This window comes from Ptychodera flava, chromosome 20 (assembly GCF_041260155.1).
Source record: "Ptychodera flava strain L36383 chromosome 20, AS_Pfla_20210202, whole genome shotgun sequence".
NCBI lineage: Eukaryota > Metazoa > Hemichordata > Enteropneusta > Ptychoderidae > Ptychodera > Ptychodera flava.
In genome coordinates, this window is record NC_091947.1 from 32,936,111 (window position 1) to 33,039,702 (window position 103,592).

A 103,592-nucleotide genomic window follows, 5' to 3' on the forward strand; every position below is an offset into this window, starting at 1 on the left:
GCAAATGAACCCTCAATTAACTTGACACTGCTCAATGCTTCACGCAAAAATTAGATATTTATGAGATCAATATCTGTAGCAGGTTTCACCAAAGTTGGTGCCATGATTTCAGAGTTATCACACTAATTACAAAGTTAATCAAATATGCAAATGAACCCTTAATTAATTTTACGCACGGTCAGATATCTGCAACTGCAGCTGACTGCATCAAATTTGATGCAATTATTCTGGAGTTATATTTACGAAACTTCATTAAGTATGCAAATGAGTTATTTATTAAATTGACACTGCCTAGTGCTTCACGCGACAGTTAGATATCTATCAGATCAATACTTGTAGCAGGTATCAATAAGTTTGGTGAAGGAATTTCGGAGTAATATCAATGAATACAAAAGTTCATTAAACATGCAAATGAGCATGAATTGACATGACACCCGCACGATCACCATAATGTTCTGAGATTGTCATCTGTGAAAAGTTTCATGAAATTTTGTGCAGTATTGAACACCTATTACCTGGTCATGGGGCCATAGCCGCCGTCTATAACACCGAGGGACCGTGCGTTACTAGAAACACATCACTATTCCCCGAGGCCGTAGGAGAGGTAAAGCGGTGTATTTCTGGTAATGCACGGCCAATGAGGAGTAATAAACGGGTGCTATAGCCCGAATGAAGACCAGGTTTTAGGTGTTTCACAACACACCGCACGCTCATGCTGTACTATTTTATAGTTTTTAATATGCTTTGATATTTTGCGCCGCAACAATCCATCATAAGTTTACTTGGCGATATTTCCACAGCGGTTCAAGATGCAGGAAGTACATAGTTCAACTTTCTTTCAAAAATGTTTTAAGCATACCTAGCAACATCCTTGGTTGCACTTGAATCTTTTTTCGTCCATGAGCTGTTCAAGTTCCTACACTGTTGGAATGGAAAATCTCTCTGGTTTAGAGAGAGAGCTAATCCTGGGCGCACGTTCTAGTCACCCGGCGCATTGTTTGAAAGCTGCAGACGACTACGGTCACGTGACCGGGCTTTTTTTCCATATTTGGTCAAAATAATTTTCCTAGGGAAATAGTTTTTCAAAAATACCCTCTGACGTCACTTTTTGGGACTACACGTTTCAATCTTCTCGTCACGTGACGTATTCTGGCGAATCACAACACGGGATGAGCATGTAGCGTGTTATAATTTAGCAATAAACCATACTCAGCGACGGTATACCACGAGATTTTAACAGTTCACGACATATATGCACGAGCGATAGCGAGTGCATATATGAATCGAAGTGAACTGGTCAAAATCGAGTGGTATACCGTCGCTGGGTGTGATTTATTGCTATTATATCATAACAATATATTGAAATTCTGGTTTGGAACGTCAGAAAAGATTTTTGCTGTTGCCGAAAGCTCGCGCGTGTGCCAACTGTGGTATATCGCGAATATACCACGGTTCTTTTCACGTCTTGACCAATCAGATCGCTGCATTTGCGCCATCAATATACTGGTATGATATAATTCTAGTTGTAACATTTGCCAGAACAGGTCTCGCGACGGGAAATAGATACGTCTAGTCATAAAAGAATCGATAAAAGTAACGTCAGAGGGTATTTTTTGAAAATCTATTTCCATAGGGAAATAGTTTTGACCAAATTGGAAAAGTTCCCTGTCACGTGACGGCAGCTTTGAAATAATAGCAGGTGACAATCCAAGCGCTCGGGATGAGCGACGAGCCTCTCTCTAAACAGCAAGATTTTCCATTCTAACAGCGTATGAACTTGAACAGCTCATCGACAAAAAGATTCAAGTGCAACCAAGGATGTTGCTACATTTTTAGAATTTTTTTTTGAAAGAAAGTGGCACTACTGTTACTGCTGGGAAATCTCCAAGTACCAAGTAGCCTAAAGTTGTCGCAATGGATTGTTGCTGTCCGTAATATCAAAACATATTAAAAACCACAAGCGTGTGGCGTGTTATAAATCACCCATAACCTGGCCTTGCGTTACCAGAAATGCATCGCTATACTCGTCGGCCTAAGGCCTCGGGGAATAAACGATGTGTTTCTGGTAACGCACGGCCGCCTCAGGGTAATAAACGGGCGCTATCACAATAGGTGTTTAATAGGTGTTTAATATATGTCGACCCTCTCATTACTGTCTCCATAGGAAACAATTATATGAAAAACATGATATTTCATAACTTCATTGATATGCAAGCCACACACACTCACCTAAATCTTATTAGTTCGTGCCATTAACACATGGTACCTGTCTACCAATCTGACAACAAGCCCGTATATCAGTAAAAGATGTGCGCACAGAAAAAATAAACACGTATACCGCCGTTCCGCTCGTAGATGTTCAACACTACCTGTTATTAGCAGTTTGTATAGTCAAATTCTTAAGGCACGTTCTTAAATTGATTTATTTTAAATGCATTAGTGAAACTTTTTGGATTTACCAGTCTCAGCCAACTTGAGTTAATCCAACTCTGGCCAGGTCAATTGCTGCTCCTGCCAAAGAGCACACAAAATGACGATCATGGGAGAGGGGCAAATCGTGAATTCTGGATAATTGTATTATTGTATAAAACTGAGCGCAGTGACCTACCAAAAATTTGTTTCAATTACATATATGAATTAAATGCTACCAAAACTTGACAATACTGGAAGGTTAAAATATTCCATCAAATAAATGTTTTCATCTCTGAAATTTTGGTTGTAACAATCGCAAATTTGGTTACAAAATACATAATTCCATTTAGTCACATATTTTTTTCATTTGGTCTTTACTGTTTTAAGTTATGCTTTTGTATTATTTTATGATGAGAATGTGAAAATTAAGAAAATTAAGCATGGTGACCCTATCTTTTCTTTTCAATATTTGATTATTCTCATATGCATAAATTCAAAAATTCCCGATAATTTTTAAAGTCTCCTGGTCTTCCATGCGTTGCTGTCTGGCCTGATCTTGTGTACAGGTATGTTTCACTGTCATGAGCATTATTTGACCCAAACTTTTCTTCAACTACCATGTACATCAGAGTCAGAGCTATCTCTATCACTGTTCAGGTACGCAGTGACAGTGACACTGCAGTAGCAGGGCGGTACCTGATAGTGACACTACCCGCAGGGAGTAGTAGCTGTATTAATTTAGATAATTTTGACAACATTTTTGTTCAGTTTATACAACTGTGTTCTTGTTCTACTCTGAAGCATGTTGAACAGTCCAGTATTGAGCTTGCTAACAAAGCCTGTGTATGTGTACCATGTATTTGTATAACTGACAACTGACTGTCAGTCTGGACTCTAATTAAATTGTCACCTAAAACATATTTATATATACAGTCTTTGTCGACAAACTGAATATTGTGTGTTTGAGTATGCTGTAGGGAAACATCAAGAAACTGCAGTTGATATATTGCACAGAAATATTGCAAAAACCATTAACAATTGCAGCTTCTGCCCTGTTACTCGGCTCAAGTTTTGTTTTCTTGCGACAAATCATACATGTTTAGATTTTTTCAAGGTAAAAGTAATGAAATGTGATTAAATGGTTCTAGATTTGTTAAACTATTACAAACGATTGGAAATATTTTGGGATAATAGGATATTGTAGTAATATTGGTTTATTCAGTAAATTTAGCTCATCTACTCTTCTGTTTTTGCAATTCACATGTTTTTAAGAGTAATCCGTAATATTGTAACTTTCAGCTATAGGGTACCCGACACTTTTGATAAATTTGCACAATTAATAGATTTCTACCATTTCAAAATGACAGATCATATTGTTTTCTTTGAAATTGTCATTATTGTTTTGTCCATTCCCCAAGTTTTGGGTAATTTGAGAAAATAGAGGGTCATGTCCAAGGTGGCCCTGAAAAATAGAGGGTCATGTCCAAGGTGGCCCTGAAAAATAGAGGGTCATGTCCAAGGTGGCCTTGAAAAATAGAGGGTCATGTCCAAGGTGGCCTTGAAAAATAGAGGGTCATGTTCAAGGTGGCCTTGAAAATATAAGGTAGTGTTGTCATGAACAATTTTTAGACATTTTCAACTTTTCAATTTCAAAATATCTTTTTAATACAAATATTTCACCAGCTACTTGAACTCCTTGTATTTTTTAAGTAGATAGAATAAAAAATACAATTTTAACTATTTTACTTTGCCTTATTGAGATACTAACATCAAAAGTATGAAATACCTTAGTTTTCTGAACATCTACCACACAATGAAAATGACAGTTTAGCAAAATAGGAGAGTTTACAATGTACTATCAGCAGTCAAAGAAAGTAGTTGTTATAACTATTCGAATCAAAGTGAGACTTGAGTGGACACCGTGGGTCATAAGTATGTATTAGGGAGATGGTGCAGTGGCAAAGAATGTGAAATTTTCAGAAGAGTTACTTTCAGAATGTGCTTAGGAATACAATCAGAATAACATTCAGACACTCACTATGTGAGATAATATTCTGTATATTCCAGAAGAGTCCTTTCAGAATGTGCTTTGGAATACAATTCAGAATAATATTCAGACACTCACTATGTGAGATAATATTCTGTATAGAAGTAACAATCATTGACATTGACATAGTCCCCACTTGTAATAGGAGTATAAGTCTTGATGGGGCAGGGAAATGAGGTCATTAATAAGTATCACTGGAGTGTATATGTTCAGATCTATGGACACATAGGTCAATGTCATTGTTCCCATTTTGAAACAAGAGGCATGTCTAAGTTCTGGTTCTAAATCGGGAAAAAAGATCAGACCTCTAGCTGTATTGGCCAGCCAAGAAATACATATGTGCATAATAAATGAGGTACAAGATGTGACATCTTAAGGTCTACTATCCTATCAAAATTGAAGCGTAAAGAACTTGTGGTTACTGAGTTATGCATATATATGCATATTCAAGGTCAAAGGTCATCAAGGTCACGTGACATTTTGAAAAAAAAACCCATTGCATTGCTAATTAATCCATATATGCCAAAATTCAGACCTCTAGCTCTATTGGCTGCCCACAATTATATATGGGCATAATTAACGAGGTAAAGCATGTGTTGTCATAAGGTCTCCCATCCTACTAAATATAAAGGACATAGCACTTGTGGTTACTTATTTATTGACATAATCGTGTATTTTACGTAAAAGGTTATCGAGGTCACATGACATTTTGTCAAAAAATTTCTATCCTATAGTCTGTCCCTATATACTAAAAATCATACATTTACCTCTATTGGCTTGCTCAAAATTAGATATGCACATAATTAATGAGGTACAATATGTGGCGTCATAAGGTGTCCCATCATACCAAATATGAAGGGTGTAGCACTTGTGGTTACTGAGTTATGGACAAATATGTATATTTGAGGTCAAAGGTCACCGAGGTCACGTGACATTTTGTCAAAATAATTGTATTGCTAAGTTATCCCTATATACCAAAAATCAGACCTCTAGCTCTATTGGCTCGCTCAAAATTAGATATGTGCATAATTAATGAGGTACAATATGTGGCGTCATAAGGTGTCCCATCATACCAAATATGAAGAGTGTAGCACTTGTGGTTACTGAGTTATGCACAAATATGTATATTTGAGGTCAAAGGTAATTGAGGTCACGTGACATTTTGTCAAAAAAATTGCATTGCTAAGTTATCCGTACATACCAAAAATCAGACCTCTGGCTCTATTGGCTCGCTCAAAATTAGATATGCACATAATTAATGAGGAACAATATGTGGCGTCATAAGGTGTCCCATCATACCAAATATGAAGGGTGTAGCATTAGTGATTACTGAGTTATGGACAAATATGTATATTTGAGGTCAAAGGTCACCAAGGTCACATGACATTTTGTCAAAAAAATTGTATTGCTAAGTTATCCATATATACCAAAAATCAGACCTCTAGCTCTATTGGCTTGCTCAAAATTAGATATGCACATAATTAATGAGGTACAATATGTGGCATCATAGGGTGTCCCATCATACCATATATGAAAGGTTTAGCACTTGTGGTTACCGAGTTATGGACAAATATGTATATTTGAGGTCAAAGGTCACGTGACATTTTGTCAAAGCGTCTGAGATATCTGCATGAACGGATGGACTCACATGGATGGACTGACGGACTGACATGACCCAATCTATGAGCCCCCTGGACTTTATCTGTGGGGACTAAAACTGTGTCACTGCATCCTTTTGCAATATGAATACGATGAGAAACTAAATTTTTATTTTTCTTGGCCTTATACATGGGAGTCTATGGACTGCCTTACACATGGGAGTCTATGGACTGCCTTATACATGGGAGTCTATGGACTGCCTTATACATGGGAGTCTATGGACTGCCTTATACATGGGAGTCTATGGACTTCCTTATACATGGGAGTCTATGGACTGCCTTATACATGGGAGTCTATGGACTGCCTTAAACATGGGAGTCTATGGATTGCCTTATACATGGGAGTCTATGGATTGCCTTATACAGGGGAGTCTATGGACTGCCTTATACATGGGAGTCTATGGACTGCCTTAAACATGGGAGTCTATGGATTGCCTTATACATGGGAGTCTATGGATTGCCTTATACATGGGAGTCTATGGATTGCCTTATACATGGGAGTCTATGGATTGCCTTATACAGGGGAGTCTATGGAGGTGAAAACTAAAAAGTCCTCTAACATGGCCAAATTTGATCACATTGTGAAACAAATCAACGTGCATCTGTATGAGGTAGAGTACTATCCTTTTACCAAGTTTGAACGAAATCGCTCCAGGCGTCTCTGAGATATCTGCGTGAACGAAAAAAGTCATAAAATATGCAAATGAGCAATTAATTAATAAGCCACACCCACCAAAATCTAATCAGATCTAAGTCTCATCATGATAATACCAAATACCAAATTGCATGACATTGGACCTAAGGGTTCTTAAGTTATGAGTGGAACAAAATCTGTCTACGGACGGACGGACAGACGGACACACACACAGACATTGTGGCGACATAGGACACCTTTGGTGCTTCGCACCACGGTGTCCAAAAATCGCGGGTCAACTTGACAACCGTGATATATCAAAAAACAGGTAAAGGATCAAAATTTGTAAGATTCAAAACATTCTGCAGAATTATATGATAAGTACACTTTGCAATTTTTTTGTTTTTTCACTGTATTTACATTTACAAAAAAAGCAAATTTGACTAGATTTAGTAAAAAGCAGTTAACTTAACTTTGTTGCCAAGTAGATTGAACAAAATTAAGAAATTTACCTTAGTCTGTAGCAACAAATTATGGTCTGGTGCCTTATTTTTCAATAATTTTTGACAAACGTTTCAAAATCCTATAAACCCAAAATATTTCCAATCGTGTTTATTACAAAACATTACAATATTTGGATGACATAAAAATGGTATGCATTTTTCATTGGATTACCTACAAAAATTTAGAATTTGAAAATGTCAAACATAAAAGGGAATTTAAAAATTTTCAAGTCCGCATCCTACAGGCTAAGCAAAATTTTCCAGTCCCCCCTACAATCCCAAAAATTTTCGAATCCTCCCTGAATTCCTCTAGCCCATCCCTCCCCATAACTGCTTTTTTCAGATATTTCACTGCCGACTTCATTGTAAATAGAATGATACATTAAATGCATGTCGGTATGATGGGAAGTAGAAATTACAATGTTAAGGGACTGGTCAGTTTCTTCGGCCTGGGGGGGCCGGTGGATTATTTTTTGCCGACGTCAAAAGTGGCTGACCCCCATATTCCAAATTTTGAAAACAGGGTGACCCCCCCTATTCCAAATTTCTAAAACAGGGTGACCCCCCCCCCCCGGGCGCGACAAAGGTAAAACAAAAGATGGACATAAATTATATATATATATATATATATATATATATATATATATATATATATATATATATATATATATATATATATATATATATTATATATATATATATATAAACCGTACTCTCTGTGCCCAAGTTCAGAGGTTGCCATAAAGCCATTATGGTGATGACCGAGAGGGCACATTGTATACATTTTGTGTATATATATATATATATATATATATATATATATATATATATATATATATATATATATATATATATTATATTTTACATTTTACATATATTTATATTTTAAATAGTCATTCTATGTTTTAGTGAAATTGTTGACATGTCAGTTGTAAGATAGGAATTTCAAAGTGTCAATCTTAAAGTTTAAATACAGTACATTTTGAAAGAGCTGTATTTTGAATGAGCTGTGAATGTATTTCACACTTTGTCTGCTTAACCAGATGTCCTGAGCTGTTGTACAGAAATGGATGTCAATCATTAATATCAAAGAGGAAAAAGCAGTGAATCAAAAACTTTGATGGGTGTTAAGACTTGCCAACCATCCAATTAAATCTACTGAGGAGCCATAGAGAGCTTTTTTAGCCAAATCTGATGTGTACAGTGTCTGAGAGGACCTTTTCTTGTGTAACATTGAAACCATAAAGCACAGCTAATAATGACAAAAACTGCCTTTTTTAACTGTTATTTTGTTCATAAAAAAGCATCTTTCTACAGAAAACCTATGAAACAAAGGAAAATAATTGCATCAATGAGAAGGAAAGATATCTTGTCATTTTTCTATCTCTAAAATAAGTCACTGTATCAAATATATATTGTGAAATATTTGTGCATGTTGCTTTCTCATACTGAATTCTCACAGAGAGAACAGAAAAGTATCAGGAATTTGTCATCCTTTTCATATGAAATGCAGATTTCATAATGGTACACTTTCACTTAGCAAACATCAAGATATCTCTGAAAGTATGGCGCCCAAAGGGCGCGCCAAAAAATATGAAACATCCTGATATCTCTGATATATATGCCTTGTATATTAAAGTCATGCACCTGAAGGGCATGCTGAAAGATGTATGATATATTAAAGTAATGAGCTTGAAGAGCACGCTGAAAAATATTGAACATACAGATATCTCTGATGTATGTATGCTTGATATGTTAAAGTTGGGCGTGCTGAAAAATATGACTGATTATTAAAGTTACGCGCCCGAAGGGCGCGCCGAAAAATACAATGAATGATGAATTTTGTGGCTGACACTAGCATTTTAGGCAATGATGAGCCTGTGTCAAAATTCAAAAACACACTGACCCCCCCTATTGGGCATTTCAAAAACATGGTGACCCCCCCTATCGCCAAAGTCAAAAACAGGGTGACCCCCCCCATGAATCCACCGGCCCCCCCCCCCCCCAGGCTGAAGAAACTGACCAGTTAAGGCCTTGTCACACCTTGACGATTTAGCCAGCGTAAGCCAACGTATGAAAATACGCCTGCGTACGTCGAGTACGTTATTGGTAAGTTTTGTATAAGTTAAGAGCACGCTGAAGCACGATGGTAGACGTCGTTGTATGGCTAGGTCCTCGAAAAATTGTGTGCATGTACAACACTTTTCGACATATGCCAGCGTATGGTTCATACGTCCTTTACACGGGGATCACAAGTTGTAGGTAAGTATGCGCTCGTTGAGACATCTTCACACACGTTACTAGTGGGTTACTCATGACTCGAAATGCGTCGAGATATTATCCAGCGTACCCAAAACGTATTTTGAGCCTTTGAGTAACGTGCTTGAAACCTATATCAAACTTTCCTCCAGCGCATATTGACGTATGTATACGTATTTGACGTGTTCCGGACGACCACAGAACGTATTTCTAACTTACAGCTACAGTAAAATGGTGTATCTGCAGCGTTTATGTGAAATGGTATATAAAGTATACATTGGTATATATAACTATAAGTTTTGAAGATAAGGTACCTCTTTTAAGATATATTTCTAACACTACCAAACTCCCCTAGCAGGAGCTTCACCCGATTATGTATATGACGTTGATTTTGTAACTTGCTCTACCACACTTCAAGAAGTGTGCTGTTATGCAATAGAAATGTTGTAACCAGATATGAACTGAAAATGCTCACGTGTTACTTTGTATATTGCAGTTGTGTGTAAATTTGAACTTTTGCCACATGTTTGCAACTTGGTTAAAAGTACGGCGTACATGAAATCAACATAATAAACAATATTCACTACGCATAACTTCTAAAAGGACATTGAGTATAGAAATGTAATAAGCTGAAATAAAAATACTAAATTTCTTTGACTGTGCATTGTAATGCCAATTTGTATAGCAGGTGTAATTTCCTTAGGTCAAGTCCTTCCAGCTATGTATGCCGAACTGTGCAAGTTGAGTAGATATGCAAATTATAAATTAGATGACATGAAAATACTAAAGGACTTTCAATATTGTTTTAATCTGGTATTAATCAATGTACACAGCATGTTTCGCCAATTTTGATCAAGGAAATCCCGCTATACATCACTAATTAGGAATGATCATTAAATATGCAAATTTGAAATTGGCTGAAGTAAAAATGCTTAGTGACTTTAAACAATATTGCATCGACGTATCTTAAATATATATAGCAATTTTCGTCAACTTTGGTCAAGTCAATCAAGATAAATGTCCCTAATTAGGAAAGTTCATTATATATTTAAATTATAAATTGGCTATTGCAAAAATGCTTATTGACTTTCAACAATTTTATATCATTATATCATTAATTTACATAGCAAGTGTCATCATTTTTGGTACAGTCAATTCATATCTATATTTTCCAAATTTGGAAAGTTCATTAAGTATGCAAATTAGCGATGATCTTTCATTTTATCCCTTTATACCTTTCACGGCGGATATATCCCAGTGTGCTCAACATTTGCAGGAAATCTCATCAAATTGTATGCAGTTGTTCTCAATGTATATCCGTTTTTTCTAAAATCATTCATTATGCAAATTAGCAAAAAGTATGCAAGCCACACCCACCAAACAATAGTCACTTCTTGCCGTTTGCCAACTGTATCTATGTACCAGATTTGATTCTGATCTGATAGGCCGTCTATGAGATATCGGGCCAACAGACAGATAGACAGACACACACACAGATAGGCAGACAGACATCGCTGAGATATTAGCTCATATGTGTGAACATGTGAGCTAAAAACCGGGTTCACAGAAGGAACCCGTAAGTACTCCTCAGGACTGAGCAGATGGTGAGAAGATGTTAATGTAATCCGAGAGATGGAGGATCCGGCAAGGCTGAGACAAGAATACCTACTAGCTATCCTCTAATATCAGCATGACCTCGTCGATTTGACACTGAACCAGTTGCATGGCAATAGAGCCAAAAGAAAAAGAGGCGAACGGAGGAGAAGGATCGAGCTGCAGCTTTTTTATAGGCTACGACACGTGATCATCGGCGATACGCTGCGGCATGCTGTGCATAAAGTTAGACTATCCTTGGGAATAAGTTGGGAATGCAGGCAACGCACTAAGAATTCATTGAAGTTAGTCATCTATAAAATATTGAAACCTTCTATTTGACGTACTAATACGTTATTTACAAGTCCAAGTCATTATTAACACACTATATATCAGGAGTTTCATTAAAAGCCGGCAGCCGGCGAAATTGACTGGTTACCCTCAGGATTTCGCCGGCTACATTTTGGAAAATACTGACTCTTTCATTGCTAAAATATTCTTTACATTCTGAAATGGTTCGGACAAGTATCACAAGCTGTGTTATCAATCTATTCAACGGGTTCTATGTGAATCGAAGTTCAGTAGACAAGCAACTGTGACCATTGTGTAACACGTCTAGCATGTGTGCCTGAATAAAAGTCGGAATTGCAATGGCCGGTTCTATTTGTTAGTGCCATTTTTAACCCCTATGTGGTGACCTTTATATTCACCAATGAAAACGTGCGTACTACACCTGTCGGCCCTCGAAAGCTCTTTTCAAATTGGCTGAAACAAAGGAAGAAGCGATCGAGAGCTCAAGCTTCGCTTTACGGTCTTTGGTTTTTTAAGTGCTACAAGGAACAAGAGAAGGATAGTAAATTGGGTTTAAAATAGTTTCGAAGGTAATGCTTGATTTTTTCTTACGTAAAAACTTTTCGATTCATTGCAGTTTGAATTTTTAGAAGGCCGACGTGCGTTGCACTGCCATAGCCTTTAGTCGTCTGTGTGAACGTACAGCTGCCATTTCATATCCAACGTCAGTGTTCTTAATTTAAAGCACAACATAGTACAATAACGAAAAGTTCATCATTATCTGAGTTTAAAATACCATAGTATTTCATCCAGGATGGCATCAACAGGGGGGATTTTCCCCTTTACCAGAAAATTCAGGGTAGATTTTACAAGTTCATGTGTTCTACTTGTGTCTCTAAGTCTTGGTCTCTGACTGGCCTTATCATAGCATACATCAAGGTTCTTACTTTACAGAGCAAAATTGTCAAATTATTTCTAGATTTTAGTTTTCTTTGTTCAAAATATATTCAACATTAATTACCCCTGTAATATTCACGCTACTCAGTGTTGGCGGAGAGAACACACTTTATTAATAAGTGTACTACGCATTCTTGATGATTTTGTCAGACATATGATCAACATCCCAATATCTTACGTCTCTCTTTTCAGCAAAAAGTCATAAACAACAAACATTAAGCTAATCAACACTGTCATTGTTATGTCAGGCATATTTTTTGGTAAAGACCAAACAATGAATCAGTCCGGAATTCTGATTGTTCAAATGTTCAGAATGTCCAATATCAATCGAACTTTTTAAAACACATGGAACATGTTTTGTGTTGTGTGTGTGTGCATGTATGTGTTGTCAGTGTATTTTGTGACAAATGAAATCCTTTCGATGAATTCCAGAGTCAGTTCTTGCTACATTAAGTGTCAAGTTGAACATAGTCCTTGAATCTAACTGGCCTTCTTACATCTCATCCCCTGGAAGTTGTAGTTACCACTGACTGATTTCCTGTTGTATCTGTTTGCGTCATATTACTACAAGACAAGTTTTTATTGGCTACCATCTCTTTATGAGGTATTACATCTGATGTGTTGTCCTTTTCGGCTGGTGGTACACTATATTTTATAGCAAGATGATCATTTGGGACGTCAGGAACTACAAGCATTTCCTTTGTTTTGCCCAAGTCACGGTGGGTTTTTTGGTAGATGTGTCCATCTGACTTGACTATGTTTGACCTTGGCGTGTTTGCTCTTGACTGTATACTGCTAGTTTCCACCCTTTGACAGACTAGGCCGGTCTTTGGCATGTTGGTCGTTATAATACTTCTGCCTACGTTTCAATGTTTCCAAGTTTGGCTTTACATTTTCCACATGTTTCGGCTTCAGCACAATCACGCTCTTTTGAAAAAGTATTATCGCTCTCCTACCCATGAGTCTCTGTGCCAGTGATTCAAGTTGGCTATCACGTGGTGTGTTTCTCTGATCCAATAAAGCTATATATGGATCCTTGTTGTTCCACTTGGCGTTCTTCAGAAGTGACTTTGCACTTTTCACTGCATTCTCTGCCGTGCCATTAGATTTAGGGTGTCTTGGACTTGATGTCAAATGCTGAAATCCATAGGCCTCTGCAAACTTGACACAATCCTTGTTTTCAAACTGTGGTCCATTATCTGTCACGAACACATCTGGTAAGCCATATCTGGCAAACTGTGCTTTACAATGTTGGATAATTGTGGCACTCTTCATTGACGTACGTTTGGTAACTTCAAAGAAACCTGAATAATAATCAACCAAGACAAAATACTGATCGTTGCTAACTGGAACAGATCAGCTGCCGTTTTGAAACACGGACGGTCCGGTACTTCATGTGGTTGAAGCGGTTCTTTCTGATTTTTGGCTCTGTACTCGTTACATATGTAATACTTGGCTACTGTATCTTCTATTTCTCTGTTCATGTTTGGCCAAAACAGTACATCTCTTGCTCTTTTTCTGCACTTTTTGATTCCAAGATGTGCATCGTAAATCTTTGTCATCATTTCTGGCGTCATTGCTGATGCCATTACAACTTTCTCTCCTTTATAGAGAATGTCATCATACAATTCATCTCTGTAATTCTAATATTCTTGAATTTCTTTCGAGGTTTCAGATCTCTTCTCAGGCCATCCACGTTGAATTACTGACTTCAATTTCTGTAATGTTACATTATTTTCAGTCTCCATCTTCAACTGCTGAAACTTACTTCCTGGCATAGGAAGTATCATGGTGACTTCAAGTTCTCCGTCTAGCTCATCGCATTTCTCAGGCAGATAAGATCTACTCAATGTATTCTTTACCAGGTTAGTACTGTACATGGAGGTCGTACCTTTGAAGTTTTAGCATCATTTTCTGAAATATCACTGCAGCTTGGTACGAGGGTTTCTTGACTCTAGATTCTAATGGTTTGTTATCACTTTCCACAGCTACTGTCTTCCCGTAGATGCGCTGGTGGAATCGCTCGCATCTGAACACTATTGGTAAAATTTCTTTTTCAAATCAGGCATATCTCTTTTATGTCTCTGTTAATGGTCGAGACGCATATGCCACTTGGTGGCCATCATGAAGTAGTACTGTACCCAAGCCTTCTGAATTGGCATCGACTGAAAGAGTTACTGGTTGTGATATATCATACTACTTCAACACAGAAGCTTCACTCACAAGTTTCTTCAATTTGTTGAAACTGACACAGTGTTACTGGTCCCAGTGCCATTCAACATTCTTTTCCAAGAGTTGTCTAAGTGGCGCACGTACGGATAACAGATTTGGAAGAACTTCGCCATGTTTGTGACCATATCAATGCATCTCTGAAGTGCTGGTTTGTCTTCAGGGTAAGCCATATTTTGTAATGCTTAAATTTTGGTAGGATCTGGTTTTAAACCGTCCTTTGCCAGTAGATGACCAATCTACTGTAGTTCTGTCATTCTGAACTTGCACTTCTTTGCATTTAATTTCAGGTTTTTCTCCCGTGGCCTCTGTCATACGTTGCGTAGGTTTTTATCATGATCTTCATCATTTTCACCTGTGACTAGCAGGTTTATTTAGCAAGAGCTTGTGGGAGATAAACCACAACTTGGGAAATGATGTCTCAAAATTGACCAAGACTTACATGAAAACTCTCTGGAATATGAGGAATAATGCCCTTAAAGACTGAAATTTACTTGTGTTTAACAATGGACTCTTTTTCCTTTGGCGTCTTCTTGATGGTGTGTGTTTGTTTTGTACTTAATGACACGACCCTGCTTTTTTAAACCGTTTCAAAGGTAAATTTATAAATAAATAAATATTATATCATCACATATTTATCGATACCATCTATACCATCAAATATCTGTGATATAATCTTCTGGAAAACTTCAGGTGCTGACGATATACCAAATGTGTAGAAGTTTAATCTATAACAACCGGAAGGTGTATTGAAGGTGCCGAGTTTACTGCTTTCATTATCCAATTGGATTTGCCAAAATCCACTACTGGCATCAAGTACTGTAAACACTCTGGCTTTTGGTATTTTGGAAACAACTTCTTCAATTGTTGGCATCGGATGGTGCTTTTGTTTGATGGTTCTGTTAAGATCTTTCGGGTCTATGCAGATTCGAATTGTCTTGATTGGTTTCATCACAGTGACCATCGAATTGACCCATTCACTCGGCTCATCAACTTTCTCAATGACAGCTAGGTTTTCCATTTGTTTAATTCTTCTCTGAGTTTTCCCCTTAGTGCTACAGGCACTTTCCTTGGTGGGAGTATCACAGGTCCTATGCTCTGATTCAGCTCAATGTGGCATTTTCCTTCCAAACATCCAAGGCCCTTAAAAACATCTCTATACTCATCAAGGAGTGGATCTTCATTATTTATGGACATTACTCGCTATATCAATCCAGTGGTTAGACAAGCTTTCAGCCCCAACACTGGCAGGACATTTCGGTCAACAACTACAAACTCTAGCTTGTAATTCTTGTCACCTTATTTGCAATTCATCTATGTTTTACCATAGATGTTCACTTTGTTACCAAACTTTGACACGAGCTTAACTTTAGCCTTCTCTATTATTTGGTTTTCAATGGCTTCAAACAACTTTTTTGTTATGACGTTACAGTGTGCACCTGTGTCCGTCTAAAACTTTATAGATTTCATATTTATCTGCAACTTTACCATCCAGTCATCATCTTTGGTATTTCCACTTGTTGTATATTTTACATAACCAATTACAACAAAGAAATCATCTGATGAACTGTCAGTTTCTTCATCCTGTACTGTATAAACTTTCTTTGATTGTGTTGCTTTTACTAGCAGGGCTTGTGATTTGCACATTTTGGCAAAGTGGTTGTTCTTCTTTTGACATTTATGGTATGTCTTTCCAAAACGGTGGACATCAACACTTTCATGTTTTGTACCACACTTACTTTGCCGGTTTCTCCATTGTTGTGCTCAATATTTGGTTTCCTCTTTGCTTGTATTTACCAACACCATGAATCGGTTTATCGTCTTCCTGCAGGGAATTCATTTCAGTAGTGCTTGCCTCATTTGCCCTATATATATTGATTTCTTTCTGTAGCGTTAGGTCAGAATCTTGCAGTAATCTGGCACGAACCTGGTCATTGCTGACTCCAGAGACTATACGGTCACGTATCAGACTTTCTGTGAGCCGTCCAAACTCACATGACTGAGCTCTGACCTTCAAATCTGTGATGTACTGATCAATACTTTCCTGTGAAGATTGACTACGAGTGAAGACAACATGGCGTTCAAACGTGATGTTCTTTCTGGGATTACGGTAATTTTGAAACTTCTCCATGAGAATATTCATTTTCATGTTATCACCCTCATTAGGCAATTCGAAAGTGTTATACACTTCTATGGCTGCATGTGCAGGGAAGTGGATGCCTTTACCTTTGGATCTTTTCCGTCGATCCAGCAAGCACTACTGAAATGAAGTCCCTGACAAACAAGTAGAATTCAAATATTTTTTCCACTTCCTCCAGTTTTCTGCAAGATTACTTTCAAGGCTAAATGCTAACGCTTCGTACGGACGAAATGCGCCACTTCTGACACCATGTAATATTAACGCTACTCAGTGATGGCGGAGAGAACACACTTTCTTACTAAGTGTACTGAACATTGGTGTGGATGATGTTAGACATATGAACAACATCCCAATATGTTACAACCCCACTTTTATCATTTTAAATTGTGAACTATCATATTTAATCTCTCAGGAAAATGGATTTTATGATATGCACACAAATTGTCCGATTTTAAACACAAAAAATGATAAACTTTTCATTATTGTACTATGTTGTGCTTTAAAATAAAGAACCCTGATGTGGGGTATGAAAATAGGTAAATGGAGAACCTTAATTCTGTTATAGGGAGGTAACGATGATAATTTATTTATCCATAATGATTGAAAATGATTATGTTGACCACATTAAATAAATAGAAGCAAAGTAAGAACCTTGATATTGGATATGAAAATGTGTACGTTCAGAAGCTCACATAATGGATTTAACCTGACGATAGTTTTTGAATTGAGTTCGAAGGTGTGATCGTATTTTAAACCACTAAGGGCGACGTTCTTATTGGCGTGGATAAACCGAATATCAGTACATATCATGAGGTATGATATGTACTGATTTTCGGTCTATCCACGCCAATAAGAATTTTGCCCTTGCACATAGGGGTTAGCAATGACAGTAGCCAATAGAATGATTAAAATGAGTATGCTGACCATATTTCATAGGTAGGTGCAAAGTAAGAACATAATCATTTTGCATATGGGATATGAAAATTTGTACGTTCAGAAGCTCACATAATGGATTTAACCTGACGATAGTTTTTGAATTGAGTTCGAAGGTGTGATCGTATTTTAAACCACTAAGGGCGACGTTCTTATTGGCGTGGATAAACCGAATATCAGTACATATCATGAGGTATGATATGTACTGATTTTCGGTCTATCCACGCCAATAAGAATTTTGCCCTTGCACATAGGGGTTAGCAATGACAGTAGCCAATAGAATGATTAAAATGAGTATGCTGACCATATTTCATAGGTAGGTGCAAAGTAAGAACATAATCATTTTGCATATGGGATATGAAAATTTGTACGTTCAGAAGCTCACATAATGGATTTAACCTGACGATCGTTTTTTAAGTGAGTTCGAAGTGAGTTTGAAGGTCTGCTCCTATTTTAAATCACTCGGGGCGACGTTGTTATTGGCGTGAAAATACCAAAAATCAATTCATATCATACCTCGAGCTGTACGTACACATTGACGTCTTAAGCCTAAGGTAGTGCAACGCACGTCGGCCTACTAAAATTCAAACTGTAATGAATCGAGAAGTTTTTACGTAAGGAAAAATCAGGCCATTGCCTTCAAAAATATGTTAACCCCATGTAACTATCCTTCTCTTGTTCCTTGGTGCGCTTTAAAAACCCAAGATCCTACAGCAAAGTTTGAGCTCGCGGTCACTTCTTTCTTTGTTTCTGCCACTTCGAAAAGAGCTTTTGAGGGCCGACAGGTGAAGTACGAACGTTTTCATCGGTGAATGTAAAGGTCACCACATACGAGTTAGTAATGGGACTCTCCACAGTCGCTGTGCCTTGTTTTGTGCGCGCCCACGATGGGCCTGCATTCGAAGGCTACGCTGTGCTAGCTGTGAGCACGCGCTGCCAGACACAGCGACTGTCGGTTCTTGCAAGTATATGAATATTCATAAGGGTAGTGTCGTCAAGAGAAACACCTATCTAACTGGGCAGAGAAAATTTTTACTAGTAGCTGGTAGACTTATATACGCAGTATGTTTTTATTTTTCATTTTTCATTTTATTTGGCTATGGTACTTGTCATTTTTTTGTTGATTAACGGATGCGTGGAGTTCTATAAAGTACCCGGATCAGGCAGAAATCCGACCGGTCGCTTGCAAGAACGTCCAGACCCTGGGATTCGCGTCGCGTCTCTGAAGGGCGCGCGCGTGTTCCAACAGGGAAGAACGCGAATCGTATGGTCTCTGCAAGACTAACGAGTTAGTAATGGCACTAGCCAGTATTTTTAATCACTAAGGGTACGGTTCTTACTGGCGTGGATAGACCTAAAATCAGTACATGGCAGTCCATTGCAATTCCAATTTTTATTCAGGCACACACGCTGGACGTGTTACAAAGAGATAGCAGTCGCTCATCTACTAAACTTTGTTTCACATAAAACCTGTTGAATACTTTGATAACACAGCTTGTGATACTTGTCCGAACCATTTCAGAAGGTAAAAAATAGTTCAGCGATGAAAGAGTCCCAATTTTCCAAAAACGCAGCTGGCGAAATCGTTAGAGTAACCAGTCAATTTTGCTTGCTTTCTATGAAATCCCTGGGTCATGTCAGTGCATGGGTCAAAGGTCAATTAGACCCCTTCAAATATACACTGAACTGAAATTTCTAAATAGTCATGATGCTGAATACCACCAAATGAGACCCTCCTCTAAATAACATTACTATCAGCCTACGGACTTTACTTGTGTGTATACGCAGGACGTTTTGGAATTCGGCCCATTTAACCTTAACCTCCAACAAAAATCTCAAATGAACTCCGATCATAAAAGTGACCTATACCCTGACTCCAAAAACCCTTCAAGGGCATATTTGATGCAATTCCTGTCACTAAAGTGTGCCCAAGATCAAACGGATCTCTCATGATAATTGGAGGGGGAAGGGGTTGCTTAAACGAAGTCACGTCACATATCGGTGATGGTCAAACTTATTTGCACAGTGGGAGATAATTGACCGGCAATATCTGCAAATATTAATTTTTGAAAGTAATAGGAATGCAACGAAAACAAGCAAGAGTGCATACCCTGGTCTCTTTGGGCACTTCTGGCAAACGCTTCGTTAAGGGCGTTTGAGCCTTCCGAATAGAAAAACGACATTCCACCAGATGCAGAAGACAAACTTTCAAGGCCAGCTGATGCCTCACTTTCGATAGCTATGATGTCGATGGTTATTAACTTGGAAAGCACCTGAAAGGGTAAGGTCTTAGAGTTATATGAAGTTTCATAGCAAATCAATAAATGACTGTTTGGCACTTCGTTGATCTGCCAACCAACTACTATCACAATCTAAACTCTAGACAAGCGTTTTAAACTGCATTTGATTTACCCGGAGTGATCCTAGACAAGTGCAACGTGAACATATTTGACTACTACTTCAAACCCGCTGTATATATACGCTGTAATAGTAAAAATTATGTACGGGTAATTGCATTTTTGTCATTCAACATAGAACTGCACACTGTCAGGCTATTGTCTGCTGCCTTGTCGTAACGCTGAGGGCATTACTCGGCGAAATGCTGAATAGATGGACCAAATCTTGATAAAAATGTGTATCACATGACCTACCGTTGGGCGTACGTCAGCGATGGAGGGGCTCCTGTTTTCTTCGCCGTCAGAAATGACTAACAAGATTCCGCCAGCAGAATTTTGACCATTATGTTCAAGAACATCTATACCTTTCAGTATTCCTTTTTGGATGAAGTTAAAATTAATAACTTGTGTTTGGAACTGCGACCAATATCTCTTACTTCACAAATTATTCAATTTTGTTTTTGTGCTTAAAGAGCAGTTGATCAAATATTTAAAAGCTAATTTACTAATTTTTGGAAGAAGTAGAATGAATATGGGGTCGATATTGTTTGGGATTTATTTATAGATTAATTTACCTTCTAAGTTATTAATTGTTTGGTTGTTTTTTTGGCAGAGGGCAGAGGGCTGTTCGAAAAATATCAATTTTTACGTAAGTAATCGTCTAGTAACAAATTGTGTTTGAATAAGCGATATGAGTCAAACTTGGGAAAAGTTCCTAGATCAATTTACCATTTTTGAGATCCGATATCAAAACATCTTTGTTTAAAGGCAGAAAGAAAGACAGACTCATTTCTCACATTTTGCAGTTGCCAAAAGAGAACTGTAGATCCGTAACTTTCCTAGCCCAGCAATTGTAGCCTTTCTCGGCAATTTCCAATTGATAATTGTACACTGTCTAATGAATCTACTACTATCACATTGTAGTATATTCAACCAATATTTAGTTATACGTGGAAATCTCAGTGTTTTCAGGAATGACGACCCAGTTCTCCTAGGACGACAACGTTACATGTTGTGTGGCTGACTTGTATTATGTATTTACAGAATACTATGTGAACGCTTTCTACATCATTACCTTCTTGAAAACCCTATATTTCACATCCGTACATAAGAATTGGGAGAATTTACAACCGAAAATCCGCAAAGCAACATCAACATTGACAATACACAACTGTCTTGGACATTTTTTAACATTAGTCCGTTGGCTAGAGGGGGTCTACGTGCACCCCAACGGGATATCAAACCTGTATTTTTCAGAAGCCGTGGGATCCTAGAATACGAAATAGAATTTTGACAGAAAAACTATAGGGAGGCAATAGCTGTTACGGTCATGAAGGGTACCTCGAAATCACGATTTTGCGACCCACATGCATTTTCGTCAAACCTGTCTTCTTGTAAGTCATCCACTGAGCTTATTTTTTAACATTAACTCACTTGTTTGGTATCATTAGAAAGGCAACTTATTCGTCTTTATGATGATTTATTGTAATATGCAATATCTTCTATAGTTTTTGTGAAATATGACCAAAACGTACCAACTACCCCAAAGTTTAACATCGGAAATTACAGTGAATCTTTAATTATACCAATCTTTTAGACTTAATAAAAATGCAATGCTTTGTATGAAATCTGTTTCATTTGGTACAGGGAGATGTTACTGATATAAAATAGACTTTAAATAGAAAAAATATTGGGATTCTATAGCTGTAACAGCCATATTCTGACGGGTACCGCAAAATCACAGTAATGCAGACTCATATACGTTTTTGTTAATTCTGTCTTATTGTAGGTCATCTGCTGAGCTTTTTTATTACCTAACCATGTTTGTTTGGTACTATTAGAAAGGTTATTTACTACTTTTTAAAATGACATATTGTAATATGCAATATTTTGTATACTTTGCATGAAATATGATCAAAACGTACCTCATATCCCAAAGTTTATATCGAAAATTACTGTTGTAGCTATCGTCAAATTCTACCAATTTTTTAGCAACACATAATAAAAAGGGCAATGTTTTGTATGAAATCTGTTTTATTTGGTACAGGGACATGTCAGACATTGAAACGTAGACTCTGAACAGAAAAAATATCGGGATTCTATAGCTATGACAGCCATATTTTGAAGGGTACCGCAAAATCACAGTATTGCCGACTCGCATACGTTTGTTTGCGCCAAACCTGTCTTCTTGTAAGTCATTTGCTGAGCTTGTTATTGAATACAACCTAAGATGAGATAATATAAGATGACTTACAAGAAGAATAATTTAACAAAAAGGTGTCAGTCTGCAGTACTGTGATTTTGCGTTACCCTTCAAAATATGGCGGTAACAACTATACAATCCCAATGTTTTTTTCTGTTAAAAGTCTATTTCATATTTCTGACATGACCCAGTACCAAATAAAACAGATTTAATACCAAAACATAGCGCTTTTTATCATGTCTAGCTAAAACATTCGCAGAATTTGATCATGTTAGCTATGACAGTACTTTCTATATAAACCTTGGGGTATGGGGTAAGTATAGGTCACATGTCATGACAACTATACAAGATATTGCATGTTACTATATTTCACTTTCAAGATTAGCAAATTGCCTTTTTAATGATACCTAACATATCATGTTATATTCAAGACGAGCTGGGCTTACAAGAAGACAGATTTAACAAAAATGATACCAAATACGCCAGGTAATATTCAATAACAAGCTCAGCTGCGTCCGTTTTTGTCTTGCTTAATTAATCGAGCGGTAGTTTGAGAGCTTAAACTGAGAACAATTTCGAGCCCATATTTCTGTGAAACAAACAATATCGAAATCAATAATATATGAAATAAACTCCTTGTCTAAAAACTTTTTTGAAAAATCATTGATGTTCCAAGAAATAAAGCTAGTGGCAGTATCTTTCGCATCTCCAGTTACTTTTTCTGAACCAGTGCCTATGGCATGAGTAAAATGGCGTTGGCCTAACCCCTAACGTTGACTACTTCCAAGAGCGCAGATATTGTAGTATGACTCATCAAGAATATACACAGTCCCGTCGATTTTAAACTCGTAATGACTTAGAAAAGCGCGATTTCGTTCGAGTTTCTTTGTGTAACGCCATTAAAGTGCGGAATTGTGTTTTATCGTGTTTTGAAAGGTTAGATGGCAGTTTGGAAAGCTAAATCATACGTAACTGTTAGACAGTTTAACAGAAGTAATTTGGGTAAATAGCAAGACATCGGGTAGATGCTAAATGGTAAACCGGCAAGGAAAGGAAGGCCAGATTCACCGAATAACCTTCTCAAACGCCCGAACAGAATCCTGTTCGGCCACCATGTGCACTTTCTGTACTATTGGACCTGTAGCTCTGGTTTTGCCGTCCAACCCAGATACCTGGCCAAAACCTCGATCTAGTCCTGCAGCTAAGTCTCGGGCTACTCTCATTCGCGGCCATGTTTTCAAATACACCGGGGCATTGAAGATATAAGATTACTCCCTAGTTTGCTTGAAAAGGTAGCCTAATTCAAAGCTACGACTCCTCATCATGCATCGCATAACTTCATGTCCACATTCTGCATGGAGTATTAAGTAGTCATTAATGATAATAAAGATATATGAAAAATATTATAGAAGTATGAAAAATATGAAAATTGTCGTTGTTGCTGTTATTAGTCCCCACGGACAAAGTCGGGGGGGGACTTATAGATTGGGTCATGTCCGTCCGTCCGTCCGTGCGTGCGTGCGTGCGTGCGTCCGTGCGTGCATGCGTGCGTCTGTCCGTTCACGCAGATATCTCAGACATGCCTTGATCAATTTCTTTCAAACTTTGCACAAGGATAGTACCCTACCCCATACAGGTGCACGTCCATTTGTTTCACAATGCGATTAAATTTGGCCGTGTTAGAGGACTTTTTAGATTTCACCTCCATAGACTCCCATGTATAAGGCAGTCCATAGACTCCCATGTATAAGGCAGTCCATAGACTCCCATGTATAAGGCAGTCCATAGACTCCCATGTATAAAGCAACTCCATAGACTCCTATGTATAAGGCAACTCCATAGATCTCTGTACACAAATACTAATGCCAGACTTTGTCTTAACGGTAATTTAACGGCTTCATTTGACACTACCAGTGGTGTAAGACAAGGAGTAACCTACCGCCAACTCTTTTTTCACTTTTCATAAATGACTTAGTTACCGAGTTGTGTGCTTTAAATTGTGGTATCACCATAGGAGGAACTAACTATTGTATGTTACTTTACGCAGATGATATTGTACTCTTTTCTGATTCGGAAGCTAATCTTCAGAAAATGTTAGATCAATTTAGTATTTGGTGTAAAAAATGGAGATTGTCTGTAAATGCTTTGAAATCAAAAGTTGTTCATTTTCGAAAAAATAACGACGAACGCAGTCGTCACGGCTTTAAAGTAGGTGATTATATTCTAGATTATGCATCAAAATATAAATATTTAGGAATATTTTTCGACGAACATCTTGATTTTTCAGTAACTGCCACAGCTCTGGCTGATGCAGCTAACAGGGCCCTAGGTGCTCTGATAGCAAAATTTAAATTTTTGAATAATATGGGTTTTAAGACATATACTAAAATATATGAAACTTCGATTGTACCAATCTTAGATTATTGTTCAGGGGTCTGGGCTTACGAAACGTACAATGTCTGTGAATCTGTTCAGATAAGAGCATGAAGTTTTTTCCTTGGGATACACAAATTTGCTCCTACGTTGCCTATCAAAGGAGATACTGGATGGAAATCTTGTGTTTCAAGGCATTGTGCAAATACAGCACGCCTGTGGAATCGGTTGTGTAATTTTAATGAAAATAGATTAACTAAGAGAATATTTTTATGGGATAATTCGTTAAATAGTAATAACTGGGCATCAGAAATGTATAACATTTTTGATAATTTAGAAATAGACGACATCTATCCTTGTAATGTAAAAGATATTCAAGAGATGAAACAAAACAAATGTAACGAGCATTGGTATACTTATGTGTTAAATAAGCCAAAATTACGTACGTTTGCTAAATTCAAGACGGAGTTTTGCGAGGAAAAATATCTGTCACTGGACATGTCAAGGTCTGAAAGATCCTATTTTGTTCAGCTACGTTTTGGAATTCTTCCTTTACGAATTGAAACGGGGCGATATCGAAATGAGATTATAGCAAGACGTATTTGTAGATTGTGTGATTTAAATGCAATCGAGGAAGAGCTGCATTTTATGTTTCACTGTCCTATGTATAATGATCATCGTCAACACTTGTATCACGAGGTTGAGTTAACAACTATTGTCTTGCGAATTCCGACCTACTGTCATTGGATTATGGATTGCCATGGTATGATTGCGATTATTTTAACAAATCAGGGTTTTTCCTCTTTTGATGATATGCAAAAATTATGTTATCTTATGTTGAATAATGCCAGATTAACGTCAAAATATATCAAGAAAGCGTTTCAGAAAAGACGCAACACTTTATTCAATTAGTTGACGCAGTGTATGCTGCAAATATTTTTTTCCTAAGATTGTCACGAATGAGATGTTGATTTACATTATTTATCAGTTTTAACTCTAGTTCATTATTGTCTTCGTCCTGAGACCCTCTATGGTGCTTAATTTTGTTTTATAGTGACTTGTAAGCCCGTTGGGCTGGATGACCTCTCATAATGTATGACTTATAATCAGTTCTTTGTATTAGTGATGTCATAAGTCACTATAATAAAATATAACTACTACTACATATAACTACTACTACTACTACTACTATAAATAGAGTTAAAAGAATAATTTACAATTTCCTTTGGAATGGGCATGATAGAGTTGGGAGGAATATAATGGTAGGGAGGTGGGCCAGGGGGGCCAGTGATGAAAAAGTACATAGAATTTGCTAAAACTTGCTAATTACCCAGCAACTTCGTTGATGACATTGAGACTTTGATCAGTAATTACCAAAGCACTTTGGTAATTCACCTCAAAGTTGATACTTGATCTGGCTGCAGTAACTCCATGGGTTGCAAAGTGTAAACACAGACACCGACAGCTAGAGTGCCCGCAGTGATAGCATAAACCAATTTGAGAAATGAGTTTGCACTCAAAGTTTTCAACAGCATACCCATACAAAAAATTGCTGAACAAAGTGATGAATATGGCACAGGACAAATACAACTTGTATTGCAGTAAAGCTGCCCACTGCACCAAAAAATATTTCTTTAACTTCAATGGACATCATGTTTGATTAACAGTCCTACTTAAATACTTTTTCCGCTCAATTCGTGCTGATTTAGGCACAATTTTTGAACACCACTCAAACTTTCAATCACTTTCCTAAATCGACTTACACATGAAGAAATTGTAAAGGAAGCTAGAATACAGAAAAGGTTTTTAATCTCTCTATCTTCATGAACGGGCATTCCTCGATCACATTTATGCTGATAGACAATCATTGCCAAAAGGGAGCAAAACTCAGCAATGAGTCCGAGCTAAACTGACACAGTATTTCATATCCCTGCATCAAATGATATTGAAAACACAACCAATCAGTGACATTTTGTAAAATTTTCACATGAATCATATCTTGAAATGAAAAAAAGTTAAACAAAGACGTCTTGTACTTTGCCGATCAGCACAGGTGTGAACTGTGAAGTGGCATCTGCATTGCCTGCACGTAAAAGCAACTCAGCGTACTCAGTATCAAATGGTCTGCATCTTATGAAAACAACAACTGGCAGTGAAAGTTGTATGGTCACCGTTTAAAAACTCTTCACAGAGGAAAGGATAATTGCCATAATTGCTTCAAACCGAATGAAACTGCAGGTTTTATGTGAGGAAAACCAATGGCGGATGCGCGGAGTGGGACTATTCTAGGTGACGGAGACGGAGGGTCATAGGATTATAAATAAATTGGATAATGTAGGATTTTCCTCACAATACTGTAACAGGAATTCCAATGTCCCCTTGTTTTAATGTTAGTAATAGTTTTTCTGCTCTGAAAAGTAATTTAACAAACCCTACCGACCCATTATACTCTCGTAACCTCTCCTCTCCGTAGTTTAGTTTTACATGTAACACGGATGAAGAGCTCACATGTACATACCGTATGTTGGTTTTACTGAGGAATGCTGTTCAGTGGAATGCCAACCCCTGGTAACAAATTAGTTTATGGCACTAGTATGATACTTATCAGTGACTTTGTATACACATTGTGTACCCCATGGAGCACTCAAGGAGCCAGATCAAGTATCAAGTTTGAGGTGAATTACCAAAGTGCTTTGGTGATTACTGATCAAGTCTCAATATCATCAGCGAAATTGCTGATAATTAGCAAGTTTGGTGTCCGGATAAGTCGTAAAACCCCAGTAAGGTGGGTGACTACCCAATACCAATAATTTTGTCACTTTCTAGAAATCACATATGTTGTAGCTTGTAAAATGGCTGTTCCCAATCTACATTTTTAAATAAATTACATCAAATTATCCATAACACCATGATTTTGAGCTGTACACATGCCTTTTAATGAAAATTTGACCTGTTCAAAGAAAATAATAGCCATATGGTGGATAAAAATATTGTTATTTCATTACACTCTTAAGGTGAAGTACTACGAATTACGTCAAAATTAGGTTGTGGTGTCATTTTCTTGAAACTTTGCACAAATATTCTAGGAAGTTGTGCAAGCGCAAAAATGAAATAAAAAATGGGGGTCACCACGCTCGTTTCCATGGAAACGGACGTTAAAATGGCGTCGTTAGAAATAAATAAAAATGATATAATTCACTTAAACTAAAGAAAGCAATTATAAAACACTTAGCAAATGAGTTAATTTTAATAAATACCAAGAATTAAGATCCATATCTATCGAATGTATAGTTTTCATGATGTTTGTAAAGAAATTTTAACATAAGTATCGATTACAAAATGACGATATCGAATTACATCACTACATAATTTTCGAACTTTCTTCCTGCCGCTTTGAATGGTGTCATTTTTACCAAACTTGGCGAATAAAATCCTGACATAATACCATTTAGTTTACACTTTTAATAAAAGGGTGTCCACCACGCTACTTTTACAATATTTCCAGGTGAATGGGTAATATGCGCCATGTAAATGGGAGAGAAATGTTAATTTTGCGCTCATATTGAATAAAACCAGCTTCCTAGGGGGTCAAAATATGACAAGGTTAAAGGTCACATGTATTTCTAAGAGGCTGGGTCAAAAATTAGGTAAAAGCGCAATTTCAACAATGACAGGTGATGTTAAATACATGCGCTACAAAATAACCCATTTGCGGCAGGCTGGAGTTAAATCTGCGCAGAAATGTTCTAAAGCGTGTGCGCGTCCGAATTCGTCGCCCTTTACCTTAATAGTCGCGCCAGCGGCTTACTGACTACGCATGCGCTTATTCATAATATACTATGCGAGTAACCGGAAGTGTACCCTTCTTTCATGGGCGCCGCCATGTTTTTTTTTGAGTACTCGTAAATAAACAAATACGAAACAAATTATCATTATATAACATGCCATTTATAAAATATACCTCTTTTATTAGCCAGTAAATGTTATTATGCACCTTGTCGCTGATACAAAATATCGTTCATATAGATAAAGGGAGAAAACTGTCGTGCATATGAACGGTGGCATACGCAAAGAATGCTGGGATTGAATTTTAGAAAAGCGCCCCCTGTGTCAATAATTAATTCAAAAATTGCCAGTTTTTAGACGGAACGCTATAGTTTTCAGCTTGCAAGTGGAAGTTGGGCAGTGCGGTTACCATTGCAATGATAATGATTGCATGATACGTCCCTTGTTTAACGCAATAGGCTGTTATCATTGTAAAAATTGCCAATTTTTGTCCAAAATTTTTACACGTTACAGAAAATCTATAGGCCTACCTGCACTGCTGCAGGGTTTGACATCGTGTACGTACGTGAACTGCTTTCATCAGAGGGAAACTGGGCATAGTTGTCATATAAACGTTTATGAAGTAACAATTAATTACATTTTATCATGAATCAATACAAATAACATTGCCAATCTTAACCCCTGGCGCGACACCAAGGGCTGAGCCCTATATAATATTAGTCGTGCCAGCGGCTTACTGACTACGCATGCGCATATTTATAGTATACTATGCGAGTAACCGGAAGTGTACCCTACTTTCATTGGCGACGCCATTTTTTTTTAGTACTCGTAAATAAACAAATACGAAACAAATTACTATTATATAACATGCCTTTTATAAAATATACCTCTTTTATAAGCCAGTAAATGTTATTATGCACCTTGTCGCTGATACAAAATATCGTTAATATAGATAAAGGGAGAAAACTGTCGTGCATATGAACGGGGGCATACGCAAAGAATGCTGGGATTGAATTATAGAAGAGCGCCCCCTGTGTCAATAATTGGATTCAAAAATTGCCAGTTTTTAGACGGAACGCTATAGTTTTCAGCTTGCAAGTGGAAGGTGGGCAGTGCGGTTACCATTGCAATGATAATGATTGCATAATACGTCCCTTGTTTATCGCAATAGGCTGTTATCATTGTAAAAATTGCCAATTTTTGTCCAAAATTTTTACACGCTACAGAAAATCTATACCTGCCCTGCTGCAGGGTTTGACGTCGTGTACGTACGTGACTGCTTTCATCAGAGGGAAACTGGGCATAGTTGTCATATATAAACGTTTATGAAGTAACAATTGCAGTTTATCATGAATCAATACAAATAACATTGCCAATCTTTAGCCTAATAACCTATGGCGCGACACCAAGGGCTGAGCCCTATATAATATTAGAAAAATCATGTATGAAGTTATTCATCCAATAACAAAGATAATTATATATAATCCCCCCGTATTCCAAACGAGTGTGGCTGCGTCGCGGACGAGTGATTCCCCGTGTAGCGGCCGTATCCCTCCGAGCCGTAGGCGAGGGGGGATACGGCCGCTACACGGGGAATCACGAGTCAGCGACGCAGACACACGAGTGAGGAATACGGGGGGATTATATATTTATCACATGCATAGACCAGTTTTCCGTGAATAAACCTTCCAAAAATGATAATTCCTGGGAAAAAACGAGAGGGAGTATTTTACAAGAATCCATACGCTTGTGTTATGCGGTCGTGGCTGGGTCACAGCTGACTTGACTGCGGTCAGCTCAACATGTCGGGGCTGCTCCTATGGATAATTAGCGTCTCTCGTAGGGCTTTTTCTGTGCGAACCAAGCGGAAATAGGAAAGACTATGGCTTTTTAATGCAAGGTATTTATTTGGTACTTACTATAACATCAATTTTAGTGAAAATTCATTCATAAAATTATTGGACGTACAAGCGGGACGTCGCGACACTCAGCCGCGGCTGGCAAGAACGGGTTATTTTGTCAATATTCGAACATCATTCAAATAATTCTGCTTAGCAAAGTTTGTATGAAATTTCAAAATTAAGAATTATTATGTTTTACGAAATTGTCAATTGTATGTTTAATATTTTACGAATAAAATGAGCGTGTTTAAATATAATGAAGAACAGTGTTCGGCTCTGACTCAATCGGTAAGACAACATACAAGCAACGAGTCTTTCTTAGCTCAGACGCGAGACGACAGAAGTTCAACAACAAGGTACAATACAGGAAACGTGATGCACAATATGCATGGACAAAACAATAGCTTGCACCTTTAAATGCACTGATAACATTGTGAACTCGTCGCTCTTGAAAAATATAATAGCTTTTCTTCTGATGAGTCTCAAGTCCGGAGTATCGTCATTGCTGTCAGAAATAATGTACGGCTCGCCCCGGGGGCTCGACTGGCTGACTGCCGCGGCAGCATGACGCGTGATGTTGAACTTGAAACCCGTCCATGTTGCTTCAGAAAACATTCTTACTGCTGTTAGGATGATTGGTACGTGTCTTGGGTTATCGGCTATGCTTATTATGTTGTTTGATGGACATCGAGAAGGGCAATTTTGACGAGGTGGACAACACAAAATGCCGGTAACATACCGTTAAAATGTCAGCGGTGTACAAATCAAACGTTTCAATCGAAATCAACGACGAAGAAACACAAATTCATAAAAATTCTAGTATCGACGGTATTTTGTATTCTACACATATATTTTAATACTCCATATTTCCTTATGTTTCATTACCCTCCCACTTTTGCATTTCAGGGATTTGAAAATAAGTTCTGAACAGCTGATTTTTTGTTTACGTTTTAAAAGTAGTCCGGGTCCCATATCCACCACATGTGGAATATGGATTCATCGTAGTCATATACATATAGTGTGACGTCATACTATAGGGATAACTGGGTCTATGTACATGTATGTGATAAAACCTTATATATGTAATGAAAACTGTGAAAAATGCTGAGTCAGCACTTTTGCATCAGAGATTTTTCAAAGAAAAACATACGTGATTATCTTTAAAAATCAAGTACAGTAACATGGTATTTTTTCAATATAGCAGCTTTAAGTGGATCATTTATTAAATTTCTATGAAATTGACAGTATTCCTAGTGTTTTGTGACATTTCTACATGTATGCAATCCTATACAATGACTAATTTGCATAGCCCCTGGGTAGTCTTCTACCTTTTTATGCCAAGAACGATCGCTATTTGCATCAAACCTACAACAATTTATCTCACTGCAAGGCAAAACCAGTCATTGTATACTTTCATTCGAGGATACCATGCAAATCCTCTCTGTACTCTGCGTACGTCAAAGTTAACTTTTTGTCAGCAGTACATTTTTTCAAAGTTGACAGAGCATGCATAATTCAGATGACAGGAAACAAAACATGTTAATTTGTTCTTTGGCCTTTTCTTCCAAACGTCACTGAGAAATCCTTGATCATACAAATCAGAACGAATTGGATTCTAAAGTACTAGTATCATTAGACAAAGTGTGAGAATATACCAACAATTCTCCTTGATTCATACACACTGAGATCAGTCATTAACTACAGCAAACTTCTTGTGTACACAGGATGCTATAGTCTATAATTTAACAATCTGGCACCAAAGTATTGATGCACATGATCTTCTGGATGCACATACAGAATTATTGGAAATCAACCCTCTTTCCACGTAGGAGCAAGCTAATTTGTAAATTTTCACCAGATATTTTTGAAAGCCATGCATAATTTTATAGATCAGGACTTCTGGGCATATATTTAATTGATGTCTTTTTCCTTAGCCCTCTAAAAGATTGTGGTATTTTGTCTGCCCCCTAATTTTTCTTGGGAAAAATGGATGGCCCCTGAAAATCATCCAGCACCTCCCCCCCCCCCAACCTGGAAGTAAATTCTGAAAACTCCCTAAGAATAGTCCTTATGTGGAGAAATTATTTTTTAATAATTACACTAATTTCGCATGTTTCTAAGAAAAATGCAACTAAATCATCAGGGACGCAGAGCTAGAGCTAAACAAAAAATCACACGTTAGCACAGACACACGTACATCACTGCGTGCCGTCAGACGTACGCGTAAATACGCGAAACTAAACCTCTTTAATACGAAGAACGTTAACGTGCAAAAGTGGGACGTCTCCCTGACGAACGGAATTAATCCCGTTCGGCCATCATGTGCACTTTCTGTACGGTTATATCTGTAGTTCTGGTTTTTGCCGTCCGACCCAAATACCAGGGCAAAACAGCGAGCTACAGTACTGCATCTACCTTTCGGGCTACTCTCATTCGAGGCCGTGTTTGCAAATACACCAGGCATTGTAGATAGAAGATGAATCACTAGTTTACTTGAAAAGTTAGCCTAATTCAAAGCTACGACTCCTCATCCTGCATCGCATAACCTCATGTTCGCATTCTGCATGGCATAATGGTATGTCCGCATTCTGTATCGCATAACGGCATGTCCGCATGTTGTATCGCGCGTCTTCATTGGGCATGATCAAATGTAATTTCGCATTGAATATTCTTATGGTCAAGTTCTCGCATTCTTCTTGAACGAATTTCAAGTCTTCATGTTGCAAATAATCGCATTTTGCATATCATCATTCATATGGTATTAGGGAGCGGTTACTATGGCCGGGGGTGGCCGGCAAATTCTTCCTATGCATCAGTCAAAATAGGTGAACCCCCAACCCATTGTACCAAAAATGATGACCCCCCCCCCTTTTAAGATGACAAAAAATTTCATGACCCCCCTCCCATTGCTTCAGTACAGCTGCACACAAAAACACCTGGGGGTATGGGGCGATAGAAACCAAGAAAAAATATTTTTCGCAGGCCTGTGTGTACAAAATGTTGATATTTGGATTAAAATTGATAATCAGCTGTGGATAATACAGTATCTTCATTCGGGGTTCGAACCTACAACATACGGCACCCAGTCACATAGCAGAGAAGCAACAGACAGAACCGCTCGGCCAAATCCCCACTCATCATAATGTTGATTCCCTAAACATGGCAGTGTACGAGAAAACTATGTAGTACTTTTTCAATACAAAACTATATCTACGCATTTATAGATATATGATATTTGACATAAATGTACTTAACTGGAATAGGCTTGTTACAACTGGTATGTGGACAAAAAACTTGACTTAAGAATTTCACCAAAAATGATCATCCACTATGGGAGTCTATGATAAAATTGTGAATAATTTTTTCCCATGAAAAACTTGCTATGCTTGCGCATATACAGACGTTGAATAATTAACAAAATTGTACTTGATTAGAATACGATGGTTAAAGGTGCATATCATGTTACAAGAAATCTGATTTTGGAATTTCACTGAAATTGTTCATCCACTATACATGGTAATCTATACGGAAACTATGAATAATTTCTTTCCAATACAAAACTATCTAAATCTGTGTATTTATAGACGTTTGATAATTTATTTTAAAGTACTTAGTTAGATTAAGATGGTTAAAGGCTGATATGTGTGCATAAAATTGGATTTTGGAATTTCATCGATGTTGATTCCACTATATGTTGGAGTCTATGAGAAAAACTATGAATGTTTTTACAATGTTAAAGGGATATAGTCGTCGGAACTGCGACTGTGCGAGTTTCTTGTTTACAAACAATGTATTTCGTGCATGATATCAAGATGCCCCTCATCATCATATAGCTGCAGCATTTACATAATACGATGATATATTATGACAGACATGTTTTAACTGTCATCAATCACCATTGAGCCTTGGATACATTGTTGCCATAGGTACTATGGGTCCAATACGACCAATACGACCGATGACTATATCCCTTTATATTAAATTAATTTGTGCTTTTATATATGTTTGATAATTGATACAAATGTACTTGATCCAAATAAGGTATTCGAAAGTTAAGCTGTTGACAACAATTGTGATATTGGAATTTCACATGAAAGTATTATTTAACTTTTCATGGTACTAGTAGTCTACAGGTAACTGTTAAATAATTTCCCTGACAAAACTCGCTATATCTATAGAAATTGTTCAATGCCCTCAGTAAGCTCGCTTTACAATAAGACAATTAAGCCTACAATAAGACAATTAAGCCTAAGAGTTGCCAAGTCAAGATGTTCATGTTACAGATAAGTATACTTTTGTCCCGATTTACAGTTATATGACTTAAGTCTTCCTCATAATGTCATGTCGTAATTATGAATGTCAAGTCTTCATGTCCAAATGATCGCATTTTGCATCTAATCATGTCATTTTGTAATTACGAAAGGCATGTCGTAATTAATTTTGGCAGGGATTCAATTCCAAATATGCCCGCTGCAGCAACTGAGCAAGGAAAATATGTTCCACCGTCAGCTCTGGTCTATTCTGCTCTGCGTCTATGCGCTCCATAGACGTGTGTACATATGCCTGAGAAGAAGAACTTTCTTCTTCTCAGGCATATGTACACACGTCTATGAGGCGCATAGCTGAATAGACCACAGGTGACTGTGATCTGTTCTGTGGTCTGCGTGCATTAACGTTGGTGTCAAGAGAACCGGGTATGTATGGCGCTCCCCATTCGGCTGTGGAGAGTCCGATTCCACTACGAAGTTTACCCCCCTGGTGTGGTGCATCCGAGAATTCCGAGTACAGGTATCAAGCGAAGAACCTTTCATAGATCTTTTTGTAGGGTTATGTCATTTAAACGAGGATTCAGACCTGCCAAGTATTCAGGGGGAAACGTTTGCGTAGCACCGCACGCGCCGTGGCCTACACGAGGCCGTTCGATCACTATCATGACTGTTGTGGTCACAGAATCTCTCGTCAGGTCCCTATGCGTATCCGTGCGATTTTCCTAAAAACTCGCTTGCTTTATCTATTTTTTCCTGTCATTTGACTATTTCTTGCCACTTATCAATAGAAGACATTAGAAATAGTGATCAATAGTGGGTCGTGGGTCAAGTCAGTTGCGGGGCGGTACGGTACTAGGCAGTAGAGAACTGTTCTCCCCTATTGATGCAACAACATCTCCTGTGTCCTGCTCTTGCTTGCCGATCATGGTGTGTAATTTTTGTGTGAGGCATTGCACTTTTTGCTGGCCTAAATATGTACACAGAGTTGATCATTTTGGTGATGTTTTATTGCTGTACGGCTCATTGTGTACAACCAACGTGACCGCGTGGGATCAAACCGCATTTATTTACGGTGACTGCGTGCAGTAAACTCAGCGACATAATATGCCGAGTGTATTGTCTCCATGTTCGTAGCCTTACACGAGTTTATAATAGAAATACACAACTGAAGTTCGTTTCCGATCGTAATATTTTACTGTTGCATGATCTTGAGTCTTACCGAGGCGGTTCCAATTTAAGGAGCCGCTTCTATCTCACTCCGATGGAAGTTGAGAAGACTTTAAAGAGACTGGTCAGTTTCTTCTATATATATATATATATATATATATATATATATATATATATATATATATATATATATATATATATATATATATATATATATATATATATATAATTTTGGGGTATATTTTAAACATTCAGTCATTCTGTGTCTTATTGAAATTGTTGTCATGTCAGTTGTAAGATAGGAACTTAAAGTTTCAATTCTAAAGTTTGAATACAGTACTTTGAATGAGCTGTGAATGTACACCACTCTTTTTATTTACTTGTGTACATGAATATACCCACTCGTATTTCCTTGATCGAAAGTCAAATTTATTTAAGGTTGATTACTTTTTAAAGATCCCGCAAATCGGAGATTCATAAAAGACGAAAAGCTAAAAGGTCCAGTATAGTACGACACCTCATACGATAACATTTAATCTGAAGAAGGGCACAATTTACTCACAGTCACCTTGAAATTTTCAAGACTGAATCTAATCAGAAGTCTGTTAATGATTGATCTATATTTCGATTACATATGAATGATGCTAAGAGTTGGATCATAAATTATATTTTCAATTGCTTTCACTACAAATTGCTATTAGTGTTTGTCAATTTTTTACGCGTCATATAGTTCACTATATTCAAACCGTTTTCGAAATACTATTTATTCAATCTGATTTCTGTTACTATCTAACATGCTAACCTATCCTTACACTTTTGGTAAAGTACATCATAGTCGAAGTTACTTGTAATCTTGCTCACATAGTATTACTAAATCAGAGAGGTTGCCACTCACCTGCCCCTATGCTAGTCTGCCAACCAACGTCTTCAGGACTTGGGACCAGTAACAACATGGACGCCCTCTGCGAGTCGTTGATTTCCACCAATTGGGACTTAATATAAGCCTCGTTGTTGAAAACCACCATACTGAAATATTCACCGTCCTGAACGACATTGTTTATGTAGTTGACAATAGCCTGCAAAATTATGAATGTACGGTAGCCCCTAGACGTCACATGGAATTACATTATTTTGAAATATAAACTCTTATTTTTCTAGACAATATCTTTAATATTGATGAGAGTTTATTACCCGAAGACAAACGTAAATTTTGTTGGATGCAAATGTAATTGTGAGGGACAAAACTATTTTTGACGAGCTAAAATTTCTTACTTCGATGATACAACTTAAATTTTAGTGGGTGCAACTCTTATTACGAGCCAAAAAACTCAAATTCTGTGGGCGCAACTCTAATTTAACATACACAACTCTAATTTGCGGGTACAACTCTAACATACTTTGCCTTATTTTGTTTTCAGGGTAAGTACTTTAATTCTTTAAAAAAATACTATTTTTTCTGAGTAAATTTTAATATTTTGTAAGAAGTAATGCTTTACAACGATTAATGTTAAATATTTAAAGTAATCAACATTGCAAAGATAGAGATGTAAATGAAAACGGAGATTTAGTAACCTTTCCTATCTTTCGCGATGTTGACCAACCCGTAAAATCCCTGATAAGTCCACGGATTAGCATAATTAGTTGTGTTGACTAATTAATTACAAGATGTGTGTACATAAGAGATAAACGTCCTTGTAATGGGGTGTAAAATAAGTAAAGAGTCAAGAGGCTAGGCTAGGCTATAAAGTCATTTCTTTTTATTTACTACGATCAGTCAGAGCATGAAGAAAAGGAGAAGAACTGATAGAGAAAGCTGAGAAAAACTCAATAATAAGCTTATTAATAGTGCTTGGGCCGCCTGTGATAAAAGCAGAGGAAAAAAACACAAAACTTACTCAACAAGAAAGTAAAAAAAAGCTACACATACTCTTCATTAGGAACACTAGTACGTAAAGTTTAAAAACAGTCTCAGAAAATTTTGCGCAAAAAGTTGCTGTGTCGAATTACATCAAAAGATAAAGCTGCTGCGATGAGATGATTTTTGCTTTCTATTAAACGAACGTAAAAATTAGAACGGGCCATCCGTTGTTCACTTTGAAATGTCATGATACAATGGTTGTCAAAAGTTTCTGAAATATTCAATTGGTGTCTAATACCCAACAACATTCTAAAAGCGTTATTATGTGAAACTCTGACATCATTGATACATTTCTCAGTGTAAGTACTCCAAAGATTGGCACAGTACAGAGCAGAACAATATGCCTTAAAGAGGCACTCCCACTTGGTAACATTTTTAAAACACATTGTTTTAATGACAACGGTCGATATTTGACGTGGCGAATGCGCGCGGATCGCGAGATATCGATAAAAACATGTCATTAACCGAGTGTATTTTTCACATCCCGAAGTTTCACGATCGTTTCTGATTGTGACCCGATATCCCCCGAAGGTTTGTTGTAGTGCTGATTGACGATATTCTAGGGAGTCCATAATAAGTTCGAACAACGCAATTTTACCTCCCACTGCGAAGACTTTATATACAGCATTATGCCTTCACTTCAGGTAAGTTTTTAAAACTTCTCCTTAGTTTTTGTCGTTTTCATTATTCTCAGTCAGTTCTATTATATTTTAACCAATACCACATAGATATCAGTTTTTACGTGTAAAATATTAGCCGCCTCTGATGACTACATTTTGTCGTCTGCCACACAGTTACGCGTGGTTCGATACATAGCGGCCGCCGCGTGGTATGCGTGTATGCATACCACACGGCGGCCGCTATGTATCAACCGCACGTATCTGTGCTAGTCACCAATGCGAATTCTGGTGGAATCAGCAAACTTTGTTTTCCGTTTTTCTCCGAGTCAGTAAGACTCGGCTTTCTCCCACGGGGCATGACCGATCACCGACGCGAGTGGTGCTGTGGCGTACAGCAGCGTTAGCGTAGACTCGTACTCCATAGCTTAGTTGACAATGGCCCCAGTGCCGAACGTTCGATGTTCGGAAGCTGAATTTAGGTGGGCCACCGGAATTCAAACTTTTACTTTTTTGAGGACACGTTTTTATCGTTATCTCGTGATCCACGCGCAGTCGTCACGTCAAATGTCGACCATTGGTATTAAAAAATGTGTTTTAAAAATGTTGCCAAGTGGAAGTGCCACTTTAAAAAGGCATATTTTAACTGAAGAAGAACATTATAAAAAGTCCTAATCAAAGAGTTGGCACTTGCATAGAAACTCCTCATCTGTCCTTAATATCATCGACGTCATTTTCTAAATTATTTAATATAACCCGAATTAAAGGTACAAATGTTTCTTTACAAAAGTAATTACTGAGCCATTTAAATACACATGAGGTATGCGAGTGATCCGCGTTGCTTTGGCATTACAAATATACACTTCGACTTACTTGCAATAAAGACAATATCGTAAGAAGATGCAAGATTTTAAAAGTCTATTCAGACCTTTAACCGAGGGACATATAAAGACTATATTGTCAGCATACATCAAATAGTTGAGACTATGTCCCGCTATGTGACAACCTATGTTAGTTTTACATAGCAAGTTGCTTAAGTAATCCATGTATATATTAAATAAACGAGGGGATTAATACACCTCCTTTTTTAACACCATTGTAAACATGAAAGGCTTCAGAGATGACAGAGCCCCATCTGAAATGCAATTCTTGGTTTCGGTACCAACATATTAAGATTCTAACAATATACAGAGGAACATTCCTGTCGAGTATCTTACGAAACAGAGTCCAATGATTGACTCTGTCAAACGCCTTTGTGGCATCTAAAGAGCACAAGAAAACTGGACTGTTATAACGTTTGTAAAGTCTATGGTCTCTTTAAGAAGAAAAACACACATGTCTGTAAAATGATGGGTCTTAAAACCAAATTGATGATCACTGGTATCAAGATATGTTTCACATCTGTGAAGCAACAAAAATTCATAAAGCTTAGAAATTGCAGTAGCAATAGCAATTGGGCGATAATTGCCAGTAAATGTAACATCACCAGTTTTATCCTTGACAATGGGAATTAAGATAGTATCTACCATGCGAGATGGCAAATGACCATGAATATGAACACTTGTAAATAAATTGACAGCAACAGGTGAAGACGTCTGTCAGCATTTTTTAAATGCTCAGCAGATATACCATCGGGCCCTACTGCTTTTCCAAAAGCTAGATTACTGACACACGTTACAATTTCGTCTGTCCTGACAATCATGTCGTAGTAAATATCAACTCCTGAGATACCATTCATAACATAAGATTCACTACTATTGTCGTTAACAGATGACATTAGGTTTGCAAAATGGTCGCGCCACATTTTAGCAATATTTTTGTGGCCATTACAATCACCAACAGATGAAGACAGAGGAGCAGATTTCTTATAACTAGTTACTCCTCTCCAAAACTGCTTCGTATTTCTATTTAAAGGTGTTAACAAGGGCATCAGCCCGCATTTGCTCATCATTCCTTTTACAAAACCTCAAAAAGTACTTGATTTTAGAACGTGTTTTTTTCATAAGATCACAAAGTGGCCCTTGACGAGAGCGACCATTTTCTCTCCACAGAATAAAAGCATCTCGAGCGAGAGAATGATGTCCTTTTACACAATAATTCCAACCAGGAACGGACTTATGAGAATTACGCTTCACAGATGGAGAAATGCTTTGTGAAGCTGCGAACGCTAATGCATTTACAATGTCATTGTGCAATTCATTAATACTCTTTAAGTGTGAAGGAATTCTACAAGAAGGATCACGACAAGCAAAAGCCCCTGCATCAAGACTGGTGCCGCTTAAAGTATGCTCGGTACAACTACAGTGGCGTCATCTAAACATGACCAATCAATTTTATCAAATGTTGGGTCATTTTGCATAAACTCATATTTTTGAAGTTCCTCAAGATTATATACTATATTTAGAGGGAAGTGATCAGACCCAATGTAATCATGAAAATATGGACATCCTTAATACGTCTATGCGCAGCAGATGTAGATACCCGGTGATCAAGCCATGACGTGGAATGATGAGTTTCACTGTAATATGTGAAGTTCTGAGGATTTTGTGTACCAAGAAAACTAACATCAGAGCACACATAATAATTTTCCTTACAGAAAGTGGACATTTCCTGAAAAAAGTTTGAATCACTCTTGATATCAGCATTCCAGTCTCCAATTACCATAACACTATAATTGGTTATTGCATCATCGATGCAAAGACGAATTTTCTGTAAATAAAGATAATTGTTGTTATTTGGTGTAGGCATATAGGCATTGATCAAGGTGAGAACACCACTAGAATGGCTAATTTCAAGACCAATCAAGCGGCTGTCATTATAACGCTTAATGTTTACAGAGCCAATGGACTTTCTCCATAGAACAACAACACCGACCATGCTGAATGCCACTCTCATCATCCATGGATGTTTCTCCAACCGCATAATAATCTTCACTAATATGTGACAACAAGCTAAGTTCCGACTTAGATAGCCAATGTTCCTGCATAAAGCAAATGTCACATATTTCACAAATATCCCTTACAGATTCATAGAGGATTTGATTCCTCGACAGTTATATGAAGCGATGTTTAATGTCATGAGCTTTGTTGTGTATTCCTGGCATAATAGAATTTTCTCACGAGAATACCAGACGGCCAGACATTAGGATTTAAGAATTCTTTGCTGTTATCAGATGTTGTTATTAATTTGAAAGAAGAGTAAGTGTCATATTTAGTTTGTAAAGGTACAGATTTTATGTCCCTAAAACCGATGTTATGAAGATGAGACGTTATTTCATCCGCTGTAGTCTGGGCTGACAGTCAACTAACGAACAGCTCAACACAAGGTGTAAGTGTTCACTGCTTTCAGTGTGTAATTTTCCGTGTTACTTCCAGTGATAAAGCTTTTCGATCTCTTGTTTGATCTTCTTGCTGAACGATGACGATGGTTGACTGAAGTGTAATCATGACTACTGGAAGTCGATGGAAGACGAGTTGGTACATCAAAAGTTATACCTTAGCCGATGCTAATTAATTTAGCAGACGACTGGTCATTGATTGCTGATGATCTCGCATTTTTAGCTACATTACAATACGAAGGTCGGAAAACTTGTTTGACAATGGTTTCATGCTCATTAAAGTCACTATCAAGACCCTCTCCACTAACGGCAACTTCTTTGTTCGGATATCAGGAATACTGTGAGGTATCAGTGGTACAAGCACCTGTGTCACGTTTCTGTTCAGAGTTGCATAACAACTCTGGCTCACTATACGATCCAGAGTGTACTATCTGTGTCAGCAATGACTCTTTCAAGGAATCCAACTCGACGCGCAAAGATACAAGTTCAGCCTGGAGTCTAGTTTCACGAATCACGATCAGTGTGCGAAAATAACGTCGGTCCGAGACCGACAGATTTCTCGTCGGGCCGAAAGTTTTTAGCAACATGTCGGTCCCCATGACCGACTGAAATTTGGAATAAATGATGAAAATGTCTCCGTCAAGACGTTTTTAGCAACATGTCGTTCCTTATGACCGACTGAAATTTGGAATAAATGATGAAAATTTCTCCGTCAAGATGCAGATGATGACTGACTCTGAATCATGTGATTCAGACTTGAATGTCATGCACCTATCAATGTTTTCCACCGTGGGAGTGCGGGGCAACAGGGGATATTGATCGCACTTCGTGTCCTAGTAGTGGGGAATTCAATCTCTATGGTACGCCAGACCGGGGGGTTGACAATGTCGCAACATAGTAATTTTGTGTCTTGCGACTTTTTACATTTTACGAAGAGTTTAATCCCTCCGATCGACGCGCATAGCACGGTGCAGCTGATTACATTCAGATCAGTATGAATTACGTCCGTGCATGCAGATTCTAGCAATGGAATGGATTGATTTTGGTGCCACAATGCGATACAATATAATAATAATACTTGTCTAGTGAGTGTAACCCTGGTAATGTTAGCATATCTGTGTCATATGACAACAACACCCAGTATCACTTCACTAGTTCCACACTTTAAGTGTTCAGAATTTACATGTACACAAATGTACATAATACAGCCCTTCATTTTATCAAACTGACTCCGTTCCTGCTTTGATTTTCCATTGAAGCATTCAAACATGAACGTTCGTAGAAGAGTTTTCCGTTTTCTCTGCTTTGATTTTCCATTGAAGCGTTCAAAACATAAACGGTTCACTGAAGAGTTTTAGACAAAAACCTACTACGAGAACAGTGCTGTTGATTAAACATATTTGGTTTTGACATAGAGGTATGTTTTTACCTCTATGGTTTTTAACTACGCCCGAGACAAGGACTAGATGTTACACGACAGCTCAATTGTGCTACCTGCAGTCGAATGTCAAGTTCACGTTTCGCTGCATTTGTGGACCGTTAGAACATCTTGCTTGCTCGTTGGTCTTTAACCAAAGTTCACAAGGCCGACTGATACCACGATATATCGACGTGATAACAAGTGTACTTTTATAAAACAGAGCGGCCTTATTATAACAATTTTGTCGAGTTGCACGATCCGTCGTGTATACTCTCAGAGGCCGAGAGTAGGGCTTCAAATTGTTTCGATGTATACCGTTTTACGACAGGCATGCAAAACTCACCGTCATCCTTGGCTGTAGGCCTAAATGTCGCAAAAAATTATGTCTTTTAAGATTTTACGGTATCATTAACAGATTAACCTATTAACTGATTAACTGATCGTAGTTTTCAGCAGTATCGAGTGTCTGTCAAACTTTTCAGAGTCATAATTTTAATATCTTTAGGATTTCAAAGGGCGATGAGACCCAGCAATCGCTTAGACAAAACTTTTCGATAAGAAAATATGCATTGATTTCCGCGAGTGGCGACGTGTGCCATTCATATTGTCTGCAATTTCTGTAATCGAGAAAAGTTACGATACTTGTCATTTTAATTATCAGTATAACTTCATCAGTTCTGTTTCTTTATGAATGCAACAGAGGCCAAATTTAAGCATATTTATTTTTTGAAATTTTGACAGTAATCCATACGTCATATCAAAATACATAACAGGTGTTTTCTCCCTTCTGTTTTACATTACAATAAAAAAGACATAGTGATCAATGTTTGCATAAAAATTATTCATATACTCCCCTTACTCATGACTGTTTTCAGGATACTAGGCTATTCACTCACTCTTCTACCACTCGCGTTGGCTAATTTCTGAAGTGATTTGCAGCTTGCAATTATTTCAAATCACAATATCACATGCCGTATTGTAGTGTACAATTGTACACAGCAATGTAGAGAACGCCACCCACATAGAAAGTCATGAGAGACAAACTTTCTCGCTTTCATCAGCCACATGTAGCCAGTGCATGAGCCTGTATTCCCGGCCCCTGGGTGCTTGACTTCGTTTTACAGTCCGAGAGTGGGGGATTTGACATGGCTAGAAAAAAATGTCTAATTCTCCTACTAGTCCCATAGTGCCCCCCCCCCCCCCGTGGTGGAAAACATTGATAAATGTGTGCGCATGACAGTGAGGAAGGTGAGGGCTGTGATCTTTTTCAGATTCCAAATAATATAGATGAATGATTCATGATCATTCACTTACACTGTTCTGCAATCTATGTGAACAATAGTCCATTCAGAGAATACTTACTGACGCTATTGATAAAAGGACATGAAAAATTACATATTACAACATTTAAAAGCATAATATTGGTGGAGAATGATTTAATGGTCATTAACAACTGCATTTATTGAGGACCGACAGTTTTAATTTCTGTAAGGACTTGAAGCTTTGGCTTGGTGTAGGCCCTTATGACCTGAAGCTATTTTCTCTTAATTTCGCACACTGTTCACGATCAGCAAGGGTGCTATTCCCCTCAACTGAGAAACCTCACGTCGTAGAACTCAAATTTCCTTTATTAATACAGATTCGTCAATATGGGAAACATCGATAGGTGGTAGTCGTGAGAGATCAGAGGCAAAAAAGCATGGCACATCACATTCGTCAAGTTCGTGAAATAAAGCTAGCATATCCTGGACATTGTTACTTCGCTTGTTTTGGCCTTGACGACGACGACTTCTGTCAAAATTGCATGAATCGAATAGCAATCTCTGAGCCTGTTCAACATCCTTATCGGCATAGGCGTCTACACAAAGTTTGACAATCACATCAGAGGGCAAGATATCGATCTTGTTCCAAACAAAGCATAACAACTCGTTTACAATGATGGCTTTACCTGATTGACTTTGAGATGCCTCAGGCTTTTTACTCTTTGAAGCAGTACCTTGTTTTTGTCTTCTGTCAGCAGCAATGCTTGGAAACCGTTTTTCTTCACAGCTAGGGCACAGGTCGAGGTCACCCTGGCAAACTGACATCTGCTCAAGGGTTCCGCAGTAAACAGCGCATGATGACAATGCCGTTGGCTTTTGTTGTAAGAGGACGTTGTAGGAGTGCAGAAACTACACAAATAGACAATCTGATTAAATCAGATGTAGGGTCCGGCGACGTCTCTGAACTTGCGCGGTTTTCTCTGCTGTCGCCTCTCGAACAGAGACGTCGCCGTACTCTACATCTGATTTTTATCAGATTGCACAAATAGATGAGCTGGCTATGCTGCACTGAGCAGTTTCTAGTTTATTTCATAGAGGTAACATCCACTACCTCCATGCTTATTTCGACGGACTGGCGTTAGCGGTCAAATCCGCAGTCGCGCGTGGTTCGATACATGGCCGCCGCTGTGTGGTATGCATACCACACAGCGGCCGCCGTGTATCTTAGCTGTGGTGTTTTCGGACGGGGTTTCTGCCTTTTAAACGGGCTTGTTTTTACTTTCACGTATGGTGGCGGGATTAAAAACGTGAATGAAGCAAATGTCTAATTTGCATATTTAATGAACTTTCCTAATAAGGGATTACTTGATCAAAAATGGTGAAACATGCTATTAACATTGGTGATACCAGGTAAAACAATATTAAAAGTCGTATCCCATTTCCATATCAGGTAATTTATAATTTGTATATCTGATGATGATGTGGTTAACATTGTTCATGATGTTGATCATGAAAACTTTCAATGAAGTTGCAAACATCTGGCAAAAGTTTAAATGTATACAAAACTGCAAAATATATATAATGAAACACGTGAGCATTTTTAGTTCATATCTGGTTACTTCTGTTTTACCAAATAAAAAACGCTTGTGAGAAACATATTTTGTTTAAAGTTATTTTTAAAGGTTAAAGTTTGATGTGGAGAAATAATTGTTTTTACAAATATTAAATATATTGTCAAGAAATCAGGGTTTATATTCAAAAGTAATAAATTTCCATGACGTGTAGGGGAGTTGGTACTCTTGAACAAATTTTGCTTTTGTTTTACAAAATAAAAAATACTTTTGAAAAACAAATATTTTGTTTATAGCTAAAGTTAAAAATGCTTTTGAGAAGCTAAAGTCAAGTTTAAGTTCAGTTTATTTTTTAAAAGTTAAAGTTTTTTTGTTCAAAGTGTTTTAAAACACTTTACTCTAAAATAAAGTTTCCTGTACAAAATTAAAAGTTATCGACGGAGAGAAATAAAATCTCTTACAAATATGAAAGATATTGTCAAGAAAATTAGAGTTATATTCAAAAGTAATAAAGTTCCGTGGCGTGTAGGGGCTACCGTATGAATGACACAAGTAATGCTAAATTGCCGCGATGTTAACAACAACAAAAATGGGAAAACATTCGTTATCATTATCATCCTTATCACAACTCCACAACCGACAAACAATTACCACCACAACCACCACAATAATAATAATAATAATAACAATCATCATCATTATCATCATCATCGTCGTCGTCGTCGTCGTCTTTGTAGTAGTAGTAGTAGTAGTAGTAGTAGTAGTAGTAGCAGCAAACCTGTCTGAGTCTATCGATTCGTCCAAAATATGCCATGCTGCCAGAAATATCAAGGACGAAAACCGTTCTCCTGGGCTGACGTTTGACAACCTTGAATGTCGGCACAGTTGATGTTACTGTGCGTGGTGGGTTGGCGCCATCTTTAAAATCTACATGGTCGTTCAGAACCTGAAGTATTATGTGAAATATAAAAGACATTAATCATCGAGTAACTGATATGAAACAAAAAGTATAAATCTCTGACTAAATACCTTCAGTGAAGTTCCGTTTTGACAGCCATTCAGAAATCATTGAGTAAATTGGAGTTAATTATAGTTGTCTTCTCATCGATATCTGCTGAAGTTGAGAGGTTACCATGACAAGATAAACCATGAACCATGACAAGATTTCAAAGGTTTAATAAAGTTTTGCTCCGATAATTTCTGATCGAGCGTTCCAACATGTGCATGTAAGACTTACCTCCCAAACACTCTTATAGTTGCATTGGACGTTTTGTTGGGTAGGTGCCTCGTAGTTGTGAACCATGCCAGACAAGTCAACATTATCCTCGCTATCACAAAAGTGCATCATCTGTTGAAGGTAATCAAATGTCTTGTAAACATGGACGACAAGGATTCTAACCTTTCATTGACAAACAACATCCTCTCCCCTAACCCCCCCTCTCTCTCTCTCTCTCTCTCTCTCTCTCTCTCTCTCTCTCTCTCTCTCTCTCTCTCTCTCTCTTTGTCTATTTAGTAAAAATATTTTAAAAGTTCAACTTCAACTTAGTATCTTACAGAACGTCCGGACGGACGGGTGGAATACTTAAGCCAAATAGGGAAAAATGTATGTTATCTAAACTACAGACTACTGTCAAATAACAGTTTCAATTTTTAAATGAAAATATGTGATTGCGACCAAGATATAGCATTTTAGCCTTATACATTTCTACATTTTAATGTGCATATTTGAGTGACTATCGGAGATAGGGAAACCAAAATGTTATTATCCGCAATTTTTCAGAAACTCACGTAGGGTAAAAACTGTTTGTACATGATGGAAGCGCTGTATCCACCAATTTGTACAGACTCGTCAAAGTAACAACCGTCTTCTTCACCCTTTGTCGGTATTCCATTCTGCACCTGGCACTGTGGGGACCATGTTCCTGAGTTAAAACGGATAATGTTTCAAAAACAATGTTCAAAAATCTCGCAAGATTCTTTCGGGATTTTGTTATTTTAAATTTGTTTGTTTGTTTGTTGACAGTATGAGACATGAAAATGCACCAAATAGGTAAGATTCACGTGCTTGTGTGATGCTGTTGGGGAAAGCGCCCTCACATCCGTGTATTTCTTTTATGTACCACGCCCCGTCCCGGTACAAATATTTGGGTATGCGAGTCCACTTCTGGATCTATTTATATATAATCCAATGACTTTTTTTTGTTTAACGTCGTCGCATACGAGTGTTTTTCACGCAGCAGTACAACTTCGAGCCGAAGGCGAGACTTTGTGCTGCTCCGCGAAAAATACGAGTCAGGTGATAAAAACACGATTACGTAAAACGATGATGTAAACAACACGATGACGTCAAACAGAGAAAAATTCCATGGGGTTAGGCCCATACATTTATCACATGAACAATTTTCTTACTTTCCGTTTGATGTGGATGGATGAAAATTATAGTCGAGGATTGCAAAAATATTGTCGTGATCCGGGTTCTATTTCCCGGGATTACTTTCATTTAATTTTATTTGTATTGATTCATGATTAGTAATCGTAAAGGATATAATAGAATTAATTGTAACTTGCTATATACGTTTGTACAACTATGAGCAGTTTACCCTCTGATGAAAACAGTTAACGTACACGATGTCAGACCCTGATTTTCTGTGATGTGTAAAAAAGTTCGACATAAATTGGCATTTTTACCCTGATAACTACCTATTGTGTTTAACAATGGACGTATTGTGCCATCGGTAACGTTGCAATAGTAGTAATAGTCCGATATGCAAATTAATTGTTACAGTTTTTGATCCGGCCCTTACCTATAAAAGGCAGTATTTTAACCCTTTCACCACCATAGTTTGACCCAAATCCATTGTTTTCTATTGTAAAGTTGGACCTGTACACAGGGAACTGGGGGTGAAAGGTTTTAAATCATTTGGAGGACAGGTCGACGGGGGACTAGGACTAGCTCTACAAGCCTAGGGCAGGTTTTTCCAAAAAGTAAAGCTAGTTCTTTATCAGTATTGTCATCCCTTTTTCATTTGAAATAAATACGCCGTGTTGACTTTTACACCTTATTTTTTTCTTCTCTGTTCTCCAAAGCAGTCTTGGCGTCCTCTAGCTCTCCATACCACAGTAAAATCGCTACACATATGTAAATATCGGGTTTGACAGAAAACATAAAAAAAACACTATTTATTCCCGAGGTCAACATACACATATGACATGTGTAAATGGTGTGTTTCATAAAACAAACAAACAAGCAACCGATGACAAATAGGGCAAAATTCATTGAGAGCTGGTGGTTAGTTTCATTTTATTTAGAGCCCTTTACTATGTCAAGTAGAGCAGAATTAAACATGAAACAATTAACTTGTAATATTTCCCCCTTGTCTTGGCCTGCTGGATTTAAAAAATGTTTAAAGGTATGCTGGCACCATGTTCAAATTTAGACGTTGCTACGATGGAAAGGGGAGATCTAGCTAATCATAGAGTTTACGGGGTCACGCCAGGTCACACAAAAAATAATGCACCACTACATGGTCATAATTTAACTTTAGTTAAACAATCAGAAATAATTTGTCTTCATTATTCTTCCAGGAATGAGATAAATAAAAAACAAGGCAGTATTGCTGAAGGCAATGAGTACTTGGGCCGTGATAGAGTAATTTTGAGGACAATATATACTACTATTCAAATATGGTCTTGAATTTCCTCCTGTCAATTAGGCATTTGATTAACTGGTTATTAAACGAAGCAATGGCATGACAACGGCAAAATATGTCTAGCAACTTTTGTGGAGTTTGAGGCAGGGGTTCTTTATTTATAGTGGAAATTGCTTAAACTCCTTAAATATTCAAATTACAGCAAATTTCTTTTGTTCTCGATGGTAGGTAACGCCTTAAAATGATGACATTTTGACCTTTTACCGATATTTAGGATTTTATTACTTTAACCTTTTACCGACTTTCATAACTTGTATAACCACTCTTTCACGTTGTAAGTACACATGTGACATCTTTGATTTGTCCAGCGAGGACGCTGGTTATTAAAAAGGTGGGAGAGTGTAACGCCTTAAAATGATGACATTTTGACCTTTTACCGATATTTATGATTTTAGTACTTTAACCTTTTACCGACTTTCATAACTTGTATAACCACTCTTTCACGTTGTAAGTACACGAGTGACATTACGTGCAATGAACGTATGTCACATGAAGTCAAAACGTGATATAATTTTGGATGAAATGTATAAAAGCTGATGATTTTGATAGTTCGAGGAGAATCTGAGAACTTTAGGGAGAGTCTTTGCTGATCGATAATTGTATCCTGAGTACGGACTTGGTGCCGCTCTGCCTTAGTAATAAAGATCTGAAGTGGTGAGTTAAACTGATTCCTTGGTGTATGTTCCAGTTACTGAAAGTATTACGATTCCCCGTAGTACCTCTCGATTGCGTGACTTTGAATGAGTGATGATCCATCTACGATCACAAGTTACAAAAAGTCAGTCGTAACAAGTAGATGTCTAATATTTAGATGGGCATATTTGGATTTCTACCCTATAGTTATCCCTATATACCAAAAATCGGACATCCAGCTCTATTGGCTTGCTCAGAATTAGATATGCGCATAATTAATGAGGTACAATATGTGGTGTCATAAGGTGTCTTATCATACCAAATATGAAGGATGTAGCACTTGTGGTTACTGAGTTGTGGACAAATGTATATATTTGAGGTCAAAGGTCATTGAGGTCACGTCACATTTTGTCATAATAATTGTATTGCTAAGTTATTCCTATATACCAAAATCAGACCTCTAGCTCTATTGGCTCGCTCAAAATAAGATATGCGCATAATTAATGAGGTACAATATATGGTGTCATAAGGTGTCCTATCATACCAAATATGAAGGGTGTAGCACTTGTGGTTACTGAGTTGTGGACAAATATGTATATTGGAGGTCAAAGGTCATTGAGGTCACGTGACGTTTTGTCAAACAAATTATATTGTTAACTTATCCCTATATACCAAAAATCAGACCTCTAGCTCTATTGGCTCGCTCAAAATTAGATATGCGCATAATTAATGGGGTACAATATGTGGCGTCATAAGGTGTCCCATCATACCAAATATGAAAGGTTTAGCACTTGTGGTTACTGAGTTATCGACAATAATGTATATTTGAGGTCAAAGGTCACCAAGGTCACATGATATTTTGTCAAAATGTCTGAGATATCTGCGTGAACCGATGGACTCACTGATGGACTCACGGACGGATATGACCCAATCTATAAGCCCCCTGGACTTATCCGTGGGGACAAAAAACTGTGTCACTGCATCCTTTAGGCAATATGAATACGATGAGAAACTAAATTTTTATTTTTCTTGGCCTTATACATGGGAGTCTATGGAGAACTGCCTTATACATGGGAGTCTATGGAGGTGTAAACTAAAAAGTCCTCTAACACGGCCAAATTCGATCGCATTGTGAAACAAATCGACGTGCATCTGTATGGGGTTGGGTACTATTCTTGTGCAAAGTTTGAAAGAAATTGACCAGGGCATGTCTGAGATATCTGCGTGAACGGACGGACGGACGGACTGACATGATCAAACCTATAACTCCCCCAGGACTTCGTCCGTGGGCACTAAAAACAACCCAACAGTTATTACAGCTACACCGGCGGTAGGTTCATATCCAGAGCCCCGTACGGTCTGCTGCCGTCGCTTGAAAACAATCTCATAAACCTGGCCATATGGGCAACTGTGTATGGCCTGCTGGATGCTTGACTTCCCGGAGAAGGCAAGCTATCACGTTCAAGCTCAGGATTATTTGTCGATCAAATTTCAGTAAATTTACCTTACCTAGATGAAATTTTGTCTATAGGCTGAAATTTCGCTGAAGTTTGACAAAATTGCATCGATTTTCAGGTTCATATCCGACATTTTTGAGTTTTGAGTGCACACAAAATAAGTTTTGAGGCAACATGGCTGCGACCCCATGTTGACTCCTAGCCCTGCATACGATGTTATGTGCTACAGCTAACACACAGCATCGTACGCAGGGCTAGCGAGAGAGTTGCCGACATCGACGGTTATTTACGAGAAGTGAATAAAAGACTGTCATTTTTGGAAGCGATCGAGTAGCTGAGGTAGGCTGGGATACGACTTGGGCCCAAGAACGCTGAATTTCGGCAGTAATTTGGCTTTTTACGTCAAGTCCCAAAATGGATTCGAAGTCACCGACCCTACGTACGGGTCTTTGCAGGGCTGTGGTGAGCGGGGCGATTAGCTGTAGCGGAACACACAGCATCGTACGCAGGGCTAGTTGACCCCAAGTGAAAATGTGTTCGCGATCAAATCTTCCTATATTTTTTCAGAATTTTCGACAAAATCATTGCTTCTTAAATCTTTTGTGAAATATAAAATACTAAATAAAAATGCGATGTGCCATGTCTCCAGATTTCTAAAATATCGTTCGTTGACTGTTCGACGGAATACTCATTTTGCAAACTTGTGACGCAGTTGAAATTCAATACTGACCGCCAAATAATCTTAATGAGACGAGATCATTCTAGACATCCTCCAAATTATCCAACCATTCGCGTTAGAGTTCAGCTCGCTTAGAGGATCATAACATTCTTCGGCCTTCGTTCAGATCGACCCTAATCTCTCCCATTTAGGAAATAAATACACAAGCTACCTTGACAAAACTTCTTGCACCATCCAGGACCAAACGCACTACAAATCTGTCTTGACGTCATCATCTCCTTACATGGTAATCGGCATACCGTATTTTTTAGCAAAGGAGACACAGAATACGTCGGAGTATTCAGTTTCAAAATGTATTACATTGTGTGATGTTGTCAAAAAGGTAATGTTACTGCAGTGGTATAAATTACAAAACACAAAAGTTCAAATCAGTTTATTTTGAACTGGCTTTACCCAACATTTCATATTGTTTCTTATGCCAGATTTGACCACGTGCTTACTGGCGACCCCTTTACATGCAAATTTTGTGTCAAATGGTGTGTTCTCCTGGAAAAACAAATGTACGATTTCTATATGAAGGAGGCGAAATTTGCCCTCAAAATTCGAAACCAGCCCTTTATGGGGTGTACCTAGCTATTTTGAACGAGCTCCTCGAATCTGCAGCTCTATTTCGAAATGATGATCTGGTTTTCTCAGCTCAAGGATAAGAGTTCTCCATCGCTGTGGGCATTACTATTCTCAACTGGGGGTACAGTTTCCAGTCGTAATGTTTTTCATTGTGTCCGGGATATAAAACCTTTCCTTTTCACAATTTCACTTTGATTAACACTAGTCCACATCTTGTCTGCGATTAAACATGTTTCAAGTTTAAATGTTAAATTCTGGTCTCGAGCCCTCTTGTTTGACCAAACTGAAATTACCCTCCAACTTTGGCTTGTCCAGTGGGTGTAGCAAGGGTCGTGCCATCGCCTAGGAAACGGAGGGTGCATTAATTGTTGCATTTCGATGCACATTTTGATTATATTCAGAAGATTTTGTGGCAAAAACTCAGATAGAGAAGCATTAATATTCACATCTCACTTATTCAAGACTGGCTGAGAGCAGCACTTCCATTCAGTTAACATCATTACGCCATTTATTATGCCAAGAAAGATGAAGCCAAGACATTTTGCCCTCCCTGGTCTCAGCCAGAAATGGTTATACCTTACAGAGTTTTTTCCCATGGAATGAAAACAAATGTACTTGGGCTGAGGCCCAAGTACAATAAATAAATATAAAATGAATATTAATGTGTTGTTAATTATAAATCAATAAAATACCAGTGAATTATGTTTTAAATAGCAGAAACTGTGCGCTACTGTTACTACTTGTGATAAATAATGGTACACTGGGTGTTAAGGGGAATTGGGTCCATAAAATTAATGTGAGAAACTAGTAGAATTAATTTTAGGACATAAAATTAATTTGAAGGCATAAACTTAATCCGATGAATGCATAGTAAATTAGTAATATACTATATAACACTTAGTATGCATGACTGCATGAAACAAAATTAAAAATGCTTGAACAATATTTCTGGTCTAGAAATTAATTCTAACACACTAAAATTAATGGAAAACATAATTTTGACCAGAATGGCCCCAATATACATTATCTTTATTATTCTTCCTACAATAAAGGCAAAGAAATTACAATTACCATTATTATCGAACAAATGTTAAAAGTTGTTACTTAGAAATCGATAAAGTAAGTAACAAACAGTGAATTATGTTTTAAATAAAAAAACTGTAGTAACCAAAATGGTTACCATGGCAACATAAAACATTAAAAAGGGACATGGAGTTCATGCTGTGATAAATACACTTAGGAAAGCAATCGCATAGTAACTGGGATTACTTTTAATGAAAGTTGGAAAAAAATGAAATTTTAAAACGCAAATAGGTTACTATGGAAACACAGGGCAGTCAAAATGGATATCATATTTTGTCTTTCTAACCCAAAATATCCGTTTCGTATAATATTTCTGTTGATTACTGGATTTTCATGGATATTTGGCCTTTCTAACCCAAAATATCCCTTCGATATAACACATTCTGTTCATTACAGGATTTCAGGTGGAATCTTTGAAAAACTGGTAATTTTACTCCTGAATGGTTGTCACATCTAACATTAACATCTCACATTAAAATGTGTGGTTTTTTGTGTGCTAACAAGAAAAACTCATATGATCAATTTTTTACATCAATCAATAGTTCTTTAATAGGAATTTGGGAAAAAGTAACATTTTCAATCCCAAAATAGTTACCATGGCAACTTGTAACATTAAAATAAGTCTGTTGTGTTCTCTGACCCGAACTCCCCCACTAAATAATTTTCATAATCACAGTAACTTTTCATGGGATATTAGAAAAGCTGAAATTTTCAACCCTCAAAATGGTTACCATGGAAACATTGGCATTGTAATCGATATCGTATTTGGTCTATTCGACCCAAAATACCCTTATGGTGAAATGTTCACGGACATGTAAACTATTATTATTCGCGTTATCATAATAATAATAATAATAAAGGATATTTATTGTGCGCCTAATCTCGCAGAGCTCTAGGCGCATGGCTACAAAAGAACTCTCATCAGGTGTGAGATTTAAAAAGGTGTGTTTTAAGAGTAGAACGAAATGATGCTAAAGATTGAGTATGACGGAGATTTGCAGGTAAACTATTCCAAGTCGTACGACCAGTATAAGAAAATGATCTTTCGCCTAAGCTTTTCGTGACAGCACGAGGTACTTTGAGTACACGAGTATCAAAGGAAGAAGCAACTGTCTTGAGGGACAGTACTGTTGAAGAAGGTCTGTAAGATATTGCGGCCCAGATCCAATAAATGAATTGAAAACAGATTACTGAAAGTTTGTATTGTATGCGAGATGTAATGGTAACCAATGTAGCGAACACAAAAGAGGTTGGACGGAGTCCGATTTCTTGACCTTATACACTAGTCGTGCAGCAGCATTTTGCACTCTCTGCAACTTTTGGAGTAAATATTTGGGACAACCAGCTAAAAGAGAGTTACAATAGTCCAGGCGCGAAAGTACAAGTGCGCAGATTAAAGTTTTGGTGGCTTCCACAGTGAGTAAGTGACGAATTGAACTAATATGTCGGAGGTGGATGTAGGCGACTCTACAAATATTTTGAACATGAAGCGACATATTCAAGTGACAGTCAAGTGTGACACCCAGGTTTTTCACATTTCTAACAAATTGAATATCAGAATTCCCGACACGCATAGAGGTAGGGGTTAATTTTGGAGATGATCTTTGAGATATGACCACCATTGCTTCAGTTTTGTTGTCGTTCAACTGAAGTTTATTGTGGGCATCCAAGTTTTGACGTCACTGATACAATTTTGCAGAGTATTGATTGTCACTTGAATATTGTCAATTGTGCTGACTTTATAAAGTTGGTTATCGTCAGCAAAAGCATGGTGCTGCACTCCGTGATTTCTGACAATTTCGAAGAGTGGTTCTGTGTACATGACAAACAAGACGGGCCCAAATACAGAACCTTGAGGAACTCCAAACGAGAGAATGGACGAGTCTGATCTCACACCATTGATAGTAACAGTTTGCGTTCTACCAGAAAGATAGGACTCAAACCAGGACAGCGCAGATTCAGTTATTCCAAAGTGTGCTGAAGTCTGTGAAGGAGGATGCTGTGGTCTATAGTATCGAAAGCAGCTGAAAGATCTAAAAGGGTCAAAATGCTGACTTTGCCATTATCAAGAGCATTCAAGAGATCATAAATATTCTCAAGAGAGCAGTTTCAGTGCTATGTTTAGGTCTATAGGCAGACTGAATGGGGCTGAGGAGATTATTGGAGCTGATGTGGTCATTTAATTGCATGAGAATTATTCTTTCTGTTATCTTGGACAAGAATGGAAGATTAGAAACAGGGCGGTAGTTTTTTAGATCATTGGGGTCTAACGATGGCTTTTTAGGAGAGGTGTTATAAGAGCTGTCTTGAAAATGATGGAAATGTTGCAGAAGTGATGGAGTCATTGATAATCTTAGTAATGTGCGGAAGTAAAGTGTCTAAACACTCTACTAACAAACTAGTGGGCATGACATCAAGATCACATGTTTTGTTGCAGAATTAAGTATGGTACGTTTGACTACATCCTCGGAAACTGGTTTGAATTGATTCAGGGGTCGTCCATGGAAGCAGCGTTCAGAGTAGCTAAGTGTCGGTGGATTGATGCCCTCAAGATTATCTCTGATGGATTTTATTTTACCATTAAAGAAATCCAGAAATCGCTGTGGTAATTCAGATGTAGAAAATATTGTTGGGAGAATTAGGGGTTTATTTTTGCCAAGTAACTGATTAGCAACACTGAACAACTGCTTGCTTGTACGACTCTCACTGATCTTGCTGCTATAGTAATTGGTTTTAGCCAAGTGAACAAGTTCAGTTACACGCGACTTTTCATTGCTGTAGATTTGTTTGTGAATTGTCAATCCTGTTTTTAGCCATTGTCGCTCTGCACGCCGTCGTTGTTGCTTTGCCGCTCTGAGATCATCCCGCACAGCATTATACCAAGAAGAACTTCTCTGTGAAGAAAGTCTTTGTGGTCTCGATGGTGCGTGTTTGTCCATGATTAACTGCAATTGGGAGTTGAGAGAAACCGCTGAAGGATGTTCAAGATGTAACAGAGCATTATGAAGATCTTCTTTCAAGGCTGGGCGATTTATCGTACGAATGTTACGTGTCATCTTGATTGTGGTTGATGAGCACGGAAGCGACAAGTTCAACTGGCTTATAACACACAGATGATCGGATGTAATGGCACTTGAAACTGTAGTAGATTGCACCAGATTACTGTCAGATGCATGCACTAACCAATCCAAAATGTGGCCTTTATTGTGGGTGGGTTCATTGACAGATTGAGTCAAATTGAATGTATTGAACAGATCCATGATTCTTGTCATTGGGGAACTACTAGGAGAATCATAATGGACATTGAAGTCGCCGAGGACAATAGATGAACCAGGAAGTGCATTGCTGTACTCTAAAAGATCCGGTAACTCGCTGAGAAAGGTTGAATCGGTGAGTTTGTTTTTACGGCTTGGTGGAGGACGATATATACAAAATGTAACGCTCATTTATTGGACACAGACACAATCACTGAATCCAACACGTTCTTTTATTTCCGACTCCACAGAAACTAAGGCAGAGCACTGGTTTGTTTACAACACAGTAGTTTATGACATAAGACTACAAAAATAAAAACCTGAGGGAAAAACAGAAAGAAACTCTGTATAAATATCACTTCAATATAGCATGCTTTGAAACATTAGCACAACAGTGATATCAGTCTCATAGAGGAAATTTACAATACAAGTCAAACACCAGGTAGATGCACTATACGGACAAGCAAAGGACTGTGCGCCCTCAGTGGCGAGTCACGGTATATGGAAATGTATAGCATAACCTCTATAGGCATACAGATGAATAAACTTCACTGCTAAATACTCGTAAGAATGTGATACAAAAAATACAGTTCACAAACACTGTGACTGTGACATGTAAGGCTTTGAATGACAGCAACTCTAGTCTGAATCGATCGACTGTCTTACCTAAAGCAAATGGTAAATGCAGTGTAAAGCTATGGCACTCGCGGTAACACACAAACTATACAGTGTTTGCATAGAACTCTTCAAATCCATCAAACATGATAAAAACTCAAATCGGCAAGTACTCTGAGTCTGTAAGAACTTCTCGAATTGATAAACCTAGCAGTAAACTCTGAAATACTCTCAAACAATGAACTAGAAAAGTTTGAATAAGTTTCACAGCAGCGATGTATACAAAGTCACATGGTTTGGAAAACGCTATGTATTTCTATGGCAGTTCACTGAGGCAAATACTACAGTACGGAAAACTGTAAATATCTCAGAAATAACTTGGAAACAACTGACAAAATCACATCAGATAAAAGTTCAACATCTTACCAAAGATATCTGCATATCGATTAAACTCTGATGGCATCTGACCATGGTAGATGGCTCAGATAAAAAGTAAATACGGAGCTAACTCAAACTCCAACTAAAACAAAAATGGCGGAATGTCATATAGCAAATACGCATGCGCACGTTCAATTTGCTCACGTCACACACTTCCCTGCTTGATGGTTGGTGTCTCAACAACCAAGCAAAAGCTACAAGCTAATTACATTTAGTTTGAGAAATCATCTGCATAATCAAAAGATTTGACTGTGCTATATTAGTCAACACTTGCGAGTCAATCTGAAAAGCAACAGTAGATTCCTTCAAAGTAGATCTGGGCAAATGAAAAGGGTTAGAATGACATCCTACATTCTCACGACTCGTACATCCATGTCTTACAGTTTCTTCTTCTGTCGGCAAGGGCTCTGGACTCTGTCTGATATCCACCTTGTCTGTGAGATTCTTCACCACTTTCTCAGTACCAGGTTGTGCAGAGCTATGAGTATTCTTGTCAGAGGGCTGCTTCCCTGCTTTGACTGAAGTACTAGGCTCACTACCATAGGTTGAAATTACTTTCTCCTCTGGATTTCCGGTATGATCAGGTACTGCTTCTGGTGATGCAGAACATAACTGCTCCCAGCCCATACAATCAACGCCATAGTCAAATTCATCATCATCTGACTCACTACAGGACGTATCTTCAGACTTAACCACATCAGTGGGAGTACTGTCAAGTTCCATGTCTTTCGCAAGGCTTCTGGAATCCAACATCTCTCCACGATGAACTGTCTTCTTAGGTCGTCCTCCATCGACAGGCTCAACAACATAGGTATTCCCACCTGTGTCAAGTCGATCAACCACTATATATGGTTCTGGACTCCATACATCTTGTATTTTGTTCCGTCCTCTTGTATTTCTATTCCGCAGAAACACTCGAGCACCGACTGGTAAGTCTGTCTTATCAGCCTTACGGTCATTTCTGGCTCTCCTCCTCAGGGCTTCACGCTCTGTTTTCTTTGAGGCCATATCATATGTAAGGCTTTGAATGACAGCAACTCTAGTCTGAATCGATCGACTGTCTTACCTAAAGCAAATGGTAAATGCAGTGTAAAGCTATGGCACTCGCAGTAACACACAAACTATACAGTGTTTGCATAGAACTCTACAAATCCATAAAACATGATAAAAACTCAAATCGGCCAGTACTCTGAGTCTGTAAGAACTTTTTGAATCGATAAACCTCGCAGTAAACTCTGAAATACTCTCAAACAATGAACTAGAAAAGTTTGAATAAGTTTCCTAGCAGCGATGTATACAAAGTCACATGGTTTGGAAAACGCTATGTATTTCTATGGCAGTTCACTGAGGCAAATACTACAGTACGGAAAACTGTAAATATCTCAGAAATAACTGGAAACACTGACAAAATCACATCAGATAAAAGTTCAACATCTTACCAAAGATATCTGCATATCGATTAAACTCTGATGGCATTGACCATGGTAGATGGCTCAGATAAAAAGTAAATACGGAGCTAACTCAAACTCCAACTAAAACAAAAATGGCGGAATGTCATATAGCAAATACGCATGCGCACGTTTATTTCACGTCACAAAAAGAAGTGAACGGCCTGGTGTGTTAACTTCAGAGAAATCTGAGCAAGTTCATAGGAGGAATGGATGAATGGAAAGTTACCTGTGAAGGAGATGCGAGAGCTGAATTTGTCACTAAAAATGACAGCAAGTCCACCACCACGGGACGGGCGCGGAAAAGACTGTATACAATAGCCAGGGGGTGTAATATCGGCACATTTAGCTTCATCTCCCTTGGGCTTCAACCAGGTTTCTGTAAGGAACATGAGCTGGACTTTATAATCCAAGATGAACGTTGTAATTTCTGTTCTTTTCTCTGGCTTGTTGACTGAATGGGCGTTGAATAATGCCAGGGTTAGTCGATTTGAAGACTTGGAAGAGTTTTGCTTAGTTGAGAGCGAAGTGAGACTGCTGAATTCATCAGCTGAAATCTTATTTCTTGCAATCAGATGGCCAGTGGCAATGCTCTGTGTTCTGGTAACTTCCATTGGCTGCTGTTTATATCTGCCAGCTGTACATCCTCGCTTGGTTGGTGGAATCTTGCATAATTTAAGGTCCTTTATTATCTTCCAAGTGTTGGGTTTAAGCATTGATTGACTACCATTCATCAGCATGGTGTTAATGCTAATTAAGGCAGATCTTGTATAACACAATGTGACCATGACTGCCAGGTGGAGACAAAATAGCTGAATGTACCTCATGGAGATTTCTGTTTGACCTGGGTAAATTTTCTTCTGGAAATGGCTTCTTCACACAGTGGGTCTTGTGGGAAACCGTGGTTGAGTTGATATCTTGGCAATATTATACAGGTCTCAGCTGGGTTGCAACAAAAATAATGAAGCAATGAGCAAGATATCTCGGTTCAAAGAGAGAGCTCAATCGTGTGGGTGCTGCTGGAAGCGCGACCCCCTATCATTTCAATATAATTCTTATATTAATTGTTATTGTACTTGGGCCTCAGCCCAAGTACATTTGTTTTCATTCCGTGGGAAAAAACTCTGTAAGGTATAACCATTCCTGGCTGAGACCAGGGAGGGCAAAATGTCTTGGCTTCATCTTTCTTGGCATAATAAATGGCGTAATGATGTTAACTGAATGGAAGTGCTGCTCTCAGCCAGTCTTGAATAAGTGAGATGTGAATATTAATGCTTCTCTATCTGAGTTTTTGCCACAAAATCTTCTGAATATTATCAAAATGTGCATCGAAATGCAACAATTAATGCACCCTCCGTTTCCTAGGCGATGGCACGACCCTTGCTACACCCACTGGACGAGCCAAAGTGGGAGGGGTAATTTCAGTTTGGTCGAACAAGAGGGCTCGAGACCAGAATTTAACATTTAAACTTGAAACATGTTTAATCGCTGACAAGATGTGGACTAGTGTTAATCGAAGTAAAATTGTGAAAAGGAAAGGTTTTATATCCGGACACAATGAAAAACATTACGACTGGAAACTGTACCCCCAGTTGAGAATAGTAATGCCCACAGCGATGGAGAACACTTATCCTTGAGCTGAGAAAATCAGACCATCATTTCGAAATAGAGCTGCAGATTCGAGAAGCTCGTTCAAAATAGCTAGGTACACCCCATTTATGGGGTGGTTTCGAGTTTTGAGGGCAAATTTCGCCTCCTTCATATAGAAATCGTACGTTTGTTTTTCCAGGAGAACACACCATTTGACACAAAATTTGCATGAAAAGGGGTCGCCAGTAAGCACGTGGTCAAATCTGGCATAAGAAACAATATGAAATGTTGGGTAAAGCCAGTCCAAAATAAACTGATTTGAACTTTTGTGTTTTGTAATTTATACCACTGCAGTAACATTACCTTTTTTTGACAACATCACACAATATAATACGTTTTGAAACTGAATACTCCGACGTATTCTGTGTCTCCTTTGCTAAAAAATACGGTATGCCGATTACCATGTAAGGAGATGATGACGTCAAGACAGATTTGTAGTGTGTTTGGTCCTGGATGGTGCACGAAGTTTTGTCAAGGTAGCTTGTGTATTTATTTCCTAAATGGAAGAGATTAGGGTCGATCTAAACGAGGGCGAAGAATGTTATGATCCTCTAAGCGAGCTGAACTCTAACGCAAATGGTTGGATAATTTGGAGGATGTCTAGAATAATCTCGTCTCATTAAGATTATTTGGCGGTCAGTATTGGATTTCAACTGCGTCACAAGTTTGCGAAATGAGTATTCCGTCGAACGGTCAACGAACGATATTTTAGAAATCTGGAGACATGGCACATCGCATTTTTATTTTAATATTTTATATTTTACAAAAGATGTAAGAAGCAATGATTTTGTCGAAAATTCTGAAAAAAATATAGGAAGATTTGATCGCAAACACATTTTCACTTGGGGTCAACTAGCTCTGCGTACGATGCTGTGTGTTCCGCTACAGCTAATCGCCCCGCTCACAACAGCCCTGCAAAGACCCGTACGCGCACGTAGGGTCGGTGACTTCAAATCCATTTTGGGACTTGACGTAAAAAGCCAAATTACTGCCGAAATTCAGCGTTCTTGGGCCCAAGTCGTATCCCAGCCTACCTCAGCTACTCGATCGCTTCCAAAAATGACAGTCTTTTATTCACTTCTCGTAAATAACCGTCGATGTCGGCAACTCTCTCGCTAGCCCTGCGTACGATGCTGTGTGTTAGCTGTAGCACATAGCATCGTACGCAGGGCTAGGGGTCAACATGGGGTCGCAGCCATGTTGCCTCAAAACTTATTTCTGTCTGCACTCAAAACTCAAAAATGTCGGATATGAACCTGAAAAATCGATGCAATTTTGTCAAACTTCGGCGAAATTTCAGCATATAGACAAAATTTCATCTAGGTAAGGTAAATTTACTGAAATTTGATCGACAAATAATCCTGAGCTTGAACGTGACAGCTCGCCTTCTCCGGGAAGTCAAGTATCCAGCTGCCCATACACAGTTGCCCATATGGCCAGGTTTATGAGATTGTTTTCAAGCGATGGCGGCAGACCGTACGGGCTCTGGATATGAACCTACCGCCGGTGTAGCTGTAATAACTGTTGCGTTGTTTTTAGTGCCCACGGACGAAGTCCTGGGGGAGTTATAGGTTTGGTCATGTCAGTCCGTCCGTCCGTCCGTTCACGCAGATATCTCAGACATGCCTGGTCAATTTCTTTCAAACTTTGCACAAAAATAGTACCCAACCCCATACAGATGCACGTCGATTTGTTTCACAATGCGATCGAATTTGGCCGTGTTAGAGGACTTTTTAGTTTACACCTCCATAGACTCCCATGTATATGGCAGTTCTCCATAGACTTTCATGTATAAGGCCAAGAAAAATAAAAATTTAGTTTCTCATCGTATTCATATTGCCTAAAGGATCGCAGTGACACAGTTTTTTGTCCCCACGGATAAAGTCCAGGGGGCTTATAGATTGGGTCATATCCGTCCGTGAGTCCATCAGTGAGTCCATCGGTTCACGCAGATATCTCAGACATTTTGACAAAATATCATGTGACCTTGGTGACCTTTGACCTCAAATATACATTATTGTCCATAACTCAGTAACCACAAGTGCTAAACCTTTCATATTTGGTATGATGGGACACCTTATGACGCCACATATTGTACCTCATTAATTATGTGCATATCTAATTTTGAGCGAGCCAATAGAGCTAGAGGTCTGATTTTGGTATATAGGGATAAGTTAACAATATAATTTGTTTGACAAAACGTCACGTGACCTCAATGACCTTTGACCTCAAATATACATATTTGTCCACAACTCAGTAACCACAAGTGCTACACCCTTCATATTTGGTATGATAGGACAACCTTATGACACCATATATTGTACCTCATTAATTATGCGCATATCTTATTTGAGCGAGCCAATAGAGCTAGAGGTCTGATTTTTGGTATATAGGAATAACTTAGCAATACAATTATTATGACAAAATGTGACGTGACCTCAATGACCTTTGACCTCAAATATATATATTTGTCCACAACTCAGTACCACAAGTGCTACATCCTTCATATTTGGTATGATAAGACACCTTATGACACCACATATTGTACCTTATTAATTATGCGCATATTACTTTTGAGCGAGCCAATAGAGCTAGAGGTCTGATTATTGGTATATAGGAATAACTTAGCAATACAATTATTTTGACAAAATGTCACGTGACTTCAATGACCTTTGACCTCAAATATATATATTTGTCCACAACTCAGTAACCACAAGTGCTACACCTTCATATTTGGTATGATGGGACACCTTATGACACCACATATTGTACCTCATTAATTATGCGCATATCTAATTCTGAGCAAGCCAATAGAGCTGGATGTCCGATTTTTGTATATAGCTACTGGATGTCCGATTTTTGGTATATAGAATAACTATAGGGTAGAAATCTAAATATGCCCATCTAAATATTAGACATCTACCATCGAGAACAAAAGAAATTTGCTGTAATTTGAATATTTAAGGAGTTTAAGCAATTTCACTTTAAATAAAGAACCCCTGCCTCAAACTCCACAAAAGTTGCTAGACATATTTTGCCGTTGTCATGCCATTGCTTCATTTAATAACCAGTTAATCAAATGCCTAATTGACAGGAGGAAATTCAAGACCATATTTGAATAGTAGTATATATTGTCCTCAACATTACTCTATCTCGGCCCAAGTACTCATTGCCTTCAGCTATACTGCCTTGTTATTATTTTATTATTATTTATTATTATTATTTCTATATACTATTAATATTAATTATTATTGACAAAGACTACTGATTTTTGTTATATCGAACACTGCAACCTACCTTTGATATCAAGTGAACAACCAGTTGCCTCAACGCTTCCAGTGCTTGATCTATAATATATTGGATCCCGTCCTTTTGGATACTCGTCGTAAACACCGTAACGAAGGTGACCCCACTCGTGCACGATCAACTAAAACACAGGAATAGAGTAAAATCAATTAGAAAACAAACTGCCTAGGTAGCAAAAGATGGATAGGTGGATGATAGCATTGTTCAAATGTGCGGTATCAGATTTTGATTATCAATTTCAAAAAACAGCATTTCAATCAGCAAACTAGAACTTTTTTATAACTGTGGTAGAAAAACATTCTGCTTATTGGCGTCTCCTTTGGATATCGGATGACATAAACACATTGATACTATCGATTTCATGCGAATGTTGCTGTAAAACATATGCGAAAACATTTATGTTTTTATTTGTTGACATTGTGGTCACCTTCTTCTTTCTGCTTCTGCTGCTCATGTCTGACAGATTTGGGCTGCCCAGATAACATCATTTTACGCTGTACGATGTACCTACCCTCCCCGCGGTTCCGTATAGACATTGCACCGATGGATCCATTATGTACTGTGGCGTGAGATGCATGTATTCGCCACCGACCCCACATTCTTGTATACCAGATACATAGGGTTCATTATCTTCTCCTTCTGCAATTTTGATCTTACACTTGTCGTATCTTTCATAGGTCAATGGATCGTAGGTTGGCGAGTCAGACCAACTTTTCGGAACTAAGATGGTGATTTCTTTAAAGTATGCACGATTTCTTTAAAGAAATGTGAAATTTAGCGATAATGTGATACATTAGATTTATATTAGCAATATATATTCTAATCGTAAGCCAGAAAGGAATTATCTCTATAATTAGACGATAACTCGTTTACGACTACGCTTCTGATTGTTAGCTTCAATGATTTGTCATTTCAATTCAGGCGAAGAAAAAGAAATTCTCTGCGGAGGCCATGATTGTTTCAAACGATGGGTAGGTAGATCGTATTTCATTAGTTTTTTTCTTTCAATATTGTTCTTAGTTTTGCAAAATGTATTTTGTACATATTTTTCTCAAGTAGTACATTTAGTACCATTTACTAAATAGATTTTAGCGCGTAGCTCTTTTTAGCGAATTTGTTTCCTTACGAAGAACACGTAGTGTGTTGCAATTGTCCAAGTAATGCTGTAGGACATTTAAGAACAGCACTGATAGCATTGATATGAATGAATGAATGAATGAATGAATGAATGAATGAATGAATGAATGAATAAATGAATGAATGAATGAATGAATGAATTTTAAAATACAAATGTTTCTCTACAAGATATTCATTTGATCATCAACAGGACAATGTTTTCATAAAATACGTTCATATACATATTAAGCTGAGAATACTGTACTGTACATAAATTTGCATAGTTCATCACTACCACCAAACTTTTCAGCATCTTGCGAATTATAATACCTTTCTAAAATACATTACCAAATGTCATTGTATTATTAATGTAAGGTCATACACTTTTATGAGGAATCAATACGCGAAGTCAATTTTCGATATCCGTCACAGACAAGTATGACTGAAGTGTGGCAGAAGCCATGTTGAATTCAGTAAATTCTTGATCGTATTTCAACTCATAACGTACGGTACCAAGTCACATGGTCAAAATCACTCGGCTAAATCCCCACCCTTTAAAAAGAGTGGTTCATATATACATGCTAATTTAGATTTAGCTGTTGGCGCCGCAGTGCTAATGCTGTCTGCAGTGATAAACATGGGCAGTATTACATATGTGAAAATTTTATGAAAACAAACGAGCTTGCGAAATGGACGAAATCCAGTCAGTCGAGTCCGTTGAACAGATTTGTTTTCTCTCGCCGCATCTTAGAAAACATAAGTTCAGGAATATCAGAATAACAGTTTAATACAGAAAAATTAAAATTGATATGAACATCTCTGATCTATCATGATGCAACTTAATCAAGATACAAAATTCTGTAACGAATTAGGTTGTGGAAATTTCTGTAGGATCTACTGGCAGCTGGTTCATTTTATTCCTTCGAGCGAGAGAGTTATCTTCGATGTCAACGTCATGAACGTGAACGGGCATTCGAACCGTTTAATGACAAAAGCGGAGCGTTGACGTGGAAGGTTGATGAAATAAAAGGTTATCTGAATAACTTTATCAGAATGAATAAGACGCATCGTTGTTCTGGAGATCAAAGCTAACAACGTCTGAATGTGAATGCATGACACGTCTGAATGTGAATGCATGACGTAAAGAATCTATATCCTCAAAAGTGGACAATGTGATCAGTTCGCAAACCAAAGTTGAAGAGTTATCGAACCGGTTGGGTAACTATCGTTGATTTCATGTAACCCGTTTTAGATTTTTTTCAAACTGGGGTTCTCATGAAACAAAAATAAAAGGAATTATTAGTATTACTGCATGTAAACGTATTATAATTTCCATCTATGTATCTCTTCCCATCGGTTGGACACTAGTTCTTGATCACCGTAATAAAATAGTAACGTCTTAAAAGTGTTTATTATTTTTATTTCGGGAGCCTTCAGTTATTATGAGGTGATGGGCTGGAGGAATTGGGGAAGTCACATATTACATTGCTTTGTTGATGATGGATGCAAAGTCTGAATGAATTGTGTAACGAAACTTCACAACAATACTGCCTTGGTTAGTGAATCACCATTAAATAAAGTACATTTATATCAATTATCCAAAGTTTATAATTGAACATATATGTTAGTTTTATATCGGAAAGACTTTGTTCAAAGTTTTCTCATAGACTCCCATGTACAGTGAATCCAAATTTTCAGTGAAATTCCAAAATCAATTTTTTGCATACATATGCACTTGAGGCCACCCTATTTTAATCAAGCACACTTATGCCAATTATCCAACACCTATATATGCACAGATATTGCGAGTTTTATATTGGGAAATACGTATTCATAGTTTTCTCGTAGACTCCCATGTATATTGGATACACATTTTCAGAGAAAATGTATTGTACACATACGCACTTGTAATATCATCCTTTTCTAATCAAGTATATTTATGTCAATTATCCAAGTCTATAAATGCACAGATATTGCTAGTTTATTTTGGAAAACACTATTCACAGTTTTCCCACAGACTCCTATGTGAAGCAAAATCATCATTTTCGATGAAGTCCAAAATTCAAATTTCTTGTACTCACATGCACTTTTTACCACCCACTTCAAGCAAAGACATTTACATAAATTATCAAACATGTATTAAACAACAGATAAAGCTAAATTTTGTAGGGTAACGCTTTTAATACTTTACTTCCACGTATTATGATTTGATATGTAAGGATGAAGCACAATATCTTTGCTTTCAGTAGTTGCCTAAAAAGCATGCGTGAAATCTTATGACCCTTCAAAAATGCCTGCGCAAAAAATTTCGCCCCACCCCCAAAACCCCTCGTTTATTAACACATGCTATTGTACAGTCAGCAAAGTTACTGATGAAAATTTAATTCGAGTCCGGACAATAATCCATTAGTCAACAATAACAATAGTCATTACACGTGTATGAGCATTGTAGAAACGCAGAATACTCTGCATTCTAACATGTTACATGACCGAAAGTTACAGCAAATGTGCCATTAATATCCTTGCTTATAATATAACAAAGTTATCAGTTCTATCATGGTTATGCTGACATTTCAAATTTTTCAGTTTGGAGGAAGGAGGGAGGGGTAAGGTCACATTTTAGAAAGGGGCAACATGAGGAGGGTCATATTTTAGAAAGGGGCATGAGGGAAGGGTCACATTTTACATGATGGGCCATCCTAAATTCCCTTTGCCCACCCTCTCATAAAAACTGAAGGCTCCCTTAGGATAGCTAAAAAATTGGATATATAAATGTCAATTTTTTCAAATGGGGATTTTTGAATACCTACATATGTGAATAGTCCAAAACTGGGAAAAAAAGATGGGGTCACCGCGCTTGTTTTTTTACAAAATGGCATTAAAAATTCACGCTTTTTCACAAAATCACTAAAAATCAATAAAACAGGTCATCATTTTCATATTTATATCATGATTGCATTTTTCACGTTTACACTGTAAAAGAATAAGGAAATTATAAACCTTTGCTACTTTGAAGATTTTACTTACATTAAAATTGAGTTCAAAAGTCATCATATTTATTTTTTAACCTAAATTGCAACAAATATGCCCCAAATTTTAGGAATGGGAGAGGGTAATTTATTAATTATTTATAGTTTCTACTAATGTCAATTTTCTCAAACTTTGCCAAATAATAGCTCCTTTTGTGAATTTTTCAAAACCACATTTAGTTTAGTAGGTCACCGAGCTCGATTTTTCACAATTTTGCAAAATCTAACTAGAATTTACAGGTTCTGGCGATAAACTATGCTCTCCCGGGTTCGTCGCGCGAGGGCGCTCTTCAAATGCTGCTGATGACCTGCAGTGGCAACCTGCAGTGGCCTTGTTCAGGCATGGTCATGATTCAAGCCTACCTGTAAACTTTAATGAGAGGGAAATGACTGAACAAAGCAAAGACTTTTAGGTTCTTCTACTTTTTTGAGTCTATATATTAATACAGCATACAAAAAATCACTTATTGGGGCGACGTCAAAAGTTCAATGTAGGATAAAAAACTTAATTCCCTTAGTTTCCCCCCAAACCCCCACCCCCCCCCCTAGAAACCTAATTGACTTATATTGAACCTGTTGCCAGGCTCTTTCTATATAAAGCAAAGCTAAGGATCAGTCAATTTAGAGGTGAAATAAAGTAATGCATCGCTAAAGCCCCACTAGCTGTACTCTTGAATTTGTTGACCTCAAATTATCTACCTATTCTCTCCTCTCTGAAATCTATCCTGTGAAGAGATGTGAGTTTTACTGCATTAGGAAACCATCCCTTTCAGAAATATTTGACATGTTAATTAAAATTTAACAGTCATTTTGATTTCCTGACATTTTAAAAAATTGGTAATATTACAAAGGAATCAGAACACACAGTGTCACGGCTGAAACATTCAACCTTATGCATTACATTGGACTACTCTGTGCAGTTTAAATGAAGATTTCAGTGCAGGTATGCATAGTATCAAGGGTTTAGCTTTTCTGCATGGGGCTGTGATTTAATGTTTGGGCAAACATTTAATCGCAGTGTAATCTTTATCTGGTTCAAAATTGCATATATAGCCCCGGCAGGTAGTTAATAATAAGTGTGTACACAGACCTAAATGACTACATTGTCACAACTTATTTTAGTTTGAAAGTAAAATCATAAAAATAATGCTAAAAGATACAGTTAGTGTGGCTTAAGATTGGGAACACACTTTGAGTTTCATCCAATGTAATAAACATACTAGCAACAAACTTGAAGTTTATCAATGAATGAACAAGAACAACAACAATAAAGTCCAGGTTTCTCCTTCCAGAGGCATAAAAACTATCTCAACTGTCCTGGTGGTTGTAACAACTCAGTTCACACTGCTCCATTCAGGCGGACTACACGTGCACCAGAAATTTAGAGTGCAACCATAGACAGTAGAGAAACTACCGTCTATAGTGCAACAGAAGCCAACAGCCTGCATTGTTTACACTAACTAGGCCAGGTGCAGCTCTGCACCGTGTTAAAACAACTCCCTCCGCTGGCTTCAACACGAAAGTGTGCATTTCTGCTCTATTTTTTCAAAATATTCATTCCCCTGGCAATTTTTACCTTAAATCGATTTGTAGGATAGAAACTTTTTTAGGTCAAACCCCCCCACCCCCAAACTAAAAGAATTAAGTTTTTATCCTTCATTGAACTTTTGACGTTGCCCCTTATTGGGGGGATTAGGTTGACTTCGCTGCAGGCTAAGTAAGTTGCCACACACTACGTGGAGCCATGAGCCGAGGCCGTGAACTTGGCGTTTCTCCAATACACGATGACAATCGTAAAGGCAAGCCCGCAACTGACACAAGTGTCAAGATTTTTTAGGCTAGTTCACTCAAATCGACAATGCGACGGCCATTCTTCCATTCTCCGGTAGGTCTACTAGCGACACTATCATTGGAATCATAAACACGACCTGCTCTTGTATAGCGAATCAGACTTCACACTTCTGACTTACGCTGTACAGGCTACGGTCATGGTGCATTTTTTTTATCTCTTCGCTGAATTCTCGTACCTTCAAGCGTGTTTTGAGGGCACGCTGAACATTTTCTCGGCGCGATTTTTCTTTACCTGCAGACGACATTTTGTACAACGCAAAAACGTTCGGAACGTCACTATGCGCGCGTGGTTACTATGGATACATTTCTGCGCGGAAATTGGCGCAGTACGCTTATATTTTTCCGATCGTACATCCTTAATTCGATATATGTCCCTAATCAGGAAAGTCCTTTCATATGCAAATTAGGAATTGGCTGAGGTGCAAATGCTTATACTGTTCAATAATAGTATCTACCATATACATAGCAAGTTTCGTCAATTTGGATCAGGTCAATTAAGATATATCCCTAATTGCGAAAGTTCATCAAATTTGCAAATTAGCAATAAACTTTCTTATCGCCCGTTTACGTCTTTCATGGCTAATAAATCCATGTGTGCTCAACATTTATAGCAACTCTCTTCCATTTCCGTGCTGCCGTTTTTAATGTATGTCAGTTGTTTTCTACAATTGTTAATTATGCAAATGAGCATGAAATATGCAAACCACGGTCATTAAAAACTAATCGGTTCTTGGAAGTCTCGAACAGAATCTATGTACTAGGTTTGTTTCTGATCCGATAAGTTGTTCTTGAGAATCGCGCCAACAGAGAGACGGGCAGGCAGGCAGACTCACACAGACACACAGACTGACATCGCTGCGACATGAGCTCACGTATGTGAAAATGTGAACTTAAATTCCTGGCCGAAAAACGAACCGCACTTGCCTTGTTATTATGAAGTTCGAAATCCATTTTAGAATTACTGGGAAATTTATGCGGAATTGCCAAAAAAGGCGATTTCTTTAACAACATGCTCTGTAGCATAATGCAATCGGGTCTAAGTTTTACAGGACTGTTCCTTCTGTTATTCAATCGTTCAAGAGAAATATAAAGTCAGCAGAAGGATATATGTTACCGTGTAGCTGTGTAAAGGTCACCTGATCCGGCGATAAACACCTCTTTGATTTTCTCAATTAGGTCTGGATTTTCGGCCACGTTTTCTTCTATCCCGATGAGAATTCCCGTATATCCGTTGTTAACGAGGGATATTTGCTGTGGTGATCCGTTGGAAGGCAACCAGCAATGGACTCCAGGTTTAATCCAGAACAATGAAACCATAACAGACAGGAGGCAGACCCTGTTAATCTTTGACCACATGACGTAGCTCCAAGACCTTCATTGAAACACAAAACAATGCCAGATTGTTTTGAAAAATAGGGATTTCTTCAAATTTTGTTTGTGATAAATACCAATTGAGACAATTGCATTACGTGTGGCGTTGTGATTTTCACCAATATGCGCCATGAGAGGAAATTTAATAATTAATATAACTATTATATACAAATAATAACGCGAATAATAATACGCTCAATTTCCGTGAAAATTTAAAAATAAGGGTATTTTGGGTCGAAAAGACCAAATATGATATCAATTTCACCGCCCCATGTTTCCATGGTAACCATTTTAGGGGTTGAAAATTTCAGTTTTTCTACTATCCAATGAAAAGTTACTTTGATTGATATGAAAATTATCTTGCGGCGGGAGTTCGGGTCAGAGAACACAAAAACCAGACTTATTTTAATGTTTTTAGTTGGCATGGTAACTATTCTAGGATTGAAAATGTTACTTTTTCCCTTATTTTTATTAAAGAACTATTGATTGATGTTAAAAATTGATAATAAGGGTTTTTCTGGTTAGCACACCAAAAAAAATCACACTCATTTTAATGTGAGATGTTTCCATGGCAACAATTCAGGAGTAAAAATTACCTGTCTTTCAAAGATTCCATCTAAACTCCAGGAATCAACAGAATGTGTTATATCAAACGGATATTTTGGGTTAGAAAGACCAAATATCCAGTGTAAAAATCCAGTAATCAACAGAAATATTATACTAAAGGGTTATTGTGGGTTAGAAAGACAAAATATGATATCCATTTTTGCTGCCCTGTGTTTCCATAGTAACCTATTTGCGTTTTAAAATTTCATTTTTTTCCTTAGTCCATTAAAAGTAATCCCAGTTACTGTGCAAATGCTCTCCTAAGTGTATTTATAACAGCATGAACTCCATGTTCATTTTTGTTTTCTGTTGCCATAGTTACCATTTCGGTAACCACAGTCTTATTATGCATTTATCGAATTAAGTTTATGCCTTCAAATTAATTTTATATGCTGAAATTAATTCTACTAGTATCCGAACCAAATCCTCCTTATCACCAAATGTACCATAATATTTATCACAAGCAGTAATAGTAGCGCACAGTTTTTTGTTTTATTTAAAACATAATTCACTGGTACTTATTTACTTTATGGATTTATAATTAACGACGTATTCAGGGGTTTCATTAAGAGCCGGCAGCCGGCGAAATTGACCGGTTACTCTCACGATTTCGCCGTCTACTTTTTTGGAAATTTGAACTCTTTCATAGCTAAAATATTTTTTACCTTCTGAAATGATACGGACAAGTTTCACAAGTTGTGTAATCAAACTTCTCAACGGCTTTTATGGGAAACAAAATTTAGAAGACAAGCGACTACTACGATCGCCGTGTACTACGATGCATCACGGTCTTGCGTATACTGTCTCAATAAAAATCGGAATTGCAATTGACGATTCTATTGGCTACCTGAATTGCTGATTCCTATTTGGTGACCTTTATGTACGCTAATGAAAACGTGCATACTACACCTGTCGGCCGTCGGTAGCTCAACTCAAAATGGTCGATGAACAAATGAAGACGGAAGCGATCGCAAGGTCAGGCTTCGCTGTACGATCCTCGGTTTTGAAGTGGACCAAGAAACAAGAGAAGGATAATTACGTGGATTTAAACTGTTTTCGAAGGCAATGACCTGATTTTTTTCTCACGTAAAACTTTCCGATTACAGTTGGAATTTTAGTAAGCCGATGTGCGTTGCACTGCGGTAGGCGTAATTGTGAAGGAGTATAACCAGCTGGATGTATGATATTTACTGCTCTTCGGTCTATCAACGCCAATAAGAACGTCGCCCAGAGTGGTTACAATACGATCAGATCTCTAAATTCACTTCAAAAGCGATCGTCAGGTTAAATCCAAATGTGCGCTTCTGAACGTACAAATTTCCATATCCTATATCAAGGTTCTTACTTTGCATAGCCATATAGTCAAATAACCTTGAGGATCTTTGATTCTATTTGCGAAATATGGTAATGATTGTCATTTTTTATCATTATTCGTTATCCTTTTTACCTCCCCAGTGGTATCAAAGTTCTTCATCAACAGATTTCCATATCAAACATCAGGGTTCTTAATTTTAAGCATAACATTATGAGTGTTTCATCCAGGATGGCATCAACAAGGGGGATTTTCCCCTTTACGAGAAAATTTCGGGGGCATTTCACCAGTTCATGTGTTCTACTTGTACCTCTAAGGTGTGACTGGCACCATATCATGGAAGGGGGAGTGGTCCCCTTGACAAATTAATTGGGGGGTGCCAACATTTCAACAGAGGGGGAATCCCCTATCCCCCTGTCTAGATGTAACACTGTATAATATCATCTACATATCAAATTTATATCATTAACAACAGTGTTTTATTATAGTTTACCTCCTAAAAGCATAGAGGGTCTAAAGACTTGTTTTCTTTGTTCAAATTACCGTCAACATTACCACATTTTATCATTTTTAATTATGAATTATCATATCTCATTCATGTCCGGGATTATCATCTTGTTAAGGCTACCCGATCCAAGTCTCCAATGATTGGCTACTTTATAGATATTTAAGAAATAGAGTTGTACATACTATTTCCTATGCAAAACGACAGCACTATCGTGACATTTTCAGGAACAATTCAAGAAATCCGTCTATAATTTGGCGTTGTATAAGTGATATTCTCTCTCATGATAATTCTCGTTCACAAAGTCCTTGTATTTTGTATAAGGGTGAAAAGCTAACAAATCATAAGAATATTGCTAAGGTTTTCAATGCGTATTTTACAGGTATTGTTAATAAGTATCATTCCAGTCTCAATGCTTCACCTGACATGGGTCTTATTGATAACTGGGTTAGTTCGAAAATTGGTGCTACCATGGCCAATTTTAAGATTCCTCCGATTTCTGTTAATTTTGTCACAGAGCAGCTTTCTATACTAAGTGAATGTAAATCAGCTGGTTACGACAATGTCTCTCCCAAACTCTTGAAAATTGGTGTTTCTTGTATTGCAGAAACTGTTACAGAATGTTTAATTTAACAATTACCAGTGGTACTTTTCCCGACTGTTTCAAATGTGCTAAAGTAGTTCCGATTCATAAGGGAGGCTCTAAGAGTGATGTAAACAACTATAGGCCTATCTCACTTCTGCCTGTTCTCTCTAAAATACTAGAAAAACATGTTTATATTAGTCTGTACATTTTTATGCATTCAAACGATCTTTTTGTCAGCTGACAATCTGGTTTTAGACAATATAACTCTTGTCACACTGCTTTAGTCAAGTTAACTGACCAGCTTTTACAGAATATGGATCAAGGATTGTATAGTGGTGTATTGTTTTTAGATTTATGTAAAGCTTTTGATCTTGTTGATCATAACATTTTGCTGAGAAAACTTTCTGTTTACAGGCTTTCTGATTGTCCCTAAAGTGGTTTCAATCATACCTTACAGGAAGAAGCCAATTTGTTAGCTATTTAGGTGTACACTCCGATATTTTGTCGATTACGTGTGGTGTACCTCAGGGGTCCATTTTGGGTCCACTTCTGTTTTTGATCTTCATTAATGATCTTCCCCTTTGCCTCAACATGGGAAGCTTAGATATGTTTGCCGATGACCAAACTTTGTGTGTTTCTGGAATTGACATTGAACAAGTCGAGGGGAGACTGAATGGAGATCTCGTGCCAATCTCAAACTGGGTTCATAACAATAGCATGGCAATTAACACCACTAAAACAAAATATATGATTGTTGCGTCTCGCCCCAAAATTTATCACTTAGCCGACTCTGATATTTCATTTCACATTCAGATCAATGATACTCTCATTGACAGTGTTGCTGTTCACAAACTACTTGGTGTTCAATTAGACAACATTTATGCTGGGATGACCACATAGATAATTTGTGCAAGACTTTGTCTGCAAGAATTGGTGTTATAAGACGACTACGCCCCTTTTCTCAAAGGAGTGTTCTTTTGCTAGTTTATAACGCTTTGTTCTTGTCTGTAATTGACTACTGTTGTATTGTTTGGGCTAGTACGTCTAAGACCAATCTCCAAGATTGTACAAACTCCAGAAAAGGGCTGGTAAGGTAATTTTCGGAGTTGACACGACTTTTCCTTCTCGAACAGTTTTGTTAGTTTGCACTGGTTGCCCATAGATTTACGTATTGAATACTTTACAGCTGTTATGACTTTCAAAGCTTTAAATGGTCTCGCACCAAGCTATATTAGTGATCTATTCCAACCTCTCTCAGAAATGGATCGTTTAAATACTCGTAGTTCTAGTAATGGTAACCTTTACCCACCAATGTTTAGGACAAGCATGGGTCAAAGATCATTTGTATATCGAGCTACTAAAATTGGAATTCCATTCCCCCAACTATCCGTGACTGTGAAGCCTTGTCGACGTTTAAATCAAAACTGCATTGTTATCTTTTCATGAAATATTGTAATGAAGGCTCTGACTTAGACTAGCCTATTTTTCCTTTGTCTTCGACATCTTCTATTCGTCTATTCCATACGTTTTTGTTTATTCGATGATTTGTTTGTGTATTTTCCTTCTTTTCATGAGGGCTCTGATGGAAATTACAATTACTTTACTGTAATCAGATTACCCTCTTTAAATAAAGTGTAATAATAATAATAATAATATTTAGGCCTAATCTCCCAGGAAAATGGCTTTTATGATATGAACACAAATTGCCCTAGAACACTGCTGACTATTCCCCTGAAAATACTAGAAATTCAAGTGACTGTAAGCTGTAAAATGTAAATTTTAGCTCATTTTCCAGGGTTTCCGGCCTTCGGCCGTGAGGGGGAACACCCCCTCCCGGACCCTTCCCCGACGACGACCGCTTTGTGGTCATGGCAGCTGCAAGCCGCCAACTTTTCCATTCTAGCCCCCTACTTCAAAACTTAATGAAACCCCTGCCGTATAATAATGTTCATTTTATAATAATTGATTTTGATTTCTTTGCCTAATTCCAGGAAGAATAATGAAGAAAAATTTATTTCTGATTGTTTAACTAAAGTATGGCCATGTAGTGGTGCATTATTTTTTGTGTGACCTGACGTGACCCCATAATTTCTATGAGTCTAATGATTAGCTAGATCTCCCTTTCCATAGCAATGGCTAAATTTGAACACGGTCCCTGTATACCTTTAAACATTTTTTTTAAAACCCAGCAGGCCAAGACAAGGGGAAATATTACAAGTTAAATGTTTCATGTTTAATATTGCCCAGGGCTCGAAATTAACTTTTTTCCCTGGTAGTCCACTTGGGCAACCATATTCTGATGTTGGTAGCCCGGTGACACTGGCTGGTAGCCCATACATATTTTAGATCAGGGGTATCTTTTTACGTTAACAAGACAAGAAAGGGCTATTTTACAAGGTTCTGCGCATGAAGTGAATTTTCTAGTCTTTTGATGTGTATACTTGCACACCTTTAATGCCCAAGGAAACAGGTGTAACGGACGACAGTGGGACTCAAAAGTTTTGGCACCTATAAACAACCCGTTTCACTCTCACAGTTGTATGCAAATTTTAAAAGTCGCCATGACAACATGACAACAATAAGGCCTTTTCAGCACTGAGAAATACTGTAGCAGGGCTAAAAATAGACCATGGCCCTTCTGTTGGGAGGAGGCATAATTTCCGTGTCATTGTGATTGATACATTATTATCAAAATGCAACGAGAATGCGTTTTTATTGGCCATCGTTTCCTGTGCCTGTCATTCAAGTACGTCAGTTCAGATATGGAAACTTTGTTGCAAAGTTCCACCGCACGGCCGGTCGTCTCCAGAACAAAGTCATACTATGGTAAATTTCTATGCCCGGCTGGGTTTGACTGCATTTAATTAGCTCGTCCCAAAGTGACGGACGCATCTTTCAACCTTTCAGCTTGGTGAAAAACGCATTTATTGAATTGCCATAGGCCTGTGGACTCGCTTATTTTTGCACAAGTGCTACATGGACATAGGAAAAAGTCGTTGAATACTCACTGTTTCAGTGAATCCGCCATGATGAGAGTTCTCAAATAAAAAAATGTTGCCGAGCTCGAATACAAATGTCTTCAACGTCATAGCTATACAAGAGTTAGCATTCCAAAGTCTGTAACCCTGATTTTTTCAAAGTTCGGAGAAGGCCGGCATTTTCATCTGAATGATTGAACGACGTGAAACGCAAAATTTCATCGCATATTATCTGGCAATATGTACAATATAAATACTGTATACCGTCGCTCCAGGTACGTATAAGCTTATACTCGACAAAATGGCCACAGGCGGCGTGAACTTTCTGAAAGGATTTCCTAAACGTCCTACTTGTTACCTTAGAGACTCACTTGTGATGTCCTGAAAAGTTTTCTCTGCAGTAATTCTAGTTTCTGTCAACATGCAAAGCTCAACGACAAGATTATAGCACAAGACGTAGTGCACAGACTACACATTCACGCGCAGGTAAACTCCTTTGCGCATGCTCATATTGGCAGACTACACTGGCAAACGAGTGCGCATGCGTGAAGGTATATTTGCAGCAAATACACTGGCATAGACTCTCCACAGTCGCTGTGCCTTGTTTCGTGCGCGCCCACGACTGCCTGCATTCGAACACCTCTTTTTCAGAATTTCCAAAGTTTCAATGAACTGTTATTAGATTTCTATATAATACTTATAGCCCCTAAACTTGTAATTATAATTCCACCGACGTATTCAAAGGCGCTGAATAAAATGAAAACAGCAGGCAAATAAAACCGAAACAAGTTTAAAACTATAAGACAGCACCAGCATATAAAAAATGGGAGAGTAAAATCGTCACTTAAAATACGCGTGCTTAAAATGATGAGATTGAATATGGATGCACGACGACCATTGTGTTACGACTTTTTCATATACGGAACCATAGCTCAGACATGTATCAACCGATTTTATTCAAAGTTGGTATTAGGGCATTGATGTATGTTATACATATGTGTGTCGATTTGTTCACGATACGATCCAATATGGCCACATGGCGGCCAGTTTGTTACGATTTTTTCATGTACAGAGCCATAACTCAGACATATTTCCACCAGTATCATTCAAAGTTGGTACAAGGACATTCACCTATGTCATACATATGCACGTCAATTTGTTTCACGGCATGTAGCAGTTAATGATTGAATTTTCGTAATTAGGATATGTCAAGAAATACTGCATTAAATTTCATGAAACTTGGTATAAATGTTAAGCTCACATTGTTTCAACAGTAAAAAAGACATTTATCGGTGTCATGTTACCAGTACCAGGTGCCCGGAGTGGGTAAGCGTACCCTGCTAGCATGCTACACCCGTTAGGATTGGTCCCAGAATTGTCTAAAAACTGTATGAAATGATACAGAAATTAATCACTATAATAAGTCAAAGCCGGGAATGCTGTCGCTAATCATTTGAGTGACCGAAGTGGCATATTTGGCCACAATGTTATCATATCGACCGTAGAACTTTTTGAAAGTCCTAATGAGTCTTTTTGATGTGTATCCCTATCTCACTATTTTGATGCCAATGAGCTGTGTCTCTGTTGAAAATCAGCATAGGAATCACAAGCCCTACAATACCTTAGAAGTTGAGACACGTACACACACCATAAGCAGGTGCAGATGGAACATTACTTGACAAGTTGGAATAATTTATGATTTCAAAATGGAAATCATCCCTTTTGTCATACAGCTTAGTGTGTAGCCCACTTGTAGGAACAGATCAAGATATGAGGCAGAGTTGTTTCTCGGTTGTTGTTTGTAAACATTCGTTTGATACGCAGCTGTTAAACCCTCAGACATTGAGACCAGTCTGTTAAACAGGAATTAATTATGTGGCAAATCTCTTCACTACACAGGATATTAGATTTAATCATCGTCGTACACCACGCCCTCTTCGGCGAGTCTTATCACCCAACGCCTGATTTTTGCGTAGGTCAGCGGAGCGGAAATTATCGCTCTGGCCTGCGATATTAGATTTAATTGGCAAACATGTTATTGTTCCTCTGGTGTTTCTGAATTTTGTATTTGATGATCTTCAAAATAATCATTTCCGTATGAACGGGATTGCAAGTTTGTGAAATTTTGAAAAAAAATACTCTCAAAGTCGTCTGATATTTTGCAGGAATGTTGGGAATCTGTTTGCAACTTAGTTATTCAAAAAAGGGATGTTGATATTTTACATACTCCATTAAAGGAGCCAATTTTCAGGATGTGGTATAACTTCAGTATACCTACGTCTCAAAGGAGCGACAATCAAAATACCTAGCTCGAGGGAGCAACACCTCGCTAGAGTCTCGAACTCACAATACTTAAATCGTGAGTCCGCTACCCGTACAACTGGGCTGGTGGACAGGAGATAGGAATACACCAGTCAGCCACCGACCCAGATCGCATACGTTCAGCCACAGGCGTGCTGTTTTCTGGGTAGTTTCTATAAGTGTAGTTTATTCTACGTTCGACGTTCTCTTCCGTAGCCTAATCACGAAGAGAACGTCGAAACGTAGAATAAACTACACTTATAGAAACTACCCAGAAAACAGCACGCCTGTACGTTCAGCATACTAAATTATTTCATCAAAATCTGCCCCTCAGTAAAGGTACATGGTGCCGATATCAGAAAGCAAGTGGGATCTTGCAGTTTGTGTATAGCTGTTGAATAATTCTAATACATAACCACATGACATTGTCAGTCTACGACATAATGAACGAAATCAAACAATAAACAGAATGTAGTTCAAAGAAAAATATAGTTATTTGTTGACATTATCCTTTAACATTTTCGCGTGTCATGTACTCTTTGAGCAGTAAATAAACATGTTTCACTGCTTGCGAGTTTGCAACTAACAGATGTTTGGGTTTAAGTGGTTCAAAGAATTTATCGTCCTGACCTCATCTTCACCTTATCTTTCACTTCCCAAATGTGTATATAACATTAGATAGCGAATTATACAAGCACGTCAAATCCAGTATACTGTATAGTTCTTTAAAGGGCAGGGAGATTAAAATGACGTGACAAGAGGTGACTGAAATCAGATGCCGCTGAACCCACGAGTGTGTGAATTCAAAATTCAAACAGTAGTATCAATAGAGTGTAAAAAGTTCACGGAAAATATAAAAATACCATCGGGGCAGTAGACTTTGAAAAGTTGCTGCCCTACGTCATTACGTGCTCTGAATACCATGTATCACATACAGTACACAATAACTTTTACCGCATCAAACCAAGCATCATAATTCATTTCCACCAGTCCATTGGGCAGGTAAGTACAATTTCACCTGCCCGAAAAATTTACCTGCTCTAGCGGGCATTTGTATCCTACTGTTTACACTATTGGAATTGCTTTCACATTGTATGTAATAGAGTTGGTGTAATGGGGTTTAGGGTTTTTTTTGTATTTTGATTTGTTTTGTTTATTTTTTGACATGATATACAATCTTATAATAAGCCTATCGTCCTGGTGATATAGTTTACGGGTTGTGTTCCTTATACCATGAGTAAAGTACTATACAAAGTAACACCTCTTAGCAAGCTGACATGAATATATATAAGTACTTTCCCTATTTCGTTTCGCATTGTGGAAAGCCCCCCAAGCCCTTGTATTTTCGACGCCTGTCTGTTTTTCTCAGTTGTTTTCATGATGTACAGGTGACAGAGGGAATGAACACTTTAATATCAGTGAAACTGAATCGAATGTGACATAAAAAATGAATCGAAATTATGTGAGACTTGACATTGTAAATTTTAATGTACAAGATGGAACAATCCGTTTTCTCTGTGCATTATATAATTTGAAAATGAAAACGTGATTTCACATTGTAATATCGCCAGAAAAGATTTCTATGTAGAGTACACATATTTTGAGACAAAGCGGCGGCATTTCAGAGGCAGTTACTTCGAGCAACTCGGATTTTCTGCTCAGGGAAGAAATTAAAATATGAACATCAATTTTACAGTTGGGATTTGAGATTTGTCTTATTTTAAAAGGTGACAAAAGCGGGCTACGAAAAGGGGATGTACATGCACTGCGGTTTTCACCTTTGGATCTTTTTCAATATATTTCAATGGGCTCTGTAAAATTAGTCACCCCTTTAGCCTCAGCAGTGCAGTGCACCTAGAGAACAAAGGTTGCTCTCTTTCGGTTTGTATGCTAACAATGTCGACTCAATTGACTGTATGGGTTTCAGGTCATAACTACGTTTCTAGCATAATAGCGACACCGATGACGTAAAACTCACTGTCCCATGACATTTCTCCCGTGAAAACATGTTTATCAAGATTGGTTCCGCTAACAATGTATAGGTGTTGGCAAACTTTCAGACGGTTACGTTGAATCCTAACTTAGTCCGACAACTGACATTTCTCATTGTCTATTTTCAGTTTAGTTCTCCCCGTCTGCCAACTTCATTCTGCCTCTGTCCCCCTAACCGCGTCTCTTTGCCAGTTGTCTCTCTCTTTGAATCTCTGACTCTCTGATTTTGTTGCTTCTATGTACCAATCTCCAATCAATCATCCCCATTTGCATTTGTCTTCGATAACAGCTTGGTCTCTTTCATACCTAGACATGTTTGGCGACCGACTGAAACCTCATACTATACAAACAGGTCGGAAGGTCACTTGGACTGTAAATAGCATTTCTATACGTACCTTTTAAAGTACGGTATCGGATCACACTATAACTTTTGTAGTATGTGCGTTCAGAGGTTTATGGCCACCATTGCACGTCTCGGACAAATCGGTTAAGGTAGTACGCTACCATTCTATATAGGAGAGCGCCCTCTTTTGTCCAGAAGATGTACATGTTCCTTTTAGACTACCTAACCTGGTGAGTGTGAATAACAGGACAAAATGGCAAAAAATCATGCTAGTGACCTTATAATATTTCTTTCAGAAGTTTTTTTGAATCAAAACAACCGAAATTATATTTTGCACTGAAAATCGACAGTTATTTTTATTTTGAAAGATCAGTAGAGAATAATTAACAATTGTAGCTCTGACATAATATCAGAAAGCTAGAGGGTCAAATCTCAGGTCTAACCAAAATTCACCTTTTTTCGTCACGTTTTGCTGTTTAGTAGGAAAATTTGTGCGGTGACCCCAACTTTTTTTGCTTCTAAATCAAAGAACACTGTCTGTTTAATATATATTGCTGTACGTTTGAACATTTTGAAAATTATTTTGTGCATTTATATGAAGTTTATATTTTTAAAAAAGACTAATTTTACAGTTAAATGATAAATTTAGGGTCTAATATTTAATTTTTAAGACAAGACATCACAAATTTTAGTTGATTGTCCTAATTCAGCTGTCCTGGCAATGCAAAAATGTGGTATGCACACTGGGATCTGTTAATCGTTTGCGATAAAATAGAGATTCTGCTGGTAAGTGCAAATTTCGCAAAATGGTAGATTTAGTGGTTTTCTGTCAATTTTGGCATGTGTTTTTTCAAAAATTTTGCATGGGTACCCCATATTTTTTTCATATCTTTGCAATGTACACATAAAGATTATTCCAGAAAAGTCAACTTCAAGAATGTCCCAACATTTTTTGGAATGGTAGCGTACCTCCTTAAGTGACGAGGAAAAAATTATTAAATTGAATTACTCATAATCCATGGCTTTTGTCTACGTTTTTTCTGTATGTCTGTTGCAATGGGTGACGCTTGACTCATATAGAGTAAGATAGGCAGATGCTCTCTTCAACTTGCACATTGTTGCGGTATTTTTTCATTTCTACGATTGAGATCTAATGACAAGTTTGGTGAAACATGTGTCTATTAAAAAATCCTCCCCGTTCATCGTGGCGTCAATTGTAAACAACAATGCATTCAGACGAACAATTTCCAGCAGCTCATTCAACTGTTTGCTTCGACGGTTTCTCCTTTGCATGTCTACTGCTAGGATTTGTGCATAATATCGTGAATAAAGTTTCGCTTTCGAATTTTATGTCTGTTTGACCAACACAATACTCTCACCCCAAAGCTGTTTCTTAAATGCTGAATGCCAACTCACTGAAACTTGTAACAGCCAATGGAAATACGCCTGGCTTTTACGTTAATTTCACTTTCACTTAGTTTTCATCTACATTAAATATGGAAAGGAATTAAAAGGACTTTCTCCAGAATAAGATACATGCTTTTTGTGTGAATTGGACACGCAAGAGTTTTCTGGGTAACGTCAACAACAAAAAACCTACCTGCCTTGAGTATGCAAGGTAACTGTTAAGAATATGTCGATGCCAGGAATACGCTACAAGTCGTACACTTGGTACGCTCTCAGTGCAATTCTCTTCTCTCTCTAACCGCACAGAACGCAGCGAGATCTCTGCCAACAGAAACTCCTATAATAGGTATTCCTGTTGTCAGTGGCAACTTCAACCAGCTGTGGAGAACTCTACAACTGTGTACAAAAGACAGGTCTATAAGTCGAGGTGTCATATCTTGGTTCCCCATAAGGGACTACAATAAGCCAGACAGAGAGACAGTAGATGGACCTCAAAGTTAAATGGTTTTACTCCGGAATAAAAAAAAGAAGCGTGGTATTTTATAGACTGCGAAATCTACACATTGTCTACTTAAATGTTAGACGTTTGAACATGACCAAATATTAGATGAGGCTGCAATGTTTGTTTATGACAACATTTATTACAACCGTTGGGTCACACCTACAGTTTGCATTAGAATAAAAAGGGAACCATACCCTTTAGTATTTTTACAGTTTGCAGTTTTGTTTACTGACAAGGACAAACGATTCATGTTATATCAAGCACTGCAACCTACCTTGGATATCCAGTGAACAACGAGTTGCCTAGACAGTTCCACTGAAACCCTTGATTTTATTGGATACTTGTCGTAAACACCGTAACGAAGGTGACCCCACTCAAGAACGACCAATTTAAACACGGAAATATAGTAAAACTTGTGACACACTGCGTAAGTAGCAAAAGATGGATAGGTGGGTGTTAGTATTGTTCAAACGTGCGTTATTAGATTTCAAGGTAGTAAGTGCCTCGAAAGTGAAACTTAAACTCTTGCTCAAACTTTCCTCAAGGAATGTTTAAACATAATTGTCTTACTAAATCAAGAATAAAAATCGGGGTTACCGTGCAAAGTTTGTTACTGAACAAATAAATTACTAAAGATTTACTGATACTTGAAATTCAAAATGGCCGCCATCCCTGTTTAACTCTATGGAGAAAAGTGAAATTTTCGATTTTCGAAAACAAGACGGTGAAAATTTTCCTTAAACCAAGAGCTTTTAATAAATTGAGCCCCAATTCCCGCAAGTGGTAGATAAGAAAAGAATTGTAAAAGTTTGAAGTTCCAAATATCGTTCCACGAAGCGTATTAGTGTATATACAATTAATCTAAAAAGCCGTTTCACTCAGCAAACGAGCAACAACGGTAGATAAACACTCTGCTTATGGCCGTTTCCTTTGGATATCAGGCTGACATTAACACTTTGATATTATCGATTTAATAGGACTATTGCTTTAAATATACATAAACTATTTCCTTTTTATTTCTTGATATTGTGGCTAGTTCGCCTTTGTTTTCTTCTTCCGTTGCTCATGTAGATCTATATGAGAAGTCAGAAATCGATAGTCTGCGCCCCAACCTGCGCCCTTATTCTGCACTCTCGACCTCTCAGGGTACAGATCAAGTTCCGCTGGTAAGTGTAGAAATCACAAAATATCCAAGGTAAATGGAACAACATATTACAATATTGTTTTGGAAACCTAAAATGTGTAGTTTGTCCATTACTTTTTTCCGAACGACTTTTGCTCCTATAGGTAGTTTAACTTGGTGGTAGATGGCTTGCTAGGCTATATGAGTCTGCATAGTATCAGAATAAGTCAACGGTGATGTCCCCAAAAGTGCATGGGTAAATGCAAGCGTTTTCTCTGGCTTACTTATTTTGTTTACTAAGTCTGCTTTATCTCATGGTCAAAAAAGATCGGCCTGAAGTTTCCCAGTTAACCAAATCGGCGCAACATCTTGCTGAGACGCACAGGCGGCGAATTTGCCTGACTGGTGTCCGTTTTAAGAGAATATCTGAGCACTGACGCATGAACTGTGTTCAAAGAGGTAGCGGGACTAAACTTTGATCACTAAAACTCTAGAATTGTCTATGGTGAACAAAAATCCCCAAAATAATTAAAGGACATGTCGTTGACATGTCAATACGTTGAAAATGTTGGCAATGACTAATAAGTCATCAAAGTATCAGGAAAGTCAACTGCACAACCTAACTGATCGGGTATTTCCCCATGAAGGCGGGACTTTACACAATTATTATCATAAATATTGGCTATTTGCCGTCTAGCTTTTTACTTAGTTTGACGTCCTACATGTTTTTGTTCTACATACAGGTAAGAGATAATATATTGAGTCTAATATCGATACTAGACGATACCACAACGATGTGCCTTGTAGCCAGCCACGTTTAGTTTGCGTAGTTGTCAATTGTCCGATTTTTATCGGCGATTTTGAGACTCTAATACGGATACAAGAAGTCACTAGAATGGGGTGTCTTGCGTCTCGGCACGCCAGTTATGTTAAATCAACGATATTTCTCGATATTTATCCCTTTTGTTAAAATTTTGTGTCGCTATATAGTGACAGTTTGGTTGAAAATGAACTGACAGAGACGCTCGGCTTGTGAAATCATTGAAATTACGACGACATGCTAGGGAGGGGGACTGTGACTATAGAGCAAGGTTTACAAAAATACTGAGATATATAGTTTTCTGATATAATGAGTGAATAAATAGTGATTTCTACGACATGTAATGAAATACCAGCGAACGGAGTAATCTGGCGGGCAGCTATATCGCGACAGTGTCCAAAACAGCAGTGTACAAACTAAAATCAAAACATTCATGTATCGCGATTTCTTAAACGACGTTTATTACACCTATTCAATTCTACTATTCAGTTTTGGCAGAGTTTGTTTTCCAAATAGGACTGAATTTCCAGTCGACGAATAAATTCATCCTGATAAAATAATTATAAATTAATATCATAAATATATATATGTGTGTGTGTGTGTGTGTGTGTGTGTGTGTGTGTGTTAAATGTACGACGCCTACGAAAACAATGCATGTTAGAGCTTGCCAAATTGAATGTCAGAGATCAGCACCTTGTCCTATAAACTTTTTATTATTTTCAGGCGGTAAACCACGGTAAAAGCTGATCTGGGGCAATGCGGTCGCTGCACGTGTGATATAATTCCTGCCCTTTTTTCTACGTATATTCTGCATTACTATACTCTAAGTAAGAATGGCATATATTCAAATCTTACAACTTTTGGTTTTTTTACTGTCCGTATCTTACAAGATATTGCACAGAGCGACAAGTAAGACCTATTATCTTCCAATGTGATATCAATAATTGGCAGGCGATCAAGTCTTATGGGCAAGGAATCCTGATCGATGTCTTTCATTACAAATTGGCACCGCCTAGGGTTTGCGTTTATTAATGCACTTTCTTAAATGATGGCGAAGATACCACATTATTCAATATTTTTTCTGGCTGACATGTGCGACTTTTAATTGGTAGCTAGTAGTTTCATTATACTACTTACTTAAGGCAGTATGCGCCTCGAAAGTGAAAGACTTAAACTTTTGCTCAAACTTTCCTCAGTGAATCTTTCAACCATACTCTTTCAAAATCAAGAATAAAAACCAGTTTCACCGTGCAAATTTCGGTACAAAAGAAATAGAAATAAATTACCCAAGATTAAGTGACATTTGAAATTCAAAAATGGTCGCCATCCCTGTCTTTACTCTATGGAGAAAATAAAATTTTCGATTTTCGAAAAACTAAGACAGTGAAAATTTTTCTAACCCCACAGACAAAGAGAAACACAGACTAGAAATGTATTGTTCAAGGTGTGAAGCGGTTGCGTAATCTCCATGTACGCCTCGCCAGCTCTCGACTCTGTTTTCCGAAAAGTGCCGAACATGCACCCTTCGGTAGTTTCCGGATTTTCGTGAATCTTTTAGCGAAAGAATGTTCGGCAAAGTTCGTGTTGTTGTTGTCATTTATTGCTGAGCGGAATGGCGTGCTGGCGAAAAAAGGGGAAAAGGTTTGAGCTTCGGCGAGGTCAGTTTAATTATTGTAAAGGTTCCTCTCACATTTTTATGAATATATAATTAGTGTGTTTCAACCAAATTTGAAAGTCTTTTATCGATACCCTCAGATTTTACTCAATGGTTTACGGTCAGTCATATCGTCTTCCACAAGTTCGTCATGGGAGGAGCTGTTTATGAAACTGCTGGCGTGTTATGTTTTGATTGGCGTGAGGCAGTATTTCTGCCCTGGGAGTATACGAACTAAACATGGTTGCTACGCGACAGGCAGCACGATGCCATCTCGTCCTACTTTTCGCATAATCTCGTGCAATTATCAACAATGCACGAAGTCTCCAAAAATTCTGACACCTCTGAAGCTCATTTTGATATGAAAGGACCATAGTTCATTGAGACTACCATGACATCTAACTGCGTGCCGCGTTTCTAGTCTGTGTTTCTCTTTGTCTGTGCTAATACCAAGAGCTTTAAAATGAGGCCAAACAAGTAGTATATCAGAAAAGAATTGTACCTTAACTAAAAATAATTTTTAAACTTCTAGTTCCGAATAGTATTCCGTTTTCGTCAAGTCCGACACTGTTCACAAACAACTTGCGTTGACGGCGTTTCGAATAGGACAGGAGGGTGTGTTTACAAAAAAGTATAAAATACAAGAAAATGAATCTATGTTACTGCTAATGAAATTTTCAGGACACATTTTAGGACAACCATTACAAGATCATTATTGTTATTATATATTTCAAAGAATTGATGTGTCTATGAAGGACGACCCTTCATGAAAAACGCTTTGCTACTCAGATACATGATTCTCTGTAACATATGTACATCGATTGCTTACCATTGTGCATTTTTATTCCATGACGCCGTCTATTTTACAAATGTGTCCATTTTATTCTTTGCTGTCTTTTTAAAGTTTCAAATAATACAATTTCATTAAGGTGTGACTCCATACATTATTCCAAAAGAAAATTACGTAAATTTAAACAAAGCCATTGTCGTCATTTTACGCAAATTCTTTTATACACTTTTATTAAGCGGCCGAGTTACTGTACATAGGGGATCATTCAGAAAAAAATGTGAATAACTACAAGATCAAATAATACTTAGAGGAGGAATATGACAGGGAATATTCCTTCTCATTGAACCTTTCAAGTAACATTTGAAGGTATATAGACTAGTACTTTGATATCTGTAGGTGAGGCATGTAGTACCCCTATTTGTAACAATCAACCCTATTTGTAACAAAACCTAATTTTCAAAAAAATATTTGCCGTATGTGTTGAAATCTTAGTGAAATATGCATATTCGTATGTTTGGGGCAATTTCCTTTTTTTTCCTTGTCGAAACTCATTTTTATCTGAAACTGATTTTGTTACAAATTGGGTTGATTGTTACAAATAGGGGTGACATGTTTACCCATTTTTGTAACAAAACCTAATTTTCAAAAACAAATGCCGTATTTGTTGAAATCTTAGTGAAATATGCATATTTGTATGTTTGGGGCAATTTTTTTCCTTGTCGAAACTCATTTTTTCTGAAACTGCTTTTGTTACAAATTGGGTTGATTGTTTCAAATAGGGGTGAAGTGTCAACCCTATTTGTAACAATCAAAATTAACCCCATAAGCTTATAGGGTTAGTATGATTTCTGTCAGAAAACAAGATTTTTTGACATTTTTGACCGTAATTGGTGAAAATTGCCCTTAAACAAACTTTTGGCATGTATCTGCAAAACTTGATTATCTTTTACGAGTAGACCTATTATCCCAAGGAACCTGCACAACGAAATTTAATCTAACGAGCAGTTTCAGAAAAAATGAGTTTCGACAAGGAAAAAAGAAAATCGTTCAAAAATACAAATATGCATATTTCATTAAGATTTCAACAAATACGGCAAATCTTTTTTGAAATTAGGTTTTGTTACAAATAGGGTTGATTGTTACAAATAGGGGAAAATGTGTCACCCCTATTTGTAACAATCAACCCAATTTGTAACAAAAGCAGTTTCAGAAAAAATGAGTTTCGACAAGGAAAAAAAAGAAAATTGCCCCAAAACATACAAATATGCATATTTCATTAAGATTTCAACAAATACGGCAAAGTTTTTTTTTAATTAGGTTTTGTGACAAATAGGGTTGATTGTTACAAATAGGGGTAATACAAGGCATTCCACACTTACAGCCTCGGGTGTGAAACCTACGTTGACCAGATATATAGCATATATAACGCACACATATATAGCATAAGTATAACAGATATTACTAATTACAAACACTAATTATTTCAACAAATGCTAATGTAAATTGGACGGATTTATTCTCCATATATATATATATATATATATATATATATATATATATATATATATATATATATATATGACATCAGTGGGATTAGTTTATACAATAATCATATATATAGATATATATATATATATATATATATATATATATATATATATATATATATATATATATATATATATATATATATAAGTATAAAGATGTCCTGATGGATAAAATAAGTAATGTACAGTAATGTACAGTTTTCACAAATTTACACGATGGCATTACATCACAGCAAAATAAAATAAATAAAATTACGTGTTTGGCCAATTCTTTCGACTAACACTTGCACGAAGAATCAAAATTGCACTTATGTCATGGAATGTCAGTGTACTTCCAATCGTTATTTTCGTTGAATACATGATCATATCAAGAAATGTTTATCTTCGAAAGAAAATTGTGAAGCTTAAAGCTTAGAACTATATCAACAAATGCTACTGGAAAATGGACGGATAAATTCTCTAAATTCTAGAAATCAATCGCATTTATGTCATGAATTATTTAAGAACTTAAAACCGTCATTCTCCTTACGTTTATAATATTTTAGAATTAACGACTGTCACTTGTAGTATGATAATTGACTGTGGAGTAAGAGTTCATGGTCTACAGGATGGAAATCTTCAACGCTTGTCTGAGTGTATCTAAAGTTAGGTAAATTATGATTTTTTTTATAATACTGACGACAAACATTGTAAACGCATTCCCTATGTAAAAAGTGGACTAGTCCATTACGCTACGACAGTTCCGGCTGCTACTTGGGGATTATTTTTGCATTTCAGGTAAACGATAACACAAGACACTGTCATAATGGCAAATACCACAAGGACAATTATTACAATTGCGACGACAGGTATGCCAGAATTAGGATCGAGAGACACCGTCACGATGTTCGATTGCGGTGAAGTGTTACCATAGTCATCGGTGGCAGCCAAAGAAAACACATATACAGTCGAATCTACGGAGAAACAAGACCAGTGGGGTTCTCTAAAACATATGAAAGTGCTATTTAAATTAAGAAGAAACTTGCAGTCGGATAGACCATAGATAGTAGACAGGCTGACACACACAGACAAATTGGCAGACAGATCGATGGAGACTGTGATATTGAGAAGGCAATGCAGATAAAAACAAAGGCAGATGCTGTTGTAATGGGAAACAACACGACGAAAAGATTGACACAAGTATAATTTGAAATGTTCTGAACAAATTTTAGAGATAAAAGTCGTACTGTAGCTAGAGATATCCTGTCATCAAAATATTCATATTTGGAGATTCGAGCACTCTCTGGTCGTCATGTTGCTTTAAAGATATCTAGTACAAGCCAATTCCCGTATTATAATTACATTGTCACATCAGCATCGCTTAACCAAACACTTCTCACCTGTTTTGGCCTTTATCTCGATGGTAAACTGTTCAGTCTGACCGGCCGGTTTTGGCGCCAAAAGATCACCTTCGATGACCATCCCGCGATCCACAATGTCAGTCTTATTTAGCTCACGCAACATCGTTGTGAAATTCTGATATACCCTGAATTCATAGCTGGTCGCTTCAATGATTAAGAAAAATGAACAGAATAAAATTTGTCATCGAGTAAACGGCTTTGGAGTTTGTAGATAACTTTTCATATTGAGATTCATCCGAAAGAGCCTATTCACTTAGTAAGAAGAATAGTATCGAACGGTAAATGAAAACTCTCGGTCGAATCGCATTTTAATAACCTTTACCATTATACCACTAACAATATGTCGACCCAATGTCATTGTCGACAAAAATAACACACGGAAGTATTCCACCAGTGCATCTTGGACGGGTTAGTCAAAAATGGAGAAAAGCAACCTAGATAAAACACTCAAATAAACATCACAACCATGCCTCTTGAGGGGATTAACATGAACGTCGACCGAAGACAAAGTGGAAACTTGGAAGGAAACGTAAGAGAAATCCGAAAGAGAAATCCAAGATGTAATGCTTCACCCCTATTAAACATGATAACATGCTTTGTAATAAAAAGAAAGCATCTCCACATAATGCTGCGTATTTTCACATGCTGTAGGAGTACCCAAAGACTTAAACTGTGATCGTTACAAGAACGAAATGTTAATAATAATGTTGCTGGATACAGTCCCTTAGACCGGTACATGAAAAGAATGGGATTCGCTCATCTACTCAAGTGCCTTAAAATTGCCGTGCCTGATTGGCTAGGACTCGTCTCTACGTCAGAATATATTTATTTAACTCACCATTTCCTTGATCAAGATCATCACCTGGTGCTGTGAACTGAAAAGTCACGTGACCTTTGTCGGAATCCTTCCTGAGAACACTCAAATCGTCAATTCTTGCTGGCGGGTAGAAGTCTCTATACGCGGCATCTGTATACCATAAAACAGTCATATTTGTAAATCGATCCGAACGCCAGCATCATCAAAAGTGAACCGTTCGATTCACCGCAGGCTTTACATTCCATTGCTGGCAAAATAACGATCACTATTTGGTATCGTACCAAAAATTCACGGAATTTATGCCTTTTTCCTGTCTCTGAATTTTCGTAAATTTGATGATTTAACAACATTGATTAACAGCCAGCATCATCAAAAGTGAACCGTTCGATTCACCGCAGGCTTTACATTCCATTGCTGGCAAAATAACGATCACTATTTGGTATCGTACCAAAAATTCACGGAATTTATGCCTTTTTCCTGTCTCTGAATTTTCGTAAATTTGATGATTTAACAACATTGATAATCCATCGTGAAATATACATAGAGTATACATGTGCTGCAATTGCAAATTTCATAAATAGTTTATGGCTGTATCCCCTGTCTCTTGGAGCGCTACAATTACCAGCACTGTAGATGTTTGAAAATCTATTTGCATTTAACTTTCTAAGTATAAATTTCATTAATATCAATTCGCTAAAAATGATAACGTTTCAAAAAGAACTTTACATGTACAAGCAGATCCTTCACATGTAAGGCTTCCTCCAGTCGCTATTCTTTGAAAAGACCCTGTTGAGACATCTTCCGGTACTGTATCGTCTTCGTCACCGCTGTCAACGTTTGGATCTATCGCTGGTCCGAACCCAGTTATCTTGCTTGGACTCACAACGGTTGATTCCCCGTCGTTTTCTACTTTGACCTTCATTGTGCATGAAATAAGCATGCAATTTGTTAAAGGAATGTGTAGATGAATGCGCGTGCGCGAATTCATACAGATACACCTGAAATAGCATAGGCAGCTAAAGTGTTTTGATATTGTGTCCGGTTTGCAATTGGTCCAGGTGACCGATGAGAAGCCCCAGTGACAGTAAATTTGACACGATTTTTTAGCCACCTTTAACGATATGTATTGTAGTTCATGCATTTTCTGATGAAATTTTAATTTAGCAGGTATTTTATAAGCTTTGTCTTAAAACAAATTGATTGACTGGACATAACTTTAAAAAGCAGAAGAAAAGACTAACATCATAGAGACAGTAAATATCAATAAACACAAGCAATAGTGGAATATGGAATTGCCTTAATCGAAGAGAACCATCTGTTTGTCCCACCTTGGCGCTGTATCTGCCAATCGCAACGAAATCTGTGAAGTACATGGAATAAATCCCATCTTCCTTGGTTACATCTGCACCTGCTCCGTTATCGCGAAGTGTGTACGTCAAAGGACCACCTGCTGGTCTTTCTATGGTCGCTACAACCACGGCGCCGATAACAGGAGTAAAACCTAAATGATGCAATATTACACGTATCAGAACTTGAAGTACGTAATCATTCTATTTGTTGACTAAATTTGTGTCGAAATTTGAGACTAAATTTGTTGCAAACCGATGCTCGTACGTGCCTGACTTTCCTCCTTTTCTAACCATTTTCGTGCCTGTCGCCTGCACCTATACTCGAAGACATTCAGACATTGTATTGCTCGACATAATATTCTGATGGACTAAGGATGGCTGACGGTCTACTTATCAAGCCAAAAGTAGAACTACGTCACGGTAATACATCGCAAACATTCGTTCGAAATCTGTTCGCATACTATCTTCCATTCAAGTCTCTAATATTGGATGAATTTCATTCGTCTTTTTTTTTTTGGTGTTCTCTTTACCCCGAGTGACAGCGACATTGAGGATGGCGGCCTGTGGCGGAGAAGTACTCTGCACGCTCCATTCTGACACCGCCATGATTGGATATTCATCCGCCGCACTACTTCTTGATTGGACGGTAACTGTAACCTCGTTCGAGGACCAGCTGGGATTGTTTATGACCAAGTTGTATTTGCCAACCTCGAAGATAGCAAAATTATGACAGAACAGCGGATAAGTAACTGCACTATTAACGAAGAAACATGTATAATTATAGATCCATGTTGGCCATTAGAACAAGAAAGGCTTCTTCATCCTCTTAGGGCTCTGTTCCAACGCCTTCTCTACTTGATTCACTTGGGACTTTTCAAGCGACGCTCAGCTCATGCACTGATACTTGTTCCCATTATTTTTCATCATGAACACTCGCAGTAACAAAAGCCCAATAAGCGTCCGATGCGCAGTGTCTGTAGTCAATGATTTATGAAAACTACTATTATTTCTTGCACTTACCTGTGCCAGGCCGGGTATTTGGATCGTCACTATTTTAAACGTACTGTCTAATGTATACGCTGGACTATTTTTCGTTATGAAGCTCCCATCCGGCAATTCTAACGTGAGTTCTATGGGTGTGTTGAAGTTATCTATATAATCAACAACTATCTTGGTTTTGTCGCCAATAGTGGAGTCAATGTAAAATACCAAATTGTCGCTGGAGTGTACTGTCAGACTATTGCTGTACAAAGTGATCGGCAACGAGGATATTTCTGCAATAAACATATCTTTGTTACGATAGTATTACCATATTTATCTATTTTCGCTCCGATTTAATGCAATTCCTGTCACTAAAGTACGTCCCAGATCAAAAGGATTTCTCGTGATGATAGGAGGGGTATGGTGCTTAAAGGACACAATTGCTGCTGCTCATACTTGTTGCACTGAGTAAGATATAACACATCGGCAATATATGCAGATTTCAATTTTGACAGTGTAGGAATGCAGAAGAAGAAAAAAATTGGTGACAAACTCAAATACTATTCTCATTTGAAAACGAACACAAGAAAGAAACAGCTGCACACACCTTGGTCTCTTTGGGCGCTTGTGGCAAATGCTTCGTTGAGAGCGTTTGAACCTTCCGTATAGAAAAACGACATTCCATCAGACGTAGAAGACAAACTTTCCAGGCTAACTGATGCCTCATTTTCGATAGCTATGGTGTCGATTGTTATCAACTTTGGAAGCACCTGAAAGGTAAAGATCTTATAATGATATCAAGTTTTACAGCAAATGAAAAAATTACTGTCACTTGCCTCACTTCGTTGATATGTCAACCACTATTACAGTCTAGAATCTAACGTGCGTTTTAAACTGTATTTGAATTGCACGGAGTGATCCTGGACAAGTGCAACATGCACATTTACGAATACTACTTCAAACCCGCTGTATATCCGCTGCAATAGTAAACATTATATACAGGTAATTGCAGTTTTGCCATTCAATATGAACTTGCACTCTGTCAGGTGATTGTTCGCTACCTTGTAGGATCGCTTTAGGCATCACTCAGTAAAAATGCTGAATAGATGGACTAAATCTTGATAAAAATGTGTATCACATGACCTACCGTTGGATGTACGTCAGCGATGAAGGGGCTCCTGTTTTCTTCGCCGTCAGTAATGACTAACAAGATTCCGCCGGCAGGATTTTGACCATTGTCTTCAAGAACATCTACACCTTTCAGTATTCCTTTTTGGATGAATTTTAAATTATAACGTGTTTAGAGCTGTCACAAATGTCTCTTACTTTACTGAAGTTTTTAATTGTCTGCCTTTTTACATTTTAGAAGACACTTCCTTGGACGCTTGAATGGAGGGGTGGTCGCGCGAGTACGAGTATATTTTCAAAATATATATTTATTTACTTTTGTACTTGATTATGCCGAAAGTATTTCCTTGCTCGCAAGTCAAATTTATCAATCGATTGGTCGATTGATTGTTTTTAGCTACCCTGGAAATCGTAGATTCATAAAAGACTATCTTCACACCTTTTCCGAAATTCTATTTATTCAATCTGTTTTTCTGTAAGTATCCTAGACCATTCACCCCAAACATATCGACCGATCCTAACACTTTTGGCAAAACACAACAAAGTAGGAATTACCACGTATTGCTCACATAGTAATACTACATCAGAGACGGTGCCACTCACCCGCCCCTATGCTCGTCGCCCCGCCAACATCTCCGGGACTTGGGACCAGTAGCAACATGGACGCCCTCTGTGCGTCGTTCATTTCCACCAATGGCGACTTAATATCAGCGTCATCGTTGAAAACCACCATACCGAGGTATTCACCATCCTGGACGTCGTTGTTTATGTAGTTGACGACAGCCTGCAATATTATGAATAACACACAAATAAAGCCAATGTATTTCATTGATGTTAACAACAACTAAAAAGATAAAACATTCGTCATCATTATCATCCTTATCACCAACACCAAAATCACCAAATAATTATTACCGCCACCACTACCACTATCAATACCACAATAATCATCATCATCATCATCATCATCGTCGTCGTCGTCGTCGTCGTCGTAGTAGTAGTAGTAGTAGTAGTAGTAGTAGTAGTAGTAGTAGTAGTAGTAGTAGTAGTAGTAGTAGTAGTAGTAGTAGTAGTAGTAGTAGTAGTATGGTGGTGGTGGTAGTGGTGGTGGTAGTCGTTGTTGTTGTTGTTGTTGTTGTTGTTGTTGTTATTTTTGTTGTTGTTGTTGTGTTGTGTGATGTTGTTGTTGTTGTTGTTGTTGTTGTTGTTGTTGTTGTTGTTGTTCTTGTTCTTGTTGTTGCGCTGCTGCTGTTGTTGTTGTTGCTGCTGCTGCTGTTGTTGTTGTTGTTGTTGTTGAATGGCAATAATAAGCAAACCTGTCTGAGTCTATCGATTCGTCCAAAATCTGCCATGCTCCCAGATATATCAAGGACAAGAACCGTTCTCTTGTTTTTACGTTTAACAACCTTGAATGTCGGCTCAGTTGATGTTACTGTGCGTGGTGGGTTGGCGCCATCCTTAAAATCTGCATGGTCGTTCAGAACCTGCAGCATTATAAATAAAGATATGAATCATTGGGAAATTGACTCGAAATAGACGGGGTATATCTCTTGTTAGTTAGCTTAAGTGAAGTACAGTTAACATGATTGGAACTAATTGGGATAATTGGATGGTGAAGTAATGTCGATTTAATCTGCAAATGTAGCTATATGCTTTCCTTTTAAGTTACACACTTGTTTTTATGAGGAATTTGTAATATTGCAACATTCAGCTACAGGGCACCTAACACTTTTGAGAAATTTGAAAAATATAAAGATCCAATTATCCCAAATTAGTTCCAATCGTGTTAGTTATGAAAGTCACTCTGAAATCATAAAGTTAAAGAAGTTAGTTCATGTTGTATTCTCATTGCTATCTGCTTATGTTGAGAACATAGGGTGACTGGCTACCCAAACCATGACAAGGTTTCGAATGTTTAACAACGTTTTGCCCTGATAATTTCTGATCGAACGTTTTCAACTTGAGCATGTAAGACTTGACTCCCAAACACTCTTATAGTTGCATTGGACGTTTTGTTGGGTAGGTGCCTCGTAGTTGTGAACCATGCCAGACGATTGCGCATTATTCTCGCTGTCACAAAAGTGCATCATCTGTTGAAGAACATCAAATGTCGTGTCAGGAAGGACAGAAAGGGATTTGGTGTCCCATTCGAACATTGACCCTAGAAAACTGTTTTTTCTCTATAAAATATACCATGCGTGCACGTCTTCGTACGACGTTATTTTTTCAGAGTACAACTATCAATTAAAGTCAATAAGAAAACCTTACTCCTACGAAAATATAGTATTTCATTTTGAAGTTGTTTTATATGTAAGTGAAAGCTGAGGGATTCGAAATCGATTACAATAATGAAATATTTCAGCGAGCTTATAAACTCACGTAGGGTAAAAACTGTTTGTACATGATGGAAGCGCTGTATCCCCCAGTTTGCCAAGAATCGGCAAAGCGACAACCGTCTTCTTCACCCTTTGTCGGTACACCATTCTGCACCTGGCACTTGGGGGACCATGTTCCTAAATAAAGACGGATCATGTTTCACAAATGATTATCAAAAATCTAGCCAGATTCTTTGGCTCGGTGCCCACATTTGAGTACACGCGTCCAATTCCGGATCTACTTTTGTATTAACAAAGTTTTACTACAAACAGCAGTGCGCCAGTGTCAGCACACTGTGTCTAACTAGGGGCCATCGTTTGCATTTCTTACCTTCCTTCATTCTGGTTACTACCAGCGCGATATTAGAAAAACTATGCTGAATATAATTTCAACTACGTATTTATCATTCTTTAAGGTATATGATAAAACCTTTACGACCCTGATACGGGTTTTGCAGACATCAGTTGTATGGCAAACGGGCCTTTGCATGATCTTGCCTTTCCATCGTACGACCTCGGTCCGCAAAACCCGAATTATCTTAAGCATCCGTATCATCAGTCGGTCTAAACCTGCTGTTTGCAGTAGAAAAAAAGAAAGCAAACCCTTTGATATTTCTACAGTTTAAATAATTGTTTACTGACAAAGATTAATGTTTCATGTTGCATTGAACACCTACCTTGGATAGCCAGTGAACAACGAGTTGCCTCGACGCTTCCACTGCTTGATGTATAATATATTGGGTCCCATTCTGTTGGATACTCGTCGTAAACACCGTAACGAAGGTGACCCCACTCGTGCACGACCAACTAAAACACAGGAATAGAGTAACGCTTATTACAAACTACTCAAGTAGCGAAAGATGAATAGGTGGGTGGTAGCATTGTCCAAAACATGCGACAACAGATTTTGACTATAAATCTACAAAAAGAGTTTCAATAGCAAACTCCTTCGGATATTGGGCTGACATTATTTCTATGATATTGATACGGCTATTGCTCCGAAACATCTTCTTTGTTATTTGTTGATATTATGGTTAATACCTTCTTCTATCTTCTTCCGCTGCTCATGTCTGACAGATTTGGGCTGCCCGGATAAGGTCATATTACATTGTCATTTCTACACTGTAAGGGGTACCTACCTCTCCGGGCGGTTCCGTATAGACGTTGCACAGATGGATCCATTATGTACTGTGGCGTTAGATGCATGAATTTGCCGCTGACCCCACATTCCGGTACACCGGCTACATAGGGTGTATTACCAAGTCCTTTGTTACCTTCTGCAATGATGATATTACTCTTGTCATATCTTTCCGAGGTCAATGGATCGTAGCTTGGTGAGTCAGACCAACTTTTCGGAACCAAGATAGTGATTTCTTTAAAGTACGCACGATTTCTTTAACGAAATGTGAAATTTACGGAAAATGTGATACATTATATTTCTATTAGCTGTTTATTCTAATTATAAGCTGAAAATGAATAATCTTTCTAATTAATTTTAACGATAACTCGTTTACGACTACACTGTAGATTGTTAATTTCAATAATTTATAATTTCAATTCAGGCGAATAAAAAGAAAATTCCGTTCAAAGGGTAGGATTTTTTCAAACTTGAATAGGTAGGTAAGTATTTAATAATGTTTTCTTTCAATTTTTTCTTTGTTTTTCATGGTTACTTCACAAAATGAACTTTGTACTGATTATATCCTCGCGTTAATAGTACCATGTACCAAATAGACTTAACATGTGGATATGCCTTCATATTACTATTTGTTCCTTCAATTCTGTCAGACAAACATCGATATGAATGAATCAGAGTATGAATTTTAAAATATCAGTGTTTCACTACAAGTGTGTCGCAGATATGTATTTGATTTGCTTGTCATTATTGTATTTTGACGTTCGACTATGTTTTCATCCAGTCCTTTCATATGCATGCTAAGATGAGCATGCTGCACTGTTCACAAATTTGCATAGTTCATCACTGCCACCAAACCTTCTTGAATTTTTCAGCATCTTACGAATTCCAATACCTTTCTCAAATACATCACCCATGTCATTTATTGATATAGGATCCTACGATTTTCAAGGAATTGACCGCGACGTCAATTTTCAATAACCGTCACAGAAAAGTACAACTGAAGTTTTGCAGAAGCCATGTTGAATTCAGTAAATGCTCGATCGGATTGGAACTCACAACGTATGGTACTCAGTCACCTAGCAAAGACATCGTTGTCAAAACCGCTCGGCCAATAAAAGGAGTGGTTCCTATGTTAATGCTAACCTATAGGTATTGCCGTTGGCGGCGTACTGCCATTACCGACTAAAGCTACAGCATGGGTGCAAATTACATGTGTGAAGATTTTGTGAAAAAAAGCACTTATGAAATGGACCAAATCCGGGTCGGTCGAGCCAGTTGAACAGATTTGTTTTCTCTCACCTCGTTTTCAGAATACACAAGTTCAGGAATATCCGAACTTTATAAAATTTATATGAACATATCAGATCTATCATCAAGAAAGTAAAGAATGTGTGTGTATCTTTAAGCACATAAGCTGGACTCCAATTATTCATTATAAGCCAAATTCAGGGAGGAAACGATAAAAAACGACTATTCAAACTACATAATGTCAAAATTGCGGGGCAGAGTTACATAAAATTTATCCTGTTTTCATTAAACACGGACGAAACAAAGTAAAATTATGATGTCAGAAAACCAAAGATTGTGAGCAGAATTAATAATAAGTCGATGCCAAAAAATCAGAAATTGAAAACCATTCGATATTCTCGGTGATGAAAATGACAAATCCATGTGATGTAAATGCAACTAAATTATGTTCGAGCCTTTGGTGTTACTGTTCAAAGAAAATTCTTGAACGAATTCTGGTTTTAACACGATTGGAAATAATTTGGAATAATTGGATCTTAATATTTTTCAAATTTCTCAAAATGTTAGGTGCCCTATAGCTGAATATTGCAATATTACAAATTACTCATAAAAACACGTGTTTAACTTAAAACGAAAAGCAGATGGGGTTACATTTGTAGATTATTACTTCACAATCCAATATTATCCCAATTGGTTCCAATCGTGTTTTTTGAAGATTTCTGTAGGGTCTACTAGCAGCTGGTTATTCATTTTATTCCATACAGCAAGATAAATAGCCATCTTTGCTGTCAACGTAATGATTGTTATAGGAACCGTTTATTGATAAAATGGAACTTTTACGAGGATAATTGATGAAAAGCAAAGCAATCTGAGTATTTACTTTATCAGAATGAATAGGTCACGTCGTTCTTCTGGAAATCAAAGCTAATAACGAATCTTTTATCTTCGCAAAGTGGACAATTTGGATCAGTTCGCAAACCAAAAGTTGAAGAGATATTGAACCGGCTGGGTAAGAGCTATGGATTTCATGTTACCAGCTTTTGATTTTTTTCAAACTGGGGTTCTCATTTTAAACGAAAATAAAGGGAGGTAGATTAAAAGGGACATGACTGCATGTAAACGTATGCGATCTCCATCATAGTATCTCTTCCCACTGGTCGGACATTAATATAATTCTCGGTCCTCGTAATGAAAGAGTAAAGTCTTAAAATTGTTAATTATTGTTTAGTAAAGCTGAAAATTTAGATGTGAGGGTTCGATATATATGAGATCCAGTGTACCATTAGGAAGTGACCATTACAGCTTTGAAGGATTGTTGAAAATACCTGTGTGCACTCTCGTGTGTCGCGATTTGACATTTTTAATATATGTGTATGCTTTTTTCAAGGATTTGCAACAAACTTCCAGCAAATTTTCTTTTCCATATTTCCACCTTTCCAAAGATTTAACAGTCTACCACTTAATTTAAGATAGCAAGAGTCGGCTAGTCGCGGCAGTTGTAAATAACAAGCATTAATTTTGACAGCCAGAGAGAGCGCAGACTGTCATGGTGCACACGGATTTACTAATCAGGGTCCGGCAGGATCTCGAAAATAAAGTAGATTAGGTCACAATCAATTGCAAATTGATTTGTGACTTAAAGCCCGGCAGATCGCTTTTAGTGTATTATTCAGCTATCGCCTTTAACTCTGACTTAAATAATGTTCTTTATTGGTGTAAGAATAATAGAATGGCCATTAATTGCGACAAGACGAAGACAATGATTGTAACGACGCAACAAAAAAGTAGACATTGAATAAACAAACTTTAGACTGTAAACTTGGCGAAACGGAATTGCAAGCAGTACACTGTGACAAGATTCTTGGTACATTTGCCGATGAAAACCTGACATTGAAACAGCACTGTGACATGATTTTTAAAAAGTAAATAGTAATATTGCTTTGCTCAAGAGAATAAGACAGCTTTTACCTATGAATACACGAAAACTTTTTATAATAGCTGTATTTTATCACACTTGGATTACTGTTGTTATTTATGGAGTGCATCACCGTTTATGAAAGGGTTGCATGAGATTCGGAAACGTGCTATCAGAGTGATGTGTGATGCAAGGTTTAATGCTTCGACCGAGGATATATTTAAAACAATGTATATATAGCGATTTTCGCATAGAATAGTTTATAAGAATATTTGTATGGTTTTTAAAATGCTTAAATAATCCTGCGCCGCAATATGTGACAAGTATTTTTACCGAAATTGATCACAAAAGAGTTACGAGATCTCAGATGCAAAAATTGTTGGTGGTTCCTCTAACAAATAAGGATTTTTATCGAAGAGGATTTACTGTAAATAGTGCCAATCTGTGGAATAATGTTGATTTAAATAAAAGATCCAGTAACTCATTGAGTGATTTTACAACTTACCTTAAAGCTTTTGGGAATAATTTTTGTGTTTTGAATTTTATTTCCTTGTCGAACTGTTGTGTCTTTTAGTGTGTGCATTCATTTATCTCTTGTGTGCTGGTTCACTCCTGGCCACCTTTTATTTCTGT

The 103,592-nt window shown here is 37.6% G+C and overlaps 2 protein-coding genes and 2 long non-coding RNA genes across 4 annotated transcripts in view; all 4 read right to left on the reverse strand.

Moving 5' to 3' along the window:
* Positions 1-19,842: 19,842 nt before the first annotated feature.
* LOC139120708 (calcium-activated chloride channel regulator 4A-like) lies at positions 19,843-84,570 on the reverse strand. Its single transcript, XM_070685245.1, has 9 exons — positions 84,366-84,570; positions 71,886-72,143; positions 65,287-65,530; positions 64,767-64,896; positions 47,664-47,797; positions 47,113-47,223; positions 46,654-46,821; positions 36,646-36,826; positions 19,843-20,429 (listed from the first exon to the last, which is right to left on the reverse strand). The coding sequence occupies exons 2-9, from the start codon at positions 72,125-72,127 to the stop codon at positions 20,209-20,211; spliced, it is 1,431 nt and encodes a 476-aa protein (XP_070541346.1). The 5' UTR covers positions 72,128-72,143; positions 84,366-84,570; the 3' UTR covers positions 19,843-20,208.
* A 6,202-nt stretch (positions 84,571-90,772) lies between these two features.
* LOC139120707 (calcium-activated chloride channel regulator 2-like) lies at positions 90,773-97,763 on the reverse strand. Its single transcript, XM_070685244.1, has 11 exons — positions 97,600-97,763; positions 96,887-97,067; positions 96,303-96,424; positions 95,763-95,925; positions 95,195-95,448; positions 94,705-94,882; positions 94,154-94,326; positions 93,552-93,741; positions 92,847-92,975; positions 91,988-92,152; positions 90,773-91,561 (listed from the first exon to the last, which is right to left on the reverse strand). The coding sequence occupies exons 1-11, from the start codon at positions 97,633-97,635 to the stop codon at positions 91,335-91,337; spliced, it is 1,818 nt and encodes a 605-aa protein (XP_070541345.1). The 5' UTR covers positions 97,636-97,763; the 3' UTR covers positions 90,773-91,334.
* A 505-nt stretch (positions 97,764-98,268) lies between these two features.
* Positions 98,269-99,461, reverse strand: LOC139120709 (uncharacterized). The gene is made up of 3 exons (XR_011549135.1): positions 99,336-99,461; positions 98,663-98,796; positions 98,269-98,373 (listed from the first exon to the last, which is right to left on the reverse strand). It is a non-coding gene; the product is annotated as an uncharacterized lncRNA (long non-coding RNA).
* A 372-nt stretch (positions 99,462-99,833) lies between these two features.
* The window catches only part of LOC139120711 (uncharacterized), an 8,264-nt gene continuing 4,505 nt past the window's right edge, over positions 99,834-103,592 (reverse strand). The window contains exon 3 of the long non-coding RNA XR_011549137.1: positions 99,834-100,051. This is a non-coding gene — a long non-coding RNA (uncharacterized lncRNA). The remainder of the gene's footprint in view (positions 100,052-103,592) is intronic.

What these genes read in the sequence shown, in the direction of transcription:
- LOC139120708 (XM_070685245.1), bottom strand. Translation starts at nt 72,127, where the DNA reads ATGTGGTCAAAGATTAACAGGGTCTGCCTCCTGTCTGTTATGGTTTCA. An exon ending in TATACGGAACCGCGGGGAGG is followed by an intron (nt 64,897 to 65,286) that starts GTAGGTACATCG and finishes CCTGTGTTTTAG; the next exon opens with TTGATCGTGCACGAGTGGGG. An exon ending in TTGTTCACTTGATATCAAAG is followed by an intron (nt 47,798 to 64,766) that starts GTAGGTTGCAGT and finishes GTTTTAACTCAG; the next exon opens with GAACATGGTCCCCACAGTGC.
- LOC139120707 (XM_070685244.1), bottom strand. Translation starts at nt 97,635, where the DNA reads ATGGCAGATTTTGGACGAATCGATAGACTCAGACAG. An exon ending in GAATCGATAGACTCAGACAG is followed by an intron (nt 97,068 to 97,599) that starts GTTTGCTTATTA and finishes ATAATATTGCAG; the next exon opens with GCTGTCGTCAACTACATAAA. An exon ending in TGAAGGATCTGCTTGTACAT is followed by an intron (nt 92,976 to 93,551) that starts GTAAAGTTCTTT and finishes TATGGTATACAG; the next exon opens with ATGCCGCGTATAGAGACTTC.